The following is a 144,179-nucleotide window of genomic DNA, read 5'->3' on the forward strand; positions in this document are numbered from 1 at the left end:
GAAGAAATCATTTCCAAGTACAAAGCCAGACGCAGCTGCTGAAAAAACATGTTTTTTTCAACATTTCTTTCCGTGGTTTCATGATTTTTTACATCAATTGCCACTTCCTCATTTTCTTACCTGCATCACGTCAATGGATTGCATTTATAATTTGTGTTATTAGTTTTTAAATAATCTGCAGTATTCATACTCTTCCAATAAAAGTTGAACCGCTGGTTTTGTAGGCGTATACTTTGTTTTATTTAACCTTGAATATAGTAACCTATCGTATCACCAGATTGAAAAACTTAGAAAAAAAGTACTTTCGCCTTATTGGATTTAACTTAAAAATATTTAGCCAGGCATAGAATCATTATTGCGAAAACGTTGCTAGATGTATAACCTTTCCAACGAGTGCTTGTTTATCAAAATCAGTGCAATAATGCCATCGCACGAGCTCGCCAGAGAAAACTGACCTACTTGACCTCACTCTATTCTATAGTTAGAATGACTGCACTAAACGCGTGTTTCCATTTTAACCCAATTTTTCTCATAACTCAAGTGTGAACTTGAATCTGGCTCTGCATTTCAGAGAGAGAGGCTGAATTCCACTGATTGAATCGGTAAAATCTTATATAAAAAGTCCAAAGTTTTAGATAATTAAAATAACGGCACGAAACGTGTATACCCGTTTTACCCCAGTTCCCATAACTCAAATTGAAGTTCAAATTTTATATCGATTTCCTGAACTTTTTGACATGAGAAATACTTACTTTGGACAGCCGCATTCTACTTTCTTATGAGTTTTATATTCTACCTTAAATATAAACTCAAACAAAAAGGGGAATTGGAACAAAACGAGCCTGATAGCGTACCGTGCGGTCGTTGTAAATTTAAGCAATCAATTTTCAGACGTTTTTACATAAAAACCACATTTCCTTACTAGGTTAGGTTTACTAACCTTACCTAACGTTTTTCGCGTTTTGGGTACATTTTTTGCCCACTGTGCGTCGGGTGTGACGGCCAGAGATGATGTTACGTGCATATATCGTCAATGTGAAACATTCGAGAGAGTGATTTTATTCTATTTTCAGAGCTGTCACGTGGACTGCAATTTACTTCAATAGAGATAGTAGTCTTACGTAAATCATCAAATCGTAAAGTTATGTATACCACGAACAAATTTACCACCATTTCAGACCGATCAAACCATTAACAGGAACACGTACAACTTCTATAAAACATGCCAAGAATAGAAAAAATATGGATGAATATGATAAACGGTCCTATTCCGGTCGCAAGATTACAAGCTCCATCGATTCGCTATCGGCTGGCTTAATTCCGTGACCACCCGGCATCGAGTGTCAAGGTCACCGTACAAATTGCGTCCTACTGCGTGACTGAGGAGCACTAGTTTCCAACTGAGGTCATCTTGAAAATTCAGTACACGAAACACCTAAATATGTAAGTTGCTTTGGATTTAAGCATGCCATTTATTATATTGTGTACGTGTTTAGAATAATTAATTACATAAGACACTATCATAGTTAGCGTACTGACTGACTGATGACTGAAGATTCCCGATGGAACGAGAAAAGTATCGTAGCTACATTCCATTTGAGATACGTTCTTAACAAGGATAATTAATACAGGAAAAATTTCTCTGCAATTTCGTGTGGTTGTCAAACTTGAAGAGAAAACATAACATGAATAACTAAAGATCAATTGGTAACTTTTCCTATGTATATAAATTCCTAGAATCAACGAGACAGCTACTGGCAATGTTTCACGCCGCTATTCTTCAGTAACCAACTCAAGTGTACTGACTAAACAGGAAACTGAATAACGATGGTGCAAAGTAGCTCTATCAAACTGCCAAAATAATTAATTTCACAAACTGTTCTTGCGAGGACCGATGCGATGGGGAAAAGTTTGTCACGGATCTTTTTCATAGAAGGGTATACCAAACGGAGGATGTTACGATGAAACAATCCTCAAATTACTCAAGTAGGCAACTAACTACCTACCTACCCACCCACTCTCGAACGTTCTCCAAAAAGCCTGTTGATGTGGTACTTGTGAATACTTAATTTCGTTGATTACCACGTTTTCTACGATAGTCGCAGCAGGATGTTGTGCTGAGCCGACTCAAGCTGTCGACAATTTATATGCCCACAATTTCATCGGTTGAGAAAGTTAATGAGACAATCTGGCTCAAATCTATTTTTGTACCCTCCACGGTAAACTTCATTAATTAATGCTATGTTGTAGATTAGCTACGGATTACGAAACCATTTTTCAGTGGTAACGTTTGTTCCGATTTTTTCGAGTCAAACTTCAACTACCAAGTGTTTAACAAGTGAAATGTTATTTTTTCAATAGCTGTCATTTTCGATGGTATGAACAGAATTATGTTGTACTGAAATATATGTTCAAGTCAAAAAATCTTTTAACCATCTGCGATAAAAAAGTTTTTGTGAAATTCCGTGGAAATAGCAATTTTTAAACATCTTTAGAAATCTGTGAAAGTAAACACCTCGAAACGTCGTACAATTTAAAGGAATTTCTTTTTTAACAATAAAGAATGAATTGTGTGAATGTGCTTCACCAGCCCAATCCCATCGGTTATTATTCTTAGCAGCGACACGCTTTACGCTCAGGTAACATTATTTACCTATGAAGGTGTGATTGATGCTTGTCAATGGTGTTAGCATACGATTTGTTTCCTTTTGACCGAAATTTAACAATCAGATAGTAATAGATAGGAAACGGCTAAAAATTTGAGTGGATGTTGCCCCTAGAACCGTCATCCTGACAATATATGTATTGACCAATGATCAAACCAAGCAATCAGCAAATAGATCCCCTCCGAGACAGAAAATCCACACACAAAATTAAAAAAACCGTAAAAAGAAAATAATAATGGACACTCTTACCGGATACCTATTTTGCACAACAAACAGACGTGCTCACATATTGTACAGTGTACGTTTTGTGCCCTTCAAGTATAAAGTGGCCTTGCACCAATTTTTCTGGAGAAATTAAGCATATCCAGTTCCTTCAGCAATTTGGTTAATGCAGTTCTTTTCATTCTTTCCAGAGGTAAACGTCAGAAATATTATCTTGTTTATTTGCTATACAATAATCTAGTCAGCAAAATAGTATAGCTCAGACGCAATTTTTCCAGAGATTCGATTATACGGATGTTTCGAACAAACATTTTGAATCCACTACTAGTAGGAATTTGATCGTTGGAGTCATTAGATATACTTTCAATTTTTAGCCGTCTCCTTTTACTATCTTATTGGCAAATTTCGGTCAAAAGGAAACAAAACGTATGCTAACAGCATTGACACTCATCAATCTCACCTTCATAGGTACCTAATGTTACCTGAGCGTAAAGCGTGACGCTCTAAGAATAATAACCGATGAGATTGGGCTGGTAAAGCACATTCGCACAATTCAAATTTTGTTGTTCAAAAAGGATTTCCTCCAAGTGGCAAATAATCTAGCTAAAACTATTAGATAATTTTTCAGTAACTGTATTTTGCTATACTCTCACATATTTCAAAACACATTAGGAATCAGTGTGCCATAGAGTGTAGTGTCAGCGGATATTATGAAGTGAAATGAAAATTAATATTTTACCTTTTCGATTAACTCTACAGACTTTGCAGACTGACTTTTTTATTTGTTCTAGAATCCATTTATTTTCAGTTTTATAAATATTTATATCCATTTGAAAAAAAGCTCTATTGGCACCTCTCTCTAACACTAACGGGTTACGAGCGTAAACGCATTGTCATTGGTATTAGCTTTCTTGTCGATATGGCTGGCTGCTGATTTGGGGGTACTGGACGCTGCATTTACAGTTGTACAGCACTGATACGATGGGTACATAGCGTGATTTGCATAATTTTTGCTCGATTTGTTTGGAATTGTATAGTAAATGCGGCTAGGAATACCAGATAAGAAGTTTTTCTAATTAACTTGGGGCAAGTACGCGGTGTCAGATCCTATATTCGTACCTTTAGTATGTCATCTTCCTTCTACACGGGAATCCTAATAGGTAGGTTTCAACCGCTGGTTTTAGATTGTGCTACAAAACGAAACACGGGCCACCCTGTTGAATGTTATTAATACTGAATGGCCTAGTTGGTAGAACTGGATAAACGCGACTTCCGTAAGCCTAAGCTCCAATTCGCCTTCTTTGTATAGCACACAATTTGAAGTCACCGACAACGGTATTGGATCGGAGCAGTCAGCGCATTTTCGTCAACTTTACTCACGACTGCATAAATCAAAACAATAGTTTCTTTGTTCTTGAGACAATGTACACTACATCGAAAGGTTGCCAGCAGTCGTCCGCTTTGAGCTTGTAGCTTTGACTCGGGTAGAAGTAGAAAGTAGACTGACTGATAATTCATTGGCTCTATATGAATATATAAAGCAACTAATTTTAGAAAAGTTTAAAAAACAAAGCAAATCAAAGCCTTGATACTACATTCCACGGCGGAACTTGAGCTTTTATTTAGACAGATTCTTAGGGTGCAGGACAATTGCAGACCTAGTGCTATGATCCTTAGTTTAAAATTTTGGCCCTTTAGATGAATAAGGACAGTCACCTTCATCAGCAGATTCCAATCAATTTTCCCAATCAAGACTCAAATAAGTAGGTTTCTAACAAGGCCCGCGGCTTTCGACGACCAAGCGTCAATATTATACTTAGAGCATAGGCAGTATCTTGATCTGGTAGCCACTAGAAAGGATTGCGTTCTCAATGTCCAGAGAGAGAAATTTCCGTGCATTATTAGTAATAGTATGCACGTCTTCGCATTGTGACATGAATTCTCTGACACAACCTCCTGGTAGCTACCGGCGACAGATCATGTTGTCGTACCTCAATGCAGTTATTATCCACATAGAAGAGGATTGTAAGTTTTGTGACAGTTTACATGAAGGCGGGGGCGAAAGTTCAGTGTACATTCGCTGATAGAAATAGCACCAAAAATTGACCACTACAATGTAGATTTTCAGTGGGTGAATCACGTGACAGTATCGGGCTTATTTATTGCAACATAAACCTTCCTAGCAGCAGAAATACGAATTACTAGCAGGCCAAAATTTGATAAGCTACAATTTTAGATATTTTTGATTCTTGAAAACATACAATCTATTCTACAGTAAAATATGAAATTTTTCGGTTTTCATGGAACCATTTTCCGAAACATGAACTTTTTCCCTATTTTTTGTAGTTCATCGACCAACTACAAGTCTAAGAATTACAAAACTTATTAGATTTCCTGTATCAGACCATTTTATCGAGAGTTATCATGTTCGCCGCGGCGCTCCTCGACGTGGAAATGGTTGGACGTCTACTCTTGGAGCGCTTGTATGTGTGTCTTTGCGTGACTGAAAACATTTTTTTTTTCGTACCCAATGAATGTATAAATAAATCTGAACATTACAAGAAAGATCCATTGGTACTTTGCCTTCAAAATCGTAAACCAATTTGAGCAGTTCACACCAGACTCCCCCCTTAATGACATTTCTGCTCTACGCTGTAAATCATATATTTTCTAATGCGAAAAAACTTCAAGAAGCAAACGGAGAGCTTAGTCAGAATACGAGAAGTTGGAATTGTAAAAATGAATAATTTGAGCAGCAGAAATATAATTGAAAACAGGGAATTTTGGGGTATAACATAGGGGACCCGGGTCTATTAAGACCGTGGAGGTAATTAGGACCCCCTCAATTTCTCAGAAAATCGTAACACTTGCTGACTGTCGTACATATTCGTGGAACCGCTATTCTAAAACATTGATTTTGACTGCTGAATCTAATTATTTGTTTTTTTTTTTAGAAAGGAGATACAGCGTGTTTCGTTTTTTTTGTCACCCTCAGAACAAAAATCACTAAAATGTTATAACCGTGATTAAAGCAACAAATAAAAGTGAAAAAATGACAGGTAAGTATTTTAGAAAGCTTGAGGTTCCTTTTTCCATGGAATAATTTTTGTCTGGCTGAAAGCACAAATATTTTCAAGACACGCACCACTTTTGTGCGAAATAAGCGTACGGGGCTATTCGGACCCCCTATTCCACCAAACACCGTTCAGCGGCTTGCGGCTACGCAGGCGATTGAACAGCAAACAGTTGTGACTTACCAGATTAATTTTTATAACGTAATTTTTTTTGCTTTTCAAGGTGTTTTTCTATTAAATATTTCATATGTAAACATAGGTCCATTGTAAAAAAACTAAAAAAATGACGGACTGAATTGCTTCGTAGGGAGGCCCAAATTACCTCTACATTGTAAAGGGATGGAAAAACGTAGAGTTTTGCAAATAGTCACCTGGTGCTGCCATGGAGTGGTACAAAAGAACTTGTATGGCACCAAAATGTAGATCAGGTTTCAAACTAACAATTAGGACCTTGGACTGATAATTTTTTTTTTCTATCCACCTAAAAGGGCGATTTTCTTAGATAGATCCGAATAGCCCCGGATTCCCCTATTCTAAAACTTATCGTATTTTAAAAGAAACAAGCATATTGCTAATCAAATACTAAAGTTGACTAACGCTAAAATGATAGTTTCACTTATATTTGTAGATTCGAGTAATCTTGATGTTTTGCTTTAAAAACAATTTTGAAAATTTTTAATCAAATTTTAACAGACAAATAGGACGTGTAATGCTTCCTTTTCCAATGTATCAATTAGTTGAGTTCAGTTCACTTTCTATTTATTTCCGAGTCTATCACAACGAGGTAAACATAGTTATCGATATTAATCCTCCTTGAAGTGAAATGTTTGCTACAAGTTTATAAAGTATGAAAAACAAGATAACGTCTTCAAAAATGTTGAAGATCTTGCTTGAGTGACCGCTTTACTGAAGACCAATCATAACACTAGTTTACAAAATAAAAACTGAAAACCTGAACTTCAATATTTGACCAACATTTTCCATGTGAAATCGTGTGCTGAATCCGAAAATGAAGTCCAAAAAATTCACAGTAGAATAGTTTTCGAGTTTGAGCAAAAAAAATGAAATTCACCTTTAAACCAAAAAGTACGTTTAGTAAAATCCAAATATCTTCAGCTATAGTGCATGGATATGAAATATTATTATGTTAAATTGAAGGTGAATGAATGTACTTACGATTGTCTGAACACTTTGCTTTAATGCGACTAATGGTTCTGATGTTATTTACGAGTTAGTTGAACTTTTTCTTAATGTTACTTAATTTTGATTTTTTTTTAGTGAGAAATAAGTGGTTAGTCATGATTTTGGGCAAGATAAAGCAATCTTAAAAATCATATTTTTTAAATCAAATAAAGATTGTGAAAGTTATATTTTTTTATGTTTCGCTGGATCCACTTATTGAACCGCCTCCATTCCATTTTTTCCAAGAACTTATTTCATTAAAAATTCGGTATTCTCTGTTGGAACTCTATTAAATAAATGAAATGAAGAGCCTTGAAAGAATTGGGATCTGGAGTAATATTCGACTCGTCCATCTAAATGATTCACTTCTGGTCACAATAATTTTTGGCTCAGTGAAGTCGAAAGTCATCTAATGATTGGTATGCAATGGTGCGTGTAACTTTCACACGTGTCATACAGAAAATAACACTTCTTTGATACTAGATTCGTTGTAAACTAAACCTCGAAAAGTCTTAAAGTTCGTATCTTGAAACTCTAGTTGCTCATCTATGATTTGTATAATGTTCATAAAAATATTACGAATCCGTAGATATATGTGATACTATTTGCCACTACATACGTCATGTATTTTAAAACTTATAATTCGTAAACCGAATAATTTATTTTTCTTTATATATATTCAACGAATTTGCTTTGATTGGTAATCAGTGATCTAGACCTGCGAATAGAAGTAATTTGGTGACCATTTCAAAAGTTTTTTAGTCTCTGAAGTATTACGATGGGATTCCAGTATCTTTCATTTAAAGTTTGTGAAAATACAGTTATATGGGAATTAGCTATGTGACAGCACTCTTCAACTCGTAGCTCCTTCCTCCTGCCTTGTGGAACCGATCAGCTCCAGAGTGCCACTATGTAACCGCCGTCGCCCTTACCACTACGCCTGCATAGAAGGAAACTGAAGCGAGAGCGACTCGAGGTCCGATGACTTTTGAAGGATTCCCCGCGGGTCCGAAGAATACCATCCGCCAATCCGGTACTCGACGACTTACTAGACTGAGGCGCAAATTTGTTTCGCTGATCCACCCCCCCCCCCCTCCGAGCGAAAGTTGCAAGTTTAGCTCTTCTTTCCCTGTCACCATACGCCTTCTCTCCCCTGTCCTTGATACAACTGCTGCTACACTGATGTGGAAATAAGCCACCCTCTGAATATCTTGACCAAGCATAAGTTTTCGTTAAAAAAATCAAATTAGTATTCTGTATTCCTAGTTTTAAGATAGCTATAATTTTTACTCTTTATTGAAACTCTTGTCCTCCATCTTGTAAATAGAATTGTATCCCTAGTTTTAAGATATCTGTGAAATTTCTCATAAATATTTGTTCCCCCTTTTGTGTACTAAACTATATTGTTAGTTTTAAGATAACTGTAAAATATTTCGTAAAATACTATTACTCCCCCTCTTGTATATCAAACTGAATCCCTTGTTTTAAAATTTTTCATAAAAAAATCTTTTGGCCCTCTCTTGTATATTGAATCTTACTTCTAGTCTTAAGATAGCTGTAAACTTTCTCTTCTTTTGTAAAAAAAAATATTTCAACATTGTAACCTCCTAGTTTTAAGATACCCAAAATGTAAAAACAAAAGAATTTGGCCCCGCCAAGCTAACGCATTTGTGCCTATTAAATAAACGAAATGAATAAAAAAAGACTCGTAACTCCGGAACCGGAGGTCGGATCAACTAAAATTCAATAGCAGCTTATTAGAGCATTCTACCTTTCATTTGAAACTAAGTTTGTGTAAATCGGTTCAGCCATCTCTGTGACAATTGTGTGAGTTTAAATGACACACACATACACCTATCTCGATGAACTGATTCGAATGGTATATGACACCCGACCCTTCGGGTCTCGGTTAACGCGTAGATTTTTAGAGTGATTGCATAGCCTTTCTTTATATGAGAAAGACAAAACATTGCAAATCAAAAACATGCAAGCCCCAGCCCCGCCGGTCCAACTGTGCAGGAGTCAATGCCACCACTGTCGAAACCCCGTAGTAGAGGTAACGCTTTGTATTTTAGGCGGTGACGGCATCACCTCGCACACAGTTAAACCGTGTAAAACTTACACCCGCTTCCCTGTTGTGTGCAGTCAATCGTGCGCTCCCCGGACGGTATAGACATGATGTCGCTCGTTTAATATTCGAGCGACGAATGATTGAAATGGGCATGCGGCACCTCTATTTATAAGCTAACCGTATTTGATTGAGCGAGTTAGGTGCGTATGTGTGCATTGCCAAAATCCATAGCGTCTGCCGCTTATTGTACCGTCAGGACAATTCATTCAACATGTTGCTCGTTCGGCAAGTGAGCATTGACTGATACAAAACGAGCACGCATAACCTGCATAAAATACTTTACCGTACATGATTAAATGCTTAGATGCTCCTTTTGACGGCTCTGCCTGAAATGGGCTTGAAAATATCGCATTTTCCTGTCGTTTTGAAAGGATTTTCTAAAAATCCATTTTTCTTCTTTATTCATAGTAGTCGCGTATTTTGCGAAATTGAATACAAAATACCTGCACATATTTCCGATCAGATAGTGCAAAAGTGTTGCGATTTCGTTCAGTAGAAAAGAAGTTATTCGCATTTACTGACTGGGAAAAGTTCATAGCAGAAATTTTTTAAACGGGGTGCAGTATTGAAATATTCTTCACTTGGTTAGATAGCTCAATATGTGGTTTGGCCAAAGTGATTAACTACGTTCGGTATTGACACTATGCTATTCCAATTTGTCTCGATCGAGATTCAACGTACCAGTTGAACAACTGCAAAAGAACCAGAATTCCGACTGGCTTTTGCCAAAATTCTGGCACAAGTGACACAACTAATTCAGGCTCAAATTCCGGATAGATTTGACTGGGATGCAATTAATTTGCTCTCAGTTCATTTGGTAATCCTACATAAAGTCTTATGGACCTGCTGCATGCCTTCCAGTACATGCATCAAACTAGAAAACGCCTGTAGTTCTCAATCTGCAAAGCTCGAACCTAACAATGTCCTTCGAAACCACCGTCGTTCCAAAAACAGTTCCCACCCAGTAATCCATCATCCAGTAACCCATTTCCGTCGAACATGAAGCACGTCTGCGATTTGTTTGTGTAAAATTTACCTTTCTTCCGGCATCTAGTAATTTTTTTACAAAACCTTTAACACACGAACAACGGCATAACTTTTCCCGTGCCCACAACACCCCCCTCACAATGCCTACTGTCGGGGAAAAAACATCAAACATTTGAAGAATTCCGTGCACGTGCCATCAATTTGACGCCGGAATGGAACGTTTTTTTCGCGCCACCACCTCTTACTTCCCGCCTACCACAAGTAGGCTTGACAGGGATTACAAATTTGCTCTGCTGTTCTATCGGAATGTAGGCCTGCTTCTCACAGACGAGTAGGCTTTATTTTCAGGAATGTCTCAGTGGGATTTATACATTATTTTTCTTCCGTTCCGCAGTGAAAATAATGGATGTCACATCACACAACAAGTGGATTAAATTAGACATTTGTGGGTAGCGAAAAAAAAATGTGAACGCAAGTGGAGGTACGTGACTCCGTGCCTCATCCGGCCGGGGCTGTGGTCGTAACAAGATTTGGGGAAGCTGTGATTTGTTTTTTTTTGTGTATCCTAAAAGCCTGGGGCCCTTTCAGCTCTCCCGAAAGCACCAGAAAACAAAGGTTAGCATTTTCATTGCCGTGAGCATGTAAGTAGGATGTTTGTCCGACTAACAACAGTTGACATGTGATGCGGTTAACCAAACCGAGCCCCATGGGAAATAAAAGCAAATAAAAATTATCGCCATTGCAGGACGGTGTGCCTCTGAGCTCTATTGATCAATTACAGGGCATAATCAACTCGCGTTAACTTTTCAGGGAGGTTGTGAAAATTTTCATGGGACAAGTTAACTCAACTACAGATGTTTCGGGACGGGCTTGTCCGTTGTGGCTCGGTAGCAAACAGTTTTTGGATCGACTCAGTTCAAGTCAATTCGTCCACTTCTGACCCAGAAAAGAGTTGGATATTTGTACAAATGTACAACTTTCCAAATTTATTACACAAAACATGGAATGAAACATGTAAAGTGCTGACGCAGATGAAATGAAAATTCTTTCGTTTGTGTACCTTCTACCGTCAGTATAGGTTATTGATTTGACTGAGTGGGAACCAGCTTCAAACGCTGAAAGTTATTCAATAGAAACAAATACAAGCCAAGGAAGGGTAATGTTATGGTCATAACCGCGAGAGAGAGACGAGAAATCGAACATGCAGTGAGAACTGGATAAGTCAGTCACAAGCAGCACGTTTCATCGGTCCACGAATAAACATCAAAAGTTCAACCCATATCAATCGCATGGACGATTTGAACCCATTCCTTTTATATTCTATCAGCCACGATAACATACGTATAGGATCGGGTCCTAAACACCGGAAAAATAAATTGAAGATCAAACAGAATGCTCCGCCATGGACGCAACGTCAAATCCCATTGTGATAAGCATGCCAAACCATGCATTGCTTTATAAAGCGAGGTAGGCGTCGTTCAGAGGAAAATAAATATTTCACTAATGCTGTTTTCGGTTTAGGACTCGAGTCGCCCTAGGTTCGCTCTAATATTTACAACATCCATACGAAAGTGACAGCTTCGAACGAACGTAGAGCAACTTTGATCTAAAAACGAAAGCAGCATAAGTTGACAAATTACCAAAAGAAAGCGTTGAAAGCTCTTCGTACGACAAGTGAAAAATATAGCAATTAATTCAGCCGCCAAAAATTAATTAATGTCCAAAAAATGTCTTCGGATTTCCTGTCGTTCTCAATTCGAATTGACACCAATGTTCCGCAGAGTATAGAAAGACTACGCTATCCTACGTCAAAATCCCCACCCATCACCCCACTAGTAATTTTACAAGCTAACCGATTCACTTTTCCCCATTCATCATCTGCTGAGTAACGGAATGAAAACTTTCCCATTTTCGCATGACGTTCAAATAGGGAGTGTAACCGACAAGCTAACGCAAAATGACGAACTCACGTTTCACGCTTAATTTGACGATGTCTGCTCGAATATGGCACGAATACTTTCTTTCACATTCTCTTGGTCTATTTTTGGCATCAAACACGTTTTGCTCTCACTAGTGCGTAGGGGGAGAGGTAATCGGGTAATGATTTTCCGTTAAGAGCAGATGTTTCTAATTTACGAGGAAATGCGGAAATCGATTATTACTACACAACAAGTGATGCGAAGAAGCACACTCGGCAGGTGATTCAGGTTGGGGTGATTGGAGAAGACGTCGGAAATTTATGCGTGTTATTATGTACTATAATAATTAACTGGAAGGTTAATTGTATGAGATTGATTTGGGGTACCTGGAGTTCGTCTTTCATTGTTGAGTTCTAAGAAAGGCGATGCAGCTGTGTTGATGTTGGAAATGCACCCTTTTCATGGTTTTTGAAATATGTGGAACTCACCTGAAAAAAGAAAAAAAAAATTGATTAGTTATCAAACTATTTAGTAATCGAACATAATCTACGAACGATATCATTGTTATGCAGAATGGTTTTCTAAATTGTAATATTTTTGGTTGCCTATGAATTACAAAAACCGTAGAAACGGGGGTTTTATTGGAGAAGTTGCATTTGAATGTTTCATGGTCCACTCATCAGTAACTGACACCAACTTGCTTCCAGTAAGACTATTTATTGTAAAAGTAAAAAATTTAATAGAAATTTGGACTGTATTTGTGCTTATAACATATATTAATAATATTAGGTTCCGAGGTGGTAATCGATGAGGTACGGTACGAGCTTGTCAACGAATTGTATGACTTTTGAAAACGAATAAAGTTTACCGTAAAAAGGCGTATTGTGGCTGCGAATAGGAATTTTCAATAGTTTCCATAGTGAGCAAGAGTCCCGTGTCTAACAGACGCACACAAAACTTGCTCTACAAAAATCGCTGATACTCCCTGTTGCTCTGTACGGCCATGAGGCATGTGCGCTGAAGAAAGCAGACTATCACGTACTCAGTTTGTTTGAGAGAAGAGTTTTGTGTTCAAAAATTCTCAGCGGCGCAGTAGATAATGTAGGATGACGTAGCCGCACGAATCACGAGCTGTATCACGTGCACAAACATGCTGACATAGGAGGGTTGATGAAACACGGCAGACTACTGGGGGTTGCACATGTAACGCGAATGCCGGATGAGAGATCAGCTAATGTTATGCTCCCCAGAAATTCTGGAAAAGGTTGTCGGCTTCGAAGCAGACACCGCTCTCACTGACTGCATGAAACAAAGAAAGATTTGCGTACAGCCGGCGTTGAAGGAGAATGGAGACATGATTCAGAGCGCTCGGATTGTTTGGTTACGATGATACGAATACTTATAAAAGAAATAAGCGCAAAAAATTCATAAGTTATCAAAAAAAACAAAATGGCAGCAATATCCAAACTGGTGAACAAAATAACAAAAGATTCAACAGATAAAAAATAACCAAAAAAAACATAAAAAACAAATAAAAGTAGTAAAGCAATAAATAACTACAAGTATTCCGCAAGACTATGGAAAACAGCTAAAGTAGGAAAATTAACAAAAACAACAAATATATTTAAAACAGAAATATCAATTAAAGTAAAAATAGAAAAGATGGCAACACGGACAGTGACTTAAAAAAATAACAAAAACAGTCAAATGCTGCAATAGTATCCAATAGCAAATGAATATACTAAAACAACTAAACGAAAAAATAAATATTTATGAATAACAAATCGGTGAAAATGAAAAGCTCAAAAATAAAAAAATCCAAAATATCATGATTAATAAATGTAACAATATAAAATAGAGTAAAAAGAGCTGTTGCAAAATTACAAAAAAATGTAAAAAGGCTGATTTTGAAAAATTGCAGTTTAAATTTCGAAATTTGAAATATTGAAACTTGAAATTTGAAATTTGAAATTTGAAATTTGAAATTTGAAATTTGAAATTTGAAATTTGAAATTTGAAATTTGAAATTTGAAATTTGAAATTTGAAATTTGAAATTTGAAATTTGAAATTTGAAATTTGAAATTTGAAATTTGAAATTTGAAATTTGAAATTTGAAATTTGAAATTTGAAATTTGAAATTTGAAATTTGAAATTTGAAATTTGAAATTTGAAATTTGAAATTTGAAATTTGAAATTTGAAATTTGAAATTTGAAATTTGAAATTTGAAATTTGAAATTTGAAATTTGAAATTTGAAATTTGAAATTTGAAATTTGAAATTTGAAATTTGAAATTTGAAATTTGAAATTTGAAATTTGAAATTTGAAATTTGAAATTTGAAATTTGAAATTTGAAATTTGAAATTTGAAATTTGAAATTTGAAATTTGAAATTTGAAATTTGAAATTTGAAATTTGAAATTTGAAATTTGAAATTCGAATTTCGAAATTCGAAATTCGAAATTCGAAATTCGAAATTCGAAATTCGAAATTCGAAATTCGAAATTCGAAATTCGAAATTTGAAATTTGAAATTTGAAATTTGAAATTTGAAATTTGAAATTTGAAATTTGACATTTGACATTTGACATTTGACATTTGACATTTGACATTTGACATTTGACATTTGACATTTGACATTTGACATTTGACATTTGACATTTGACATTTGACATTTGACATTTGACATTTGACATTTGACATTTGACATTTGACATTTGACATTTGACATTTGACATTTGACATTTGACATTTGACATTTGACATTTGACATTTGACATTTGACATTTGACATTTGACATTTGACATTTGACATTTGACATTTGACATTTGACATTTGACATTTGACATTTGACATTTGACATTTGACATTTGACATTTGACATTTGACATTTGACATTTGACATTTGACATTTGACATTTGACATTTGACATTTGACATTTGACATTTGACATTTGACATTTGACATTTGACATTTGACATTTGACATTTGACATTTGACATTTGACATTTGACATTTGACATTTAACATTTGACATTTGACATTTGACATTTGACATTTGACATTTGACATTTGACATTTGAAATTTTAAATGTGAAATTTGAAATGGGATCACCCATAAATGACGTAGCATTTTTTGAGTGATTTTAAACACGCCCTCCCCCATCGTAGCATTTCGTCACAAACCTCTAAATACCCCCTGGTAATTACGTAGCTTGACGGTAACCCTCCCTCTCCTTGTTCCCGTAAAAACGATGTTAGTTATATAAAACAGGTAAGATCGTCGTGACATCAGGTCAACCCCTATTCCCCTTTAAAAAAGCTACGTAGCATGGCATGACCCCCTACCCCCCTGCCGTCACACATCATCACAAAATACAAAACTCCCTCATCCCCCATATAATGCTACGTCATTTATGGATGGCCCCAATTTGAAATTCGAAATTTGAAAATCCTTCTTCCTTCTGCCTTCTTTCTTCTTCATTCTTCCTTTTTCCTTCTACCTTTTTCCTTCGTCCTTTCTTCTTCCTTCTTTCTTCTTTGTTATTTCTTCTTCGTTCTTCCTTTTTCCTTCTTCCTTTCTTCTTCCTTCTTTCTTCTTCGTTCTTTTTTCTTTGTTATTTCTTCTTTCTTCTGCGTTCTTCCTTCTTTCTTCTTCCTCTTTTTTTCTATCATGTTCCTTCGTTCTTTTTACCGTTTTCCATTTTCTGCTTATCATTTTCATTTGGCCCAGTCGTACGCACGTTTCAAAAAACCTTTCTTTTATTTAATTTTTACGAAGAATATATTTTCCAAAGTCTATTGTTGTGTGATGATTCCCACCACACTTTAGTTTTCTACATTTCTTAGCCGTAAACTTTAGACGGCACGTCCGCGGAACCATGTTTTTTAAATGGCGGCAGTAATTGCAAAAAAGCTAGTCAATCTATTTACTAAGCCCACCATTATACTCTAGATAGAATAGGGACATAAAAAACAAGTCAATTTTAGACCATTTTTGCCAAAAAAATTTAAGGCGCGATTTTTTTGGAAAATCCTGTCATTTATTTTTTTTTATTTCGATTACATTTCAAATTTAACCTATTGCTTATTTTCTTTTTTCGGGATTCTTAGAAAAATCTCTAACCCTATGTGCTGGGTAGGGAATCGAGCCAGTGTCCGGCCATTAGTTCCTTTGGCCGAAGGTCACTAAGACGAAGGAAATTCGACCGAATTGATATTAGACCGAATGGCGATCGTTGCCGCTCCATCGAACTTAAACTAATTTATAATCCCTATGTTTGAGTAATCCGGGCAAACGGGTAGATCAAGATCACAGCTTTGCTTTCGAGGGGCCGTCGCTTCCGGCGGGTTCCTCACTCGGTTATGCGACAAAGCCGTATTATCCAGGCTTCGTCGGAAGAACTATAGCAGCGTAGAAAGCGATGGTACTTCAGGCATACATATATTCAATAAGTTGTCGCTTTTAAAACTTCATTACATCCCGAAATAATAAAACTGGAAATTATCTAGAATGGCTTGCTGGATAGAATGTTTCACATTACATATAATTCAAAGGAATAGCTCATGATAAAAAGAAAGATATAAGTAAATAATTGAGAAGCAAGCAAAACAAATAGTAATAAAGAAACCCGGCGTTACACTGGCCTAATAACTGCTCTATAATAGCATTGAATGCATATGTACGGTAACTGTATCTGCGATAAATATTGTTTAAATGATTATCGACACCAGCCTTATTTGTTTGAGTAGTATTCCGTTTTTTTTCGATAGAATACAGATTGATTTGTTATCAGTACAATATGACTCTCTATGTCATTGATCGGGACCACGAATCATCCTTTTACGTGAATCTTCTGATAATCCCAAGCTGTATTAAGCAATACCGGTACCGTCCAATCCCTAGTTCACATGACGAATGAAAAGGGAAGAGATGTTTGTTCGATTTTATTGGGGTCAAGTCGACTGGCGTATACTAAAGAGACGAAATCGAAACATTAAACTCCACTTTTATGGGAATTTATTTCGTAGAGTATACAGAGAGACCCATTCATATACCACACACACTAATCGTAGCACAGCGAGGATAGCGTCAAATTTGGTACTTTATACGCGCTAGTATCTGGGGTTCGGGTATAGTCCTATGAGCATCTCGCCAGGGTTCATGTTGGTGCAAATCGATTGTGTACTTTGTTACTTTGTTAGCAAACTTGTACATTGTTATGAACCTGCATCGGTATGTTCCTCTTTTGGCTCAGTTCCCGTATTGTTTTTCACGGCTAGTACGGACTCGTAAATAAATTCTCACCTTTCTCGTCCCCATATTCCGATGAGATCAAACAAACTCGGCTCAACCGGGCGTGAAAATGAATCTGGGTTCCACCGTATTAAAAAATGGTTCTTTTTTACTGCCGTCGTAATTTATTTGAGTTTTACCTTGTTCTTTTTCCTTGCGTCCGTCCGTCTATCCTCGACCGTTGGGAACTTTTTTCTTAGAGGGTGGTGGTCAACTAAATGAAAGCAAAAGCAAATATTTATCGTGCCCGTGTTTGTGCAAGGCTGGTGGCTGGTTGAAATTTCATTTTTCTTATCCTGCTGGTCGTTCCACTGCCGGACATTATTTGATTTGATAAAATATGAACAGCGCGCGGAAGGAGCAGAGTTGGTCGTTTCAACGAGTCAACTGTTGCGTAGTTTTTTTTCCCGGAGTGGCAAATCGATTTTGTTACAGTTTGACCTACATTTAAAGTGGAGGGTAATGGAGCCCGATTTGCACCAAATTTACAAATGAGCATTAAAAACTTAACTTTTTCGGACTCATTCGAAACGTTTACGGAAAGAAGTAGTTTAATTTATTTCACTTTTTATCTTTTCCAACAACAACCATCCTTTTTTTTCAATTATAGAGGTTTTAACCTTAAGGTCATTCGCCTCTTCGGGTTAAAAAAATCTCTTAGGAAAAATTTCTAACCCTATGTGCGGGGTCGGGACTCGAACCCAGGTGCGCTGCGTACAAGGCAATCGATTTACCAATACGCTACGCCCACCCCCTACAACAACCATCCTGTGATTCAACTGCTTTTGTGATTCAGTTTTCATCAAGTTAAAATTTTCATCATTAAAATGCCTGACTATCTTGAGATTGACAGCATGCTAAAATTTGGAAACGAATCGGCTTCACGAAACGGAACGGTGTGAAAAACGATTGTGGCTGTGTCACCTCGTTGGAGGTTTTTAGTTATTTAACTAAAAGCCAATTGATCACACTAACCAAATAAATACATAAAAATGAATAAATAAATAAATAAATAAATGAATAAATAAATAAATGGATAAATGATCTACTCCTCTCTAAACCCCTAATGAATCATCATCTATCCCTTTATTTATCAATTTAATCATTGATATCAGATCATTTACTGAGCAGTTCGCTAACTTTGCTTTATATGACTGCTTATTACAAAAAAAACGCTTTTAATCCACCTAACAGTGTGATGAGACATTTCTTATAACTCTTATCACTCTCTTCGGATATTATATCGTTTGATAACATTTAGAACTTGATGCTTCGCGATGTTTTTGATAACACATACTACATGGGAAAGTGGCAGGACTCAGAGAATCGCTCAAATCAGCATAGGACAACATCAGTGCTAGAAATCTCAAATCAAATCAATGGGAAGCGAAAAAATGGCCCATAAAATAGACATAGCTACGAATTATTGTTAATGCTCGCTCTGTTAATAAAATATCTAAATTGTGGTGGGAAAACTGAATTTTCCTAAAGGGGTTATATATTGTACTGAGCCAAAAAAATCGCATTTTTTTTAATCGATTTGAAGTTTATACTTTACTCAAATCACCAACGCGACTGAGAACTAAGAAATCAAGGCTTTTTCTTGAAAAGGGCGATACTAGCAGTGACACCATTCAAAGAAAATCAACAGTGAATATTTCCAGACTTTTATTTCCTATTTAAGAACTATTGTGTTTTTTACATCCTAGATTGCATGATTCAGTGATCGAAACCCAAAACTTCATAAAGTATTTGAAATTATTAAATTAAAATTTGTTTTTGCTATTGAAATTTACAAAATGATAGTATCGCCCCTTTGGCGATTGTTTACTTTTTCGGTCCCACCTATCAGCATTGAAGTATCGTTCTTACGTTTTTTTACAATAACTACCGTTATACACCACCGATTTCGTCCGGGTTTTTTTTCAATAGCGATCATTGTTACTATTTACAGCTGGTATCAGCTTAATAATCCTAAAAAAATACGAAAATGACAGTTTCGCTTATAAACTGCTAGCAAAAAAAGTATCGCCCTGTTTGTTTGCATGGAGCGTGGAGGGCGAAACTTTAAATAAACTAACAAAAATACAGTTTCGCCCGTTGTATTTTTGCTGTAGTTTAAGAAAGCTATATCGCAGAATCAAAATTTTAGGTTAATTGGTTGCGTTTCAAAGCCCTCATTCGCATGTATGAAAAAAGCCTTATGTTTACATTTGTAAGTATCGCCATTTTCACAAAAAAGGGTTGAAATGAAATCGCAGCTCCGGATATCATGCTATCTCTGAAGTGCATGCGTGCATAGTTCCAAATTTTACTTCGACATCGACTTTTTCTAAAGGTGACTTCCCAGTAGTATTGATTTGAATTATTATCGCTAATCCTAATGCCAAAGAACAAATAAAAACCTCTCGAAAACGAACCGTTTGGGAAAATCATCATCATTACTGGAATTTTCATTTTCACGAAACTTTTCGATAACCTTCCGTCACTTGCGTTAACGCACTGGGCGCACAGTGCTCTGAAAATCTAGCGAAATCGTCGTAGGGCACCAGCGGGTCTAATTCAGAGCTATCTGCGCAGCGAGTAAAGTAAAGAATACCAAAAATTAATTTCTATTCCATAATTTTCAGTTCAGCAATTCGAGAGATCGTGCTCACCGCAAGCCATGAAAAATAGACTACGTTGTGAAGCGATGGTCACTATTTATTAAAAAATCACGGTTAAATAAAAAATAAAATTATTAAAAAAATTTCAAATAGTTTATAATTTTCACAAACTTATTAAGAAAAATTGTTTAATAATCTTTCGTAATATTGTGTAAGAAAAAAGCTGAAAATTTCAGTATTTTCTCTATCTGCAACATATTAACCCTTAAGTATACCAATTAATTGGTATACGAATTGGAATAGGTTCGCCAAATTTTGGAAGAAGTTTTAAAAAAAACCCCTTGAAAATTACCTAAAAATTGTTGTAGTTCGATACAATAAAAAATCCCCAAAAATGAAATGTACCTATTAATGTGAAACACAGTGAATAATACATACAATAAAGACCCATTTTTATCAGTCTCATGGCGTATTTTAGGCTGACAAAATGGGGACATTGACTAAAGCGGGCAATTTTTTTTCTTTATAATAAACTAAAGCTGTTAAAATATTCTTCCCGTCCCTTGATGTAGTCTGATAACTATTTCTGATTATGATGAACTTTTTATTTTTGCATATTTCCATCTTCATGATAAGGAAAACATGCTCAAGAAAGGATTTATTCGAATTCAGTCTTGTTCGTCCGCTAGAGCCCATCAAACATATGTTCATATTTGGCTGATAAAATCAGGGTTGCAATGTATTATAATAGATATTCAGCATTCGAAGAAGTTTCTTGTGAACGAGCGTAGAACGACTTTGTTTCTACTTACTTGAAGTCAGCGGCGTAGCCAGAAATTCGGTTTGGTGGGGGTTTGGTGAAAATCGATCATACTGTCCAAACGGCATAATTCCGAAACCGTAATTTTTGAAGTTTTAAAATTATGCAGAATTAATTTTTCAGAAAATAGTAACAGAGTTCGTGTCTAGCGAATTTGTTGAGACTTGATTGTAGTCATGAATATTAACCTGAGAAAATTCACCATAAATACTTCTTGGACGATATACCGTCAAAATTATTTTATCAAATGATGCGCTGTTTAACGTTTGTAAAACTCATCGAAGATACTAAACCTCCGAAGTTGGCGGTTTCAAAATGATGCTATCTTGACCTTAAATTACTGATTTTAAACATTTGACCTATACATATAATTGGTCATACAACAAAAATCAAATGCTCATCAAAATCGATCAGAACCTGCTAGAATCGAATGGACATCATTATTTTTCATAAATTTTTCTCTACATTCGGAAAGTGTTATCCTCGTTATTAATCATTTTACGTTTTCGTCTCAACTCGGCGCATTCCCAAAAAAAACTGTCTTAATCCACCTAGTGGTGCAATTGTGCTTGTCTCATTTGTCCAGACTACGATTCCATGGCTGGTTATGTTCAATACAATGGTGGAAATGAATATTACATGTTCAGTACGATTTGCACATACATACAATGGATCGACAGCCACGATCTTGAGATACTATGTGACACTGAAACATCGCTTGAAACCAGCGGCGGATCATGGAGAAAGGTCCGGAAGGTCCAGATCCGGTCGAAAATTTTCAACTTGTTAAGAAATTTTAAACTAGTTTTAATTTTAAAGTAGCAACCCCTCACTGCATACTCCCTCCGGGCCGGTATTGACGATTTTTAGAGTGATTGCATAACCTTTCTATATGAGAAAGACAAAAATGTACCAAAGTCCAAAAAAGTCAATTTTTGTCAAACATCTCAATGTTTCATGCATTTTAAAGTCATTTGGCATCAAAAATACAAATTTGGTTTTGAAAATTTTTCATTTCAGTTTATATGGGAATTTGCTGTGTGATTGCACTCTTCAACTCGTAAGTCCGGAACCGGAAGTCCAATCAATAAAAAATTCAATAGCAGCCGATGGGAAGGTTGTTCATTTGAGACTAACTTTGTGCAAATCGGTCCAGCCATCTCTGAGAAACAGAGGTCACATTTTTTTCACATACACACATACATACACACACAGACATTTTCCGATCTCGACGAACTCAGTCGATTGGCATATGACACTCGGCCCTCCGGGTCTGGATTAGATTGACGAATTTTAGAGTGAATGAGAAAGGCAAGAACATTTTTAGCAAATGTTGAAAGTTATGCATTTTTTTGGTGAGCAGTTCTATGTTTCATAGACATTAAATCAATTTTAACTTCTCTTCCTATTAAATAAAGACCCTTATTACAGTACATCTCTACAAAAACGAGATCAATTTGAAAATAAATCTGAGGACTATGATTGATTGCAGAACTCTGTAATTTTCTATTGGAATGTTTTCAGGCAGGAATTTGATATTGATGCTATTAGACAACTGTGAAATCAAGATCAGTTACATATCAGGACCCCATTTCGACAATTTATCAAAAGTCCTCATGATGTTTACAACAACAGGCTATCAATCTACGGATCAGATAATTGTTATTGTAATATTGAATTAAATCAGTCTGCATCAATAAATTTTCAACTTCAATCCAATATTTTTTTGGGTGTGGTGGGGAGCGTTGTATGGTGTTAAACCCCAAAACCTTCTCTGGGCTACGCCATTGCTTGGAGTTATTTATTTCGCTTCTCATTTTCCGATATGTTTCAGATCGATCCGATGGTCATTAGTTAGAAAAATTGTAGTCAGAAGGTTCGCACAAATGAACATTTTTGCACTGATAAGTTATCAAGTTCCTTCCAGACAACTTGGAAATGTTCGGTGATTATTTCTAGCGGTTGTAGATAGAAAAATGAAATACAAAATTCGATTTGTCGAAATAATGTTTGGCTTATTTCAATGGATTATTTCTATATTGAACAATAAATAGGCGACAAAGAGTAATCCACAAACAACAAGCCATAACTTTTAAAGTATTCAAAATAGATATTTAAAGTCTTCAGTAAAGTTATTCGCAAAAGTAGGAGCTACAAATTTGTAGAAGGCATCATTTCGATATAATCACTTCCAAGAAAATTTGTGAAAATATCTCACTCATAGGGGGATCAATCAGCAAAAGCACAATACCAAAAGAAAGGGCATATTTCCTCCATTAAATTCTCCGAAGATACTATTGACCTAAAATAAGCCGTTTTGGCGTTAATAATAGATTACATGTTTTTGGTCATATTTCTGTCAATGGGAAATGATAAAAATCTTTCGTCCGCATTCAATGTTAAATATCTCTTTTGATAATAGTCCGATTTCAACAATCTATAGCTTGTTCGAAAGGTATTCGTTAAAGCTGTCTAAAAACATATAAATTGTAAATCTATATTGTCAATTTCGGTAGATAATTAAAAAAAACTGCAAAAAGCGCCATTTTTACACATTCAAACATTCATATCTTGGAAACTAAACATCAGAATCAAAAACAAATTAATAGCGTTCATACTATTTTTTAGTTCTTTTATTTAAAATTGGTTTGGATAAGATCGGTTCAGCCATTGCTGAGAAACACGAATGAGAATTTGTCCGTTACATACACACACACACACAGACACACACACACACACAGACATTGTCCCAAATCGTCGAGCTGAGTCGATTGGTATATAAGACTCGGCCCTCCGGGCCTCGGAAAAAATCTTGAAAGTTTGAGCGAATTCTATACATTTCTTTTATAAGAAATGTAAAACATGCACGTTAAAACTGGTAATATTTCGATGACAGAAGAGGCCTGGAATTCAATTTAAGACTTACACAAAACGAAGATAATCAAATTCCCTGTCCTCTAGCAGGTACTGCAAATATTTGTGATAAAATTTCAATAAACAACCCACAACCCACTATCGCATGAATTTTCCCACAGTCGAGTCGTGCGTCCCGGAATGAAAAGCCAGTCGAAGAGCCGCTGCTGCAGTGAATACAAAATGTACTACAACAAACAAAGGGGCAGTGCAGAAAAAGCACTCCATTCTACGACATTCATGGTGGTGTTCTTTGCTATTTGCCACCCTTCGCGCATCGCCGCTATTCACACGACATTTCCACAAGCCGGCAGCTCAACCAGATAGGAAGTAAAAGTACGAACGGCAAACGACGCACTGGATGTTTTTTTTTTACTTCTACTGTCCTGAATTTGAAACCGTGGAACTCGCTAGCTAGCTAGCTAGCAGCATCAATCGTGGCGCCGCCGCGTTGGGTCGAACGTTAAGATACAACGTTTGATCCGGACACGGTGTTGTACGACGGGCCACAGACCGGGAAGTATAAAGCCATAAATTTGTTATGTGCTTTAGTGAGGAATGTCTACCATTGTGGTTAAATTCTGATGACTGACTACCGGAGGGCATATCTGTTGGGGGTGTGTGTATGTGTTTTTATGATTCTATCTGAAAGTCGATTGTATGCCGGGAAAGGACGGAAAGTTACCGAGCGATTTACGAACAGGAATGCTAGCTAAAAAACATAATGTTGATGTGGAAGTTGGATTGCAGACCCCAAAAAAATTCAAATTCCAAAAAGCTGCTTTCATACAAATGTAGAAGGATTTGGCAATATATGAATGTACTACAGAATGTACAGGAGTGGTTAGGTGCAATAGCGAATTGCTAATGAACAATTAATCAAAAAACACTTCCTATCCGTATTGATTATTATTGCTTGCGACGTATTGTTACTCCCTTTTCCACGTTCGGTTATCTCGATTAGGTAAGATTGGAAAAATCAATACATTCCAAGAAAGCATATGTTCAATATGGCGCCATCTAAAAGCTTGCTGGTGGATTACTATTATTTCATATTATATTATATTATATTATATTATATTATATTATATTATATTATATTATATTATATTATATTATATTATATTATATTATATTATATTATATTATATTATATTATATTATATTATATTATATTATATTATATTATATTATATTATATTATATTATATTATATTATATTATATTATATTATATTATATTATATTATATTATAATATATTATAATATTATTGCAAAATAATATAATAATTATTATAAAATTTTATAGAAAGCTGTTAGAAAAAGAGAATAGTGCTAGCAGGAAATAATCATGCAAAGGTGAACAACTAGTAATGGCTAGTTTTACATCAAGCATTGCATTGTCCCGAGCCGAATTTTATGTCCAGATTAAAAAATAAAATCTCTGCAATCAGCAATCAGTAGGATAATTTGAAATAATTGACTTTTTATATCTGAAATCGCATTACAATATATTTTCAAGTTTATGTTTTAGTTTGGTTTGGTTTGCAAGGATCTCTCTATCTCTCGCGGTAGTTTATGGTGCTGCCATAGGTCGGCTAACTTTGGACAGTTCACTAGGAAGTGTTCCACAGTGGTTCGGGTACCACATGTAACGCATCTTGGTGGGGAACACGCGAGACCTTAGAATGCCCAACTCTGAACCGCGACAGTACTCGTTGTGCCCTCCTATCAGTCCGGTCTGTCCAGCGGTCGGGTGAGCCTTGGATTCACTGAAGGTGTCCGGTGCTGCCGCGCTAGTGGCGTACGAAGGCTTCGGTAATTCCTGAGTTCAAAATATCTGCGGCCGGAACGAGTCGGGTGAGACGTCGGCTGGTGTGTCTTCCCATGGCCGCCAGGCGATCAGCCTTTACATTACCGTCGATACTGCAGTGACCGTGAACCCAACGAATTGTGGTGAGTGGGCCATACTCGGCCTCGAAGGCCTGAATGAAGGGGTAGCGGGATTTCCCCGACTCGAGGGCGGATATGGCCACCAGAGAGTCAGACAGTACAACGCCGGGTCTATCTTGCGGTTTCTGAACCAAAGCAAGCGCGATAGCTGACGCCTCTGCAGAAAACACCGAGCATGGCTCCGGTAGGCGGAAGGAGAGTCCTGCCCCTATTCCGCTCACTCCTATTCTGCCCTCATCATCGCTCTTGGAACCCTCGGTGAATATCCGCACGTGATTTTTATACTTCGTAGCCATCAGTCGGTTATATTTGGCCTCACTTCCGGGAGCGCCGGCCCTCAGCTCTATAGACAAGCTTGTGTTAAGATTGGGTCCACGGTCGTGCCAGGCCTAGTCACGAACTCGATGTACACGGGCGATTGGTGGCAGGTCGACGTCTGTATATTCGCGATGGATTTCGCTGACCATCCTTAACAGGAAGCAGTCCTCTCCGGCTGTCCGCTCTAAAAATCCCAGTGCTCTTCTGGCGATGGTGAGTGCAGCCACACAACGAAGGAGTAGGATCCTGGCCTCCACACAGGCCGCTTCAGCAAGCGTGCTGGGAAGCGGGCCATAAGCAGCACGGATTGGCCCGTGATATAGGGGGCTTAAAAAGCCTTCCATATTACAGGACGCCAACTCCACCCCGTAAAATATCTTGCTGAGGAAAAGTGCCTGGCTAATATTCAGTGCAGTGCGACGATTGCAGCGCTTGTGCCGGGAACTCATTGTTTTAATTAGCCGCAGCCGGCACCGGCACTCGGCTTTGATCCGTCGAAAGTATGACAGGAAGGTAAGACAACGGTCTACGGTTATCCCCAGAATCTTCGGTTCTTTGCGGTAGGGGACAATCACCCCGTCCAGCAGCATCGACCTGCCTGTTGCGGTATGGTTTGTGGTGCAGCAGTGCGTAATCATGCTTTTAGTAGGAAACGGTTTAGTTTTCGGTGGGTTCGTCTGATGGTCCTTCCCATCGTGACCAGCACGATGTCATCGGCGTACACGCAAACGTAGATTCCGGCCGGCAGGCTGGCGAATAAAGAGTTCATCAACACCAGGAACAGTGTGGCGGCGAGAATTGATCCCTGGGGGACCCCGTTGTCCTTCGATGGGCACCTCCGATTACCACCCGAAAGGTACGGTTAGATAGGTAGTCACTCAAGAAATGGCCCATGTTTCCGGTGAAACACCAGTTGGTAATTTGTTGCAGTACTCCGTGACGGTATTATAAGCCTTCGCCACGTCGAGTATGGCGATATCGGTGTGCAGGCCATCACTTAAGGATTGACGCACCTCTCCAAAGCGGGCGAGATAGGTGTCTGTTTCTGCTCCACGTCGGAACGCAAACTGTCGTTGATCCACGAGTTTACGCTCCTCCAGTAGGTCCATGTTGACGATTCGCTCCATCGTCTTAGCGAGGCAGAGGAGCAGGCTGATTGGGCGGAAGCCATCCAGCGTTCTGTTCCCCTGGCATCACTTTACAATAGGAATTACTAGAGCTTCGTTCCCAAAGACGGGCATCGGTTCACCACTCCAAATTCGGTTAATGCTGTCCAATATCGCCCGCTTGGCTAGCCAACGTCGTCCAGTCCGGCAGACTTACCGTGTACCGATTCCAATGCCGCACGAAGTTCACTTCCGGTGAAAGGTCGGTTGTACACTTGCCCTGAATCGGATTCGAAGCGAACGGGGTTACTCTCAGCTCTTTGCTTGATGCGTAAGAACGCAAGTGGGAGGGCGGCGTCTGCAAACAGGGAAACCAAGTGCCTGCCTAGTTCGTTACCGATAGTCGTGGAATCGAGCGTCCTGCACCCATTAACGGTAATGGCGTAACCACTGTGTCACCGCTTTCCGCTTAGGGCGTTGACTATCCGCCAGAGCTCTAATGTCGAGGAATCTGGGGAAATGCCTTCCAAGAATCTGCTCCAACTGGTGTTTTTTGCCTCTTCTATGGATTTCCTGACCTCGATACTGGCCTTTCTGAAGTCATCCGCACGCTGGCTTCGGCGCGGGTCGTCCACAGTAGTCTTCCTCAGTGCTCGTAACGCAGTTCGACGAGCCCGGATGGTAATCCGGTCCTCTGGACACCATCAGGAGGGTTCCTATTTGTCCTGGGAATGCAGGAAACGGGAGCCCGATTTAAGATGACGCTGAGTTCGTCCGGGGTGTATGCCTCCTTCCGATCTATTAGATCGTCAACGGTCTCCTCGTAGCGGGTCCAGTATGCCCGATCGTAAAACCACCATCTTCGTCTGATTGTATGCAACCTGGATTGGAAAGTGGTCGCTGTTGAATGGTTTGGCAAGGACAGTCCAGCCACAAGATCCTGCTAGCGCCCCCGAGCAGATAGAGACGTTGAGGGCGAATTCCGTATGTCCGCTGAGAAAAGTCGAACTGCCATCGTTGAGAGTGGTTGTTTTCGACTACTTCGGCGACTGTCGTTTCCTCTCCTGTTACATGTACGCGAGACCCACATGGTGTGGTGCCCGTTCACATCTCCCATGATGATGAATGACATCTCAACTTGCTCAATGAGCCGCTGAAGTTTGTTGCCCACATTCCGAGTACTGCCGGGGGATATAGAGGGATATAACAGTGCACTGAACTGGATATTCGATCCTCTTGGCGACGGTTATCAGTTCGGTATCGAGAGATATCGGTCGGGATGGAACATCGACCTACCTAGGTTATCCGCACTTGTGGCGTCCCACGAATACTGGTGTCCAAACCATGATGCTGGGTTCGTCTGATCCCGGAAGTGCGTTTCCTGCAACGCCAAGCAGATGGGCTGCGTCTGTGCAATGATTTTTTGCGGGTCACCCAGTCGTCCTCGCAGATTATTTGTATTCCACTGGATGGCCAATGTTGTTACTTTTGACGTCGGAGGAGGGGAGTGGAGGTACCCATAGCCTCCGAGATATTACAATTATAACGCTAAAACAAAGCAATGTTAGACAAACGCACTGTAATAGGCCAGATATGAGTAAAATATCTCCTAAAGTACTTTGAGATCCAGTCTGAAATTTGTACGCAATCTTTCCAATATAAGCTTTCAACAAAAATTTGGTCCGACATTAAAAAATAATGATTTGCTTCTATCCTTTGCAAAATACATAACATCATTAACAAAAACAACTTTTACAACTTTTTTGTGGGCTCATGCGAAAAACGCAACGTTTATTGAATGATATTTTTTCCATACATCGAATAGTTTTAAAGTTATCAGTGATTCAAAAATGCTTAATTTAATAAAATTAAAACATTCAAAAACGTATGTCTTAAAAAATACATCATTTTCAACCAAAACAAAAAAGAATGCAAGAAAAAATGTTGAAATAATTAAAATTTTGGTTGTAAATCTGACGCGGAATGGAATGCAAATGTTAGAATCAAATTATGTTTTTTAAAGTTCGACTGATTTTTTTTAATCGGTCACGTCCGGAAGTCTCTACCCTCTGCCTTAGCAGCCTAGCCTCATTCCTTTAGTTGAACAAATAAAAATAACACTCATATTCATTAGGCAATACGTCCCGTGGCGACATGACCGGGAACTGTAGTGATCTGGGGAAACTTACTCTCTTCTATCATATAAACTATAGACTAAAAATTAAGTACCGTAAACCGGGGTGACTTTGATCATTGGGGCGACTTTGATCACTCCAAACTTTTTTCGTAGATTGCTTATTTGGCCCGAATAGTACACCGAATCCTTAAAAATTGAAATGGGTTTTGCTCTATAACTTATAATATACTGATTTGTTATATTTTTCGTTTATTTGTTTATTTGTAGTACCGTCACCAACAAACCCCTTGGCCCCAATGGTGCTTACTTAAACTAATTACATTTCAGTGTTATTGCGCAGAGCTCGAACGCGAGCTTGAAGATCGAGGCGTCCGAGGATTGTAGCGCAATCCACCCTGGCAGACAGTAAGTCCGAGACGAGCAGGACTCGAGAGCAGTGCCTCCGGATGCTTAGAGTATCGAGCTGTATTAACTGACAACAGTTTTCGTAGCTCGGCAGCTGAAATCTATTTTGCCAAGGAAGATGTCGGAGTGCAAAGCGTATGAACCGGCATTGGACGGCCTCGATTCTGTTGACGCCGTTCTGGTAGTAAGGGTTCCAAACAGCAGAACAATATTCCAGTGTTGAGCGAACCAGCGCGCAATAGAGAGATTCTAAACAGTATACGTCCTTGAAGTTTTTCGCTATTCAGAAGATGAACCCTAGCTGTCTTGATGCCTTATCCACAATGGATGATGTAGGTGGTTTGAACGTTAGTGCCGAATCCATGAGTCTTGGTATACTCGAGTCGAAGAGATGGTAGTTAAACTGAGTCGGATGGCATTTCCGCGTGAACGTAACGATTGAGCATTTACTCGGGTTTAAAACCATTCTGTTTAGATCACACCACGTACTAAAGCTCTCCAATTAACTCTGAAGAAACTCGGCATCGGGTTTATCCCGTATTTGACGGGAAAAAATTCATGTCGCCGGCAAAAGAAACGCGGGGTCCTTGTAATTTTATGTTGACGTCATTAAAGTAGAGGAGGGATATCACTGGACCGAGATGGCTTCCTTGTGGGATGCCGGATGTAACGAAGAATGGTGTAGATAGACAGTCCTTAATACTGATTTGGAGTTGCCTTCTATCGAGGTAGGAACGAAACCAGCGCAGTAGTTGTCCATGAATACGGAGGGTCTAAAACAACCAGCTTGAATAGTTTTGATACTGCACTTAGACACGAGATTCCCCGATAATTGTCAATGTTCGCTTTGTTTTCTTTTTTGTGAACTGGAAACATGTGCGCTGCTTTCCAGCAGGAAGGTAATGTTCCAGTAATGAGTGATAGTACGAAGACTCGCCGAAGTGATTCAAGAAGCCCGCTGATGCACTTTTTGACAAAAATCGAGGGAACATCTGGGCCCGGGGAACTAGATGCTTTCAGCTTGGAATTCGTCCTAGAGAAGGAGTTAGATTTGCAGCGGCAGCGACTTGTTGTGGGGAAAGGCTCTCGTCGGAAACAACGCTTGAAAATTTGTCGGTGAACAATTGGCAAATTTCCTTAGTGTCGATGCCTAAAACTCCATTTAATGACATCCAAGATGGTAACCCGGATTCTTTTCGCTGCTCATTCACATATTTCCAAAAAGAACTTGGGCTTGGATTTCAGTTGACGTTCGACGTTTCGATGTGTGACCTGTGTTTTTCTTGGTCACAATAAATCCGTGGTCGCTGGGCCAGCTTGATATAGACCCCTTGAAAATTTTGTTATATTTGTAAATATTGTCAGTAAATGTCTAAATGTGAAATAAATGTCATAGCTTCCGTGTTTACATGTTTGAAGGATGTTTATTTCATGTTTAGTAGTCTTCGGTTGGTGCCCGTCAGTATTTATTCATTTATGTAGTTACTTGTTTATTTATTTATTTATTTATGTTATTTATTTATTTATTTATGTTATTTATTTATTTATTTGCTTGTTATTTATTTATTTATTTATTTATTTACTTGTTATTTATTTATTTATTTACTGGTTATTTATTTATTTATTTGCTTGTTATTTATTTATTTATTTATTCCATATTTATTTATTTACACTATTTATTTACTCCATTGTTTATATTATGTGTCAGAGAGTTTATTTACATTTTTGTTCATTTGTTTATTTGGTGAAAAGTAAAATTATACAATGTAAAGGTTATGCATGCAACCAATCCGATCTAAAAATTCAGTTAAACTTTTTATCGGGGCACCAACCCATACACGTTTGTAAACAATGTTTTTTTCTGCTACGCTATATACAAGAAGAGGTCATCGATCGTCGTGAGTGGAGATGGTTTCCGGGGGCGCGGGGAAATAAAAAGGGCTTCCCGCGCCGGAAACGAGATCAATTAGTGAAATCAGGTCCGAGGAGTGAAATCCCTTCACCCGTTTGGAATAGTGCGTTCCACCCGTTCTGCTCGGTACAGTGAAACATCCGCGATCCGCCAGAAACCCAATACGGACATTTGTTACTGGCCAAATCAAGCAAAAGTGGGTCAAAGTGTAGTGTTCCGCTGGAAAAGGCCAGAAAAACAACCACAAGCGACGCGAGTGCACTGTTGGTCCAATGATGCCAAGCTAGTTGTTGACAAAAAAGCGCGAAGTAGCTCGCGAAAGTGCACCATTCCCGGACCATAATATAAACGTAGGCCACACGTTACACGGCCAAGACCTCGTCAAAACTGGATTCTCGACCGACGGAAGTACCCGTTCTGAAAGTTGTTCCTGATCGTCGCCATAGTCCCCGGATGCCCCTGAAGCAGTAAGTCGACCAACGTTCGTCCCGGCCGCAACGAGTTTTTTTACATCGAAAAGTGAAAAAAGTTTACTGTGCGCAAGTATTTTTGTTTTGTTAGAATAAATGTAAGGTCTGTCTAATTAAGCTGTTTTCTATAATTAGTAACGTCCTTGAGGTGAATTAGTCCGCTATTTTGTGTTTAGAAGTGTTTACTTTGCCCAGAGACCACCGTATTTAGGGTTGATAGTCCGCCCGTGTGAAATTCTCCAGGAGACCGCGGTAAAACGACCCAAATGCTCGTGTTTTAGTGTACCGTTAAATGTAGAGAAAGTGCGAGTCGCGTATTTAAGTAAGATAATCGTAACAATTGGCGCCCAACGCAAAATCAAGAAAAGGTGATTTGCTTTCTAGACCAAAAGTAAATCCCCTTTTCGAACGGTCTCCCGGAGAAATTTCAGTCAACTTCAATTATCGCGAAGTCATCGGAGTGATAAGTGACCAAAAATTATTTCATTGAAAAGAGTGCTATTGAATTTTCCGATTTTTGCGAGTGATGATAAACTGTACAATTGCACCATCGCTCACAGTAACAGAACGGAGTCACAAAGTAGAAAGCTAGGTAGAAATTGTCTTCAAGTGATCAAAACAAAATGCGAAAACAGTGTTGAAACGGGTACGGTACACCAGTGAATTGTCGCCACCAATTCATATTTGTTATGTATTATGTAAATTGTTATTTGTTGTTATGTAAATTAATGTTGTAATATTTTCAGTATAGGGTGAAGTGTCATATTGTTGGTAGTGTAATTTTTTTAATGTAAATTTTTTTTTTCGTCAAATTGAACGAAAATGGCTACTAGTCGAATTACTTTTGATCAAGCAAGTGCAATGATTGATGAATGGTATTATGGGATGAGGGTTGATTATTTGCAAGATGACGAGCTCGACCATGAATTGGTGTCTCGTTCTGTAGTGTTGACCGGAAATCTCAGTTTGTCACGAAAGCGGAAATGGGTCCGAGACACACTGAAGTTGGAAAAAGAAGGTCAAGTAGATGCTACTTACAGAGTTAAAGGCGATGAGGGTAGGGAAATGGCAATATGTGTTGATAAATTTTCCGAAATTAGGCAAATGTTGGAAAATAGTGATGAGGAGGCAATCAAAAACCAATCTTTGGCACGTTTATTGCACATTGGTAAACGTGTCTCTGTAATCCTGACTAATTCGCGAGGATCACCAAACTTACACAGTAATCTACAGAATATGCTGGTGGATTTGGTGGAAATGGTAGAGGGATTGCAAAATAAATCGGAAGCATTGGTTACGGGAACCGCAGGAACCGATGAAAATAATGGTGTTGTTATCCCTTCAAACCCGTATGATACAGTTAGCGATTCGGAAGGTCAAAATGATGAACCAGTACCGAGACCCCGAAGGTCCTTTCTTAGTATGGAGGATCTGGAGTGGATCCATTCTCTACAAGCCAGAATATTCGATTTAGAAGCCGAACTTAAAAAAATCAAAGAAGGAAAGAATGTAGGTACACAAACTCTTTCTGACCCTGATCTACCCCGTTCCAATTTTCAAAATTCAAATTCGTTTAATTCTCCATTGTACCCTCACATCCCTTCGCAAATAACTAGTTACAGAAATCAACAAAATACAAATAACCCTATCCATCATTCTCTTCATAATTCAGATTTTCCCATTTTCTCACAAACTTCCAATAGAAATTTGGGACCAGAACCATTACCGGATAGAATTCGATACCCACAGTACCAAACTGCACCGCAATATTCGCAGTCAGTCCATAATCCAACATCAATACAAAACCCAATTTTTCATAATCAGTACTCAGTTCCGTATCATCATCGACACACTTTGCCTGTTTCAAAATGGAACATTGGAAAGTACAGTGGAGATGATCAAGGTCTAAAGCTTAACGAGTTTCTAGAGCTCGTCCAAGCACTGAGTCATGCTGAGCAGATTTCAGAAAGAGAGTTGTTCGAATCAGCCATACACTTGTTCACCGGGTCAGCCTTAAAGTGGTACATGACTCAAAGGTCCACGAACAGGCTTCTGAACTGGCAACACTTGGTGTTCGAACTTAGACGTACATACATGCATCCTGATCTGGACGCGCTTATAAAGATGAAAATCTATCAGCGACGTCAGCAGAAACACGAATTTTATTTCGAAATGGAAAAACTGTTTCGCAGTATGAGCGAACAGATTCCAGATTACGAAAAAATCCAAATCTTACAGCAGAATATGCGCGTTGACTATAAGCGACAGTTAGCGTTCATTCCGATTGTAGATTTGCAGACACTTGTGGCCTCGGGACAGAAGTTAGATTCGTTGAACTTCTCGGCCTACAACAAAGTTTTCGGGACCGAGAAGACGGTGAATACCGTTGAAGTACAAGAGAAGAAAGGAAAGAAGAAGGAAAAGAATAACCAGTTACAATCTCAGCCACAAGTGTCTGACAGAACTACAGCAGCAGTTTCGCAACATCACAACCAAAATAGGAATAACAATACCCAGTCCTATACTCAAGATTCTTCGAATCGATCAGGTCCGTCTTCTGCTCAAAACAACCAGAGATTTTCGAATTCCCACCCACCTTCAGGACCGTCGCATACTTCAAACCAGCCACAAGCAGGGCCGTCTGCTACCTCAGCTCGTCCCCAACTTACCCTAGAGGAGGTTATAAACCGACATAACCCTCCACCGATAAACACCTGCTTCAATTGCGGTAGAGTTGGCCACCACATGGCAATGTGTGACAAGCAGCGCGGTATTCTTTGCGCGAACTGTGGCCTTCGTGGATTCCCCACAAATTTCTGCCCGTTTTGTCTAAAAAACGGATCTCGAGCGAACGAAAATCGCCGTCCGCAACCCCCGAACGCGTAAATGTTTCACAGTCTAGCTGGCGGAGTCCTCCACCTTTCTGGGAGCCCGCAGCCTCGAATTTGTACGAAAGGTCCGTCGATGTATGTCAAATTGTTTACCCATTCCCCAACGATAATCGACCCTACGCTCCTGTAAAAGTTTACGGGATGGCGATACGAGCCCTCCTTGATAGTGGAAGTAACCACACTCTCGTAAGCGAGAAGTTTTTATCCCAGTTGAAAACCAAAAGGTTAAACCGCCTGTCGAGGAATGTAGCGCTTCGCTCGGCCAGCGGTGACCCTCTTGAGATCAAAGGTCAAGCACAGTTACCCTTTCTTTTTCAAGGGCGTATTCGAATTGTCCCTACATTGGTTGTCGCGAATCTTTCAATTCCGTGTATTTGCGGTATGGACTTTTGGAGAAAGTTCCAAATACAACCGACGATGCCATCACTAGAGAACGGAAACGTTGCTCAGATCGACCAATCTCAGCCAGACTCGACTCTAACCGAGGAAGAAAGACTGAAGGTTGAGCGAATCAAGTCGATGTTTCTAGCGGCTGGTGACGGAGAGTTGACACTGACCACTGGCGCACAGCACCGTATCGTGCTGAAAGAGGAGTGGAGAGATAAGCCTCCAGTCCGCCAGTTTCCGTATGTCATGTCACCTAAAACACAAGGGCTGGTAGCAATCGAGCTCCAGAGATTGCTAGATAAGGGGATCTTGGAAAGAAGCAATTCTTCCTGGTCCTTGAACTGTGTCCCAGTGATTAAACCCAACAAAGTTCGGCTCTGTTTAGATGCGAGGAAGATAAACGAACGGACAGTGCGGGACGCCTATCCCTTGCCACACCCCGGTCGGATACTCGGTCAGTTGCCAAAAGTGAAGTACCTCTCTACGATTGACCTGTCAGAAGCCTTTCTGCAGGTGCCTCTCGAAGCGAGCTCGCGGAAGTATACGGCGTTCAGTGTGCAGGGAAAGGGTCTATTTCAATACACCCGCATGCCGTTCGGGTTAATAAACAGTCCAGCAACGTTAGCCAGACTGATGGACACCGTTCTCGGTCATGGAGCGCTAGAGCCGTACGTTTTCGTTTACCTTGACGATATCGTCATTGTAACCGAAACGTTCGAGCAGCATATGCAACTTTTGCAAGAAGTTGCGAATCGGCTCAGGACTGCCAACCTCAGCATTAACTTGGACAAATCACGATTCGGGGTATCCGAAATTCCCTTCCTGGGATATCTTCTGAGTTCAGACGGATTGCGAGCAAATCCCGACAAAATCCGGCCAATTGTCGAGTACGAACGACCAAATACGATAACCAAGCTCAGAAGGTTCCTAGGAATGGCGAATTATTATCGGAGGTTCATACCGGACTTCAGCGGAGCAACAGCCGCCTTGTCAAATCTTCTTCAGACGAAGTCCAAGATGATCCAGTGGAACGATGCCGCTGAAGCTGCCTTCTGCGATATCAAAGAACGTCTGATCTCGTCGCCTATTCTGGGAAGTCCTGACTTTTCGCGAGAGTTTACGGTACAGACCGACGCTAGTGACGTTGCCGTTGCGGGAGTGTTAACCCAGGAACAGGACGGCCAAGAGCGCGTCATATCTTATTACTCGCACAAGTTAACGACTCCCCAGAAAAACTACCACGCGGCTGAAAAAGAAGCCTTGGCGGCGATGTTAGCTATTGATGCTTTTCGCGGGTACATCGAAGGTTATCACTTCACGCTCATCACCGACTCGTCTGCACTGACTCACATTCTAAACACAAAATGGAAGGTGGGATCTCGGTGCAGTCGGTGGTCGCTGAATCTACAGCAGTATGACATGTCCGTCAAACACCGTAAAGGCAAAGACAATGTTGTTCCAGACGCGCTTTCTAGAAGCGTAGCTGCAGTCAACGATTCGTCTGCGTCATCCTGGTATCATTCCACTATCCAAAAGGTTCTTGACGAACCGGACCGTTACGTCGACTTCAAGGTCGAGGACGGACGACTGTACAAGTTCATTTCGGTACCAGACTGTTCGCATGACCAGCGTTTCGAGTGGAAATCGATACCAACGGCTGATGAGATCCCCAAGATTTTTCAACAGTGCCATGATGACTGCTTTCATCCGGGACAGGAAAAAACCCTTGCTCGAATCCGTCAACGGTACTACTGGCCGAAAAGGGCGTCAGAAATTCGGCAGTATGTACAGAAATGCGGAATCTGTAAGGAGGTGAAAGCAGCATCAGTTCCAGTTAACCCCCCCATGGGCAACATGAAACTCGCCACTCGCCCATGGCAGATAATTTCAGTGGATTTCATCGGCCCACTTCCCCGCAGTCGTCGAGGAAATCAGCACATTTTGGTGATCTCCGACTACTTCTCCAAATGGGTTATGATTCATCCTATGAAGAAAATCAGTAGTTCCACTTTATGCACTGTCATGCGAGAACAGTGGTTTCACCGAAATTCTGTCCCCGAAATCGTTATAAGCGACAACGGCAGTAGTTTCCTTTCGAAGGAATTCAAAGAGCTACTGGACCGTTTCAAGATTTCACATTGGTTAAACTCTCGATACCATTCGCAAGCGAATCCGGTAGAGAGAGTAAACCGAACCATTAATGCTGCTATCCGAACATATGTTAAAGATGATCAGCGGCTCTGGGATACGCGGCTGCCAGAAATCGAAGTGATTCTAAATACTAGTGTCCACTCTTCGACAGGCTGTACACCGTACTTTATCACGCACGGTCACGAATTGTCCGAGCACGGCACGGACCATAAACTAGCCCGTCACGATGAGTCACTTACCCCAGAGCAACAAGCCGATCGTCGAAAACAGATGTTCAGCAGCATCTACGACCTGGTAAGCGTTAACCTTCAGAAGGCACACGAAGCGTCACGTCATCATTACAACCTTCGTCACCGTAATTTCGCAAAATCGTTCGTGCAAGGGCAACTTGTTTACAGAAGAAACATGAAGCAATCCAATGCAAGCGACGCGTATAACGCGAAATACGGTCGCCAGTTTCTCCCTTGCCGGGTCAAAACAAAGATTGGATCCTCCTCGTACGAACTGGAGGACCTTCACGGGAAAAGCCTCGGTATATGGCCAGCGGCCCACCTTAAACCGGGATAACTTTCAAGCACGAGTCATTGAAATCTTTTTCCGAACGCCGGCTGTAATCGAAAGACGGGAGACACACTTTATTTTCACTGAATCATAAAAATTTAACAGCTTCCGACTGCTTCTATTTTCCATTTGATTCCACCAGCTCTGTGTTCTTCGACGTAATTAGTTTTGCTTTCCTGGAACTATTTTCCATCATCAATAATATTATCAACATGCCTAAAAGTAAAGAAAAAAATCATCATTAACGATATACTTGCCAAGAAAACGGTCCAAAATCGCCAGCACCAAACAGTCCGTGTCTACCTTAATTGTTTTTGTTATATTTTTGTCTTATCATCAAATTCGTCATCATTGCCTTGCGACGTACTTGATCCAGTTTTGACAGATAGCAGCATACATGTTGAAGTATGTGTGCGTAGATCTGTGCGATATTATTACGCTTAGTTCGAATGAGTCAACTCTGGGTATTTTCTAGTGAAAAATTGTAATCGTGAACCGGTTGGATTTTGGAAAATACCGTTTCGAGTTACTCATTCGATTTTACTCAAATCGCTGACTCTCGTGTGAGAGTTACAGTTGATTATTAGTTATAGGGCGCCCTAGATTTAGTTGTACTGTGAATAGGTTAATAAAAGTAGAGTGTGTGAGAGTGTGTACGAGGATTTGAGTGATTGTGGGGGAGAATGAAAGGCATAGAATGAATGAAAAAGTGTGTGAAAATTCTGTGGTCCGAGTAGGTACTTGAGACAGTAAATGGATAGGCGGAGATGAACAAGTTGATCTGATCTCCGTACTCAAAGTAAACACTGTGGATTGTATTAATTATAGGCAAAACTGTCTTGACAGGATAAACTAGTTTGTGATTTCGTTCAACGCTTGTGATGATGGCTGAAACCTTTAATCTGACGCAACAAAAAATCGCGATATTGACACTTGGCAGGACGTTTAATGTTTGATTGAAGGCACTATTTTTTCCGATTTTGACCTTTATCCCTGCATATTGTCCGTGACAGAGAGTGGACAGGCTCACTCCTCTAAAGTCGCGTAACTCGTAGGAAAGAGATCCTCTGGCCTTTGGAAAAATCATTTTACGAGTTAAAACTGACATTGGAGAAGAAGTAGTCGCATTCAACGTCGGCAGTACAGGATGAAAAAAAAACACTTCGTTTTTTTTTTACCCCGACTCCGGGAAGATTGTGACCTGTGTTTTTCTTGGTCACAATAAATCCGTGGTCGCTGGGCCAGCTTGATATAGACCCCTTGAAAATTTTGTTATATTTGTAAATATTGTCAGTAAATGTCTAAATGTGAAATAAATGTCATAGCTTCCGTGTTTACATGTTTGAAGGATGTTTATTTCATGTTTAGTAGTCTTCGGTTGGTGCCCGTCAGTATTTATTCATTTATGTAGTTACTTGTTTATTTATTTATTTATTTATGTTATTTATTTATTTATTTATGTTATTTATTTATTTATTTGCTTGTTATTTATTTATTTATTTATTTATTTACTTGTTATTTATTTATTTATTTACTGGTTATTTATTTATTTATTTGCTTGTTATTTATTTATTTATTTATTCCATATTTATTTATTTACACTATTTATTTACTCCATTGTTTATATTATGTGTCAGAGAGTTTATTTACATTTTTGTTCATTTGTTTATTTGGTGAAAAGTAAAATTATACAATGTAAAGGTTATGCATGCAACCAATCCGATCTAAAAATTCAGTTAAACTTTTTATCGGGGCACCAACCCATACACGTTTGTAAACAATGTTTTTTTCTGCTACGCTATATACAAGAAGAGGTCATCGATCGTCGTGAGTGGAGATGGTTTCCGGGGGCGCGGGGAAATAAAAAGGGCTTCCCGCGCCGGAAACGAGATCAATTAGTGAAATCAGGTCCGAGGAGTGAAATCCCTTCACCCGTTTGGAATAGTGCGTTCCACCCGTTCTGCTCGGTACAGTGAAACATCCGCGATCCGCCAGAAACCCAATACGGACATTTGTTACTGGCCAAATCAAGCAAAAGTGGGTCAAAGTGTAGTGTTCCGCTGGAAAAGGCCAGAAAAACAACCACAAGCGACGCGAGTGCACTGTTGGTCCAATGATGCCAAGCTAGTTGTTGACAAAAAAGCGCGAAGTAGCTCGCGAAAGTGCACCATTCCCGGACCATAATATAAACGTAGGCCACACGTTACACGGCCAAGACCTCGTCAAAACTGGATTCTCGACCGACGGAAGTACCCGTTCTGAAAGTTGTTCCTGATCGTCGCCATAGTCCCCGGATGCCCCTGAAGCAGTAAGTCGACCAACGTTCGTCCCGGCCGCAACGAGTTTTTTTACATCGAAAAGTGAAAAAAGTTTACTGTGCGCAAGTATTTTTGTTTTGTTAGAATAAATGTAAGGTCTGTCTAATTAAGCTGTTTTCTATAATTAGTAACGTCCTTGAGGTGAATTAGTCCGCTATTTTGTGTTTAGAAGTGTTTACTTTGCCCAGAGACCACCGTATTTAGGGTTGATAGTCCGCCCGTGTGAAATTCTCCAGGAGACCGCGGTAAAACGACCCAAATGCTCGTGTTTTAGTGTACCGTTAAATGTAGAGAAAGTGCGAGTCGCGTATTTAAGTAAGATAATCGTAACAGATGGTATCAAAAAAAGGCACGTCTGCTTTGCTGGTTGTATTCGTGGTTGAGTTGAAAGTAGTGGTTTCGTAATGCAAGTGCTTCGAGAATTTTTGAAATGCAACTCGTTTGGCAGTTTTTAATCGCCATTGCCAGGGAGGGTGTTGATTTGTGCTGACTGTTCGTTTTGGCACATGACGGTCGATTAGATAGTTAAGAATATTAGAAAACGTCATCGCTGCTTCGTTCGCGTTATCAATGTTAAGATTTTCGTTCCAGTTTACATCCAACAGCGTGCTAACGATGCTGTCGTAGTCAGCGTTTTTAAAATCGTAAACGATAGAGCTTGATACGTCTTCAAAATTCACTCCTAGGTTACCAGCGAGTACAAGATGTAGTGGGGGATGATGGCGCATATGCTGGACTAAAGGTGTCGGTGCGGCGCAGCAGTACGGAGCGTAGTCCCGGGCACTTACAAAGCAGAGGTCCAATGTACGTCCATTCTCGTTGATGATATTATTAATTTGCCGAAGAGTTGCGCTACTGTAGTTGTCCAAGATACAACTAGCATTGTTGATAAGCGCAGACTTTTCGATATCACCCAGTATAACAATATCATCAGACGGGGCCGCGATCGAGGTGATGAAAGAAACGGAGGAAAGATGTACATCGATCAGGCTGTAATCACGAATTCGGTCAGGTGGAAAATACACGACACACAGGAAGAGATTGCGATCGGCAAGTTTCACTGACATCCACACTTGCTCGGAACTCGCCCACCGCTCATCGTTCATCACTCGGGCTTTTATACCATGGCGAACGGCAATGAGTACACCACCACCTGATGGCTTGTGGCTATTGAGGGCATTGCGATCACATCGGAAGACATCAAATGTTGAACCAAACACCTGGCGAGACAGTGTACGGTTGTCGAGCCATGACGTCATAACAGCAGCCCGTGGTCGCGAGCAAATAGCTGTCCGTTGATGAATTTAAGTCACCAACATTCTGGTAGTAAATCTCGATGTTATTGGATGACGGATCAGGTTCTACAGGGAGCGAATGAACTGTGTCGCGCCCCAGAATGTGACGATCATCGTCGGCGAGAGAAATAGTTGACATCTGGTCACAAAATGTTAGAGCAAAATGCAAATTACTGGAAGCGAAGAATACATCAGCGCTTGAAGTGTTCGGATCAGATGTATACTTACCATTTGTGGCGGGTTGGAAGACCCTTTCACCCATCCCACACACAGGACCAGGACGACCATTGATCGCTGGCTGCAATTGCTCGACTGTGGCGGGGGGATCGAGGGCTTCCATAGTGCCAACTGCGGTGCGTCCCAGTATGCATTGAACCCCGACGGTGCGATGCGGAGAGCAGGAACGGGACGGTAGTCGCTTACGGCGAGAGACGAACGATGAACTAGAAGCGTGCATCGGTTCAACCGTTGTATCGTTACAATTTGTATAACACTTGCCGAGAAAGGCGGCTTGGAATACCCCTTCTCCACCCACACATACAGGACCGGGACGACTACTGAACGCTGGCTGCAAGGGCTCGACTGTAGCGTCCCTGTATGCGATCAGCATCGACACTCCTTCACAATGGCGGTGTAGCTTAGTATAGTGGTATTGCCAATCGTTGCGGAGTCCTTTGTAGGGTTGATGGGCCGGGTTGCATTAGCGGAATACATGCGGCTTCTGAGGGCAAACAAAAATCAGTCGGTGGGCACCAAATGTTCTGGGTAGGGCTATCCTCAAATTCCCTGAACAATATGCCTTGCGGCCATGTGTCAGTGTTAAGAGCTGCATCACGGTACTTTGCGTGAACTCCAACTTTAAAGGATAAGAAGTTCAGAGTACTGACGTGTATGCCTTTTTTAACAAGCGGAATAACCTTCTTTGGACATTTTTTCGACAGTCTCCTTGCTAACGCTGGGATGCAAGCGGGAACGATACAACCAGAGCAACGGAGTGGGAGGTGGAACCGTGAGAATGTTGCTATTATCGACTAGCTTTCGACCGCCGACAATAATACTGCTCGGATCAGGGCCATCCTCGCGACGACGTCTGTGAGTTGGTCGAGAGGTACCGGAATTTGGCCGGACTGGAGTGGCGATAACACATCCAAGCGACGGTGTCGCGAAAGTGAGCAAACTTCATCAACTTGACACATTCATTGCACATCCCAAATAAATTTGGGTTTTCGGTAAGTTTTTTTCAAGAACGACTTGTTGAATTGATTCCCGCACTGCATATGCACCACATTTTTGCAAAATCCCATGCATTCGATAAAGTCGTCGTCCGTTTTGACGGTTTTCGCGCAATGATCGCATGAACTTGTCATAATGCCGATTTTCTACCCACCCTACATCCGGGTTTATCGTTTTCGTCTCACTGTGCGCCAAGTTGTAATGTGGGAAATACTTTCCTCTACCCGGGTGCAGGTGGCGAAGTGAGCGCGTGAATCTTTTGTGGGTAATTACACACAGGTCCGGTGATGTAAACAATCTCAATTTTCACTGGATTTTTCACGACACAAAAACAAAGTTTACAGGAAACACTTTAAAACTTCACAATATCAAGGGCGCAAACAAAATTAGAATCGACTGATACGATAAACGATGATTAAACTGCACAAATCACGTTAAATATTAAAAAAAAATAACTGGAGCGATCAACAGAAACAACTAATCGGTGAAAATACTCATAGACTTTTCTTGTGTATATTTTTCGGTTTTTGGGTAAAAAAAACCACAAAAAACCGAAATTTTACTTTACCTTATTTTACGAAGCATCGTATAGTGTCTATTTTTTATAAAACAAATAAATCTTAGATTTTAACTAGAGTAATAAATTCTAAGTGAGTTTTAATTTTTTTAGAGTGGGGTGCGCTAAATTTATTTTAAATAGTTCGCTTATTTTAAAAACAATTTTCTGTAAAACTAGTTGGCAATAATTTCAGACTATTTCCAGCTAAAATTCGCAATATTTTTTATATTAAATACTCCAAAGCGTTAAAATGGATCTTTGTACATTGATAAACTACTGAAATAAAACATGTGTAGCAGTTGAAAATACTTTCATATTCTTTTATTCTAGTTAGGCTCGAATTATACGAATTCTGGTCACTCGAATTTTACAGTAGATTGAAACACTCTGTACAATACCAATTAACATCTATTTTTAATATTTAATAATTGAATATCTTTTCAGAATTAGTCTAAACAAACATTTGAATGAAAAATATTGACATCAAGAATTTAACATGGGTCAACAGGCAGGTTATCAAAGTCACCCCGGAATACGAAAGCGGACTTGAATTTGAAATCATTTTTGGAAAAATAGTTATAAGCGAACAATTTCAGGTTAAACCATCCAATCTTCTTCACCATACATCAGTACATGGTTTAAAAATGTTAAACTTGAAAAAATGTGCTGCGTCGAAAAATATGTAATGATTACTTCCAAAGGTGATCAATGTCACCCCGGTTTGTGGTATCAGATTCACGGTTTGCGCGCGATTATTCAAGAATGCACACAACTATGCGAAAGACCACACGGTTATGAAATCGAATAATATACACGCGACAAACACATTACATACAAACGTTCGAGCCGTCCGCGATCATATAACACTCTGATGATTAAGTGAACGTTTAAGCACTTATCAATTTTCAAACGCGGTCTCAATAGTAAAGCTAAAAATACCAGTATTCGCGCGATCATGAATCAGAAACGTCTGGAAGTCCTTACTCTTAGTCTTAGTAACCTAGGCCTATGCCTGCAGTTGGACCAATAGAAAAAATTACGCTCATATCTACTAGACAGCGACATGACCGGGAACTCTAGCGATATGGAAAATCTCACTATCTTCTAGCATCTGAACCGTACACGAAAAATTAAGTATCAGATTCACGGCCCTCGCGCGATCATTCCAGAAGACACTCGAATATGCGAAAGGCTCACGGTTATAAAATAGCATTTATAGACGCAAAGTTACATACACGTTAGCACACGAAACATACAAACGCACACGCGATCGAACACGTTAACGTACAAATACTCGACTCCTTCGCGATAGTACACTCGATCGCGTCCTTACGACCGCATATATCGGAACCATATAATGAATATCACATTCAGAATCACGGCCCGCTGCAATTGGCCCTAAGCAGTGTACTAGTGGGCGACATTGCCTGTCTCGCCTGCAGCAAGTTATTCTGACGGGGAGCCCTTCCGAGAGCCTAGCTCCACAGCTCCTGTAGGACAACTCTCGAAAAAAAAATCAGCACAAGAAAAAAGAATACTAGTATTCAGAGCACCCTAGAAATACTACAAACATAAACTAATGGCTGAACTCTGGTTTGAGCTGGTGAGAGTAGGGCAAAGCATGCAACAAAAAGGCCCAATAAGCTCTCTTGACTTCCTCGATGCCCCACTATCGAGGCGTATTGCAATCAACATCTTAAAACAACTTTCTATTAAAGGTCAATATGAAAAGCTACAGTTATGTGCAATGGCCAAGTTAACTAACTTGATACAGCAAAGGACCGACCGAATGTTAAGGCAAGTAATGATATCGACCGGTTAATAATGAATAATACCCCCAGTGACACCATCAAATAATCAACATGTTCGAGTCGTAAATATTGCGTTTTGGAGTAGATGGACCAGCCCAGTACCCATGCTGTGCACATGGAGTGGGAGAGCCATTAATATCAACCATAAATTGTTAACATGCTTTCGCAATTCTTTTGTTAAGGGTGAAGTATAGAAATAGTAATTAACGCAAGTATGTACTGTTTTATTTATACGCTCAAATAAAACAGGTTTTTCACCCCGCAAACAAAAGTTACCTATTGCGTTTTGAAAGCATACACAGCAGCATTGTGCCAGTACAAATGGGTGCCCTTAATCACATATTCCATGGCTTTCAACTCGCACAACCAAGGGCAACGACGACATGTGTGTACGTACATATACCAGCCATTCTTTCTTTCTTTCTAAGAAAGTTCACGCCACAACTGACTTTTCACACCGCAAACATGTCGTTACTGTTAAAAAAGGGAACCTTTGGGAAGGGGATAAATTTTCCACGGCAACACAGCCCACCCAACAACAGGAAGCCTTATTATTTTTGTTACCATGCTGGGGTTGCCAAAAACCTACTACACCGTGAAAACGTTGTGGAACAGCGATGGGAAGAAAGGGACGGAACTTTAATGGAATTTGGTACTTTGAAATTAAAGCTTAAGTGGATGGCATCGGGAAAAGTCGTTGGCAAAATTTAATTGAAATGGTGTTTCTGTTGTGTTCCATTTGTACTGTACTGTACTGTACTGTACTGTACGTGACCACATACCAAGCCAGCATGATTCCAGTAAGCAGTTAGACGTTGAACATGTTGCCACTAAGGTTCGGTCGTAGACGATAGCCAACATCCATGCACGGTGCCAGTGGAAAGCAAACAAATGACTGTAGTCCAATAGTATTTTCTGAGGAGCACTGAAGCTTGCTGGAATTTATAAACCCCATGAAAGTTTACGGCAATTTTAAAGTGCTAAGCTACTATAGAAAAATGATTGTTTCATAAGACTTTTGGTGTTTTTCGTGGGATTCAACAAACAGTCCTATTGTTAGAGTTAATCCGTTAATCGTTTACTTTTAGGGACTTGTATACTCCATTTCTCGTCAGCAAGCCAATGCTTATGAGCTTACTTCCCGAGACATCACTTGGGACCTGGCGTTCATACAAGTTGTGTAACTGTTTGAATTTATGTTAGCTTCCAAGTCGTTCCAATTTGGTGCAACTTTGAATGAATCAACAAACTGGCCTCAAGTTGGTGTTAGATACTGATGAGATGAATTCGTAAGCTGACCAACCGTACGGAATTTGGGAGGACAGTACGGATTTTTGGTTGTGTGTCCGGAAAAAATACTTGTACGGATTTGTCCGGAATTTGTACGGAATTTTCAACCTCAGTGGAAGTGAAAGTACTCACGGGACAACAAAAAATCGTCCACAGGTGAGAACAGACTACAAAACGTTGCAAACTAATTTCTCAGGTTCCAAAAATGCAATTTTGTTAGCAAAAGGAAACCAGTGAACGAGAGTACTGAAAATCGATTTTTGTACATTTTCTTATGAGCTTTGGAACTAACGACTTTATGATTGTTTTCTAATATAAATGAAAAAAATTGAACTTTTATTTGTCTCGCTATCCGTCTCGACTAGATGTTTAAACAGTTCTCACAAGTTGGGTGGCATTTTTAAATTCAGTGTCTAGCAGCTGCCAAGTCGTTCTATTTAATTCGAAACGCAATTTACCCGATTACTTTCTGTTATGGAAAATGTAGTGCTTGATGTACACATTTTGTTAAACTAAATTTGCCTCCTATGAAGGTATCTCGAAATGATCCGGATTATATTTTTTTTTATTTTTAGCCTATTATTGCCCAATTTATTTTTCACGCGCCTCACAAATTGAGTTTTCCGATCGGAAAAAAATGCAGAAAAATTATTTTTGTACGCAAAGTAGCTGATATAATAAGAAACAACCAGTGAAAATTTTAGATTGATCGATTAATTGGTTCCTGAGATATCGTGATCACCGCGAATGAATTTTTCAACAAAATACAAACATAATACTCCGAGTTAATCGAGTTTTACTGTCGGTGCAGCGAGTCAACGGTCTAAACATTCCGTAGCGTATCAAACACTACGCATCGCCTACGAGTGGTCAATGGGTAGAGGTCTATGAATAGCTGTAACTCATGTTATAGCATTCCGATCGTAATGAAATTTTGAGAAAATTTTCTTCAGCGTATATAGTTTCAGAATATCTAGTTTACAAATTAAAACAAGTTAGTTTACAAAAACTTGATTTTTTCATCCTGACAAAAATGTGGGAGGAAAATTCCCTTAAGGGAAAATTCAATAAAAACAAAACATAAACACCGATTTAACCACTCTAACTTCTCTAACCGTATTCTGCAAGTAGGGTTGCCACCTCTGGAAAGGCTTTGACCCGGAGATTTTCACTGATCTGGGGGGGGGGGGTGAATTAGACAGAAATTGGAATCAAAGTGATTGCATTTTAGAGCACTTTAATCGCTTTTTATTACTACGTTAAAGTAAAGCTGTAAATTTTTCTTGTTTGAGAATGGTTTTATCGGTTTAATCTGGTGTGGTATTTCACTTCCCTGACTAAGTGCCAAGAATTCAAAGGCACCAGCTACTCTCGCTGTGGAGGATAAGTCGAACGAGCATTGCTCTCCTCCACAACTAACACACACTTAATTTTTTCTGCCGAATCTCAGCTTTTTTTTGCATCTTTTGCCGAAATCTTAACAGCTGAGATTCAGCAAACATTTTTTTTGAGTTTCAGTAAAAGCGACGTTTGAGTGCTGAAACTCGGAAAATATTTCACCGAAAATCAGCAAACTCACTTTACTGAGATATCAGTTTCTAAATTTGCTGACTACACAGCTGTTGGGAAATTACTGAGACGAATTGAGTGTGCAGGAAAAGGATAGCAAGGGAGGCAGAGATTCGGCATCACATAGGAAGCACATTAATCACCAGAGGTCGCAACAAAGGGGCAAAAATTACCTCCCTAGCCAACAGTTAAGGGTCACTGCAGGAGTAGCAACAACACCGGAAGAATTCGTTTGATGTTGACCTAGTCAGATGGATTAGAACAAATCTGCCATACCATGCTGCAGCTGGTGAAGTAATTTGATAAAATTGCAGCAAAATAACTTTTTTACACAATTTTGAGCGACTTGGTGGGATGCAACATTTCAATTGTAACATATAGCAAAATATTACTTTTCTAAATTTGTAGTAAATTTGCTTTGTTTTTTTATTTTCACTGCTTTGTGAAAGAAATCAGCAATATTTGGTTAACTCATCTTCGCCACCTTGAAAGGGTTAGTCGGGCAAAATAAATCTGAAACAGAGTAATAGTTAAGTTGAACTTTTTAAATATTTTGTAAATAACCAGTTAATTCCAAAAAAATATAAAATTATGCTTCTTCCCACCAAACCCGGAGAAATTGATGTAAAACCCGGAGGCCCGGAGATTGCTCCCGAAAACCGGAGTCTCCGGGTCAAACCCGGAGAGGTGGCAACCCTATCTGCAAGAGTATATGAACAATATTAACTCATTCATAATGCCTGTCCTGCGTTATTGCTTGAGTAATAGGAGTTATTCTTAGCACCTACTATATATAGTAGGTTGGGCAATAATGGGTTAAGCTTTTTCGGGACAAAATTATTACCGCTGCAGTTCGCCTATATTCGATATTTCTGAGACATAATACAATTAAAATCTGCAGTGGATTCTGGAACTCTTTCAAATTTTCCATTTACATAGATTAAAAAGGTTTTCCTTTAATTTTATTTGAAAGGTCGAACCGAAAATTTCAACGTTCTCGAAGAACATTAGATACAGAAAGAAGGCTGTTAAGTACAATACAGTATTTAATTTTACTTTAGATTTTCAGCCAGATCGGGCAGCAAGGAACATGACAAGCATAATTGCAAAATGCGTGGACACGTATTTTTATATTCTTTTTGTGCAAAGAAGTGGTTTTTTTCCATTATAAGGTTGTGCACTAGAGTGACAGGAAAAAAATTACCCCTATCGGCCCACACCTGATTAGATTCCTAGTCCCACCAGGAGTACTTGAACAAACTTGAAGCAAATCGGACAAGTCTAGCTACCGGACCAACGTGCCCGAAGTTTGTATGGGATTTTTCGACAATTTACATGGAGAAAACCTACTAACTCGCATTTTTGGGGCTAGATGGCACTGCATGTATCGTATTATCACTGTAAGTGAAAATAAGAAAGATTATTTAATTGTCTACAACTTTGCCGAAGACTGCTAGTGAATTCGGCTTTGTTAAAAGAAGTTATTGAACTTTTAGTGAAGTGATGTTTGAGTCAGTTTTGCATGGGGCCTAGTACTCCTGGTGGGACTAGGAATCGAATCAGGTGTGGGCCGATTGCGTTTTCAAAAATTCATTATTTTTTCTGGGCAGTCTATTGTGCACTCAGTGCACTGCGCGTCTTCAGTAACGTTTTTAAACTCATGGCATAATAGAAATTGTGTTATATATCAGGCTCGTTTGTATCAACCGGAGACACAGGTTTGACAATCTTATGATCAAGAAACCGTGCATATTTACTGCTGTAAGTTGTCGTCATGTAATTTTTTACTTCTATTTGATTTTATTTTACCTGGATGCCTCTTTGGCCATGGCTTCTAGAAATCAATAGACAACAGGTTCCTTGGTGACATAACCGGGAACTCTAGTGATATGGGAGAACTCATTCTCCTCTAGGATCTGAATACATGCAAATATGCGAATAGCCAGACAGTTATAAAAGTCGAACTTTTACACGGGACGTTACATACACGCTAGCACACGCGACAAACACGGTCTCAAGAATGACTCTACAAACGCCCGTGAAGTTCTTCCTCTCGGCCCTTTCCACCTAGGTCCATGCCCTCAGTTGGACCAATCAGAAAAAATGACGCACATGGTGACATGACCACGGCACGGTAACGCACCTGGGAGCACGCGCGGAAGACATTACACTACCGGCTCCGGATCTCCAAGAAATCCAGGAGGAGATTAGCCGGCTCAAAAATAATAAAGCCGCTGGGGTTGACCAAATACCAAGCGAGCTACTAAAACACGGTGGCGAGCCACTGGCTAAAGCGCTGCTCTGGGTAATTACCAAGATTTGGGAGGAGGAGATTTTACCGGAGGAATGGATGGAAGGTGTCGTGTGTCCTATCTACAAAAAGGGCGACAAGCTGGATTGCTGTAATTACCGAGCAATTACCCTGCTGAACGCCGCCTACAAGGTACTCTCCCAAATACTATGCCGTCGACTATCACCAATTGCAAGAGAGTTCGTGGGGCAGTACCAGGCGGGTTTCATGAGCGAACGATCTACCACGGACCAGGTGTTCGCTCTTCGTCAAGTACTGCAGAAATGCCGCTAGTACATTGTGCCCACACATCATTTGTTCATCGACTTCAAAGCCGCATACGACACTATCGATCGAGATCAGCTATGGCAGATTATGCACGAGTACGGATTCCCGGACAAACTGACGCGATTAGTGAAGGCGACGATGGATCGGGTGATGTACGTAGTACGTGTCTCAGGGACGCTCTCGAGTCCCTTCGAATCACGCAGAGGGTTACGGCAAGGTGATGGTCTCTCGTGTCTGTTATTCAACATCGCGCTGGAAGGTGTAATAAGAAGAGCAAGGTACGATTTTCACAAAGTCCGTTCAGCTACTTGGCTTCGCCGATGACGTTGATATTATTGCACGAAACTTTGAGAAGATGGAGGAAGCCTACATCAGACTGAAAAGAGAAGCCAAGTACATGATAGGAAGAGGTTCACGAGAAGAGAATGAGAACCGCCCGCTTCGAGTTTGCATCGGTGGCGACGAAATCGAGGTGGTTGAAGAGTTCGTGTACTTGGGCTCACTGGTGACCGCCGACAATGATACCAGCAGAGAGATTCGTAGACGCATCGTGGCAGGAAATCGTGCTTACTTTGGCCTCCGCAAGACACTTCGGTCGAACAGAGTTCGCCGTCGTACGAAGTTGACCATCTACAAGACGCTGATTAGACCGGTAGTTCTCTACGGGCACGAGACCTGGACCATGCTCGTGGAGGACCAACGCGCACTTGGTGTCTTCGAACGGAAAGTGCTGCGTACCATCTACGGTGGAGTGCAGATGGAAGACGGCACATGGAGACGGCGAATGAACCATGAGTTGCATCAGCTGTTGGGGGAGCCGCCCATCTGTCATACCGCGAAAATCGGACGACTACGGTGGGCCGGGCACGTAGCCAGAATGTCGGACAATAGCCCGGTGAAAACGGTTCTCAACTGCAATCCGACCGGTACAAGAAGACGTGGCGCGCAGCGAACACGATGGATCGACCAGGTGGAAGACGATTTGCGGACCCTTCGCAGACTGCGTGGCTGGCGACGCGCGGCCATGGACCGAGTGGAATGGAGGAATTTTTTGTATACGGCACTGGCCACTTCGGCCTTAATCTGTTAATAAATAAATAAAATGGTGACATGACCGAGAGCTCTAGTGATAGAGAACTAACTCTCTTCTAGCATCTGAAACATACACTGAAAATTAAGTATTAGATTACGGTCCGCGCGATCATCCAAAGACACACGCAAATATGCGAATGGACACCCGGTTTTGAAATCGAATTTATAAATGCGAAGTGACACGCCAGCACACGCGACATACAAACGTCTACGCGGCAAACAAACGCCCACGCGATCGAACACGATAACATACAAACGTCCGAGCCCTTCGCGATGGTACACAAAGACGAACATACAATCGTGATCATACACGCACAACTACGTCCAAGATTTCGCTAACATAAAAACACCCCAGAAATTTGGTGAACCCTACTGCACTTCCAATCCGATTAACGAGGTCCCAATCGTACACAAATAAACGCACATTCCCACGGGATGGTAAAGTCTATACGCTCGCACAACTGAACCATACACTCGATATTACAAGCAGCATCATGGCCCGCTGCAGTGTTTTAGTGAGTGTCATTTCCCATCTCGTCTGCAATTGCAATGAGTGATTCTGATAGGGAGCCCTTCCGTGAACCTAGCTCTACAGCTCCAGTAAAATTACTATGAAATTTAGAAATATGTTTAAAGCTGTTGCAAGAAAAACATTTTTACCAATTACTTCTCCGCGATGCAACCACATTAAATGCTTTCATTCTCTTAAGATTTTCGTTGCCAAAAAATAAGTTTAAAAAATGAGTTAGTTTTTTTTAGGTTTAGTTTTTAATACAAATTTCGATTTTTTTGAATAATGAACAACTTTTTATTCAGCGTTTGCTTTTTTGCGAAGAAGAGATTATTCCCTGTAACTTTTTCTCGGGGTGTTTTGCTGTGCAAAATACTGATCTCAAGCAACGTTTTTTTGAAAATGATGCCTGCAAAAACTATTAGGTCTCTTTAATCAAAATATTCTTTGCTTTGTCGTGCAAAATGCTCAGAACCCAAGCTGCTAAAACGTCTAATGTTTCATCTGTATCCAAGATGTTCGCTCGCGATTTTAAAGATTTTTGCGTGAAACTTGGAGGAAAAACTATATTATAGAATCGGCACATCCCGGATTTTAACAACAGTCCCTGTTCAGTTCGAGTCAACGAAACGAACGAAATAAGTTATTTTATATCCGGCTTGTATTGTCTGAAGAACAAAGAAAACTTCAATTATTGCCGAAGTGATCGTTTAGTTTCGAGATGTGTGAATATGAAAAACACAAATGAAACTCTGGTCAAAGAACATGACTTCGAGTCTTTTCGCATTAGCCCGAGTTTTCGAAATATTTACATATAGGTTTCATAGCTTAGGCTTGCGAAAGTCAACTCTATCCAATGCCATCATATCAGGCATTCCATAATGATAATTTTCGATAGATTGCGCTAGGCAATTACCTGGTAAGATTGCGTCCTTCCTACCTGATCCGACAATACAAAACACAAGACAGTGCCATTTTACAAACAACGCTTTGCAGTTATCAATGACAGATTCCTACCTCCCCATTCTATGATGAAACGGCTCACTATCATAAACTGTAGACAGCAGTCGTTAAGAACAACTCATCCTCGATAATCAATACCATTGCACAGTCTTCAATACCGCCTTATACCCAAATATTGCCAACTTCGTGACAGTTGTTCAGGTAATAACGGAAACTACAAAACCGCAAAAACTGTGTGCAATAACTGCAAATCAAAAGCCAGAGTTTTCAGTTAGAACGAAAATGGCAAATAGGACGAATCCACATCTGTGATTTGTAATGGCCAGAAGAAAGACAGAAGACCCAACCGCGATCTCTCAGGACAACCTGAGAGAAATCAATGCCCCCAAGATGCAGTCCCGCTACGAAAAAAAATTTCCATGCTACATAGCAGGTTTCGTGCCAGGTTTTTTACCAGCAAACCAGAGATTCTGTACTTGCTTCTCCTGCCTCACTTATGATTTTTCGGTCTTGGGGTCTAAGTGGTGCTACTACGGTGGCATTTACTGATGAGATGAATTCGAAACGCGTTTGCATTTTACTTTCAATCCGTCGATTTGTTTGGAACTCTGTTAATACGTACAGCTGTTTTTGTGCATTTGAATTATAGAATACATGTTAACGACATTCAAACAGAAAGAGATTTAATATTCTACAGGCTTATCTTTTGTCTTCTGTTGGTGGGAGTCAAGCTTAAGCAGCATAACTACGAATCACACAAGTTCAGTGATTCGTAGTTATGTTGCCCAAGCTCGACCCCCTCCAACAGAGGACAAAAGATAAGCCTGTAGGATAATAAGCCTGTTTCTAATGACCCTGCCACTTCTAGTTTTCCGATCTGTATACTTAACGTCCTTGCTCTCACTTGAGTACTATGGCTGCAAATTTTCATAACCTTTCCTACCCAGTATTCTCTAGATTGTCGTTAAAATGTAAAAAAAAAGAAAATGTGACTACATATTAGTCGAAATAAAAAAGAAGTATAGAATGCTTCCGGGATTGGATGGTCGTGGATATTTATCATTTTGAATCCATTGTTCTAAGCAACGTCTGATTCGTAAGTTTATTTTTGACCAGATTTTCTACAGAAAACCATATAATTTCTAAGAACCTTCCTGCATGGCAAAAAATTTCAGTTCGTTATGAACTTGACATGAAAAATGTTAAATAGAAGACCATTTTCCTAGATTCTTTAAAAGCATAATGCGAAGAACGAAACGATACCTCGGAATAGTCGAACTAGACTTTGATGGTAAACTAAATATAGTTTAGTTCCATAAAAACGCACTACTAATTAAATAACAAATTTAATTGGAGGAAACCAGGAACTCTGACATATAGTTTCTGTGCTCCATCACTCACATTGAATCCAGAAAATATTATAAAGGATTTAATATTAGGGTCATTTGCTTCTGTTTTCGGGGTAAAAAACTCACTTTGGAAAAGACTCTAACCATCTGGGGGTTGGGAATCGAACCAATCAATTCACCAACTAGGCTATGCCAACCCCCAAAAATCACTGTTAAAATTCCCATTGCCTGTAGTAAAATATAGTAAATAAGAGAAATACTAAACAGTTTAAGAAATTAATTTTTGCGTTTTAAATTTTGAGATGAAATGTGTACGGATTTTTCCTAGCCCACAGTTGGTCAGCTTTTGAATTCGAAACACACTTGAACAAGCACGTATTAGGAAAACTTTCCAAATTAGCTTCGGCGAGATTCCCCAAAGGCTCCATTCCTTTATTTCCTTTACAAATTTTACGTGGATGGCATTACTGATAACGAAGCGTTCAAGCCAACTGAAATCTTACAATAAAGATCGCATCTTCTATTTAGTATTCTTCCCATGAACGAAACAAGCTGAAGTGCAGGCAGCCACTTCCAATCCCATCAATTTTGCTTTCCACCTAATCAACTGCGCTTTCTAATGCAATTTACAGGAATCCTACTTGTAGAAACTATTCTCAACCTGGAATGTTGATTCTGCTGCTGTTGTTGTTGTTGTTGTTCTTGTTGTAGTTGAAGTCTCGTGTCCAAGTACACGACACACTTCGAACGAGAAAAGCAATCTGGCAAGCAAGCATTCTCCAACGGAGACAAGGGCAATGAGGCTCAACTAATATACCGACTTTAGAGTGCTCCCCAAGCTGCTGCTGGCTGTGGCGTTCGGTGTGAAGTGGCACAAACAGAAAATCTCTTCTCGGCGGGAGTAGACTGGGTTGTATGGTAGTGTACTGGCCGCTCTCGGTGTTTGGTGAAAACTTATTCTTTGAACAGTCTCTACCATCTTGCTAATGGGAAATGGTGGGAAATTAGGTTTCTTAATGTTGTTGAACTAGTTAAGAACTATGATTTAGCGAAACATAAACTTCAGGTGCAGGCGTGAAAATAGTTTATTGCGCAAAGTTTATTCGGTATTTGGGAGAGGTGACGTGCGGTGTTTCAACTCTCGCCGCAAACAACTGTACCTGTTGCCAAGTACAGTACAAAATAGCGCTAGGTGAAACTGTTCGCTGAACTGTAGTCGAATCTGACTTGGAAATAAACTGTATGTCAGGATCAGTACATAATCCTGCGGTTACAGAAATCCAACCGGCTGTCAAATAATCCATTAGCGAATATAATGGCCACGGATATGTTACGCAATATAAATTATACAAGGACAATAATTAATTAATAACAGATCGAGCAGCGAATTCAACTACAACCAGTTTAAATTATTTGTGAATTTTGAACATTTTCGCGGACATAAGTCTAACTATAAACTAACACACCTTTCGCTATCACTGCAAACATTTTCTGCTGACGATTGCATTTCACTCTCACAACACTACAACACTTCATGAGAACGTGTAACGCTGATGGAACAAATTAAAAACAAACAAGGCACACGTCAAAGTATTCCAAACTGTATTCTAAGCCGATTTCTAAGTGTTCACTATTGTACCTTTACTGTTTAATTACAAACAATTAAGGCAAATAATTTCCGATGTCAACACTTTAACGGTGGTTTAATACTCCGAACAGTGGCCGCGTGATAAACAATGTGATTCCGAAAGACAGAGGACAGCCCATACGCGTAAAGCGTACGTGTGAGCCATTCAGCTAATCGGCTCGGTACTGGTTAGGGTGGTTGACATTGATTGGTCGTAATAGCAGTAACTGTTTTGGAACTAGTTCAAAGCTTATCAATAGCGGCACTATGTATGCTGCTTATTAGCTAGCCGTAAGGCATGTATGAATAATAATTTACGAAGTGACAAATTAGCACACCTCCGCGAAAGTTACAAGAATAGTTCTACATATAATATGGTACAGGCATGTGCAAAAGTGAGAGTTATTTATATTGTCGTCGCAGAAACTATTGAATACTTTACGCTGACGTCACAAATGAACTGAGTGTTCATTTTTGACAGTTCGCTTGTACTGTTTACATGGACTTAGAAAAATTCTTTACGATTTTCTTCGAGCGAATCTAGTCGTCCACAAATTTTTCTAAGTCCATGTAAACAGTACAAGCGAACTGTCAAGAAAAGTGAGGTTAACTGTGCCAGTAAAGAACCTAATTGCAACTGCAGAGCAGGCGGCGCATTTTCTTTTGAGAGTGGTCTAACTGGACCTGTAGAGCTTGGTTCTCAGAAGGGTTACCTGTCAGAATCAATCAATATAATTGCGGACAAGATGCAAAATGGTACCCACTAAAACACTGCTTAAGGCGAATTGCATTTGACCGTTAATTTGATTGTTATATTGAGTAAGCGGTTTACATATGAGGACTTGGATAATTTATGATCGCGTGGTAACGAGCGTTTATATGTTCCCGCTTGAGACCGAAATCATATACAGGGTGTTTGGTTCATGGTTAAGAATCTCTCGAGGAGTGATTGACTGTCATATTTGGAGAAAAAAATTGTTCTACAATACCATCAAATCTCAACCGTTACAGAGTTATTGAACTTTTTGTGTAAAAAACTTATTTGTATTAAAATACCTCTAACTCAAAAAGTATACTTTGTATTTTAAATCTTTCAGTTCCATTCGAAAGGTAAGAGCATTTCCTATTGAATGGTGTTCTCATATCTTTCAGTTAATTAGTTTTAATTACCTTTTAGTTGTAAGGTGGTTAAAAGTTAGTGTTTTTGAGGAGGTTTTTGTTAATTTACTCAAAATAATGATATTGATTATAGCAATATCTATTATCCAAAAGTTGGGTTTTAGGACGATTCATTATTTGTTCTTCAACATCATATTCCTATCTCTTCTCATTACTTTGTAATTTCATTACTAAACTTTTCCTGTAATCGACTTGCAAGTGCTTAAAAGACTCTAATCTAAAAAATATGCTTTATATCGTTATTTCCAAGGTTTCATTGGAAAGCAGAGAAATTTTTTTATCGATGTATGTACAAATATCTCTTAGTTAAAGATGCTAAATGGCCTTTTACTAAGAAAATAGCTTACAATTAGCGTTTTTCGAGTTTTGTAATTATTCTAATTGTTTATCAACAAAATTTATCGTTACTATTGTTCATTTAGCATTCTCTATAACTTGTTACTTGACACTTTATCCATATCTCTTTTCATTTCGCTGCTATTTAATAGTTCACACAGCACGACCTCACCACAAATGTAGTGGGTTCGAAATCCTTATTTTTGTATATGAAACGATGTGATTAAAATGATTTTGCGTCGAAACAAAAAGAGATAATTGAGTAGAGTCAAAGAAAGAATTGTAGAACTTGCTGAGGTGCATTATTTCTATGATAATAATAGTGATGTTTATTATTTACTATTTTAGGAAAATTAACGAAAATGCTAATAATAACACTAACTTTAAACTAATTTGCTTCTAAAAAAATGGTAAATTCACTTAACTGTAAGGTATTAATACATTTTTCAATGTAAAATTTTCCTGACTTTCGAATGAAAAGAAAAAAATACAATAAGTGCCATACTTTTTCAATTAGAGCTAGTATTAATGAGAATGAGACAAACATATCCAAGTTCAATAACCAAAACACATGAAAACAAGAAAAGATAAATCTATCAAGTCAAAGAACGAATCATGCAGCTCTTCAAGACTAACAATCTGAATTATTAAAATGATGATGTTAACTTTTAAGATTTTCGAAAAATGAACGAAAAATCGATCAATCGATTGTTAAATTTTAAATAAATTGCTTTGAAAAGCTTGCTTAAATTCATTAACTGAAACATGTGAGGGCATCACTTAATGGGAAATTTTCTTACCTTCCCAATGAACCTAAAGATTTGAAATACAAAGTATACTCTTTGAGTTAGAGCTGTTTTAAGACAAATAAGTTTTTAACACAAAAAGTTCAATAACTTTGTAACGATTGAGATTGTAGATGTGTAGAACGATTTTTTTCTCCAAATATGACAGTCAATCGCCCCTCGAGAGATTCTTAACCATGAACCAAACACCCTGTATTTATCAGTGGTAAAGCGTTCACTTAATTAATGGGGCGTTTTTAAGTTTTTCGAGAGCGCGGGTCTCAGTGTTCATAGATGGTCACGAAAAGGGTTCGAGCGTTGGTATGTTACGTGTTTGACCTGGTGGGCGTTTGTTTATCACATGTGCTAGTGTGTATATAACTTCACGGTTATAAATTCAATTGTAAAACCGTGTGATCCATTGAATTTTCGCGTGAGTGCTAGAATGTTCGCGGACCGCGAGCCTGATGATTAATCTTGATTATATGGCTCACACACTAGAAGAGAATGAGTTCTCCCATATCACTACACGGAAAAAAATTGTTCCCAAAATCGTGAATAAAGTGTCATGAATTCTGGAACAATCACGTTTTTACGTTACGAAAACAGGACCATGACCAAAAATCATGGTTTTTAAAATTATGTTCAATTTCCCTTCAGTAACGCCCGCATAACGCTTTCATTTGTGGGAAAATTTGATTTTGTTTTGTGAATTTCAGTCACGGTTTCCGCCAAGAACTAGTTCACAACTTTATGAATATTATTCATAAAACCAAAGGTTCATTCATGATTTTTTTCATAGTTATAGGAGCAATAGTTCACAACATCAAAATATTCTGGTTATTTTTTCGTGAACTATTTCACGAAATTCGTAATTTTCTTCATGAGCCATTCAATTCTCGTGAACTAATTCATGATCCCTAATATATTAGTCCCAATCTAATATCCGTGCTCGTAAAATGGTTCACAAAATCATCAAATATTATTCATTCATTCGTGAACTGGTTCGTGATTCCTAATATATTAGTTACGATACAATATCTGTGCTCGTAAAATAGTTCACGACATCATGAAATATTATTCAAGTATCCGTGAACCGGTTCATGATACCTAGTATAATAGTCACAACTTATTCGTTTTCATGAAATAGTTCACGAAATCATAAAATATTATTCATGTATTCGTGAACTTGTTGTGAAATAGTTCACGGAATCATGAAATATTATTCATGTATTCGTGAACTGGTTCATGATACCTAGTTTAATTGTCACAACTTATCATTCGTTTTTGTGAAAAAAATTCACGAAATTATAGAATATTATTCATGTATTCGTGAACTGGTTCATGATTCCTAGTACATGATTTACGAACTATCTAATATCTATTTGCGTGCATGTGATATTTAGAAGATATCCCCAATCATTTACAATTTCATGCAATATGGTAATGAAATGTTTACGTGAACTCTATCACAAAAGTTAGAGTATTATTCGTGCAATCATTTTTGTTCCATACACTTTTTAATGAAATACCCAGTTGCTAGCGACCAGTAATAGGTACGAGCAGCAGAAATAAAAAAAATATTAGAACCTCGAACATCGTTATTCATTTGATAAGGTTCATTGTGATGTCCGGACAGAAAACGAAAACTGCACTGAGAACCTCAAATAATGTGCGTGATATAGTTCACAAAACCAGATATTGCGAATAAGTCTTATTTTAATGACCAGTTCATATTGTCACGTTATTCCGAGTAAAACAAGCATTAGTAACAAAAAATTATAGATCACGATAAGGCGAAGAGAATTTACGAATACCATTATAAAACTGCTGATATCATGAACATTACTCTTTGAAAGTAAGCTATAAAATAAAATATCATTATAACATGAACAGAAATTACGAAAATCGTGACTAAGATCCTGAAATCATGAATACAAATCACACAACTAGTGACAAAAATATCTAAAATCGTGACCAAAATCCTGAAATCATGAACATGATTTTTTCTATTCATGACTAAAATATCACGATAACATGAACAGAAGTTACAAAAATCGCGACTAAGATCCTGAAATTATGAATGAAAATTACGAACATCGCGACTAAGATCTTGAAATCATGAACTTTAATCCCGCTAACGTCATAAAAATTCACAAGAATCGCGAACAAGCTCTTGAAATCATGAACAACGTTTGACTGTCAACTGTGTATTCCCAAATCATGAACAAGAATCACAACAAAAACTAAACAACAACAGTAACCCAACCAAACATTCTAATGTAACGCCATGTACATATTCGGGGCGAACTGGTTTTTAGAAAACACAAATAGTTTTATAAAGACGAAGTTTATTATTCATAATTTCAGGAACTTTGTCACGTTTTTCGTAAATCGTCCAGTTCATAAAATCGTGACCTTTTGTTCATTAATTTATGAACGGATTTTTTTCTGTGTATTGTCGGCAAATGTTACCCTAACTCTTGTTGTCTAGTGTATATGAGCGTTCTTTTCGGAAAATTGTCCAACTGTCTACATGAACCTAAGCTTCTAGTATCAAGGGTAAGAACTTCCGGAAGTGACCTATTTAGGTTCACGGGGGAATGAGCGTTTTTTGTTTATTTTCCGTTGGCCAGTGCCAATCACCGACGCCACAGAAGCGACTCCACCATCTAGACCCTAGATATCAACCCAACAACAGATGGACCAACGGCTTTGATAGCAGATTTGTTACCTCAAAAAATCCCTACGACCTCGCCTGGGATTGAACCCACACTTACTGGGGTGAGTGGCGGATACGCTTACTACCGGCGCCGTCTGGAGGACGCGCGTTTGTATAATCGCATCTAAGACCGCATTTACAAATTCCATTGTGTTAAAACATTCACTTAATCACAGGGTGTAGATTTGCCTGGATGATAGCAATTGCATGTCCGCATTTGTCCTGGATTTTATAATCGCGCAGAGCCCGAACGATTGTATGAAAACGGGTTTGATCGCGAGGGCGTATGTGTGTCGCATGTATGTAACCTAGTGATGAAGTAGACCTGGGCTGCTAGGACCAGAGGTAGGGCCTCCGAATGTGATTAATTCATAATACAGTGCGAACGGACTTTAGTATATTCCCACTTGAAACCGCGTTTATTTATTCGCAAGACTTAACATATTGACTTCAGTCTACTTTCTACTTCTACCAGAGTCATACCTACAATCGAGCCATGTGAACAACAAGCATCTCGAGCTAATGTACATTGTCTCGAGAACAAAGGAAACATTGGATTATTCTTATCACTTATCGTCGACTTTAAATTTTGTTCAATGCGACCGAGTTTTTGTGAAGGGGAATATCTTCTGAAGGTGAAAATGCAGCTTAGGCTTACGGATGTCGCGTACCTTCAGTATCATCATCTTCATAATGCAATATTAATATCATTCAACATGCTAGTAAAAGCCGAACGTTTTGTTTTGCAGAGCAACCTAAGCCACGTGGTTGAAAGTGACAACATTACAATTAAGATTCCTCTGTATATAGAAAATGACTATATAGGTGTAAGGTTACATGACCTATCACCTTGTACCCCTCCTGAGCCAATTGCTAAATGCATGTCGCAATACGAGAAAATAGAACCCGTTACACCTGACACACGAAGAACCTTCTTTCCGGGTACTTCTAATAGCGTTTTTGTAATGAGGTTGCGTATCGAAACACCTGTTTCCTTCTACTTCACTATAAAACTTAAAACTCAAGGAACTACAATTAAACAAGCTATGCTATGCAACCATGAGGGGCAAACTCCTACGTACAAGTACTGTAATCAGTCAAGACATTATGAACCAACTTGCGCGGAAGGTGTAGAAGAGAATGATTCTCAACCGATTGCCAACCTATCTACGGCAACCTAACCCAAAACAAAGTTTTCAATACTAATGACTGAACCACAAACGGTGGCCAAATTTGTGGCAGCTGTTCAGACCATAATGACAACCGCAGAAGAAACATCCAGCACCCCAAAATCAACTGTAAACAACATCGGCAGGGAAGGTAGTAACAATGACAACGAGTTTACACCGGTCAACCATAAGTACAAGAAGCAGGGATGAACATCTGATCGCGAGTACCAAGACAGCTTCAACGATGATGACCTGGACGTGAAAAACAATAGTGAATTAAATTACCCCCCCTGACGCAGTACACCAGGAGACGAATGTTTCGCCCCCGCGAAAGAAGGTCTCCGCTCGCAGTAAAAAGTTGCGCGCACGAGATCCTATATTTGAACAATAATATTTGTATGGATTTTTATTTTTACATAATATATGCATATAAAAAGACCATGGCTCTATTAAACTACACCTATGACCTGTTTCACATAAACAAATTATAAAAAAAAACATTTTGACTTAATTGGCGCAGTGTTTTAATTTGGTGAAATCGCGGATGATCACGATTGCATGTGCGCATGCGTGACCAGAATTATGTAAATGTTTTTATGTCACGAATACTAGCGTTTGTATAACTTCACGTGTTTGAATTCATCTACAGTATCGTATAGCCGTTTTCATATTCGCGTTCCACCTGAATGTTGGCGCCGATCGCCAATCTGATGCGTAATTTTGAGTTCACTATTTGGATGATGGAGAAAAATAAGCTTTCTCGTTCCACTCCAGGAGTGTCCAACTATGGCGCCCGACAATCAGCAGTCTAGTGTGCCGTATTTTAGAGTGGAGGTTCCCGGACGAGTAGGATTTAAGGTCCCACTAGAGCGAGCTTTTGTATGTTGACGCTTAAGACCGCTTTTATAAAATCGTAAGTGTTTATATGATTGCGACAGGACGTAGGTATGCGTGAAAAATCGCGTTTGCGGCCGAGTTTGTATTATCGCGAAAGGCTTGAGCGTTTGTATGTTATTGTGCGCGTTCTTTTTATTAAGTGTCGGCGTTTTCTAGCACATTTGTAATTGAAATAAACACCATTCTAATATAGACGATAGAATCAATAACACGGTCAGTAAAGCAAGTGCCCTACAGCTTTAAATTTCATTGAGCAAAGTTTCATGTTAAGATAACCGTGTGTGATTACAGTTCGGTATTTTGGAACATAGATGAAATTCGAGTGCGGTTACTTAATGTTGCATCATAGGAATCAAGAGCGTTGTGCGTACTATGCATTCAACATTTTTTTTTTTAATTTTAAATATATTTGACACGGCTCAATGCGTTAGCATAACTGAGCCGTGGATCTTTCATGTTTTTACAATATGTAAAAATAGAACAATTATCGTTACAGCCTGTTCGTCGGCTCTTGTTGACGCATCTTACTGCTGCGTGTTGAGATCCTCTTCTTTGATGGTGAAATATTAGGTGCGTTGTCTGCCGCACTTTGGGGGTCATTCGGTCCGTCTTCTTTCGCGTTTTCGTTTGTGCCCATGTCGTCATCGGTACTGCATTCATGTTGCTTGTGGTGTTGGTTGTTGGTTTGGAATCATTTGCTGTAATCGTTGTTACTTCGATATTGGTAATGGCTGTTGGTTTAGTGGTACTGGGCCCAACCGTTGTTGAGCTAAGCTAGGGTTTGTAAATGGCCGGTGCGCAGTCGTTAGTTTACCAACCGGTTGTGGTTTAGCATACGACGACTGTATACCGGCTTTGGTCGTATCACGTGGAATTTCCTTAGCCGTCTCTGCGCAAGGTTTCCGCTGGTGTAGCGGCTGATCACAATATTGACATGTAAGAATCTGCCCTGGGTACGTGATTAGTGTTCGTTAAGAATATTCAACACCTTGAGGTGATCTGAATGTGAAAGTCAAGTAAGAGGGAATAGGTTTTGTCGGACGCATTCTCACCACACGAATGCCGTTGCGGAGTCCTAGGAAGAAGTTCCTTCAAGTATCTTCCGTAACACTATTCACCTCTCCGTATGTTGACATGATTTTTTTGATAACAGAGGAACTAGTACGTGGTGCCAGGTCATTTATTTCAATACTGTCAACATCTATATACGTTGGAATACTGTATAAAATGTCATTACATTCGACGACGCACAGTGGTTCAGATCCTGGAAAAGCTGGCCGAAAGTGCGAGTGTTGCATTTTAGGCTAGCGATGTCTTTGGGAAAGTTTCTGCGCATAAGCAGCCCCTGCTTTTGCCATTGACAGATCAATGATTAATCGCCCTAAAAGTGAGATCCGAATTATATTGTTCAAACATTTCATATTCAGGGTCGGCATCTTCGGCAAAGTTTTAGCAAATATCATCGCAAGAAATTTTACTGAAGACACCAAGTGTCTTTTTCTTGAACTAATTGAAATATAAAACGTTTTTTACAGAAAAACTCTACACAACGGTTTTTACTTAATAATTATTTTTCTTTGACATTCACATGTTTGAAATGTTCTACAAAATTGTTCCATACTATAATACGCAAAAAATCTCTTAACATTTTAGTACACTAGATCGTGAATCTGACAAGTTAGTATTTGTTCTACGCGAAAAATATATATTTTAGCCACAAAATTACGAATAACTTCCGTTCCCCACCAATGGTTGGCATGTTCGGAAGCAGCCCAAGTGCGAAACTTGTGCTTCATCGAACTTATCGAAAGAGGTAGAACTGATTCTGTCCGAGAGCTGCAACGGACGAGCTCCGGTTGTAATCCTTCGTTACGTGAAAAGCACCTCAGATGTTTTATTTGGATTAACTGATAGTCCAACATGAAGACACCATTGCTCAACAACACATAAGGCTTGTTGCATCATTACAAAAAGTGTGTTGAATACTGGTTAGCATTATATGATAATTCTCGGCGAGACCATATGACGGAAACCCAAGCTCATTAAGCCATCGGTGACAAGGTTCCATAGAAGTGGTGACAGCACACCACCTTGAAGACATCCGCAGACACTCAGTTTCCTTATCTCTAATTGTCTTAACGATGAGGACAGGTGTCGTTTGCTAAGCATTGCGTATACCCAGTGCGTGATATATGAAGGTACTCCATGACTTCGTGCTGTTTCCAAAATGGATTCGAAGGACACGTCAAAAGTACCTTCAATATCGAGAAAAACTCCAAAATTTGATTACTTTTGTGATAAAGCTTTTTCAATGTTATAAACAACATTTACACAATGTGGGTGGTAGCAGGAAGGAACAATGTTTGCAAACACAGCCCACAATCAAAGGCAACCCACGCCGAGCCACCAATCGGCCACGTACACAGGCTAATGGTTGATCGTTAGTATGGGTAGGTGCAGAGTATGAAGAAACATAAATCATAAAAAGGTCCTTAAGCCCTCCCGGTGTCCTCGATGCACCACTATCGAGGCGTAATGCAATAACCATCCTAAAGCAACTGTCTGCCAGAGGTTCTTTAGCACTGATGTACGCAATATGCTTGATAATGTTTACAATACCGATAAACCCATCAACCAAGGGAAGAGAGAAAGTTATTGTTGCAGTTTGAAACAAAAAAGTTATAAAATATTTTCTAAGCGGATGTTTGTTTGTTTGTCCCCTGTTGTGGGCCACCTAGAAAATTTCACTAATAACACTGAAGTATGAAGTGAAACCAATGTAGATTTGCAGTTTAAGAACCTTTAGTAATATTCTGAGCTTCCAACAATCCAAAATATGGTATTGGATTGTTCTTCCAACATTTTAATCATCCGACACATCCAAGTTACAATCACACTGGGGATTCATGAAAAAACGTGTGCGCAAATTAGCACATTTCAAGTGCACCTTTATGTTTTACAGGCGATGGACTTATTTTTAGAACATTTGCGTCATCTTCATCATTTTTATGATGACTTCTTTTTTGCTCGTTTCACTGATGGTGTTGCTAGCGTTTTCTGTGGAGTTTTAATTGGCATTTCATTTAACGCTTTCCCTTTTGCTGTCTTTATCGCTTCCAAATCTGCAATGTTCTCAGAAAAAAATCCAAATACTACTATAGTTCTCTCTAACTTCTTTTCGAATTCAATGGCTTTGATAGCTTTAATAAAAAAAAATTGGGACATATGTTTTAATAAGACCTAACTCAAATTGAGTTGGATATTTGTGTTTCAAATTCATCTCGTCAGTAACTGGCACGTAATTGAGGATTTAATGCACAAAATTGGTTTATTCCATTTTCCCTTTGGGAATACATGCAATACAGAGCTTCTGGTTTTGCTTTACGGGACATCACTCGGAACCAGGGTTACCATATTCACAGATTTTTCTGCAATGTCACAGATTTTTTTCATAATTTTTCATCACAGATTCTTTTTCACAGATGACAGATTTTTGGCATTTTGATAAAAATTTCACAGATTTTTAGAAATATTGTGATTTTTCACAGAATTTTTGGAAATTTATCACAGATTTTCACAGATTTTTTCCTTTTCCAGTCATCACAGATGGTAAAAAGATTTTTTGGCCGAAGCACAGATTTCAATGTGGCATCCCTGCTCGGAACTTGTTGGAATTTTAGACGTCATATAAGTCGTGTGACTATTTGGATATAGTGTCTAACTAGTGCCAAATTGGCTACTAGTTTACATACATAGTCTAACTTTGACGCTTTGCCAATAGTATCATTCACTGAAAACAATCAGCTTCGTTTATGCATTTTTTACTCATCGTCTATCGATATTTTACGAGGAAAAAATCAGCAAAATTTGCAAAATTCCCATTTCGTTAGAAAATGCGAATAGTTTTTTTTCAGTTCGGAGTGTACTCAAAAATCAGCTTACTTTAAGATGTGACGCTGTGCACAATTTACAGCGCCAGAAAAAAGGCATACGCCAAACGTGCCGGGTGGCCCATAACCGGGGCCGACCCACAACTGGTGGTACTCTCCTAGTATTCATTCACATAAATTGACGAAGAAGCCCGCACGGTGTGAGCCGCTTCGGTTTTCGCCCGAGACATGCATAGTGCGTGATGGCGACAGAGCGTGAAACTCCCATTCTCATATTCATTGCTTCATTTGTCAAGTCCTGCTCCACCTCCCCCTACTAAATATAGCCCCATTATCTTGTACCAATCCTAAAACAAATAGCTAGACATTTCTGAATCGAAGTGTACGACAACATCCCACCACATCATGATATTTCTCGAGAATGCCACATTCTGTTCTTCGAACCCAGTAAAATTCCATTATCCTTTCAATCAAACCAAAAATTTAATTTTATCAGCAACCGAACCATTTGTGTGCATAACAAGTACCGGTCAGTAGAAAATAAAATGGCAGGTCCAATCAGAGTGATAATAACTAGAAACGATGGGTGCTCTTTCGGTAAGGGGGCAGCCGGACCAAATAAAAATGTAATAGACACAACAAAAAGTAACGTTAGGGGGGAAAATTGCTTGTTTCATGCTTTCTCGACAAAACGAGTTAAGGGCAGGGGATGAAACAGAGCTCGTCCCCATAACGATGAGGTCATATTCCCACAGGGTAGAAATATTACACGCCGGGCACTCTGTCTACAATCAAAGTGAGCTAATAGGACAAACAAACAAAATAAAGGTTCCAGTAGGCTTCGACGAAAAAAGAATATGTTTGGAACGTGTAAATTGATACTGATTTCGACATTGATGTTATGCTGACGATATAAAGTGTGCCGTCTAGCACACTTCTTCGATAGATGTGACGGGATACGAAATCCGCACGTAAGCAATTTTCTGCTGGACGCAATATGGAATACAAATGCTACGTTTCAATGAAGGTCAAGTCCTGACGGAAGCGTGATACCAAGAAGACATAAAAGACTCGAGAATCCAACCAACACAAAGGATGCAGCGCATAGTACTTCTGCCGAAGCTGAAGGTGGCAAATCGATGAACAAAGAGCGATTCAGCTCGATTAGGCACACATCAGAAAGAGGAAGAGTGGAAATGCCACGAATAAATAAACACAGTTATCATTAGTGTCAATCAGTGCCCTTCAGGGACAGGGCCCTCGTGAAAGGATTACGAGGGAAAGTAGACGATTATTTCCTTAACACGTAGGGGAAAAAAGGCGAAAACGGAAAATGGAACGACTTATTGTGTATATGTTTACTGTTTTGAAGAGGATATCTCGGGAATAGGTATTGCCATATCGTAATCTACATTTCAGACATTTACAAGTTACGACCAAAAGGTTTTATAAGTATATTTTCCAAAATGTATAACAAGTTCGTTTCAAATTTCCAGTTCGTATAAACCCACACATTTTCCGTAGAAAATCAATCATCTACTTTCAGTGGCGTAGTAAGAAAATTTTTCGGGGGGGGATATGAAATTTTTTTTAGTATATATATAAAAAAATGTTCAAAAACTTTGTGAGCAGGAAAAAATGTTCAAAAACCAACTCAGGGAACGGGTTTGGGTAGTCAAGATAGGAAAGCTAGTTGTTGGTATAGAATTAATGCTCTTCCCCTACGAGGACAATCTGGGCGGCAAACTTCAGACTGTCTAATTTACTGAGCCCTTCAGTTCCCTTGTGCCATTCAGTACCACTTCCTCGTTGAGCTTCCGACTGATTCGCGAACTACTCGGTCTAGTCCCCGACGATAGATCTAGCCTACTCCGACGAAAAGTTCCCCGGCGAGAGAAGTTCGAGCCAACCAGCCAGGTGCTGTCAGTTCGGCGATTCCGGTAAAGTAGGGGTTTGCTGGAGCTCCGGCGCGACTGGTGGTGTATCGTCGCGGTCTACGCGGTCTCGTTCCCGGCGGTGAATCTGACTGTAAGCTGACGGAGAGGTCCCAGACGAAAGAAGTTCTCCCGATACCGATTCTTATTTGGTTTCAGTACTACAACTTCTTGAGCCCTTTGGCTCCGTAACCGGTGCCATTTAGCACCGCAACTCCTTTAAACCATTTAGTTCACTTCTTGGGCCATTTAGCACTACTTCCTTGATCCATTCAGTCCTCGACTTGTTCGCGAACAACTCGGTCTGGTCCCCGACGATGGACCTGACCTACTCCGACAGAGAATTCCCCGGCGAGAGAAGTTCTCCCGAGATCGAGCTAATCAGCTAGGTGCCGAGGTCAGTTCGGCGATTCTGGTGAAGCAGGGTATCCGGTGCACTGGTGCGCCGATGACCCGCGACTAGTGGTGTTTCGTCGCTGTCTACTCAGTCTAGGCGGCGAATCTAGCTTACGCTAACGGAGAGTTCCCTGGCGAAAAAAGTTTTCCCAATATCGATTCTTCTTTAGTTTACGCTATTTTTCTATCGGAACAACCGGTGGGGTGCCGTGGTCGTTCTGGCTATTCATTCCGAGTGGAGCGTGACGTCCGGTTCGCTGGCGTTTCGACGACTCATACTCGCTGCTCTGTTGCAGTCTACTCGACTAGTCCTCGGCGGTGGATCTAGCTTATACCTGCGGAGAGTTCCCTGGCGGTGATTGCTCTCCCGAAACCGTTGTTCGATGTCCATTCCGCTGTAAGACGGTCATGATCTACATCAACGGTTCTCAACCTTTTTCGTACCACGGACCCCTTAGATATCACACTGGGTTGCTGCGGACCCCCACAGATAAACATCAATTTTGTATGCTATCAATATGTTATTTTCAATTTGTTAGGAAACAAGATTTGAAATTTCAATATGCACTCGGAAAATATATTTCTCTTTGCGGACTCCCAGCAATGACATCGCGGCCCCCTAGGGGCCCGCGGACCCCAGGGTGAGAAGCACTGACCTACATCATATCTCTGTTTACTGCGTTACACGTCTTTACGAGGCTTGTCATTCTGTAGGCTACATTATTCGGGTTGATGTCCGGTCCTTCCGTTTTAAGTAGCTCCCTGCACGTCACTTCAAACCTCGGACATTCAAAGACTCTCCTCGGACATTCAAAGACTTCAAAACTCGGACATTCAAAGACGCTCCGGTGTCTCCTCGATGTTCACACACTCCAGGCACAGTGTTGACGTTGCGTACCCACACCGATGAAGATACTCCTTAAGCAGCCGTGGCTCGGTAGGAGCTGTTTCAGGTGGAAGGTCATCTCTCCGTGCTTTCTATTGATCCACGTCGACAGGTTTGGATGAGCCGGTAGGTCCACTTTCCTTTCTCCGTATTATCCCATTCCTGCTGCTACGTCACCATCGAATCGATACTCATCATCTTCCTCACGTTTCTGACGTTTCATTGATTGTAGCTCTTGATATCCTCCGTCAGGGTAATGCAGATGGGGATCATCTCGGCGTCAAGGCATACTGCCTCCGGTACGCAATCGCAACTCATACGACCAGCAGTCGAAGCGTCCAGTACAGCTTTTCGCGGTTTCACTTGGTTTTCAGCGCCGCACCCCAAGCAGGAGCCCCATATCGCAGTATCGATGACGAAACACTAGATAAAAACCCGACATTTCGCATGTGTAATCAACGTGGTTGTTAAAGCTCAATCAGTCGTCGATTATCACTCCCAATTGTTTCAGTGCACGCTTCGATGCATTCACATGCCCTTCGATGGTGATCTGTATCCGCTGAACCGCTTTGTAGTTGCTGTCCAACAACAAATCCGTCTTGTAGTGAGCCATTTGCAGCTTGACCTGTTCATCCAGCTCTCGATCGCATAGATTGTGTCCGTCGCCGACACCTCCATTTCTTCAAGTGTCTCACCGTTAGTGATACATCGTCCACGAAACCAACGATTTTCACTTTCCTGGGTAGCCGCAGTGTTAAGACCCCACACTGATAGAATATATTCGTAAATCGCTAGGAATTAATTTCGTACAAACAACTTTCATAAAATATACGAATTTTTCCTACATATGATGAATCGTTCGTAGTTCTTTCGAAACACTTTTACTTTATATTGCGAGTTTTTCGTGAAAACCGCGAAATGACTTTCGTTGGCTTATTACGAAACAGCTTCATTCAGCAAACGAGTCGTTCGCTGTTATATACGAATATCTTTATAATATTTACGAGCACCATTCGTCAAACCGTCCACATCAAAAGAGCAATATGGAGCAATTGTTGCTATACGTCAGATAATTGTTACTGTCTGACTATTTAGTAGTCGTATCCGTGTCCGCCGGTTGCAGGCAGATTTCCTGAACCTCTTTCGCTTCCAGTTGATTCAGAATCTGGAGCAGTACAGAATCAGTTGAGCCGTCTCGTTGATTTTTTATGAATAATTTTGAGTTTTTCTCTGCCGGAGCAATATCGGTGCTGTCAAACATCGATCCTAAAAGATTGAATGCGACCAACGAAATCGTTTGTAATATACATAAACGTTTATTAAAATAAACGAAACATTTCGTTTCTTTCACGAAAAATAATGTCGATAATTTTCATGCAACGTAAACTAAATAAGTAAAATTTACGAAAACTTTCGTTCATCAAGCGGCCATTTCTTCGTACTACAGTAAAATCGATTTGGCCACATCGAATTTTTTAAATAAAAAAAAACGATATTGTCAAACTTCGATCCCAAAAGATCGACTGAAAACAATAAGAGGCTAATAAATACGAAAACTTTTCTAAGATAAACGAAAAGATTTCGTGCGACCAACGAAATCGTTCACAAATGTTTATTAAAATAAACAAAACATTTCATTTCATTCACGAAAAATAATGTCGTTAGCAACGATAACATTCGTGCAGTGTACATTAAATGTGTAAAATTTACGAAAGCTTTCGTTCACCATACGGCCATTCTTGTTCATAAAATGAACGAAACTTACTATTTACAATGCACCAAAACACTACGTTGCAGAAAACGACGAATGAATTCGTGAATTGCATGATTCATTATATTCACGAATTTATATTGTCACTGCATCGTACATCCCATTCCAAAGTGTTGGACAGAGAATGGAGCCCTGAGTAACGCCCGCTGCGACTCGCAGTGCCTTCTGCCCTTTTGTTCGTCTGGTACAGCAGTGCTCTACTCTGGAAGTAGCTCTTCAGGATCTGGCTCATTCTTTTATGCCACGCTGCGGCATTGGTCTATTCGGGGCTGGATGGCCCGGTGACTTCCCTGACTTTGGCAGCAACATCAGATTCTGCACCTTCCTCATTTCGGGGATTACCATCGTCTAAAGACTTCAGCAGTAGCATCCTGAACATGTCCGGATATGCCAGGATCGCAGCTTTCAGCGCCACGGTTGGTATTCCATCCGGACAGGGGGTTTTCTTTGATTTTAGTCACATCGACGCGTCTTTGAGCTCGTCGTTAGTCACTTGCCACTCGACTGTGTTACCTCCTTCTTCTTCGCCGTACAGTGTCGGTGACCAGGTAGTTGAATCGTGATTTGGGAAGAGACCCTCAACGATTATCTTTAGCTTACCCGGACATATTTCAGCCGGTGTCGACGGACCCTCGTCTTCGTCATGACGACTCAGTACGCGCCCCAGGGATTGGCGTTGCACAGCTACTAATGGCTTATTTAACTGAATCGCCTGCTAAGATTTCTATCAGTTTCGTAAATTGTTTACCGTCTGTAATAGTCATAAATTTTCGATGAAAAACCCTCACCTCCCTCCCTCCTCACCTTTTCAAACCAGCGGTAAAACTTGTAGATGAGGAACAAAGAGTCATCGAGGAATGTTAACGATACACACTTTTCTTTAGTATAAAGTAGCACTTCCGAAACAATTTTTTTTCACTTTTGTTCATAGTTGATAAACTGAAAGTGTTTTTTCAGCACAAAATCGTCATCTCCACAACCATTTCGGCCAGTGCAAAAACACCCAACCTGCCACCGTTGGCAATCAGCGACTACGACAAAAACGACACAGAACTGCAATTTTGTTTTTGTTTTGTACTTTTTCATATATGTTTTTACTATGCTTTACCTGTTCACTCATAATTAACGATTATTTTAGTTTCCTTTGAAAAAGGCCGCCAAATACGGTCGAAACGTCGGGCAGTTTTAAAAACAATTCGTTTGCTCAAGCTAAATTGACTGAGAAAGCCGTAAATATTCACAGATAACATAACAAGTTTTGGAATGGTCATCAATAAAACAAGGTAATGTATGTATTGTCTCCAATGTACAAATATAATTTAGAAAATTACATTTGTTAGAAAATCGTCCAACTAATGTTACTATAGCTACCATTCACAATGGTTTCGTTTAGGTTGAGTTTTTGAAGAAATATTAGAAGAAAACAAATTTCACACTGTTAAGTGGATTTTTTATGAAAAATGTGCTTAAGATCAAATATTTAAGCTTCTCTTGAATTATAATTGCAAAATAATATATATAACAGCAGAAAATAATTTTGTCCGGGTTTTCGGCCTAATAACCCCATGCGCCGTTTACTGCATGGCCCTAGTTTTCGTGATATTGTCTTGTTAGATCAGCCTATCAACGTACTTGATTCCGTTGTTCGCCGAAGTAACTCAACAACGTCCTTCTTCGTGCTGCAGCAGGGTTATATTGGCCGATGCGGCAGCGAATCGCCTGGTGGTCTCTATGGGGATACTTTTCTCACACTCTCCAGTCCATGTACGCCGTCAGTCAAGGACTACAAAACGTGGCGAAATTTCTCTCGGTAGCGATATCCGTTTCGTGAACCATTAAGCTCCTAGCTCCTCGCTTGTTATAGTCCTCGGAGGTCGGGCTGGCCTCCACAACGTGCCGACAGGTAGGTGTCGAGTCTGCAGCGAATTTTCACTACAAGGAATAATTTTCACAAGATAACTTTTGCAAATGAAACTTTGAGAATTTCATTTTAAATATTAGGTATATTTTTGTTTAACATATTCAATTTTTTCAAATTTCTCCAAAATATTTCGGGGGGGGTTTCGTCCCCAAAACCCCCCCCGCTACTACGCCACTGTCTACTTTCAATGATTGATTGAAAATTGTCGTAATGGAACAGCTAGGCCATAAGCGTCTTATGTTTCCGACTTGAAGGAATATAAACTTTTGCCCACTGCTAAGCGTTCCGATCGATTGGAAATACTGCAACTACGAACGAAGGGAAAATCGCTTTTGACTAGCAACTCCTTTGGGGAAACTTCGGCAATAGAACGCTTATTGACAAGGATAATTGAATTGAAAACGACTGAATCGAACACTTCTAATCATTCAGCTGTTACCGATTGTCAAAAAAATGAGATTTCATATCAATATTGGATATTTATAAAAAGGTTTATAGCCTGGAGAAAAGAGGGTTTTTCCTTAGGGAGAAACATAACATAGTGCATGTTCCATTGGCTTGCTAAACCGAACAAAGATTCGGTTTCATTGGTGCTCATCAGCTTGATCAGAACTCTTTCTATTGCGGAGCATCACGGATGACCAGGCGTTTGCTCAGGAATAGAAATGGTGTCTCCGTTTTAAAGGTAGCGTCACTCCGGTGAAAGCTTAGCTCTGGCTCTAAGTTGGTATCGGATTCTGACGAGACAAAGTCGAAACGCAAATTCCATAACTAATTCAGTTATAGGTTATAAGTGCCCTTTATGTGCAATTTTCTTCTTTCCTAGAGAAAAATTAGATTTCATCCATATTTTTCTCCTTGGGGAGAAATATGGCATAATGCACTTAAACCGGTTTTAACCACGATGTAGAAGTGAATTCAATTATAAAAAGAATTAATCTTGACTTGGTCCAGTAGGTCAATAACTTTCTTTGTCATCTTTCCAACACAGTAGTGTATCTTTTAACTCGATGAATACAATGAATCAAATCTCGACAAACATATGATTACAGCTTAAAAGCCAACTGTCAAAATTATCTTTGAAAGGAAATTCCGGACAAACCGTTACTCGCCAGTCACAGATATTGGTAATAAACAAAAGAGAAAAGTTTTCTCTTTCATTAACTGCTATGAACTGTGTTTAGCCATTAACGGTTTGTCCGGAGTTTCTTTTCAAAGAGAATGTTGACAGTTGGCTTTTAAGCCGTAATCATATGTTTGACGAGAATTAATCCCTAAAATAATAGATCAGTAATCGGTTATAAGCTTTCAGGAAAATCGAGTAAATCGATTAACTGATATCTATTAATCGACCACAAATTCACGAAGTGGTTGTCGGTTGTGCAGATATTTTCTGTGCAATGCAGCCTTATTCTGCATTACGACGAATGAAAAATGTGATATGAAATATCGCTCTATTTTTCATTCTTTATTTCATGAGCTGTTCTTTATGATAAATATTTTTCACAACCATAATAAAATACGTGTTTCAAAAATCGAATTAAAACAATTGTGTTGTTTCCGTAATTTCTAAATGTCAACAAATTGGAACCAGGGTATTGTGCCTATTCTAATAAGATTTCTATTATTACCCAAGTAATTCGATCATGTTAGAAAAGGGTATGCTATCTTTATTTAGTGTATGGGTATGCATGGTAGGACAAGAAACGCGATATTAGATTCGAAGTTTCTCCTCGCGTTAACATGGAAGTTGTCATTTTTTCGTGTTTTGTTATTGTGCTGGTTCTCATTTCCGAAGCCTAGATGTGTGTGTGCTAGTCATCTAATATAGGTCAAGAGTCAATCATTCTTGCTGGTTTCATTTTTTCATTTGAATTTAATGAAAAATCGTTAATTTAATTTAGTTAGCTCCTGCGGTATTTTGCAAACTATTAAAGAAATGAGTGCACTTACATAGAAAATTGCCACACGGAGAAAAATTATTCCCAAAGGCGTAAAATACCATGAATTCTGCAAAAATCACGCTTTAATGATGATAAATTTCCCTTCAGTAACGCTCGCATAACGCTTTTATTTTTCAAATTTCAACTTAAAGTATTAACTCGAGTAGGAAATGTTTCGGCTCTGCAGTCTACTAGAGCTTTGATGTTTGTTTTTGTTTTGAGAACTTAAGTCGCGGTTTCCGCCATATCATTACCAAATCGATATTCGGTACGTGAACCAGTTCATAACTTTATGAACGTTATTCATAAAACCAAAGATTGACTCGCGAAGTTATTCATAGATTAAGGAACATTAGTTCCCAGACAGATTCTGGATATTTTATCGTGAAATATTTCACGAAGCTCGGAATTTTATTCATGAATCCATTCAACCCTCGTGAACTAAGTCATGATTCTAAACATCTTAGTAACGATCCAATATCCGTGCTCGTGAAATGGTTCATGAAATCGAGAAATATAATTCATGTATTCATGAGCTTGTTCATGAATCCTAGTATATTAGTCACTGCAACAGTTAACAAAATCATAAAATAATATACATGTTTTGGTGAACTGGTTCATGATACTTAGTATAATAATCGCGACTACGTGCAAAATAGTCAACGAAAACAGCAAATAATAAGTATTCATGAAGTGGTTCATGATTTCTAACATATTAGTCACAATCCAATATCCGAGTTCGCGAAATATTTCACAAACACATGAAAAATTATTCATTTATTCGTGAACTGGCTCATGATACCTAGTATAACAGTCACGACTTACAATTCATTCTCGCGAAATCATAAGATCTTATTCATGTACTCGAGAGCTAGTTCATGATTCCAAATATATTAGTCACGATCCAATCTCCTGCTCGTGAAATAGTTAAAAAAAATCGTGAAATATAAGTCATGTATTCGCGTGCTGGCTTATGATTCCTAGTATAATAGTCACGTCTAACCATTCGTATTCGTCAAATAGTTCACAAAATCCTGAAATATTATTCATAGATTCGTAAACTGGTTCTTGATTCCTAGTACACAATTTCCGATCAATTTTGCAGGCTTGTGATATTTAGAGGATATCCCTATTCATTTTTAATTTTATGCAACATTGTAATGAAATCTTCACGTGAATTATTTCACTAAATTTGGAGCATTATTCGTGAAATTGTTTCTGTTCTATGTACGTTTTCATGAAATGTCCAGCTGCTAGCAACCAGTAATAGTTACTAGCAGTAGATATAAGGAAACTATTAACACCTCGTTATTTATTTGATAAGCTTCAGTGTGATGTTTGAACAGAAAACAAAAACTGCGCTAAAAACCAAAAACCATGTTCATAATATAGTTCACCGAACAAGATACGGCAAATCAGTCGCATTGTTATGATCCAGTTCAAATTGTCACGATAGGTCGAGTAAAAAACCGATAATAATAAAAAAATAACAGATCCTGAGAAGGCAAAGCGAAATTATGAATAGCATTATAAACCTACTGCTATTATGAACATGAGTCACATTACTTCACAAGTCAAATTGTAAAGTAAGGTCCAGAATAAAATATCACGATAACGTGAACAGAAATTGCGAAACTCGTGACAAAAATATCAAAAATCGTGACTAGAATCCTGAAATTATGAATATAAATAAATACATATCTCTACTCGTGACTAGAATACGACAACGTGAATAAAATTATGAATATCAATGGAAAGTTCCTGAAATCATGAACATAAATCGAATAACTCGTGATAAAAATATCAAAGATCGTGACTAAAATCCTGAAATCGTGAACATGAATTACTATACTCGTGACTAAAACATCACGATAACGTGAGTAGAAATTACGAAAATCGCCACTAGGCTCCTAAAATCATAAACATAAATCTCGCTAGTCTGGTAGAAAAATCCGATAGCAAACTCATGAAATCACAGAAATCACGAATAATCTCCTGAAATCATGAACATCGTTCCCAGGCTATGAAGAAGAATCATATAAGGGATTCCATGAGTAAACGACCGACCGCAAAATATAACCATCGTCGATTTGAACGAAACTTTGCAGTTGTGTTCGGTTTATGAATCTCCATGATTTTCACTGGCAATTGCAATATTTTGATACTAGAGCAGTTTTTCAAAAGGGCGTAGATGTTTCTACTTTCATTAATTTCCAAAAAAATGGTCGATTACACTATTTTATACAGATAATTGCCTGAGAACGAGTTAGAGTCTATGCGAAAAAATATACACTGAAAAACATGTTGTCATCTTTTACAAAAACAAAAATTTATATTAAAAATTTCAATTGCAGAAAAATAATGTTATATTTTTTATATTTTGTCAACAAAAACCCAAAGCGAATAGAAACATTTTGAATGTGATTGCATGATGGAGAACATATTGGAAAAAAAGTTTTTCTATCAAGCTTATGCATGTTTTTAAATTTCATTCTAATTGACATACAAAACTGTAATTTTATTGCAGAATACAGTAAAGACCCATTTTTATCAGCCCCTTAGTGAATTTTAGGCTGATAAAACAGGGACATTGAAAAAATCGGGACATATATTTTTCATTCTTTTTAATAAACCGTAGCTCTTAAAATATTCTTCTTTAGTCTCTAGATATAGCCTCATAACATTTTCTGATTATTTAGTTTAAATTTCCCTTAAGGGGGTCTGCAGTGCAAAAATGGAAAAAATTTATTTTTACATATTTCGGATCTCTAAAATAAGATAAATATGCTCAAAAAATGAATCACTCGAAATCAACTTGGTTCGTCTGCTAGAGCCCATCAAACTACTAACTATCAATTTTCATATAAGGCTGACCAAATCGGGTCAAAAAGCTGATAAAATCGGGGGCTGATAAAATCAGATGCTGATAAAATCGGGTTTTCACTATATAATTCTAAGTATCATTTTAAATCAAAATTCATTCATCAAAAATCTTCCAAAATGCGAATTTTCAAGATATTTGGAATTTTGCTTCAACAAAAACAAAGAATTCGTGTAGTTATGTCTTTTTTAAAGTTATTCGCGTTACCCCATTATAAAATATCAACAATCTAATGTTTATCGTTTCAAAGACGTCAATAAAAAATTTTCAGTGCATTTGGATAATGGTGAAGCTTCATTAAAAAATCTCCTAGCAACTTTTGACATATTTTTATAATTCATACTATTTACAGTCAAAAACACAATTTTCTTCTTGAATATGATTCTAAATGTTATTTTAAATCAAAATGCTCATAACAAAATTTTTCTGAAATGTTGTAGCTCTCGAGATATGTTAAATTTTGTTTCAGAAGCACAATTTTTTTTGTTTTATTACGACTTTTTCATAAGTTATTCGCGTTTCTCCATCAAAAACAATAGGGTTTTCAAAAGACCCATAACATTTTCTGTAACTTTACCATTGACATCAAGGCAATTTTGTAAACCATTTGAAAGCTATACAAAAACAGTTTAAATATTATATACTTGAATCAAATTTTGGTTGTTTCGCCATTTTTAAAAAATTGCTCTAGAGTCAAAACAATCTTACTGACTGCGGAAAATTTTCAGTCTTATATGCCGGTCAAACCTGTATAGTTTCATCGGAATCTAAGATGGTCGGTTACGATTTTAGAGATTTTCGGACGGATCTTCGTGGAATTTCTCTCATAACAAAACCAAAACATGTCCAGAAAACAACAACCCAACCAAACATTCAAATGTAACGCCGTAGCAAACTAGTTTTTTTTTGAAACACAAATGGTTTCATGAAATACGAGGATTATTATTCATAATTTGAGGAACTTGGTCAAGGTTTTCGTAAATCTTTTAGTTCGCGGAATCGTGATCTTTTCTTCGTGAATTTATGAACGAATTTTTTTCCGTGCAGTCGTCATCACCAAAAATCAGACTTCCCATGAACATGGACAATTTAATACCTGGGTACAAAATTTCGTGCACGCGTTCAACTTCAAACATGCTTCGTCTCGATGTATAAGTTCGCCTCGAACATCGAATTCAAGCGAACGATATGCAAACTCTAGTTCAAACATCCGTGTACGTACACCGGGTGCATACACGAGAACGATTCGCACATGGCAAAAAGAATCAGCGCTAGTGACTATGAAAGTGCGAAAGAGAAAACTGGTGCCACGAACCGATGTGTACGCACACCGTGTACGTACATGGGGTTCAGTTGTGCAGACGAACATATGCTCGTGTTTAGGTACGAAATAGCGGGTTTGAGTTTGTACACGAAGTGTGGGTTTAATATGAGGAAGACCGCAAAAAATAAATTTTTCGAATAACACAACATTTTTTGTCGTGATTATGGCCGTGACCTATCAATATAGGGGCCTTTGTTCAATATTTCGGAAGAAACAGGAGAGAAAATTTTTGAACGCTAACAACTTTCTTTGCACTGAACAGAATTACCCAATGTTTTCACTAATCAGTCGGAAATATGTACACTAATTTTGTATTTAAATTTTGAAGTGTGTATAACTTCTGTAAACAACACTAAAACTTATTTTCAAAACCAAAAGCAACGCGTCAATATGAAAGCTAGTCGAAGATTGTGAAGTTAAATAAGACCCTCATGTGTTTTTCTGCCTTATTCATCGCTCGCTAGTCGAATGAGAAGCATGTCGATGCGCGATAAGATTGTGCGGGTAGAAATAAGCACTCTGGAATTTCGTTGCTAGGATATTGTTGCGCCTGTTACTTTTATAATAATGCATTGGGCCGGAGTCTCAAAGGTTACGGGCTCGAATCTCGCCATCCGCTTCTTTTATTTGAGCAAAAGCTTCTCCGAGTTTATACAGCAGGTTAAAAGGAGCTTTCCGCGTTTTACTACAGGATCAAAAAACTGAACTTTCACGCTCTTAGCAACCTTTGCCATTGAAACATAATTTTCTTTTAATTTATGCCTAACGTCCATTATGCCAATTATACCTAACGTTTTTATGTCTAACTACCATTATGTCTAACGTACATATGCCTTCCGTCCATATGCCTAAAGTATTTATGCTTAATGGGCTACACCCATCGTTCACGTTCATATCGTCAACGGTGCTGCTTTCGGTTCATCTTATTTGTTTCTTGTTCTTACGAGTCGCTGCTATAAATTCGTCTTTTTCGGATTTTGCATCTTTACTGGTAATTCTGGATGTTGGTTTGGAGATACTAGATGCAATCATTATTTTGTTATTGATACTGGCGCATTGTTATGGGGTACAAAACGTTAGTTGATCATTTAATTGCGTTTTTGCAGCAGGTGTCGGTGGCTACTTGTTAGTGTTGATTGTAGTAGATAAGCTTTCATTTGCTGCTTCGGAGTGCGTTTTCCGTAGTTGACCGTTTGGGTACAGAACTGAAATGTAGATGTTTTTCCGGAGTCTGTTGCCAGCGTTTTTTGCCAAAGGTTAAGTCTTCTCTAATCGCTATGCTTCCAATAGTCAAATAAGACGGAATAGGTTTAGTCGACTGCATTCATACTACATGAACCCCTCAAAATAATTTTCCAAGTGTCGTTTGTAACAGATTAAACTTCCACTCCATATTTCAACCAAAATCGTTTAATGAATTTTGATGTAGTGCGCGGTGTAAGATCGTGTATACGAACATCCAACTTATATACACAGGAATCATTTTTCCGATGTATTTTATTCAACGTCGTCACAATGAAGTGTTCTGCCGGCGCTAAACTTCTAAACGTTATCAAAATACAGTTACTCGCATGGTGCATTTGAATGCAAGTCACTTATTCGAGATTGAGCTCTATTTTCAGTTTTACTAGCTGTTCCATCTCCTGCCCTGTAGTTTTAACGCAAATTTTCATGGCCACTTTTGGAAGATTCCCTGCGGGTCCAAAGAATACCAGCCGACGACCCGATTCATGACGTTTTTACAACCCGAGTCCGCGCTTGATGCCACTGATCTTCCGTTTGCCTTAAAGCAGGTAAATTTGTGCTCTTCTTTTTATGTCGTCATTGTCTGCCTCCTATCCGCAATCCCTGATACGATTGCTGCTACCTGAATGTTGGAGGTAAGCCCCCTTCTGAACATTTTGCCCAAGTATAGGCCACCGATACAAAAAGCAAATTTGATTGTAAATATTTTTGTAGTTTAAATTGCTCAAATGCTACTTTCGACAATCAAAACCCCTAACATCATGGATTAGTAGTGTCCTCAGCAAATTATCTTGGATGGAAATCAGCACTATTTTGACAACCTCAGTTCGATCTTTTGACAGGGGTGTCCTATCAAAAAAAATTCTTTGGACAAGTTGTTTGATTTGATATTTTTAACACATGCAATGCAAAACCTATGTAGATTAATTAAGTAAATTACAAGAAAATGGATTTTGACATTTCTTATGCAAAAATCTTTGGAAAAGTTTGTCTGAGTTTGTTTGCTGAATTATCGAAAATATACAATAATAAAATAGGTACTAAATGTTATCATGACAGTCCACGGGTTTTTTTAATTTTTTTAACTTACGAAGCGGCAAACAGTGGATTTTTGTTTGTGGCTAGTCGAGACCTTGAACGCTATAACCACGAAGAGAAAAAAGTGAGGTAAAATTCCATCTGCCGCTTAGTGAGTAATGAAAATTTTGGAGGCAATTTTTTTCCAATATTTATAATGAAAAGGCCTGTGAATTGTCGTAATAAAATTTATCAATGTTAGCAACTTATATATTATTGTACATTTTCGATGATTCGACAATAAAATAAACTTTTCCAAAAATTTTTTAATAAAAAATGTCAAAATCCATTTTCTCGTATATTTTTTTCACTCATGTAGCACCATTTACATAGGTTATAAGGTATAAATGTCTTTGGTGCATGTATTACAAATTTCAAAACAAATAACTTTACCGTAGAAAGTTTTTTTTTATAGTAAACTCCTGCCAAAAGATTAAACTGATCGAGATCAGTTTCTACTTATCTAAATCAAAACCAAATTTATCAAAATAATGAGCATTTCCATCTAAGATACTTTGCTAAAAATACAAATCTCCAGGATACAATACTGTTTGTGCACTGGATAAAGAACAAATCGATAGGTGAAATTGACTGCTGACTTCACTGGTATCTATAGCCCAGCGATCTTTTTTGCTTCTAGTCTGTGCGAGATGAGAAGGTAGACTGTCCCTTATGCCTAATGTTCGTCATGCCTAACGCTAGTGTGTCAAAGAACCACACGCCTACAATATTTATACCAAGTAAGGAACACCCGGATTTAAAAGCCAAGACAATTATCTACGACTCCAGTAATAGCTTAGATATGTAAATTTTTTTATACTCCCAACTTGACAACAACAACATGTTCAACCAACTGACCGACATCGTCAACATACAACGCCAAACAGGAAGCAACCTTTGTTTCATAACTTGCCTACTTTACTATTGTCCGCCCGTACCTTAATTAGTATGCAATCAAAGCCGATTTTCCTATTATCATAATTGCCCGCTTTCGAGGTGGGGTGAAATACAGTTTCGTTTGGAGTGCCTCCAGTTCCAGAAGACGAGCAACCGAACCATTCCGATGCCAGCTCGTTGCTCCACCATCGGTTACCTTCTGATTGATATTATTCATTTGCATAAACCGATCCGGAGAATTACATAAACGACAGACGAAGCAAAGGGGGGAGGTGTTACATACACACAAACAAAAGCAAATTAAATTTTACACTCGAACGGTCAGATGAATAACAGGCGGTTCGTTTTATTGTGTTTCGTGTTTTATTTATCAGAGGTTGTGATGAGTTTGCTTTTTGAGAGTTCTATCAAGCGTTATCAAAAAAGAATCATATTCATATACATGTACAGTAAATTTTTCTGAGTAATATATTCTTCAATAAAACAATTTTATTTTCGTTAAAAATTAAATTACTCTCGATTGTTTGCCAAACGACAAACGCCACGCAATTTCAACGAAATTCGAAATGTGCACTTATTTGATCCGAAGACTTTTCCCGTTGCAAATTTTCGCTTCCAGGGATACAACCAACAAAAAACTTTCCAGACCACCACCCAAGCTTTAATCCGGATAGCCATCCAATTAGTTTATCATTTCCGGTTGGAAACAGCACCGAATTCGGTCTCCTAAGCCAATTAGCCAAAGATGGGATCGGTTCAGTTGGTAAATTTTACGCTAAACTAATGAAGTGTGAAGGACCTCTGTATCTCAGGCCAGCCATGGATGAAACGGAGCGAAACATTTCAATCAATTCAGTGAAAAGGATCGGAGCTCATTGATGCTCTAAAGTCAAACTGATCTCACTGTTAGTGATGTTTAAGAGATGCTCATCTAATATGGGTTTTAGTTCTCTTTATTTTTTTTCGGAACCAACAGCATAAGTCATTAAGTGGCTTTACGCTTGTTCGGACATGCCGCAGATGCAGGTGATTTGCATTTAATGCCAAAATATCCTGACTCCTGCGTGTAGAAGACAAAAGGTTAAGTCGCCGGGAAACTTTAAGCTTGCTTATATTCCACGCTTTTCTAAACTTTCTTCCTTCAATTCCTTGCTCTTCCTTGAGTACTATGGATCTTTATATTGAAAATACACTCTCCAAGCCCTTGCTAATTAAATGTCGTTACAATATGAAATTAAAGGGTTTTAGGTGAAAATTAAGGATCCGAACCGAGTAAACAGATTTCTATTTCGGCAAAATTTTCCAAATATTTTTAATCAGGATACCGATTTGAAATAATAAATTTAAACGAAGATGAAGATTCTGATAACATACCTCTGAATCAGCGATTTAAAACTTTTCACAAGACTTGAATCTGTGTGCGCTGACAAATGAACCTAATTTATGCTTCCCCAAATTATTTATTCAGGAGCTCAATTCAGGTGAGCGACAGACAGGAAAGACTCATTAAAAATTTATTCTGTTACTTCCAGTGCAGATTCGACAGGTTGCTGATGAAAGCACACAATTTCGAAGTGAAATCATCCAACGCCTCCGCAACGAGCGAAATATTTGAACTGACTCAAACCAGTTCGTTGGTTAATGTACAAAGAAATGTATTTAAAGGTAGTTTTCCTTTACGAGTCCACTACTTTGCTTCATTGTTCTCTTAGGAGAAAATAGGATTGAAACCATTTTGTACATGAACGGCACAATACCTATGACTTTCGTATGTCTAGAATTTGTGTTTCGACTTTAGCTCATCAGTATTTAACAGACCGACTTGGCCACACAAATAGACGTTAGATCGAGAACGGAACACAATTCGCGGTCACGGATGATGTCCCACAGAATTTAGTGATTATCTCTTTGGCCAAATCAACCTGCCAAATACTAATGAAACGGAGTCGAAACGCAAATCTGTAATTTACGAAAGGGCACAATGGCTCTTCATGTACAAAATATGTAGTTCCATTTTCTCATCAAAGAGTAATACAGAAAACTACAACCATGTGGCAATACCGCTATAATCTCAATAGCAATCAAGCTGTGCTTGCGGGACATCACCCGTGACCAGTTGCTTGTTTGTGAACACAAGTAGTGTTCAGCCTCTATCTGTGTGACCAAGTCGGCCAGATACTGATGAGATGGAATCGAAACACAAATCCATGACTTCTTAAAGCCAATTTCTTGACGAGTGATTTAAACTTTTTGAAACTAATGGTGATTACCGATGAAGGAGTCGTTTGGTTTTGTATGAATGAGATGGATTTTTGATTCATCTTAGGAATGATTACATCATTTAAATTAGATCAAGGAAGTCACAAAACAAACGACAGACGACAGAAAACAATAATTCAGTGCGTAACAGTTATTCAATAAATATTACACTAACACCCGAACCTCCTTTACCATCTTTTCACAATTGTGTGCTCTTTTAACCAGATTCCAATTTCAGCATCTCAAAGCATATATTTGTTCATTTAGACGCCAGATACTGCCAACTATCAGCTCCAACACTATCCAATCCCTCTCCTCTCCAAGATAATTAAAAAGCAAACCCTTCTTCACCCGAACCCCGGTCGTAGGACGGTACACATTTTGCAACACCTGACCTGACTTGTGAACTGCTTGCTCCTTCCCTAAGCCGGCAGACAGTGAAGGCAAACCAAACCAAACCCTCCAAGGGCAAACACCAGGGGGCGCAATCTTGCCAAGACTCGACAGCTGTCCGGTAGCACAGACTAACTGGAAACAGCACCATTCTGTACAATTTCCATGATAGCATCTTTCTGTCAGCTTCGGACACGGTAGAAGTCCCACAAGTCTGTGATGGCCGGAGACGGAAGGACGGAAGTAATTGCGAAGAATTAGCCATCCAATCGAGAGTCACCCGAGCTGGAGGGAAACGGTAAAAGTGTAAATCTACTACCGGATCGGACCGGAACGGTTCCCGGTGCTGTTCGATAAAATATGCTTTAAATATTGAAGAGACTGAGCTGCACCGTTGTCTTCCTCACTATTGCTTGGGGGAGTGGGGTAAAATACAATTCATGTAGGAAAGTCGGACATAGATGAAAATCCCCAAGTACATGATAGCATCGGAAAACTATAGTAGGCTGGACATGTAGTGCAAGTGCTGGAAGAGGGACCAGATAACGTGATTTATATATCGGGAACCGTTTTGCCCTTTTCTGCCACGAAACGCAGCTTCAGAACAATATTTAATTGCTTTTTATCCGATCAGGATAGTGCAAAGCTATCGCTAGGCAACGGTTTGAAGTACAACCAAATTCATCGTCTCGAAGTAAAATAAAATACACCATCTAGCGCTTCCAATAGTCTCTGGCTAAACAGATTTATTTTGAAGTAGATTACATCTAATTGCTCACTATAGAAAAAAAAACATCAGAAAGGGGAAAAGAGTAGAGTTGTGGTACTGGTAGCACTAGTATTGAAAATCCCGGAACTACCGACCCATTAATTATACCCAAATACCGTAACTGAATATAAATAAGGCACCGGCATGTTTAAGCAAAACTTTTAATGATGAGTACATCGATCAGGATATCGGGCAACAAATGGAAGAAGTTTAATGTTAACCTCCTTTGAACTGAGTGTGATAGAAAAAAGCAATCAGGCAGACGAACTGTCTCAATATAGGCGTGGCTAGGCAGAGTCGCTCGAAAGAAATCCGATAGGCAATAAATCTACATCTCATGTACGCAAGATACCGAATGCAATCACTCGCATCAAAGCGTCTTAATTGTCTGAAGCGAACAGTCCGTGAAACGGCCCACTTCGTGCTTCAGCAAGTCTTCAACGGCCAGACTGCACTCGATGACCACACCATCAATCCCCACGTCTCGTGAAGGTACATATACGCGGCACGTAAAGAGTGGATCGGATATACTTCTCGTTTGCTTACCTCAGGTCGTACAAATCAACGCGAAACTTGTTTGGTTTAACTGGTTTGTGATTATGGATAAAAACCGTTTTGTCCGGTCCTTCGCAATTTGTATTACCTTTGTAATTTAAATTTGGTTGGGTGTGCTATGTAAGGAAATAAGTGGTTTGCATTAACGCGTATTCGCAGTTGGATAATTCAGAGACGTGGATTACAATACGACAAAATCAACATTTAGTTCTACAAGAAGAACGATAAGCGGGAGTGACAAAGTGAAAAGAGTCAAGAAACGACCCAGGCTGCCAGCGTATAAAGTTACAGAAACACAAACAAATGAAATGACAAGCAAAACGCCACGACTAAAACAAAAGTGCGTAAATAGTACGCAGCATTGTTGACCAAATTTGTTTCCGTCGTAATTAACGATACGTCAAGGCGGATTTCAAGCAACTCCCAAGTCAAGAGTTTTACTTGATTAACGGAAAAAGAAAGGGTTAAGATAAGTGTAAACAAAAAAAGTAGTTTCAAAAAAATACTTGATTTGACAGGCGATCTGCACATGTGGGATTATATGCAAAATTTTCGTGGCAACTGAAACTGTCACTCAGGAATGTTTGTAAAAACGCTGGTTGCCTTTTTTGGAGAAAAACAGTTGTTCCGTGCTGATTTAACCAAACCTTACTTTTTCTTACTACGTGTAAATGGCTCAGGAAATTTATGCCTCCAGCATCGTACAAATCGTACCCAAGGATAAAAACCCTCCAAACACGCCAGAGTTGTGCCCAATTCAAAACTCTCAAGCGAGCCTCAACAAAACTCAGAAAATAATCGGAAATATGATACAATTCAAAACACAATGGCGTGCGGCATCAAATAACGCCACGGCGGTACAAAATCTAATGGAAAGTGTAAAACGTAAAACCCGACAATTCTCAATGGGGAATTCGCAAGTATAATCACATGACTAACTGTCAACTGAACATCAAAAATAAATATAGTTTGCCCATTTACATAACCACAAAATCAGAGTACCAGCGTTCAAGTTTGAAAATGACAATTAAGACATTTGACATTACTAGTTTTTAGAGTTCGTGAAACTTTTGAGGCTCTTCAAAATAAGTTTGAACAGTGTTGAAAAATTTGAGCAATTTTCAAATTTCTCAGATAATGCGGATTAATTTAGAAAATTTTTCACAAATTTGGTGAAATTTCAGAAATTTTGGAATTTTTCAAATTTTTGCGAGTTAAGCAGATTTTTAAAAATTATGCCAATGGTTACTAATTTTGCAAATTTTCATGTGCTTTGAAGTGTTTAGTGAATTTTGCAAATTTTTACGAATTTGAATTTAGCAAATATATTCGAAACATTTTTAACTAAATTTCACAAATTCTGCAAATTTTCACCAAGTTTACAAATTTTTACGAATTTTTGTCAATTTTTATACCAATTTAACAAATTTTCACAAACTTTTACAAATTTTCTCAAAATTTGCAATTTTTTAAAAAATTTCAGAAATTTTGTAAAATTTCAGAAATATTTTAAATTTTCGCAAATATTTAGAATATTACGAAATTTGCCAATTTTCACGCAATTTGCAAATACTCACAAATTTTGAAAACTTTCGCAAATTTTTCAAAATGCTCACCAATTTTGAACAATTTAAAAAAAATTGCAAATCATCACAAAATCGTTAAAATTTTGACGAATTTATTAAGTTTACAAAATTTTACATTTTTTTAAGAACTATGCTATTTTTTCCAAACTTTGCAGACTAACAAATTTTGATTTTTTTTCACGAATTTGGCATTTTTTACGAATCGGACTAATTGCAAGTTTTTGGGGATTTCACAAATTTGCTGATCTTTAGAAATTTTGCAATTTTTACGAATTTTGCAAAATACATATTAACAAATTTAGCAATTTTTGAAGCTTTTGAATTTTGCAAAAAAAATTTTAAACTGTCACGAATTTTAAAAGTCTCACAACAATTGGAAATTTTGAGAATTTTTTCAAATGTTTTTCCCGAATTTTGTTTTTTCAAACTTAAAAGTTCTTTACGAATTTTGAAAATTTGCGCAATTTTGGTAAATTTTAATGAAATCTGCAAAATTTAAAAATTTTTGCAAATGTTATGAACATTTGCAAAAAATTTTAAAACTGTTGAAACTTTTACAAATTTTGGAAATTTTCACAATTTTTGTGAATTTTCATTTCACGAATTTTGGAAACTTTCACAAATCTAGTTTTGCAAATTTTGATGAATTTTGCAGTTTTTAAAGAAACTTGCAAATTTTTACGAAACGAAAATTTCTACGAATCATGTAAACTTTTACAAATTTGGCAAATTTTTGAAACAAATTTAAAACGTTTTAAGAATTTTGAAAATTTGCGCAATTTTGGCAAATTTTAAAGAATTTTGCAAATGTTCACAAACTATCGCAATTTTTACGAATTTTGAAAATTTTTGCAATTTTTGTAAATTTTGGAAACTCACAAATTTTAAAGAATATTTGAATATTTTGGAAAATTTTCACGAATTTTGCAAACTTTTACAAATTTTGCACAAATTGTGCAAATTTTTACGAAACTTGTATAATTTAACAAAACTGCCAATTTTCGCAAATTTTGCAGAATTTTGGAAAGTTTCGGGATTTTGACTAACTTTTGATTTTTTTTTAAATTTGACAAATATGTCAATTTTATAACTAATTTTGAAAATTGTAACAAATTTTCACAAATTTTGCGCTTTTACAAATTTTTACGAACTTTGCAAAATTTGACGACTTTTGTAAATTTTTACATTTTTACAAATTTTACATTTTTACAAATTTCAAAAATTTGCACAATTGGGAAATTTTTGAAATTTTTGCAAATTTTTTTTAAATAATTTTAAATTTTGAATTTTTTTTTTTCCGAATTTTGCCATTTTTTGTGACTTTTGTAATTTTTTACCAATTTTGCAAAATTTTCACGAATTTCGAAAATTTTCGCAAAGTTTGCATGCATTTCCAAATTATGCAAATTGTTTTGAGTTTTGCAAATTTTAACAAACTTTGCTAATTTACATAAATTTTGCTAATTTTCACAATATTTGCAAATTTTGATTTTTTTCGAATTTTGCTAATTTTCACAAACTAAATTTAAAAATTTTTCAAATTTCCTACAAATTGTGGCATGTTTCAAGAATTTCACAATTTTTTACAAGTTTCACAATTTTTTGCAAATTTTGCAAATTTTTACAAATCTTCACACAATTTTCAGGAATTTTAAAAATTTTCGCAAATTTAGAAAATTTTACGAATTTACAGAAATTTTGGAAATTTTACAAATTTTGCACCTCTTTTCAAATTTCTGAAATTTTAAGAAATTTTGCAAATTTTGACAAAATTCAAAAAAATCGCAAAATTTGTGAAAATTTCCACATTTTTGAAAATTTACAAAAATTTGAAAAAATATGCAAAATTTGTGAAAATTAGCAAAATTTGTAAAAAATTGCAAAGTTCGTACAGATTTACCAATTTCGTGAAAACTTGCAAATTAGTACCTAAAAATTTCAACATTCACAAAAATTTACCAAATTCGTGAAAATTTGCAAAACTCGTAAAAATTTGCAAAATTCGTAAAGATTGCTAGAATTCTAAAAACTCACAAAAGCTCGAGACAATTGCAAAATTCGTGAAAATTGGCGAATTTTTTGATAATTTTCTTATTTTGTAAACAATTTTCCAAATTCGTAAAAATTTGCAAAATTCATGAAAATTCGCGAAATTTGTAAAAATTGGCAAATTTTCACAAATTCTTCAAATTTTGGCGAATTTTGTAAATTGTGAACATTTTTACAAATTTCGAAAATTCGCACAAGTTTGGGAAATTTTCACAATTTTCGCAATTTGTTTTGAAATTGTGTATTTGTAAAATTTGTGGTTCCAAATTTTTGCGACATTTGAAACTTTTTAACAAATTTTGCAAATTTTCACGAATTTCGCAAATTTTTGCAAAGTTTGCATATTTTCGTGAATTTTCCAAATTACGCAAATTGTTTTGAGTTTTGCAAATTTTAACTAACTGCTAGTTTTCATAAATTTTGCTAATTTTTACAATTTTTGCAAATTGTAAAATGAATGTTCCAAAAATTTTGCAACTTTTCACAAACTTTGCAAATTTCTAAGTTTTACAATTTTTTACCAGCTTTGCAAATTTTTACAAATCTTCAGGAATAAATTTTACAAATTTTGAAAATTTTACGAATTTACGAAATTTTGCGAATTTTCACGAGGAATTTTGCACCTTTTCACAAATCTCTGAAACTTTAAGGGATTTTGCAAATTTTCACGAAATTTGAAAAAAAAATTGCAAAAGTTATGAAAATTTGTGAAATTTTCTACAATCTGTGAAAATTTACAAAAATCTGCGAAAATATGTCCAATTTGTAAAAATTGGCAAAATTCGTCAATATTTGCAAAATTTATAAAAAAATGTAAAGCTCGTACAAATTTGCTAAATTAGTGAAAATTTGTAAATTAGTAAAAATTCAAGACATTCGTGAAAATATACCAAAATGCGCGAAAAGTCGCAAAACTCGTGGAAATTTGTAGAAAATTGTGATGATTGCTATATTCACAAAAACTCAAACAATTGCAAAATTCGTGAATATTTGATTTTGAATTTTTGATATTTTGCTTTTTTCGTAGAAAATTGGCCAAATTTGTAAAATTTACAAAATTCATGAAAATTTGCAAAAATTGGTAAAGATGGTAAGCAAATTTTGTGAAAGTTCGTAAAAAATCCGCAAAGATCATAATATTGGAAATAAAGCTGCAAAATTCGTGATAATTGGAGAAAAAAATCTGAGTAAATTGGCAAAATTTGTAAAAAAATTGCGAAATTTGTGAAAAATTGTGAAATTTGGAAAAGTTTGCAAAATTTGTAATAAATGCTAGATTCGTATAAACTCGTAAAAAAAACAGAAATTCGTGAATATTTGCAAAAATTTTGATAATTTGCCAAATTCGTAAAAAAATATGCGAAATTTGTGAAAAATAGCAAAATTTGCATAATTCATGAAAACAAACACAAAACTCGTGAAAATTGACAAAGTTCGTAAAAATATGCAAAATTTGTGAAAGAACTGCAAAACCTTGTAAATTTTTACGAATTTTCACACACTTTTCAAATCGCGTCGAATTTTGAAAATTTCTAAATTTTTTATAAATTTCGCAAATTCTGCAAATTATACATATTAATCACCATTTTACAAAATTTACAAATTATAACATTTTTAAGATTTTTTACAAATTTCACAAACTTATAAACTTTTCACATTTCGGGTTTACGATATCAGAATTGTTATATCGAGTTCCATCGTCGGAATTTTGAGATTCTCTAATGTTCTAATTATACGTCGGATTTTCACGTCATAGTCTCGAAACGTTTTCGCAAACGTATTTACATTACTCAAAAAGTTTTTTAAGATCTTTAGTGCCAATAATTCATTAGACCTCTGCACATTTTGAAAAACTTTTCAAATATACATGGGTCAGCTCAAATTTTTGTTCCAAGTGTGAATTTAAAAACTTTCGCCAAAAATGACTTCATTTTGATATGATTTAGAGGTGTCTCCAATCAAAAATCGTGTTTTTGCTATGTTTCCGTAGGAAGATCACTTATACTCTTATTTAATAGGCCCTACATGCCCACATATCATCAAAGGTTGTTCCTTAGACATATCTTAACATGTTTTAACAGGCGAAATTTATTAATTGGATTTTTATATATAGAATATCAAAAGTAAGGAAAATTAGCATTATTTTTTCTTGATATTGATATTCTTTTCTATATAAAAATCCAGTTGACAAATTTTCTATTGCGATTAGAGCTATGTTCACCTGTTAAAACATGTTAAGATATGTCTAAGGAACAACCTTTGATGATATGTGGGCATGTAGGGCCTATTAAATAAGAGTATAAGTGATCTTCCTACGGAAACATAGCAAAAACATTATTGATTGGAGACACCTCTAAATCATGTCCAAATAAAGTTATTTTTGGAGAAAGCTTTTAAATTCACACCTAGAACAAAAATCTGAGCTGACCCATGTATATTTGAAAAGTTTTTCAAAATGTGGAAAGGTCCAATATACATTTTCCGCTAATCGTTCGATCGTAGTTGACGTCGGAAATTAATTTCAAAGTAGAGAACTCTCGAAACGTGCACATTGAGGATGTACAGCTGGTTGATTCTCTGTGCAATTTCACAAATTCTGGTCAATCACGATCACCTACAACAAAATGTACAATCATCATGGTCATACTAATTATATATTATATGTCAGTGTGCACATAATCATGTTTTTCTACTTTTTAATCCATCCCACGCTTCATGTATTTAGTTGATTTCAGCAGAACTCACGCCACAGTGGCCTTACGCATCACCATGTGTCATATCCCGTCATTCACGGACGATCATACACCTGCCAAAATTAAAAACTACTAAATCGGTGTTCATTCTTTTATAGATAAAGATTGGTAAAAAAAAACCGAGTAAAGACATGTTCTCCGCCACAAACTAATTATGTCGGCACACAGCGTATAATGAAAACCAATGAGAGTGACGATTTTAGAAGTTAACAAAAAAAATCTATGTTAATTTTCGATTTTTATGCATGTTTTATACCAGTTTCAAAATGTTACACAAGATCGTTGTAAATGTTTTCGAGCCTAGAAAGGCTAGATATTGATCTCATAGAACTAAAAAAAGGTAAATAAGTGGCACATTTCAATATAGCAAGTTGTTAAATCGATATTGACAGACGACAAATCATATTAGCCACCGCCCGATTTGGATCATTTTGAGGAAGTGAATTCCAACAATTTCAAAAAAATGAAATATCATTCTGCCTATCCAGGCACAAACTCTTCTTCGTTATCGACCAGTAATCTTAAACTTTTCACCGCAAACGCAAAACTCACTTTATCTTCGTCCGTGTCAAAGCTAACCCTGTAGTATACCCTTCGCCGGTCTATTGTGAACCATTTTGAAAAGTGAAAAGAAGGAAGTAGACAACAGCAAACGAAAGGGATAACCGACATTGGTGGGCGGGATAAGACTTTGTCAGGGGAAAATCTTTCGTTCGAGGATGATGCACTTTTCTCGTTCGTCTCTCAAGTTTACCGCATGCAAAAACCGTTAGCTCGAAGAAGAGAAATAAGAAGAAGAAGAGTACATACCTTTGTATACAGATACACCGAGCCGCGGTGGAGGAGCTACTCAGTTCTAGACCGCAAAAAGGTCCACTCGGATTTATGAAGATGCCATTTCGAGTCGAGATCAAATGTTGGATCCAATTTTGAGCAGGATAATTCTACCGATATATAGCTAGCAAAGAGGGGGGTAAAATGGGATTCGTGGTTGAATTTTATTGAAAACCAGTCGGGTATTTGCCTTTTCCAGTATCCGACTGCGGAAGGGACGAAGTGAAATTTAATTTAGACTTTGAGCGATACAGATTGTCGTAGACAAGTTGAATACTTTACGGTTGGCATTCGGTTGCTCACACAAAAGGGTTTAGGTTTGATGCATGATATTACTCCCTATATTGATATTGATGCTAGTAATCACCATTACATTACAGGTTACTCTGCAACGGAAAAGAAATATTCAAATGTTCATCTAAACCTTTTGCAACTATACTAACACCAACACGCATAAAATATCAAACCTTATTCAGCACGTTTCCAAAAGTTCTGGTTGTATCATTATTTTTTTTTTCTAGAATCCTAATATTAAATAATCACAATTAAGCATGGAGATAACCAGAGTTAGTACTGGCGTTCTGTTTTTCCCGTTTCCCGTAAAAAAATGAAAAATGTGTGTAGTCCATTTTGGATGCCAGCCATTCAATTGAATGTTTATATAGATTCAGCAACGAATTCCATATTCTTCGATTCCGTATTCCTAACACTTAAAGTACGAGATTCCGAGATAGTTAAAAACAACAAATGTTGTTCAAGTAAGAAATCACTACTTCCAGGCGAAGTAAGAGTTGAAATGAAGTTCCAAAAAGAAATTGAGGTCTCTACACTCTCGGGCCTCATCAATGGATTTCATCAACTCCACAAGCTTCAGTTCTTTATCTCGACAATACAAATTCCATCCCAAAACCATCCGGCTTCCACTTCATCAGTAACAGTACTGTCTGGTCCCGCTCAAACAAAAGCGCAAATATTCCACCAAACTTCTACGCGCGTAATTCCCAGAACAACGTGAAAATTAAAACTTCCCTCTATTATCGCGCCAGTTTCGCCAACGCCGAAGGGATTCATTTAACGAAGCTGCTACCACAAAAATCCCAAACCGCACCAATCCATCCCTGATCCACGAAAGCTTCCCACCCGTGACGCACACCCGCAACTACCCCCAATCTAACTAGAAATGTAGGTTCAGTTTTTCCAACTTTTCTGATTAATTTTTCTATCTACAATTTCTATCCACAATTCGTCGGCTGTTGAAGCCTTTTTGAAGCGGAACTGTTCTCTTCAAGTGATGGCCAATTGGCTTATTTAACGGGTTCCACTTCAACGCTGACGTCAGCGTCAGCGTCGATCTATGGCGGGAGCTTTCAATATTCGACAGCTTCGGATGATGCCCAGCGGAGTGAAGCGTTTTCTTTTCCCGATGATAGGAAAGTGAAGAACAAAGTCAAGTCCCACGGCAAACATTATTATATCATAACGACGTGTTTGCTGATGGGATGGAAAATTTACATGATGTCGCCATCGTTTGAATTTTTGTTTGAGATGGTGCTACTTTTTAGCTGAAGAAATAACAATGTAGGCGTTGAGCATACAATAACTTGTTTTTTTGTTTCCTACCAATGACGACATATTTTAATGATGTGAAGTAAATGGAAAGCGGTCAAATATATTGCAATCTGATATTTGTAAGTAACTGACGTTGTCTATGAGCGTAAAGCTGACCTTTTTTATCATCAATTATCCTATAGCACCCATGCATGTACTATTCAAAAGTACATGAAAGTACCTATTCAATACAATGAGAACAATTAATGTAATGAACATTTAATGGGCTAAAGCAAACCAACGAAAATAACAATAAACCATTTGCTGATAAATGACTACCGCAAATTGGTAACTGGATTTGGATTATTCTCGGCAATTCTAATTCTCAACCCTCATACATGATTCAACAGCCATCGCTCCACTCAGACAAGACCATGCGTATTCCCCACGCACACGAAATGCCCTATGGTTTACTTTCCTAGTGGGTCAAATAAACACTAAACAAACAAAGATATTAGTTTGCGTCCAAAGAAATTTCAGCACGACTGGCAACACCCGGCGGACATGGTTTCCCTTACAAGGCCATCAAATCAACGAACAAGTGATTCATTTTCAAAGATGACACACCTTAAACAAATAGGTAATAAGAGACGCCAACGAAGATAGATGACTACCAGCCGTGGCGTGTTTAAATTTGGGAAGACAAAATAAATTTTTTGACTTAAACTATTACACAAATCCGTCACCTACAAACAATTTTTTTAACAAATTGCACGTTCCAGTTTTCTGATCATCAAATTAAGCCACTTCTTCAGATGCTGGTGAACCAACCATAAAATAAAATAGATTTCACAAACATTTTAAAAATTCATTCTGATGCGATAGCTCTCAATTATTTTGTTCGATTTATTCATTTATTTTAAGTTACTCCTTACTTATATTGAAAAATTCACTTTTTTAGTTTAATTGCTCTACGCATTTTATTCATTTTGCTTATTTTATTTATTATTTTTAATATATGATTTATTTAATTCATGCAGTTTTCATTTTGTTGATTTTATCAAGTTTTTATTATTTCGATTTTAGAGGTTTTAACCTTAAGGTCAGTCTTCGGGCTAGAAAAATGTCTTATGAAAAATTTCTAACGCTATGTGCGGGGTCGGCACTCGAACCCAGGTGCGCTGCGTACAAGGCAATCGATTTACCAACTACGCTACGCCCACCCCCCTTTTATCAAGTTCTCTAATGTATTCTAATTTATTCGTCTCCGTGAATCATTCTATATCGTTTTGTTCGGTTCATTCGTTTTATCCAATTTACTAATTTCATTCACTGCTTTCATTTTCTTCTTTTTATCTAATTAGTTGCTTATAATTTATTTCAATGATTTTCTTATTTTATTCATTTTCTTCAGTTCCTTCGCTTTACTCATTTTCCTTTAGTTATTTATTTAATTTTATTCAAACTATTTATTCTGTTCCCTTTATTTGCTTCAGATGCTATATATTGTATTAAGTTTAAAAATTCAGGTTTTTTTCGAAAAATTAGAAATCACCCCCATCAAAAGTATGCAATCGTGTCATCAGCAAAGGTGCCATGCGGATGGAAAGTGTTTTGACTCTGACACCACATTACGTTAGTATATAAGTGAATCGTATAATTTTTCAACTTGAATTATCCAGTGTTTCGGTCTACGTAGAAAATTCGTGTCTTCTACGACGTGGTCATACGAAAAGGAAGTTTGATTCGAAACTCTGCCATTACGTGGTCCGAACACTGCCAACATTCAAGTTAGCATAAAGTTACATTTTGTCTTTCAATAAACAGTTCGATAATAGATGACCGAATCTCGCAACGCTTAGAATCGATAACTACTGTATTGAATTTAAACACTTTTCAGAAGCAATCCTTTGCGATTCGTTACTCTCTGTAGGAAATATAAATGACGGTTGGTATTTTCAAAATTGAGTTCAGGAATAGTGGACGAAAATCGATGTCTGATGTCATTTCAAATTCCAAGATGGTCGGTAAAACAAAATACGCTATAAAGAGCTCTTTAGCCATTTGTTTTTATTTCTGGAACAAGCTTGACAAGTAGATGCCGGAAGCGAATGTCCAACACTATTTGAAAATCAAAGAAGACGAGTTCTAGTTTAACAAAGTTTTCTATAACTTTCCCAAAGTGGGTGTTTTCAAAATGAGCTAAGCGATGCTTGACATCATTTGAAAATCCAAAATGAAGTCTTCGGATGTGTTAAAGCCGTAAGCCGTCGCACAGTGTTTTTTGCCAAAATAGTGTGATCTATTAAATACGTCTAAATCGTTGAATTTTGGTTATTGATGTCTTCGGAGACTTTGTAGACATAAAAAGCCGTTTCAAATGGTGTTGTAATTTTAAAGATTAATCCCCCTAAAAGTGAGATATATTTACCAGTTTTATTGCAAATATAAAAATTATATCTTTAGCAAAGTTGCAAACTTTGCCGAAGACACAAGGTTTTAATCTTTAATATCTTCAACATTATTGCTGGTTATTTGTGGATGATCCCTTAAAAGCCAATTCATAACTATAAACAATCTTCCCAAATGAACATCGACCACCATGTTCGCTCAAGTTCTGTGCTCATCTTATGCCCACATTCCGTGTGCACACTCGAACGCGCTAATGCGTACCAAAAAACACGAGCACAAGTTCGTCTGCACAACCAAACCCCATGTACGTACGCAGTGTTCGTACAGACAGGTTTTTGATACTAGTTCTCTCTTTCTCTCACTCATCATCACTAGCATTGACTCATTCTGTTTTGTGGTTACGTTTCTTGTGTACGCACATGGTGAACGTACACGGTGTTTAAACCTAAGTTTGCACATCGTTCGCATCGGTTGGGTGTTCGATGCGAACCTGCACACAAAGGCAAGGCATGTTTAAGGTTGAACGCGTGCACGAAATTTTGTGCACGGGTGCAAACTTGTCGATGTTCATGGGAAGACTGACTATAACTTTAGAATATCATTCTGATAAGTTCGGTACGTTGCGTGAAAAGATTTGAATTACCTAAATGGACAACTTTCTATATTACAACAATGGCTGATCGAGTCTATTTTCAAAGTAATTTGACAATTTTTGAAAAATAAAGTGTTTCAAATGGTGATTGGTTGTTAACGTGAAACGGCTAAGTTTACGTTAATAGCGTTTTCGGACTACTCATAAAAATAGCAAGGTTTTTCACTTTCTGCTATAATTTTCGTGATTCATTCTCCTATAAGTGAGATTTTTCAACTAATTTTTTTTTCAGCTAAAAAAATGTGCTAACGTCTTTGGAAAAGTTGTAGAGATTCCTTCCGCAAATGTTTTTGCTGAATACATGAAATCTCTTCTTTTAATGCTTAACAAGTTAGGGCTCGTTATATTTCGATGACCCCCAAAAACCTTTTTTTAAATATCTTTTCAATTATCATTCCTACGGGTTTTATACATTCTATAAAGCTAGCGTCAAAATACACAATTTTTATTAACGGATAACTTTTCTTATTTCGAGTATTTTCGAAGATATTGGACATTTTTTTAAAAACAAGAGTTTTTTCAAATCATATACACCCAAAATCCGACGGGTATGTTTCTATTACTTTTGGGTAAGATTCTATTGTGTTTTCGGTAACAGACCACGCAATTGCGCATTGCGGTATTAAACTCATATTCCCGCAAAGGTAGTAAACGGTGGAATGACGAATTTTGGTTGCTGTTCATGTATGCGCATCACACAATCAAACACTTTTTCCGTATGTGTCAACCTCGGCTCTGTTCGGATGTAGGATAATTCAGTCGATTGCTATGATAGTATTAGTACCGAGTCAAACCAACCGGAATCCTGGCGGATCTCTGACCAAATTCAGGCTGGAATCTGCCCCAATATTGGCAGAAACCAGCCAGAATTACGGATTTTTTACTGGGTAGGTTGGATAGTGGAATAAAAAGTTTAGGCGGTTTCCGGATCCGGCCTAGCTGCCAAATCCAGACCTCCCGGATCCAGACACATGCCCAGATTCGAACCAGCTCCCGGATCTGGACCAGTACCCGGATCCGGACCAGTACCCGGATCTAGCCCATCCCCTTTTCCCCTTACCAAGTCCGGACCTGAACCAGACCCAGACCTGGTGCTTAGATCCAGACAAGTGTCTGGATGCGGACCCTCGGTTCGGATACGTAGATCCAAACCATAGGTCTTGCTTCCCGTACATGACGGGAAGGACTGTTCATGTTTTGTTGTTTTTCCTTGCTGTTAACGTCCGTGATAGAAAAGAAATTTTAATTTAACACCAGCCGAAATACCCCACCACTATTCCGAGTCGTTTTTTCTGAATGTGCTTTGAAGCTAGCCGAGTGTGAGCCGATCTTCAAATACGGAATGTGTCGTGCAGAGAAAATCGAATCTCGTCTTTGTCCACATAGTGTTCACTTCACTGGATGCGCAATACAATGACAAGCGAAGTGCTACACACTTCCAGACAATCCAACGCGATAATATTTATTGAATAAGAATTAATGAAACATGAGTGCGACGCAGAGAAGTTTTGATTGTGTTGGTATTGCCGTTTGAGGATTTTTTTGTTGTGACCGTTTTAGCATGAAACGTCTTGCTATTAGAGCATTTTTTTCTTATTACCGTAAAGGTATTACGGCCAAATTTTGAGTATATAGTTCTACTGGAGACAACGCGAGACAAGTGCACCCTGATCGAGTTTTATAGTGTTAGTGTAGAATTTTTAATTATAGCTAGAGCTGGCTGTCCGTTTTTGCACGTTCAAAAGTTATTAGTTTTAAAACGCTTGCTAATTGACCAAAAAATATCAAATGGCTTCTAAGTCTCAAGAGATAGCCCAATGTTCTCTTCTGGAAAAATGATAAGTCGAACAACTTTCTGGAACATGCTTTATCTACAATATTTAAGGAGATATGTTGAAAAGCAGTTTTTAAGGGGTCATTCACAAACAACGGTCTAAAACTTTGAGTGTACTATAAATAGATATTTTTGGTCTTCAGTAAAGATGTTCGCAAAAGCAATTGATTGACATTTCTGAAGACTGCATCTTATTTTTCATACTGTGAAAAAAATCGTAGCAAATATCTCACTTTTAGGGAAATTAATCACTATAACTATATCAGTAAAATGAAGGTCTTGAATCATCATAAAACAGCCTAGAAGACATCATTGTTGTACGCACTACCATTTTCACGTGAATGAATTTTCGCGCATTTTTGGCGAAAAAAGCCACTGTGCGTCTCTTTGGCTTTTAAAACGACGACGGATATCTATTCCCTTCCTTCACTAGTCAGTCCCGTTGTAAAAATACCGATTTTGTTACAATTCTAGAGAGTTTTTTTTCTCTACCGGAAGTTACCGATTTGCATTTTAAAATGGCTTCTGACATAAATTTCCGTCATCAACTCGTCAACCCTATTCCAAAAATCAGTTCAATCCAAAAATGGAACACGACTTGTACTCACCAGTAAATAACTGACCACGGATGACGTCCCGCAAGTACAGAAGTTCCGATTTCTAGTACTGATGAGACAAAGTTGAAACGTAAAATCTTAAGTTACAAAAGTTATGAGAACGCAAAATGGTATTAATCAAATTTTCAATTTAGGGTGTAATATAATAAAATATAACTGTAATAATATTCTTGTGAGTTTAGGACTGATGAATGCTGTGCCTAATTTTGTAGCACGTGCACTTGCGCGTTGCATTTTGTACAACACAGACAGACTGCTCTCTTCTGACAACTTGGACAGCAGATTATGACCTTCTGGATCGGTAAATGAGTATATCGGAATTAAGCCGTCAGGTGGCGCTAGCAAGAATTTTTTTTCTGCCTTATGTATTCCAAGTTTTTGATTTTTTAGCACATTTATGTCTTTAGCACATTTATGGAAACGTGGTTCAAGGGATTAAAATCTACGAGATGGTATGCCGAATAGCGCTGTTGTCTCCCGCTAGGCAGCGCCAGTGTACGTTTTTTGACCTACTGTATAGTAAGTTCCTAATTTCTCAGTAGGACAGTGTCTTCGGAAATGTTGCTCTGGAGATAAATCCAACGAGGTGGTATACGCAATTATGAATTCTACCACTAAACGGTGCTAGTGAGCATGTAATTTTTACTACCTACTACATGTCAAGTTTCTGATTTTTTTAAAACCTCTGCTGCCGCTCTAAGCACAATTGTCCCATGTATATAGGGAATCCCATAGAACATGGGACAAATATGCTTATAACGGCAGTCTGTGTCTTCGGCAAAGTTAATCAAGACTTCAAAACCTACATGGTGATACATCGAATAGTTCGAGATTATATTACTAGGTGGGGGATATACATTTCTAGGGTCTCGGAAGCGTTCTCCATCAGAATCACTCACTACAATTGCAGACGAGACGGGAAATGTCACCCACTGAAACTAGTTATCTGAAGGCATGAGACTAGACTGCTAGGACCGAGGGTAGAAACTTCCGGACGTGACGTTAATACTTGAGACCGCGTTTAAAAATTTATAGATGCTAAAACGTTCACTTGATTACTGGGATATTTTAATATTGGCGAAATCGCGGGTGTAAGTGTGTGTGGATGATTGCAGGGGCATTTTCAAGTTTGTGACCAAGTTTGTGCTATTGCGAAGGCACCAGCGTTTGTACGTTCAGAATGGGAGAGATTGTGAGCGTATATGAGAGATATACAATTAATTGGAATAGTCAATGTGAAATAAAGATAAAAAACTGCAAAGAGATTAAGTACAGATTCAATTCGGTTCGGAAATTTCCCAACAGCCGTGTAGCCAGTAAATTTAGAAACTGGTATCTCAGTAAAGTGAGATTTGTTTGCTGATTTACAGTGACATATTTTCCGAGTTTCAGCTATGAAACGTCACTTTTACTGAGATATCAGCAAAAAAATTGTTTACCGAGATCTCAGCTGTTGAGATTTCGGCAAAAGATGCGAAAAAAGCTGAAACTCGGTAGAAAAAATTAAGTGTATAGAAGCGCATACATTGACCGCTATTATTTTTAGTACACATGAGTAGTGGAAAAGCAAACTAATAGAAATACAACAAAAATTACTAATAAAGTAACTAATAAAGTAGAAGAAAAGAACACATGTAACATGCAATTGAACTACTTGAACTCGTCTAAACGCCAGCAAAAGATGTTTATTTGCCATTAACGACAGTTGCATTCTGTTAGAATTTTATCATTCTATCATGGAATGGATGATTCACGTGCGTCGGTAAGTTAATTGTACCATAATTTATCCAATCCGATCTTCCAGAGTCAATCGAATGCACAAGTTGAACACCGGAAAAAGTGACCAACGAATTCTAGGAAGGATGACCCACTATTCTATCATATACGCCAGTGCTGCATCCATTCCCTGACCCAGCACAAATACTTAGACGAACGCATACACAGATAGACATACGACTAGCACATCACAATTGTACACAAGTACAGTTGTATAAAATACAAAAGCGCTCGGAGGTTGAAAATGTTCATGAAAGCATTTTTGCAAGACGAATTTTCAAAAAGTAAATTAGCTTTGATTTATCGATGCGGCCAGTCAAACTCCAATTGAAGGCTGTATAGCGAGTGTTGTAGAACAGACACAACGATTGGAGGAACTTATTTAAAATCATATCGTCCTCGGAAAGCTTTCATCCAACATCAATCTATCCTTAATTTCACTAGGTAAAAAGTTCAGAAAAATTCACAAAATAAACTATGTTGCCCAGAAAATATTGCATAGATTTTTTATTAAGGGGCGGCCTGCTTTAGGAGGTAAACAGATGTTGTTCCTCACAATTTTTCCTGTTAGGAAAAGAAGTCTACCATCTTTTAAAAAATTTAGATTAATTCGTATACATATTTGAAATTCACCATATCCATACTTGCATGGATCCCGCTTGATTACAAGGCTATTAAAAGCGAACCATCAAAATCTAATAGAACAAACATGAAACCATTCTGCAGTGACACTCCTGAAACTTATGTGTTTGACAATGCCCACAATGGAACATGAGCTCCGAATATAATTAACACCCGGAAATCGTTGTGCTATGTTGCTCCTTGTATACCATCCGAGCTTCATTCCGGGTATATAGTCGACAGCGCGAACTCCATGGTGACTTCACTCCACCGGTCCTAGTCCGTTGCTCACTTTTTATCAGTCGGGATCTAGTTAAAGTGAAAAAATACACATTTTCATTTCAGCTCATGTTGCAGTTTTCAGCAGAACGCTTAGCGGTGACACTCTGTATGGAGCCGGTAGGGGAGACTTGGGTAAATACGGTATGCGGCAATTGACAAAAACGTGAATTTAATTAATCTTTAAAAATAAAAATAAAAGTATTTTATAGCATGCTGTTTACTTTTCCATATAGTCTGGTGGATAATACTCGATGACATAACGAGTGACGTAAAATTGAGCTAGAGTTGTTAATTTAAAATTATTGATGCATTAAAAAAGAATTTTTAAAAGTAACTTTTTGGAATCTGGTGGACCTAAAACAATCTTTTCAAATCTTTACATTCATCCATATTTGAGATTTTTCTCGGTTTGATGGGAGTTCGAAGTAGAAATAAAAAACGACAAGGGGCAGCCCTATGGAGTTGCACGAACAGTAGACGTAGGACTATACTACTTAATGTAAAATATTTATTTTTTAGTACATTTTGAGTAATAATAAATCAAATATATTTCTTACGAATAGATTAAGCAAAACCAATCAACTTCGAATGTTACATATTGAACCAAACTTTCTTGGTTATCAAGTTATTTCATTTGTAGTAGGCGATCGAATCCCATTTAACTTATTTGAGAAGATCTGAAGAAAGCAGACAGAAAACTGTGACCGAACTAATATCTGAAACTAAATCTTTATAGCACAAGATCAGCTTTTAAAAATTGTAAAAACTTTTCGATTGTGTGTGGTAAAAAACCTGGACCGGTGAAGAAAAATCAAATTTTAGACAATATAATCACATTTCATGTATAGACCAAGCTTTCTAGTTTTATTTTGTCATCATTTTAACTTTCCTAAAGTACGCATACAAATGTAGCGAATGCAGTGGTCTTAATCATATATCTGTGCTTTTCATCGATCCGCGTAAATTTGTTGCTAAGAAAATTTTCATCTTTGCGCAATGAAAGCACAGATTGCTATCATGCAGGTTACGCATGCATCCGTTAACAAACAGGGATGCCAAATTGAAATCTGTGTTTCGGTCAAAAATATCATTTTACCATCTGTGATAACTGATACAAGAAAAAAACTGTGATAAATTTCCGAAAAATCACAATATTTTTAAAAATTTATCAAATTTTCATCAAAATGCCAAAAATCTACCAACTGTGAAAAAGAATCTGTGATCAAAAATTGTGAAAAAAATCTCTGACATTACAGAAAAATCTGTGAATAAAGAAACCCTGCCAACAAATTAGATATACCTACATTCGCCTCAAACATTGAACCCAAGCGAACAAAGCAAAATGAGTCAACGCTGATGATGATGGGTAGAGCGAAAGAGACAATTAGTACCACGACACTATGTTAACCGTGTTTGCAAATGAAGCTCGAATGTACAAGCGATTTTGTGTAGGAATAACTGAGTTCGAGATTGTACATAAAAGTGTGCTGGAAACGAGCACAACAAAAAAGAAAGCATAGCACTGGATAGCGTACCTCCACAATCAGTGTAATGGACGTCTCAGCTACACTGGCTGTGAAAAAACACACAGCGCATTGATCTGCTCCGCCTGCCGTTCAACAGGCAACTGAGCTTGTTCGGCCAATTTCGTCTTTAAATAGTCGATGATGACGTCATTCATAGAAGAGTAGCGTGCTAGGTACACAAATCTGTCGTACCGGGCTTGGGAAGCGCTATCTTCTGTGTGTAATTGCGCGATATTTTGACAAGGTTTTATATTATTTAAATTTTTAATGCCATGATATCAAAAATCTTTGGGTTTATCTATTGCAATCTATTCTTAGAAGTATTTCGGGGCGATTTGTGCAAAAAAATTGAAAATTTATCGTGAGATGGCTAAATTATATGCGTTTAAAATTGGACCACTTTTCGTTACATACCATTTTTGTAGAATTTGCAAAGTGCATCCCCATATCGAAAACAAAGACGTAGTCCTACGTCAAAAATGCTGTGATAGTCTGTTTCTAGCTAGCGAAGGCAACGGTTACAATACTTACTTGCAAGTTTTGAATCCTCCTTCCCTTTCACCATATACGCCTTCTCTCCCCTATCCTTGATACAACTGCTGCTACAACGATGATGGAAATAAGCCCCCCTCTGAATATCTTGACCAAGCATAAGTCTCCGTCAAAAAATTAAATTTGTACTCCGTATTCCTAGTTTTAAGATAGCTGGAATTTTTACTCTTTATTAAAACTATTGTCATCCATCTTGTATATACAATTGTATCCCTAGTTTTAAGATATTTGTGAAATTTCTCATGAATATTTGTTCCTCCTTTTGTGCACCAAACTATATTGTTAGTTTTAAGATAACTGTAAAATATTTTGTAAAAAACTATCACTCCCCTGTTGTATATCAAATTGAATTCCTTGTTTTAAAATTTTTCATAAAAAAAATCTTTTGCCCCCTCTCTTGTATATTGAATCTTATTTCTAGTGTTAAGATAGCTGTAAAAAAAATTTCTCTTCTTTAAAAAAAATATTTCAACATTAGAACCTCCTAGTTTTAAGATATCCTAAATGTAAAAACAAAAGAATTTGACACCGCCAAGCTAACGCATTTATGCCTGTCAAATGAACGAAATGAATAAAAAAAACAAGTATTGCAATTTTCTGTCACTACATCATAAACAACTCGCCACCACACTGGCCTGAGACGACTGTTATTTTGCAATTACGTTTGATTACTCATATTGGTACGATACCAGGGCAAGCCGTATCTGCAAATCACCTGCCAGATCAGATATATTTAGCCAAATTTTAACATTTCCTTCTTTTGAATGTTGTCTGGAACCTTCCTGTCCAGTAGTCTCCCCGAAATCGGCATCATCATCATTATCACGGCTGCCCAATGAAGATACTTTGAATCGTTACCGGATTTATTTTAGGTTATACGGTCTTGGGCCACAATTCTCCAGTCTCCTTGAACGCCAGTTACATGCGCATTAGAGTGACAAGAAAAGAATGACCCCTATCGGCCCACCCCTGAGTCGATTCTTAGCCGCACCAGGAGTGTTTGCTCCAAATTTGAAGGAAATCGGACAAGTCTAGCTAGCGAACCAACGTGCCTGAAGTTTGCATAGGATTTTTGTGACAATTTACATGAGGAAAACCTACTAACTCGCATTTTCGCCGCTAGGTCGCACTGCATGCATCGTATTATCGCTGTAAGTCAAAATAAGAAAGATAATTTAATGGTCTACAACTTCCGTCAATCCGGTTTTGGTGGAAAAAGTTATAAAACTTTTAACGAAGTGATATCTGAGTTAGTTTTGCATGGGGCCTAGCAGTGCAGTTATGTTTTGGTTAGAAAATTTTAGTTCCACATATGACCGCATAGAGGGCGCCAACACTAACTTTTCAATGGAAAGACATAGAAGTTCGGTGTCTTCCAAGTTATAGAATAGGCATTTTGCAATAATTCTTCAGAACATCTTGATATTCTATCCCTCTATGTGGTCACAGGTGGAACTAAAATTTTCGAACCAAAGCATAACTCGTATTATGTACTATAATTCTTCCGAACATACTATTGAGCTAAACCTACCAATTATTTCACAAAAAATACAGTTCGTGGGAATCGAGTACTAGTATAGAACCATGCACTGCTAAGCCCCATGCAAAACTGACTCAGACATCACTTAGTTAAAAGTTTAATAACTTCTTTTAACAAAGTCGTATTGACTAGCAGTCTTGGACAAAGTTGTAGACAATTAAATGATGTTTCTTATTTTCACTTACAGTGATAATATGATGCATACAGTGCCACCTAACGGCGAAAATGCAAGCTAGTGGGTTTTCTCCATGTAAATTGTCGAAAAATCCCATACAAACTTCAGGCACGTTGGTCTGGTAGCTAGACTTGTCCGATTTGCTTCAAAATTGGTACAACTACTCCTGGTTGGACTAGGAATCGACTCAGGGGTGGGCCGAATGGGTTTTCAAAAATTCATTATTTTTCTGGGCAGTCAAATTGCACACAGTAGCCGGATTCTGCCCTGAAGTCGATGTCCTCTTCCAGGTTCTTGCTGACCATAACTGTGGCTGATCTGTCCTCCAGTATTCATGCTACTTGTCCAGTTTACTGTAAACGCCCGTGTTCTATCAGCCTATTCGTATACGTGGAACAGCTCGTAGTTCATGCGTCAACACCATTCTCAACTTTCTACTGTGCCGCTGAGTATTGAACGCAGAATACTTCCTTCAAACTACCAGAGGGCTAGATAGTCAATGTCCTTCTACGCACATGTCTCTAGGCCGTACAGAGCAACAAGGAGTATCAGCAATTTATATAAAGCACGTTCTGTGTGCGTCTGTAAATCATAGAAAGACCTATTCCGCTCAGAAACAACACCGTTGGGACTACGGCTTCGATCTGTATCAGCTACCGTGTATTTTGTCTTGCTATTGTTTATAGTCAACTCGAATCTCGCAGCCTTCCTTTGAAAGATAAAAATTCATCTTCCACTGCTCTACGATCAACGTCAATGATGTCGATGTCGTCCGTTAAATCAATAAGCCTATGAGATCTCGCGATGATGGTTACGTTGCTTTCCACGTCAGATTTTCATGTCGCACCTTCGAGTGCTATGGGGAACAATTTATTAGAAAGTGTGTCGTCCTGCTTTAATCAATTCAACGACCTAATTGAACTAATCAGTTTTGTTGGAAAGCTACTTTCAAATATTATCTGCCACCGTTCGGTTTTTTCACTACTTCGTACATCGCCTTGAAATCCACAAACAGATGATGAGTTAGCAAGTTGTATTCTCAGAATTCATTCAGGATTTGTCGCAGCGTGCAAAACTAGTTTGTCATTGATATTCTTTCTCGAAACTCGCTGTAGTATTCATCGATAAAGAGTTCAGTCAATGCGCGCAGACTGCTAAACAGAACACGGGAGAGTGCCGTATACGGGAAAACGAGGATCGTTATGCCTCAATTGTTATTACAGCAACTCAAACAATGATTTTAAAAAACCTTAAACTAATTAAAAAATAAAAATTGAAAGACTGAAAATTGACAAATTTTCATAAGACTTTTGCACATTATAATCGAGTGCAGTATATAGCATTAAATACAATTATCAAGCTTTTCATAATTTTAACTTGATCAACTCTCCCCAGTCTTCCCTATCATCTTTTCGCCTCCAGGTCCATTCATGCAGAGCTGCAACACGATAAAAGCTGTTAGCAGCTGCTAATGTTTACCAAACGACTGAAAGCACCATGGAAAATATATTTACACAGTCTAGTCGACTGCAAGTATCCTATCGTTCGCTCGAAATATCGTACATCAGCGTCTCCCCAGTTCGCACCATCACCCAGAACCAGCGCCAGAGCCAACAGCATCGTTTCGCGTAAAGTATTGCCTCCCCGAGGATGATGCCGTTTAGTAGTTACGGATTGCCCGTTTTGGGATCCCACTCTCTCTCCATTCATTGACATATGTACACCACTAGATGATGACAAGCTGGAAGGCTAACATTATGCAAATCAAGACACCGGCTGCCAACGAGCTTGACAGAGAGGTACATCTACTGTACCAGGTTTCGTGAATATTGGCGCAAAAGTCGTATCGAAATAGCGATCGTTCAAACACGGAAATGTTGCCAGCAGCAGTAGCACGTCCGCTTCGCGGTCTCTCTTTCGTTAGTTGAACAAAATTGCAAACATTTTGCACTTGGACGTTTAGTGGTAATATGTTTATTCAATAAATCACGTTGTCGTATTTTCCTTGTATATAGGAGCAAACTGTTATACATTGTTGTTCAGATTTAGTAATCTATTTATAGTTTTTGACAATCTTTCTTTGAATTCAGATTTTGTTTAAAGTTTTTCATTTCATTTTGTTGATGGCTTGTAAACACAAGTAGTGTTTCGTTTTGAATTTTGCGTCTATGTAGTGGCTAAGTCGGTCTACCAAATACTGTTGAGACGAGAACAAATCGGTAATCCATGACTTACGGAATTTTATGTTTTAGAGGCTACAGACTGAAATAATTACAACAAAATAGGGGTATAATCAAGAATTGTCAAAGTGGCTTATGAAATCAAAGTATTAATTATTGATTTTTTTGCTGTTAAAATAACTATCGCAATCGCAATTTTCGACGAAGCATATACCTCGAACCATCCTATAGACATTTGTCAGAAAAAAATTCCTGATCGTCGTAAGTTACTCATTCCAAGATTCCATATCTTCCAGTAATAGCCGTGGACCACCACAATCATGTTCCAGCGAATTTCACTTACCACACAGGTCCCACAACATTCAGCAAATCGAATTCGTACGAGTACGCTTCGAAAAAAGAACTTTTCCCGCCCTCTTTCCGACACAAAAAAATAAACGCGCAAGAGAGCGCTTAATTCAATAACAAAGTTCACTCAGCAGCAGCAGCAGCACTACAACTCGGAAGCATCAAATATTTAAAAAAGAAAAGCAAACTGAAAGGATTTATGTACCGAACACAAGGCCCCCCGGGCCTGCGAGGGGAAATTGTATTTAGTGGTGGGTTATTTGCGATGCTGCTACGGCTGTAGCTGTTGCTGTTGCTGATGATGATGGATCTACGACTACGACATTGGTATTAACCACATGCGAATTGAGTAAAAGTCAACTAACAAACCATAACAACGACACCAGCGACGACGACTGACTGACTGGCTGGCGCGTGTGGTGACAGCAGCCCAGGGGCAATGAGCTAATGATTGTTTAATCAAAGTACATTTCAATCTCGTTAAGCTCGTCCTAATTATGGTAATAATTCAATTCAACCAAGTCGTCGTTCAGTCTAATTGTTATTGATTGTTTTCTCTGTTGGGGTGGCTTTATGTTTGCACAAATGAATTGATGCTCTGAAGTTCGCCGTTGTCATCCATTTGAAAAAAGGACATATAAATAATTGATGGAGACGCATGGTTCATTATCACAAACGCCTTCACCAATCCATCCGTAACGTTCAAGGATCATTAATATAGAAAAAACGGCGCCAGGAGTAGGTATAAAACAGGCATGTGAACCACTTAACGATAATAGACTCCAGAAGGCGAGCTTATGCATAGTTACAGCAAACGGGTGAGAGTTCCCATGTTATGCTTGATGACGCACGAATTCCTGAGAAGGCTCTGTACCAGCTTCATACACAGGCACAGATGCTGTTCCGCCAGATTTATGGGGCGAGACGATATATTTGGCGGGAGCTAATGAGGCTCGTTTTGTCATCGTCGTTTGCGGGTCGGCGGTCGTACTAAAGAGTTCGCAAACTATGCTCGTGTTTTACGACACATATGCCACACGGTGGAGTGTAGTAAGTAAACGGTAGAGCAGTCGATAATGTCACCGGGCATCTTTCTACTTCCACAAAATTGAGAAAGTTTGTTAACGAAAGGGGAACCCAATCAGTAGAAGATGTCACACAGCTTCTTCTTTTCGTTTTAACTCTAATAGCTATTACTCGAATAAGTAGCTACACGGAAAAAAACCGTTCATACATTCATGATAAAAAATCACAATTTCTTGAACTGAATGATTTGCGAAAGTCGTGATCAAGTTCCTGAAATTATGAATAATAAACCTCGTTTTCACAAAACTATTTGTAACTTATTCGCAACAAGTATATACATGGCATTACATTTTAATGTTTGATTAGGTTGTTCCCAGGACATATTTAATTTTTGTTATGATTTTTGTTCATAATTTGGGAATACACTAGTTTTTATAAAGTACTAGCTGTAACCCGGTGCGCTTCGCTACACCCGCTTCGACTAAACGAAATATTTTAAATATACTAAAAATAACAAATATTTTTGTTACTAAGAAGAAACTTATTGTAATTCTCGCGGATAGACAATGTTCTTAGTTTGACCACCACAAGGAGCACAATTAAATAAATTGCTCTATTTTCCACACAATCGTTTGAAATTCCTTGGTATCATTCGAATTCGAGGTAGCAGTACATCTGCTCCTTTATATTTTCTAGTTACAATGGTCGCTTAAATGAAATTTTTCAACCAAAGCATAGTTGTGGTGGGTCGATGTTACGCAGTAACTAATATAATAGACACACAAAGTTTCAATTGCAACACATGCGGTGCACAGTGTTGCAAAACGACGTTTTTTTTTTTTTTTTCGAGAGTTGTCCTACTGGAGCTGTAGAGCTAGGTTCTCGGAAGGGCTCCCCGTCAGAATCACATACTACAATTTGCAGACGAGACAGGCAATGTCGCCCAATAAAACACTGCATTAGGCCAATTGTAGCGGGCCGTGATTCTGAATGTGATATTCATTGTACGGTTCAGGTATGTGCGGGCGTAGGGACTCGCGATCGCGTATATCATCGCGAAGGGCTCGAAGATTTGTACGTTAACGTGCTCGATCGCGTGTGCGTTTGTATGTCGCGTGTGCGTTTGCATGTCGCGTGCGCGTTTGTATGTCGCGTGTGCTAACGTGTATGAACTTCGCGTGTATACATTCTATTTCATAACCGTGTGCCTTTCGCATCTTCGCGTGTGTTCTAGAATGATCGCGCGCGGACCGTGAATATGATTCTTAATTTTTGATTTTTGGTGTACAGTTCAGATTTTAAAAGAAGGTGGGTTCTTACATATCATTAGAATTCCCATTCATGTCGCCGTAGAACGCGTGATCTAGTGGATATGAGCTTTATTTTTTTTTTTTTTATTGGTCCAACTGAATGTATGGGCCTAAATTGCTAGAATGAATGCTAAAGATTTCCGGACGTGACCGATTCATGATCGCGCGCGTTTGCAGGTTCGCGTTTGAGACCGCGTTTGTAACGTCGTAAGTACTAAAACGTTCACACAATTACCGGAGTGTTATCAAGTTTACGCGATCTCGGGCATAGGTGTGCGTAGATGATCGCGAAGGGCTTAAGCGTTCGTATGTTGACGTGTTTGTTGCGTGTGCTCGCGCGTATGTGACTTCGCGTGTATAAATTCGATTTTGAAACCCTGCGGCCATTCATATATTCGCGGACCGTCATTCTGATCTTTAGCTTTCGGTGTACGGATCACATTCTGACAGGGAGAGAGTTACCCTATATCACTAGAGTTTCCGGTCATGTCGCCATGGAACGTTTTGTCTAGTGGATATGGGAGTTATTTTTCAATTTTATTATTTTTTTTATTAATTAACAAGGACCTAGATTGTTGGTACCGAGGATAGAGACTTCCGGACGATCCCGATTCATGATGGCACGAGCGCGGGAGTTTGTAGGTTGACGCTTGAGATCGTGTTGCTAAGTTTATGAGTGCTGAGATTTTCACCTTATCACCGGGGTGTAATCACGTTTGCGAGTTCGTGGGCGTAGGTTGCTTGGAAAATCGCGAGGGGCTCTAACGTTTGTGCGCTGACGTGATTTTGTAACGTGTGTTCTTGAATGGTCGCGCGAACCGTGAGTCTGATATTAAATTTTCGGTGCGCGGTTAGAATTCTAGCAGAGAGTGGGATCGTTTATATCGATAGGGTTCCCGGTTATGTCGCCATGAGACGTGTTGTCTAATAGGTATGAGCGTATTTTCTTAATTGGTCCAGCTGAAGGCATGGACCTAGGCTTCTAGGATCAAGGATAGACTTCCGGACGTGATCGATACGTAACCGCGCGCGGGGGCTTTTTTATAGGTTCATGCTTGAGATTGCGTTTGAGAATGTGTGAGTGTTAAGACGTTCACTATCACCATCTTTGCTGACCCAGCTGAAGGCGGGTGTAGAATGGCAGTATAGGACTCAAAAAGAAGAAATAAAGGACAATATATGAGAGACGTAATAGATTAGGTAGGTACAAGATACAGCTGAATTTACGATCATCACATGAAAGACATACATTAGTACTGAGAATTGGGCCCTAAACCCACATTGTATATTATTTGACCATGGCAGTGGACAATAAAGGTCGCCAAGTTAAGTACTAAAATTGATCACAATGTAGCTTAACTAAAAAGAAAATAATCGTATCCCAAGTTTATGTGATATAATCACTGTAATACTGCTTTGGTGGAAAAGCCCCCGGACCACATCAAGGTACAGTATCATGCCGAGGGCGTTGCAAAACGACGTTTTCACAATCAAAATTCAATAACTCCTGAATCATTGGTTTTGGAGAATGGACTTTTTCGAAGAAGTTTCTAGATAAAAAATATAGATGCATCTTTTGATATAATGAATTGAGTGAGTAATCCTCTAAAAGTGAGATAGAAAATTTATTTCCCCAAATAATTTTGCTAGAAGCTCGCTGTCTTCAGTAAAGTTCTAGAAAATATTATTGTGAAAAACTTTACTGAAGATACTAAAGCTCTATATAGTAACTGTAGCAAGATATGTAGGTTTGCTTGGGATAGACCCCTTAAAACAGTTTTTCGAATATAACTTTTTACGATTACTTTTTATTATTAAAAGTGTCTTCTATAAAGTTGTTAAAAATGATAAAATACACATTTTTTATAACAACGATGAATCTGTAGCTCTCGAAACAACAAAGTTATTGTCAATTTTCGAATATTTTTAGGTCAATTTACACCTTAAGCAACTTCCTTAATCGCAAAAATTAGTAGAAAGAACTTTTTTCTTTCGATTAAATATAAAAACCCTCGTCTGACGGAGACTGCTGAGTAGGTTACGTATAAAATCAATACTCCTGAAAGCATGGTGGATCGACTGAATTAAATAATTCAGCACGATAATCCATAGATTTATATGCGTAACAGAATTTCCATCGATTTTATTTTGGATGGAGGCTCTCGAATACATGATAATTATTTCATGATTTTTTTTTACTATTTCACGAGCACGAATGGTGAGTTGTGACTAATATATTAGGAAGCATGAACCAGTTCATGCATACATGAACAACATTTTATAATTTTGTGAACTATTTCAGGAGTACGGATATTGAAGAATTATGAAGAATCATGAACTAGTTGACGACGATTGAGAGGATTCATCAGTAATATTCCGTGTTTTGTGAAATAGTTCTTGAGAAAATACACTTTGATTTTGGGAACTAATTCACAACGACGAGAACCAGATCATGTTCAAGAATCATGAATCAGTTCACGTCGTAATGTCAGACTCTGAATAATGGTCCAAAATCTATGAATGAAATCACGAGTCAACTTTTGGTTTTATGAAAAATATTCATAAAGTTATGAACTAGTTCACGTACAGAAAGTCGACTTGATAATAACATGGTGGAAACCGCGACTGAAATTCACAAAACAAAAACAATTAAATCTACTAATAAAAACGTTATATAAACGTTACCAGGCACGTAGCCAGAGGGGGGGCTAGGGGGCTAAAGCCCCTCCCGAAATTTTTCAAAATAACTTAACAAAATTTGTAGTTCATTTGGTTTGAACAAATTATTGAGAAAAAGTTGAAGAACGCTATTTCTAACCACCAAAGGCAATGGTCACGAAATTCAGTGTGCTTTATGCTTTTGCTCGATCCAGTGCGAAGCGAAAGACAAAAATAGTAACTTTTATATTTTGTGCCTTGTCTGAAGAATAAAAGAAACTGTTACTGTAATTGTTGCTATAGTAATCTGTCGAGATCAGTGAGTAGCAGAAGCTAAAAGTGGTGCTCCAGCCAAATACGGTGATTATAAAATTATTGATGATTCGCATAGAACTGAGCATCCATAATGTGTGGTACATTTCCTGAAGGTGTAAATGGAGGTTAGACTTTCGGAAGCCGCCTTTATCGAGTTCTATCCTGTCAGGCATTTAGTGTTCCACAATTTAGCGCAGATGAAACCATTCATTTCGAACAACTTAAAACACATGGTTGTGTGTGACAATGCTATAATTAAGATCCTCCTGTATATGGACGATGAGAAAATGAATGTTCCGCTACAAGATCGGATACCGCTTACTCGCAGATTAATGTCACATTTGGGAGAAATGGAATCTATTTGGAAGGGCAATTATTGAGGTCGAAAAGCAAGGAAGATATTCTCGAACATAAAGTAGTTACTAACTACGATGATGACACGGAAATGTACAATAGCGAGGTAGAAATGAACAACTCCCCCCCCAGACATAGTTGGTGAGGAAAAAAATATTTCCTCGCCTCGTAAACAGGTTTCCACGTGCAATGGCTAAGCGCTTGCGACCCACGACCGCGTTTGTTATTTTTAAATGATAAGTTTTTGAATTGCACGCAATTTTGAATTTCTGTATTAGGTCAGTGCACATTGTGCACTCTGTACTGTGCTACACAAAAAGTATTTCAATTTGTCTGAGAACGATTCAGCCGAGAAGACAGTTTTTGTTTCGTGTCATTTTAACGCAATACCATTTTTATTGACGCTTCATTTCATTTTTACGAGGAATTCGTTCCGTACTAATACACGGTTAATCCGTAAATCCGTGATATCTGCAACAAATGTGTGATAGAAAATTCTTTTTAAAGTGGTAAAACAATAGGTAGTCACGAAGCGCGGCTAAAATGTTGGGACTGATTGAATCTATAAGCCAATAAGTTGGGATAAGTGTTTCGATTTTATGTCTTTAGTATGTGACAGTCTTTCGTTCTGTTTTTGCTCGTCATGGAATAAAATGAGAGAGATAACGTTAAATAAGAGAGAAAAGAGACGAAAAAAAACGAAATCGACTCAAGATCACGCTTTTATCTTTTCTATACACTCAACACGAGTGCTTTCGGAATTGCGCTCTGATCTTCTCATTTCGTCTTCGTTATCCGTACACCTTTGATGCGTTAGGTGCAACAACTTTAATTGAAACTTTTTCCCAAATAGTGGTAAATCAAACTTGTAATCAGACAAACATTACAACTTTTTTCAAGAAGTCATACATCTCTTCCAATCTTGATGATGATTGTAAAAAAATCAAGAGCTAATTATTTTTATTCAAAAACAAACCAATTACTGAGCAGATTAGTGTCCACATATTTGTTTAACGAATTGACGAAAAGTTTTGCAAAAGTTTCACAGGAAACAGATAATTTTCTGTAATTTAAAAACAGACAACTCTGAAAGAAAGCCTCTTCGGCAAATTAGATGTGTTGCGGCACAGCATCATTTACGGCCGCTCTATTCGTTCATCGTTCATCATCATCGACCGATCCAGGCCGGCAGTGAGCACTGTCTCACTTACAAAGATGGGAGAAAATGAGAATGATATCCAACCGAATTGCCAGTCGTCGTGTTTTCTATAATTATAAATGAAATGTATATTGTATGAACAAAAATGTATTTGATTAGAGAAGCAAATCGACCCCCGCCGTAGGCGGCCGGTCTTCTGGTGGTGATCAAATAAATAAGTAGTAAGGAAAACGGACCGCAAGTTTTTATTTGTTATAGCCGTTTTAACGTTTTCGAACGGATTGTCATTTCTTCGGTCTTGCGGTAATTAGCGGTCTTAGTAGCAACCTAATGTTCGACGAAATTTTCAGTCTATATGCCCGATCAAAAGACTAACCAGGGAAGCCCAACGTAGGTCCTAGTTGCTGACGAAACAAGATGTAAGTGCGATGTGTTCTCTTCCATGTGCTTGCTTTCAGCAAGTGATGCTGAAATTATGAAGCTCACCTATGTTTATAGTTTCTAGTTATTTTGGTAGTGTCATCAATGTTATATTTACCAAATTTAACGTAAATTAGAAGCATCAACTAATCAGTGCTAAGTAATTTACTTTCGATTAATGAACAAGTTCTGAGCAGTTTTGCTCAGTAGATTAAATTCTGGGTAGTTTCCATTAGTAGATTAAATAATTGAAATATATATTTTACATTGTCCAAAAGCCCATGAATTCCGAAATAAAACCTTCAAATGTTCAAATATAATATTTACTTAAACTAGGTAATCTTCTCAAGTTCCAACAGTTTTGCAAGATTGCTGAAAGTCACTAGAGCTAAGGTTCTTATTCTTGCTTTGTAGTGAAATCAGTAGTTTTTTGCACTCACTTTACATTTTGACTTTTACTATAGTTTCAGGGATCTAGGAAAATCAGTCTACGACATTTTTAATAAGTATGTCCAATGATATAAAAAGCATTTAAAAAGAATCTATTTAAATAGATAAATAGATAGTTATTCTCAGTTGCCTGATAATATTGTCTAAGATAGTCTTTAACCCATTTCCCACGAGAGTCAAATGAAAAAAATGTGTTTTTCTCAGGATTGGTATGATTACGACATGATCAGTAACATTTAAATTGAAAATTTTATAAAGTTGAGTTAACGCAAATTTCGGATGAAGTCACAGAACTAGTAATAGTAGCAAGACGCCTGATCATGAAAATAGGAGTTGAACCTATTTTCCGCATCTACAAATCGCCTGCCTTATCAGAAGATTTGAAGCAAATTTCGACATTCACTTTGTTCGGATATTCTTTGCAACGGTAAATTTGGATTTCACACTGATATATTTCTATCCATGGAAACAACCTTGACGTTGGTTTCGTTCTTCTGATTAGCAAATGCGTGGAAAGTTTCGTGAGACTGGTTTTTGGATATTTTTCTACTCATTCTAATTTAGCGTCGTCTACACCTTGTAGACGTGTAGTCTAGAATGCATAGCATTTTAAAGCAGCCCTAAATACTTTTAACATTCATTTTTGCAACTAGAGAAATTTCTAACTTGTAAATTAATAATAATCAAATTTAGTTTTTCGATGCACTATAGCTTTTCTTGTAATTGACAACATATTTTTAGGATTTTTAGTGTCCATTGTCTTAGTTTTGGAATTGTTTTCACTAAGGACTTTTCATAATTACATTCAGTTTCCAGTGACTATCTCAAGTCAACAGAATTAGTACATTTATGCAATATTTTTTAAGCCCCTCCCGAAACAAAATCCTGGCTACGGGCCTGAACGTTACTGAAGGAAAATTGAACATAACTATAAAACTCATAATTTTTGTTCATGTCCTATATTCTTTAAAGCACATAGAAGCGTGACTGTTCCTGAATTCATGGCACTTTATTTACGATTTTGAGAAACTTTTTTCGTGTGGGCTTCGTTATAAATAATTAAATTTTTGTAATTTTTTTTAAATTTCAGAAAACTTTGGTTTTAAACTGTGAAGTTCCGTTCCAATGTTTTTCAAAAATTTCTTCTCGATGATTTAGTTGGAACCCTAAATCCCCGCCATCATTTTATTCGTTTTGCTCTCAAGCCCAGATCGTTGAAAAAATACGATCAAAAATACCCATTTTCACCTAAAATTTCTGTAATTTTTTAAAATTTCACAAAATTTTGTTTTTAAACTGTGAAGTCCAGCTCAATTTTTTTTTTCCAAAATTCATTCATGATCCCTGCCATCTTTTTATTTGTTCTATTCCCAAGCCCAGTTCGTAAAAGTAATCAAAAATATACATTTCACTTAAAAAATGCTATTTTTTAATATTTCACAAAACTTTTGTTTTAAATGTGAAGTTCCGTTCCAATTTTTTTTCAAGCATTTCTCCATGATGAAACCCTAAATCTCTACCATCTTTTTATTTGTTCTACCCCAAGCCCAATTCGTTGGGAAATAATGTTTTTCACCTAATTTTTTTGTAATTTTCCAAAATTTCCTAAAACTTTGGTTTTAACTGTGAAGTCCCGTTCCAATTTTTTCAAAAATTTCTTTCCGACGATTTAGTTGGAACCCTAAATCCCTACCATCTTTCTATTTGTTCTGCTTCCAAGCCCAGTCCGTTGGGAAATTTTTTTGAAATCATAAGGCATTACAATAAAATTTTTGATTTTCGACTTCTTTTTTCAAAAATTTCTAAGTCCTTAACAATTAAATTTGTTTTTAGCTGTTTTCGTTTGTTTTGACACTATATGCTGATGTTTCATGCTACTTTTAGACTAATTTCGACAAAAAAATTCGATTTTCAACATATCATGTTGGATTTTTTCGAATATTATTCAACCACCGCACCCCCTTAATGTTATCCGTTTGAGCTGAAAAATTGCATAGATTCCTTTTTTGATGCAATAGGTATTTTATGTAAGACTTTATGCGAAAATTTAAGATGACCATTTTCATTGATATCTGCCCTGTAGAACCACCCTAGTTCTCCATACAAACTTTGCGTTGCGTTGCGTAAGCACGGTATACTTCGTAGATTGCAGACTGACGACTCTCATTTCCAGCCAGAATACTTGAGGAGCATTGTTTGGGAATAACAATTGATCCAGTCCAAGCGAGAATTTCGCCTGAGAACCACCGTTGCTGGCCACGACCATCTTTACCGTAGCTTGGGATATGAGAAGGGAAGTGTTGATGTGGTACTTACTTAACGGAAGGCCCCGACTCAGTGACACTCCCATAAGTACCACGGATTGGGTAGCGGGTGCGTTGTTAGTCAGGATTCGCCTCAAGCAAGCGATGCGACTGAGAATTGATTTTCGTGCATAAGAAGTTTGAATAGTTTATTGACTAGGATACGTAAATGTTTGCGATGCGAAGGTGTTTGACCTCTGGATAACCGTTTATCGAGAGTTTGTTTCATCGAAAACAACTTGAACTCCGGACAGCCGGCTGTCGGGAGTGTTGTCGACAATATAAAATGGACCATAAATTATTGATTTCATTTAATTGATTTATTGGCCTAAAAGTGAGCCAACGAATATGACAATAAAACGTATGTTCTTCATGCTGGTATGACTGCTGTGAATTGGTAGCTGGCTTCTGATTCTTCTCGAGAAACTATCAATTCACATTTTTTCCACTCAGACAATACCATGCGTATTCCTCACGCACATTAAATGCCCAGTGGATTAGTTCCCTATTTGGTCAACTAAACACTAAACAAACAAATAAATTGGTTTGCTCAGTCCAAAGAGATGTCAGCTAGATTGGCATCAACCGTGTTCCCTTGCAATGCCATCAATTCAAAGAACATTTAAAATTACATACGACACACTATGTGCAATTCTGAATATAACGAATAATAATAATATAATTATTTTTCAATAAAATAAGATCGGAAAAATTAGTTGAAAAACCAAGGTAGTTCATTTTCAAAGATAGCACTGTTGATGAATCACCTTACAAAATAGGTGATAACAGACGCGGAAGAAAATAGCTGAACACCGCCATTCATTGATATCTGCCCTGAAGAACCACCCTAGTTCTCCATACAAACTTTGATTTTAAACTGTGAGGCCCCGTTCCAATTTTTTTCAAAAATTTCTTCACCAGGGGTTTCCTGTGACCTTAAACTTTGACAATTTTTTTCTTCGTTCTGCTCCCAAAAAATGTTTTTATTTTGTTCGCAGTGGATTGCTCTTCTCTTTGCCGTATAGTTGGTACTAAAAAGCAGATCAGAAAACAATAACAACATCAGTACATAATGTGTTATTTTACGATGCAATATTTTTTCATAATGCGAGAGATTAGGAATGAACGGTATTGTTATGCAGTGGTATTGATCCTACCTTACAGAACGACAGATACGGGCTTACCAGGTGTTCACATATATGTACTTCTACGTCGTGAATAACACTAGGAAGCCACTTGAGACCGTTGATGTTTCTGTTGTACTTCAATAATGTACATCTAGTGGTCAAGTTTTCACGAGTGTCCATCGCAGATGATCTCAAGATATTTCACACAATTTTATCTATTAACGATTTCAGATTTCTCCAATCAGCTTCACATCTATGCGATTTTTGAAAAGGAAATTAAAAATCTGTTATTCTTCTGTAGCTTTAAATTGCTGCTCGGTGGAAAAAATGCTTCAAACCAAAATGAGAAGAGCTAAAAATAATGTTTGGAGTTAACTATATGGATAATGCAAATGATTCATTTTTTAAAAAACCGGAAAAATTTTAGTCGATAAAACAGAGAGGTGATGAAATAGGAAACATTTTTCGATTTTTGTTCTATCTATCAAAATTTGCAGCAACCAAAGAACAATTCACAGTTACATGGTTGTAGAAAACTCTAACCGCATATCAACCCTGTATTGAGTAGAACTTTTCTACAACCGATGGTTTAATTTCTAGGCATCGGATCAATCCAGATGGAATCATTATACATGACAAGGTATTTTATAAACGAGGTTTAATGATTTATTTCTCTAGAAGTGCGATACAGACGTTTGTTTTGAGAAAGTAAACGCAGGAAATTAATGTTACGGTCACAGTTGATTTTTAGTGATGTAATATGATCCTCTTTTCGCAAGGTAGAACATTTATTGAGAGAACTGACACCAGTGTAATCGTGTAATAAAATTTTAGTAAGAAAGTATTCACTCCACAAAACATCATTGACACTTTAAAACACTACACTGAGCAAGAAGTCGTTCAAATGTAGATGAATACAACGTCACCTTCTGGTGTGGTGGTACAGAGGGAAAGCCGCTGGTCTAATCAACCAGTCATAATATATTCGATCCTCACCCAAGAGGGATTCTCCGTGTCAGCAGGATCTTTGCACTAACACTGCAGTTGTCCTGTAAATCGACTGTGATGGCAAAAATCTTGCAAAGGGATTGCAATGCGGTTTCACGATTTCACAACGCTTACTATCATAAATTAAATTACAATATTCATGTCGCAATATAAATAAGTGAAATCTTGTTCAATCTGCTTATTTTGAATGGTTTGTCTGAACATTGACAACAGAACTAGTAAACTTAAAAACTCAATTCTCCTACACTATCCCATCATTGATGAAACTGACTCGCGACACTCTTTATGCTCAAACCACGCTGTGTACCTAAGAGAGGTGGTGGTCAGCATCTTTGAAATTCCTCGGTTATGCAACTAATTACTTCCAATCTTATTTTAAAACAAATAATTAAACTGTCTTCTTTCCATTATATTCAGAATTGCACATATTTTGTCGTATATAATTTTAAATGTTCTTTTATTTGATGGCATTGAATGGGAACACGTATCCGCCTGTTGATGCCAATTGAGCTGATATTTCTTTGGACTGAAACAATTAATTTCTTTGTTTGTTCAGTGTTTATTTGACCAACTAGGAAACTAATCCACTGGATATTTATTGTGCTTGGGGAATACGCATTATCTTGTATGAGTGAAGGGGAGAATTGACGATTCGCGAGAAAACTCCAAAACCAGTTACTTATTGTCTCCATATAGTTCAAGTAATTTACGTAAAAAAGCGCACATGTCATCGGTTGTTTATTCGACATACAAAGTTAGTCGTTTCAAGTATTACGGTAGTGCTTATTTTATACTGTTTGAAATGTGCCTCAGATAGCATAACAACGCGCTCGTATAATTAGAACATAAGAAACAATCTTCCACGGAGAAAGAAACCAACACATAACTGATATTTCATTTGTTTTTTTTTATCGAGAGTAGGACATACTGAGCTATAGAGCTAAATTCTCGGAAGGGCTCCCCGTCAGAATCACACACTACAATTGCGTACGAGACAGGCAATGGCGCCCACTAAAATACTGCTTTAGGCCAATTGTAGCGGGCCGTGATTCTGAATGTGATTGTGTGTTTGATTCAGTTGCACATAAGAAACACTCCCGAGTGTCAGCTGTGCGAATATAAAGTTGCTTTTTTTACAAACCGAGCATTTCAAAATTAGTTCAACAAACGATAAATCTATCATAAATTCTCGGCAGCCGGTTGCCCAGAACTATAAATACATGATAACACTATTGAGAATTACATAGATCGTATCACTTATTAAAGTGAATCCAGATTTGTGTAACTCTTTACCCCACTCTATTAACATAACGGGGTAACGAAGCCTCCATTAAGGCTTTCCTGGATTCCGGCAACCAGAAAAGGAGAGATAGCAGTCATTTTCAAGCTTTCACTATCGAAGTTCATTAGGAAACATCGGGTTAGGCAGGCGGTCTGTATCCGTGGCTTGAAAAGTAATATTTTGTTTGCAAACAGGACCATCAACTTTCTTAAGTTGTGTGAACAATTGTCTTGAAAAACATTTGCTGCCTTTCCTGAAACTAGACGAATGTTGCTTGCAGTTTTGGCCGAATTTTGTATCCTGCCTGCCATGCAGTGGTATGTTTATCAATGTCCAGGCCGTGTCCAAAGAAAAGAACCCTCCCAACAGAGTCTGAGTTTCACCCAGTCGACAAATATTCGACCATCGTCAAGCGGAACTTGACCCAAAGACCCAAAACCGATTAGAAGCGAGAAGTATCTCATCTCATTAGCTTAATCAGAATTCCTTTTCTTGCGGCACATCACGCTTGACTGGAGGTTTGCCCAGGAACCCAAATTGGGTTTCCGTTTTTGGACCTAGCGTCAATCCGGCGCTAGTTTAGCCCTGGCACTAAGTTTGAGTCGGATTCTGATGAGATGAAATCGAAACGCAAATTCCGTAACAAATTTAGCAAAATTTGTAATTTTGTGATAACCCGGTGTATTTACGGCAAACAAAACAGCCGATGTGGATGATGGCAGAATTTAAGGGGGCGTCTGGTGTAGTGGGCCAAAAAATCGACTTCTTTTTCATCTGTTTAATTGTTAGCATTAAGCCTCTAGAATCGTCTCCCGTAATCTTGATGGCCATGCTGAACTTCTTTTGTTTTAAACAGTCATTCATTCCTCGCGCGTATTTGCTATAACACACGCAGATTTCAATCTGTCGGCAATAATTTTACGAAAAACTGACCGCGATAAAAATACAGTGTAAATAATACACTCTAAACCTAATACCTATACCCAATGGGTTATTTTCTACAGCGTTTTTTTCCGTGATGCAATTTGACGCGGGACACCCTTTAAAAGCGTTTTTCTCGAAACCACATTTTTCAAATTGACAAACACGATAACTCAAAAAGAAATCAACGAATTGACTTGATTTTTTTATGAGAATGCACAATATGTGTAACCTGTCGATAAACCACAGAAAACTGAAGAAAAAAAAATTTCTCATTATTTTGAAGGAAAGCGAGCGAATTTCTCAGTAAAATATGAGATTTTTCGGTTTTATGAAGCCATTTTCCAAAATTCGAACTTTTTCCATTTTTGGTTTATCGAGTAACTCCAAGTCTAAGCTTTACAAATCCTATTGAATTTCCTGTGCCAGACAATTTTATCAAGAGTTATCGTATTCGCAGCGGCACTCCTCGATGTGGAAATGGTTGGACGTCTACTCTTGGAACGCTCGTATGTTTGACTCTGCGCGACTGAAAATATTTCTTTTCGTGCACAATGAATGTATAAGTAGATCTTGATGTTACACAAAAGATCCATTGTTGCCTTGTCTATAAAATCGTAAAGCAAAATAACTTTCGGTTTGAGCACTTTACACCAGATGCTCCCCTTAAACTAGTGTTTGGGGGCGAGCGTAGTTGATCAGTTCATTACCTTGTACACAGCTATCCAGGGTACAGTTCTCAACACTGAAAGGGTTAGAAATTGTTCGAATTCGAAAACGGTGAATGACCCAAAGGTTAAGCCTTCATATATGAATCAAAAAAGCTCGTCTTTCTTCCGACATTCGCGCCACATATCCAGCCAACTCAATACAGCCGTGCTTTATCCTGCATTTGATGTCAACATGTGTATATATTTGACACAGCTCGTGATTCTCATCAGCAAACCAGAGTTCCTGTCTTTGCTTCCCGGATCATCACTCGGCACTCGCCAGTTACCTTGGGCCGTTCACATGTGTCGTGTGATTGTTTGTAAGAGCTTGAGCTAGAGCTTGAGTTTGAGCTCGTGCGACCACCCCTGGCTGCTTCACCGTTATCGATCTGGACTAGCTGAAGTTGCACAGAGAATAAGTAGCGAAACATCTTTCAATGTGCAACTCCTGGTAATCCTAAGGTGTTTATTGATCAATACCGGCGCCAGCCAGGCCCTAACGTAGATCGCGGAAGGAAAGGGAAGGAATCGTTAGTCCGATACTCGCTTTTGCTAGAGTCCGGATACTCGCTTTTGCTAGAAGCCGTTGCGCACTCCACAAGTATCACAGGAGGAGGATATTTTTGTTAGTAAGAGTATAGAAGTTGGATCACTTCTTCTTTACTGACGCTAGAAAGGTGACTTCACTATCTGGACTAGATATCGATCCACCAAACTCATAGACGCAAGACCAACGGCTTTACTTCACTTCCGAAGGAAGACGTGACCACAGATATTTTCACCTGAGAAAAATCTCAACGACCTCGGCTGGAATTGAACCCAAGTCAACTGGAATGAGTGGCGGTCACGCTTACCACTTACCACCACCGGCGCCGTCGTGTGTCGTGTGATTGTGTGTATGTAGCAATTAACTAGTGCTAATTTGGGGACTAGTTTAAATATATCGTCTAACTTGATCCCAAGTTGGTGCTAGTTACTGACGATATGAATTCGAACCATAAACATCTAATTTAACTGCATTCTTAGTTATTTTTTAAATCCGAAAAATACGCGTAATGTTCCAAAATTTTATAAATGATCATATAAAACGGATGAAAATACATGTATTTTCCATGCGAAACATCATTTGCTTTATGGCACGCCGTAATATGGTCCACTTCGCTCAAATTTTGCACAACATATTTTTATACCTTGATTGATTTTATAAAACGGCCACCCTAATGCACATGTACAATTTTAAAAACCTTGTACTCTGATGCTTCTCCCACACTATAAAATATCACGAAACGTTAACCTCCAGTATGTTTCCAAAAATATTAATTAATCTTTTCATTTTTCCAAAGAATAGTTTTAAAATTACAGTATTTTGAAGTATTTTATTGGTAACTGGATTTTTCAGTCGAAGTGAGCGTGCCAAAAATTGTTCAAAAGAGGCGAAATTTAACATTTGAATTCACTTTGATACTTGTCACAATATGAAGTGCTTTTAGCATTAGAATAAAATGCATTTCAATGTCCATGTAGATCTGGCTTTGATACGTACAAAGTGTGGTTTGAGTAGTGATAGTGCTATTTATATCAGTTTCTGTGGTCAGCTAGGAAGAAATAGGTTCCATCAACCGTACTCTAAGCACTTCAACATCGTTCTAGAGACCAGTCTCCTCAGGGAAGTTGCAGTTCCTTGAAATCCAGAACATGATGGGTTCCATTCTCCCAACTGTAACATGAAACAGTCACTGAGCTAGTATCCGGTTCTGCATCAGATCGTAGAAATCTGATCATCCATATACACGGAAAACCTGGCCGTAACGTTGTTGAACTTTTCGAATTATATCAGATGATGTTCAATAAAGTTGCTTGTTTATGTATATTAGGACTTTAAAGACCATTCATAAATTACGTAACACTTTTCTGGGGGAGTTAAGAAGCACGAAATGTTACATATTGTGAAATATAAAAAAGGAAGCGTAAGTTATAACGGTTACGCACCGTTTTTACTGAAGAAAACAATTCTTAAGAGTTCGTTACGTACTTGACAGTGGGATACAAAAATTTGTTACATGATGAAGAGGGGGTCAATTTCAGGAAATTTTCACGTTACGGATTCCATGAATGGTCCCTTAGAAGTACAACATCCCTTGCATGAAGGAATTCAGTTGGATGATTTCCGTAAGTCCCATTTCTATTTCAACAATAAATTCACCTCTTGAACGGAAGGACGGATGCTACAACGCCTAAAATCCACCGCCACGATATTGCTTCAAAACTCCACACGGCTGGTTTATGAGTTACGGTTATTGATCGAATAATTTATTGGACGAGTAGAAGAGCTGTTCTGTGTTCTAACCACACTCCATGCAAAAGTCGGACACCATCGAAAACGTTGCCCAATTTTTTGTTATTTTTTTTCAACTCAATATTTTGACACGTAGTTGCCCAAAAATTCAATAGATCGCAAAATTAAAATATTTATAAAATGAAGAAAAAAAAATTTCAATTGGTAATAATTTCGATAGACTTTATAAATTACATTAAGATTCCCTTACACACTACCATGCGCCTCCTTCAGAATTATAATAAAAATTACTTATTTCATATCTCGGAGCAAAAAAGGTGACAATTTGTTAACTAGCTGCCAGTTTTTGTGAAAACATATTGACTGCTATAATCAATAGTTTTTTAAGTTCCCTTATTGTTCCACACCAAAGAAAATTTCTTCAAAAGCCATATGCCGTTGTAATAAGATAACAAGAAATATCAGCGTAGCACATCTAGCTATTTTTGTTCCGTCTTCTCATCTACCCCTTCATCATACCAAACAGTTCAACGGGGAACCTGCTAGTTCAGAAAAGACCCACCAACCTTCATACATCACTTTGCACTGTAATCCAGTTCCACCACTGCACCCACACCCTGGCATCGCTCCTGTCTTCATCCTCACTAAACATCAAGGTTGGTGTTGGGCGTTGTTTGGTTGGAATCCAATCTAATCGTAATACAACAAGCAACGAGATCTTCTTTGAATCCCATTTGCTTTGCTAAGCAGCTTCTCTGCCATCCTGAACCTCTCGGCTCCTCAGTTTGATAGCAGTGCTCAACAGAACAGAGGACCGAGTTGACTGGCTGACTCTGATGGCTTGCATATTCGAGCTGATATTCCGACCAGATTATTTCCAATGTAAATTAATGTTAATGTGTTTGATGCTCTCGGTATTATGCTTCTCGTCATACGCTCCTCAACTAAGCGAATGAGAGGCGATAATTTGCATCCGGTGCATTGGAGGCGGCGAGTTACATGTCCTGTCTGTAAAACGATTATTATTCGTTGTATTCATTTGCCGGCGTTCCTAGCCATAGGGATAGAGCTGCACATGACGTCAGACATTCAGCAATGAAAACTTTTAATTAAATCAGATCAGTTATTATAATTAAAAAAATTATACGATGAATATTAGTCCGGCACTATTCCTCCAATTGAGCGAATTTTACATTGATCGGTTTACGTACCCTTCGTTGGTTCCAAATCGAGCAATCGCAGCAGAAAAAGGAAAACTTGACTCTTCAATCGATACGTGTTTTCCACTCTGTCACCACCTTACAAATTGATTTCAGAAAATGTTCATACTGGAACCCCATGCATTCCATCAATTCTGGTTTCCACCGGCACTCATATATCAAGTTGTGACGCTTCATATCCCGACTACCCGAAATCAGGTCACGGTCCTCACACATTTTGCTCGTCTGTCACTCGATTCAAAATGAACCAAAACCAAATCTCGTGAGAGAGCATCACTATTTGCAACGGTTATATCTTTACAATATGCTGATGGAACAGAAATATTCAGCCGTGACAGATATCCAGCCCACCTAGATAAGCACAGATGAATTGTGATATTATGTCTAAAGCATGAAAATGGCGTTACTGTCGACAAGCCTTTTATGAAGGACTACCGCGTCTACATACCCGCTCACAAAGTTCAGATCGACGGTGTTATCATCGATTCCAGTTTGTTATACTGCAACACGTGGTATGCTGTTTTAAAGACCCCTTGTTCCAGCAAAGCAAACGTGGCAATTGCACTGGACGGAACAAAACGGTCGTCGAACTCGTGTCGGGTGACCTTACTCGGGACTGTTTTGCGTTTAAGGGGATCTTCTAATCTTGAGACCCGAAATAAATCTGGTTTTGGGGAATAAATTGCAAAGTATCTATTGAATAGATTTTGAATTTTCATCTTTTTTTAAGCTACATGTTTTGACTCTCAAATTTTAAAGACCAGAAACTGCTGCCAAATAACACTTTTCATAAAATTTATTGGTATGCAACGATTCGTAATTTTTTTATTTTGGAGTCCAAATCCCAAACTAAGAGCGCTGTTAGCAAGGCAAATCAATCCACCCCCACTCACTCTGGCATCGAACGTCACGCTCCCGTATGTTTATCGCACATGTATCCTTTGTCGGTTTCCATTCGAATGGAGCTACGGCATTTCATCGTCGAAATATCGCACTTTGATTATGAGATCCACCCCTGTGCTGAAGCTGAAGTGCGGGCGCCTTTGGTGCTTGTGAACGAACGACATAGGTGTGAGTGGTATTTCCGCGGATCAAATTAAAACCTATGTCGAAGCCGGGGTTGGGTTGATGGCGGTAGTCGGCAGAGCAGTCATCTTCAACCATATATGCAGCATCACCTGCCAGGTGCACGGAACATGAATTTCGAAACTGGCAATTGATTTGACGAAGTGATATGGACATTGGTGCTGATGGGTCTGGATATTTGGAACATTTGGAACGGAAGCAAAAATGTACGTAGATATACTGCCATGCTGAAGTGTCACCCCCGTCGTGTGTGGTGATACGGAAACTGACTAGTTTGCACTAATTAGAACCACGAAAGCCAAAGCGGAGACAATTTGTTAGTTTTACGGTGAAATAATTTTGTGTACTTGTACTATTCTCAGCAAGTCGCATTTCGTGAGAGAGCATCACTATTTGCAACGGTTATATCTTTACAATATGCTGATGGAACAGAAATATTCAGCCGTGACAGATATCCAGCCCACCTAGATAAGCACAGATGAATTGTGATATTATGTCTAAAGCATGAAAATGGCGTTACTGTCGACAAGCCTTTTATGAAGGACTACCGCGTCTACATACCCGCTCACAAAGTTCAGATCGACGGTGTTATCATCGATTCCAGTTTGTTATACTGCAACACGTGGTATGCTGTTTTAAAGACCCCTTGTTCCAGCAAAGCAAACGTGGCAATTGCACTGGACGGAACAAAACGGTCGTCGAACTCGTGTCGGGTGACCTTACTCGGGACTGTTTTGCGTTTAAGGGGATCTTCTAATCTTGAGACCCGAAATAAATCTGGTTTTGGGGAATAAATTGCAAAGTATCTATTGAATAGATTTTGAATTTTCATCTTTTTTTAAGCTACATGTTTTGACTCTCAAATTTTAAAGACCAGAAACTGCTGCCAAATAACACTTTTCATAAAATTTATTGGTATGCAACGATTCGTAATTTTTTTATTTTGGAGTCAAGTACATTGTATCAATAATTATAATGTGCAACAATTGCTCAGAGAATTATGAGGATGATTCTTGCATTGCGAATGCTGAAAAATGTGCATATTGTGTACATGAGCTATTCCATACCCCGCGTACCAGCAGCACCCGAGGAATCTAAAGCGTTCCCTTAAAACAACGCTCCAAGTACTGATTTGCAGAAATATTAAAAAGCGTTTCGCCACTTACCACGACAAATAATTATACTCTCTTGGCGCAGGAAGAGTTTAACTCTGATGAGCTCGAGGAAGCTCTGACACAAAGTCGAAACAAACAGCTTTTGGTCTTAAAAATTTGAAATCAAAAAAGTAATTTGCAGTGCTTCCAGGGACACCGAAAATCTCATGTGACATTTTAACCAGAGATTCTACTTAGTGCAGGACTTTGGGCTGAGCCTAGGTCAGGCACCACCAACTTTATCATATTGCGGAACTACTCTCAACATCGAGGAGACTTCAATTCTCAGGTTGCTGTATTGTCTTCCAGACGATAATTGATCCAACCTATTCCACGATCTTAGCTACAGCTTTAGGGAGATGATCTGCTTTTACAGCCCATGACAAAACAAATAAATACAATGAATAAACCAAGTCTAAAAATAAACTAAAAATGCAATCAATTCAAAAAAAAGCAAAAATAGAAAATGCAAAGAAATACAAAAAATACAAAGATACGAAAAATACAATAAAACAATAAAGACAACAAATACAATAAACACAATATATACAATAAATAAAATATATACAACAAATGCAATAAATACAATAAATATAATAAATACAATAAATACAATAAATACAATAAATACAGTAAATACAATAAATACAATAAATACAATAAATACAATAAATACAATAAATACAATAAATATAATAAATACAATAAATACAATAAATATAATACATGCATTAAATACAAAATAAAAACAAAAAATTAAAATAGTGCAAAAAATGCAAAAACTACAGCAGTGCAAAAATAAAAAAGCACAAAAATATACCAAATATACAAAAAGCAAAAAATGTACAAAAAATACTAAAAATAAAATATGCAACAAATACTAGAAATATCAAATATACATAAAAATACAAAAAATACCAAATGTAATAAAAATATAAAAAATATGAAAAAATACAAGAAACAAAAGTTACAAAATACTAAATACAAACTACAAAATCTAAAATACAAAATGCAAAATACAAAGTACAAAGTACAAAGTACAAAGTACAAAGTACAAAGTACAAAGTACAAAGTACAAAGTACAAAGTACAAAGTACAAAGTACAAAGTACAAAGTACAAAGTACAAAGTACAAAGTACAAAGTACAAAGTACAAAGTACAAAGTACAAAGTACAAAGTACAAAGTACAAAGTACAAAGTACAAAGTACAAAGTACAAAGTACAAAGTACAAAGTACAAAGTACAAAGTACAAAGTACAAAGTACAAAGTACAAAGTACAAAGTACAAAGTACAAAGTACAAAGTACAAAGTACAAAGTACAAAGTACAAAGTACAAAGTACAAAGTACAAAGTACAAAGTACAAAGTACAAAGTACAAAGTACAAAGTACAAAGTACAAAGTACAAAGTACAAAGTACAAAGTACAAAGTACAAAGTACAAAGTACAAAGTACAAAGTACAAAGTACAAAGTACAAAGTACAAAGTACAAAGTACAAAGTACAAAGTACAAAGTACAAAGTACAAAGTACAAAGTACAAAGTACAAAGTACAAAGTACAAAGTACAAAGTACAAAGTACAAAGTACAAAGTACAAAGTACAAAGTACAAAGTACAAAGTACAAAGTACAAAGTACAAAGTACAAAGTACAAAGTACAAAGTACAAAGTACAAAGTACAAAGTACAAAGTACAAAGTACAAAGTACAAAGTACAAAGTATAAAGTACAAAGTACAAAGTACAAAGTACAAAGTACAAAGTACAAAGTACAAAGTACAAAGTACAAAGTACAAAGTACAAAGTACAAAGTACAAAGTACAAAGTACAAAGTACAAAGTAAAAGTACAAAGTACAAAGTACAAAGTACAAAGTACAAAGTACAAAGTACAAAGTATAAAGTACAAAGTAAAAAATGCTAAAGTACAAAGTAAAGAATGCTAAAAACAAAATGCAAAATGCAAAATGCAAAATGCAAAATGCAAAATGCAAAATGCAAAATGCAAAATGCAAAATGCAAAATGCAAAATGCAAAATGCGAAATACAAAATACGAGATGCAAAATGCAAAGTACGACATGCAATATATTTTGCACAACACAAAAACCACAAAAACTATAGACAATGCAAAAATCGAGGTTAAAAAAATGCGGAAAATACAAAAAACTAAATGCAAAAAAAGGGAAACAGAAATACAAAAAATTGAAAAACAAACACAAAAATACAAATATACAAAGGATGCGAAAAAATCAGGCGATTCAAAAAATACAGAAGCTACACTAAATACCACAAATACAAGACAACTCAAGAAATACGAAAAATTTGAACGAATGCAAAAAGCATTAAATAATACACCAAAAACTCAAAAATGCACAAAAACCTGCGCGAACAACAAACACTACAACTAACAACAAAATCTGCAAAACCACAAAATCTACCAGAACTTTGTAGTGGTGCAAAAAATGTTAAAACTATCAAAAATACATAAAAAATCAAAAGATTCTATTCTAAAAATTCTTTAATAGAAAAATACAAGAGACACAAAAAATACGAAAAGTATTTCAAAAATGCAAGAAATACAAAAAAAAAATAAGGGAAAATTTCAAGAAATTCAAAAAAAATTAAAAATGGCAGAAGATGCAAAAACTGAAAATGCAAAAAAGACGCAAAATATTCGAGAAATAGAAAAATGCAAGAAATACTAAAAATATGAAAAAGCAAAATATACAACAACTACATAAAATACAAAAAAATGCAAAGAATACAAAAATACACAACCAATTCAAATATCACACCGTGAAATTTTAGTAATTCTTGTATATTTTGCTTTTTTGTATTTTTAGTGCATTTTTGAATTTTTTATTTTTCTTATATTTTTTTCGAATTTTCAGTATTATTTGAATTTTTTGTATCTTTTGCATTTTTTTTCTATTTTTTGAGTTTTAATTTTTTTTGTGTATTTTTAGGATTTTTTACTTTTGTATTTTTTGTATGTGTTGTATGTTTTGTAATTGATGACTTCTAGAATTTTATGAATCTTTTGATCTTTTTGCATTTTTCGCATTTTTTTATTTGTTGTAGTTTTTGTGTTTTTTTGCAGTTTTTGTAATTTTTGTAGTATTCTAGTCTCCGTAGTTGTAGTTGTTTTCGTAATTTGAAAAATAAAAATGCAAAAAAAAAAACAAGAAATTCAAAAAATACAAAAGTGGTTAAAAAAAGTGGTTAACAAATGCAAAAAACTAACAGAAACGCAAAAAACTACAAAAATGCAAGAAATATATCAAATACCGAGTATCAAGAAACATGAAAAACTAAAAAAAAAATGAAACTCAAAAATACAAAAATGTAAACCATTCAAAAAATACTAAGAATAAAAAAATGCAAAAGTAAAGACAATGCAAAAACATACACGAAAAAAAAAGAATAAGAAAGATACAAAAATACAAGAAATATAAAATGTACTAGAAATAGCAAAAAAAAATAAAACTTCCAAAAACATAAGATATGCAAAAGATTAAAAAACAAAAACACGTACAAAAAAGACTTTTATCCAAAAAATGCAAAAATAAACAAAAAACACGAAAAATACAAACAAAATACAAAAAAAAAGAATAAAAATTACAATAAAATGCAAAAAATGTAAAAAATCAAGAAATACAAACAATTCAAAAAAATAAAAAAAATGCTGAAGATACAAAAAATGTAAACCATACAAAGAATAAAAAAATGCAAAAGTAAAAATAATGCAAAAAAATGCACTGAATACAAAGAATACAAAAGATAGGAAAAATACAAGAAATACAAAAATACAAACTGTACAAGAAATAGCAAAAATACAATAAAAATCCCAAAAACATGAGATATGCAAAAATATAAAACATACAAACAATAGAAAAAATAAAAACAAAACGCACAAAAAAGACAAAAAAACAAAAAATACGAAAAGTGCAAACAAAATACCAAAAGAAATAAATAAAAAAAATCTCAAAAAAAGCGCAGAAAATATAAACAAATCAAGTAATACAAACTATTCAAAACCTTATAAAAATGTAAAATATGCAAAAATACATAAAATACATGAAATTTTAAAAATACATGATTTACAAAACATGCAAAAATACGAAAATACAAAAGGGATAAAAATCAAAATATTCAAAACAGGCAAAAAATATAAGAGATACAAAAATACAAAATGCAAAGAACACAAAAAATGCAAAAAACATACAAATACAAAAAATACACAAATACCAAAATACAAGAATATATAAATACAACGAAACAAAAAAAATCTAAATAAAAAAATACATAAAACTCAACGAATTTAAAAAAAAATCAGAAAACTCCATAGTCATAAAAACATAAAATACAAAAAAAAATACGAAAAGTACGGGACGGTGGAGAGTTGTGAAGATAGTTTTGTTTCCGAGGCATAACTACACAAACATTGGTCGATTTGCAATATTTGAACTGGTATTTGTAAAGGACTCCTTAATACATCCACAGACTGAGGCAATTTAAAATAATCGATATCTTGTTTGCGATATGGCAGATTGCGTGAAATGCGTAGAATGGACATTTTTTAGTTTCGTGGGGAGTTGTGAACCAACCAACAAACAGTAGGAGACATGGAATATTGCTGTGGTTTATTTTTATAAGGGCTGTAGACGGTAAATAAGATCTTTCTAAACTAAAGATGAGTCAGAAAAGTGATCTGAATCGCAATGAATAGGTGACAGTATGATTCGGGCCGAACCACCCGGATTCACGGTTGCGGCACGGGGCGAATAAAATTGTGGTAAAATCCTGCTCCTCGCATAAAATTGCTAATGAGAAAGTGGCGTCATGACAGTAGAAACATTTGACAGTAGTTACCACAATTTTATCATTTATGCGGTGTTCACAACTCCCCACCGTCCCCTACAATAAACACAAAATATACAAAGATTTTCGGTCAAGATCACATGATTTCGAAACCATCAACTTTAGAGATGCAGTGTCTTCTGACCCTACTCGTACTAATACAGCTTTGATTGATAGCTCCAACCGAGTATGTCCGTACAGCCTGATGGTCAAATGCTTCTTAAAGTTAAAACTATTAGGAGGAGAAACGTTATTGGAAGGAAAACGAGAGGCTCTATATCATCAAATGGCTTCAAAAAACAATCCGCATTGTCAGAGCTTTGCAACATTCCGGCCACCGGCTACTTTGAGTAGACTGTGATTCAGTGATAGGTATTCAAATATAAACTTAAAAGCACACGAAACGCCTGTAGTCGCGAATTAATACGCCTGGTCTATCTTTGTGTAACATATATGCCGTCGAAAACGACCTGTTAGTTAAAACGACTCTGAACCCATTGCCCGTACAGCAAGACTAGCATTAAGAAAACTCACCTTTCGCCATCGTCGTTGAACGCGAAATCTCCCAGCAGCAGATCCCGGAAACGGTACCTCGGCGGAAGTGCCATCCTCGACTGCAAACTATTCCGGTCCACTACCTCGATGATGGTTGCTTCTTCCATAACAATAGAGCACCTGGATGATCCACCACCCTCAGCTTCCCCACCGAACTCTTCCTCGGTGGAAGCGGTGACGGCGGTGGCGGTAGCGGGGGCGGTGGAAATCGGTTCCGTTGAAATCAAATACCCACCCGCGGCCCTTCTCGGCCGGGGGGATCGAATCCGTTGCCACACTTTGCCACACTCACTCGAACGTAACAATTACTCTACAACTAACATTCGAGGAACCGCCAAACACGATAATTATCACGAATGTGGGTCGAACTGATGACCCCAATTAATTCATCACCGATTCTTCGCCGAAAGCAAAAACAACAAAAATTCACTTTACACTACCGGTTCAGATATCGATTAACAATTTCCGTTAGACCTCATTTTTTATTCGGCTTCATCTTCTATGCACTGAACCTTTTGGGCAAGGGCGACACTTCTGACTAAAACACTCATTATCACATTTTCCGGTTTCCACCCCTTCTAGATTCGTTTGGTCAACTACCGAACGGGCTATCTTCCGTGCTAACGGCCATTATTTTCAATTTCGTCGGTTTGTCATCACGTCAAGCGGGGGAGGGCGGTTACTTTTTTGCCCATTTTCCGTGCGGTGAGCTTCCAATTAGCAAACTTCCTTTTTCGTGAATAATTTCACTAGCTCGCAGAGTTGCCAGCTATAATCAAATAACACCACTAAGCACTTTTACTATACTTGCTGACTGGTAACTTTCTTATAATTGAAAATCAATTTTTCCACCTTTCACTCTTAATCCACAATTAACAATTTGCCCTGTTGGCAGTTGTGGGCAGTCAGTAAGGGGGTTCGGTGGTTGTCCGACACAAAGCTGATGAATATTACAAGAGCTCGCGATTCGGTTGATTCACGTTTTTCCAGCTCGATTCTCGCGATTGTAACGCGAGTCCCAGATCGGCAACGGGGTCAGTCCTGTCCGGTTTGTTCGTACAATTGAGACAGCCTGTACAGCCGCGGAGGTGGAGGTGGGCTAAAAATAAACACGAGAGAAAACGTGAGTGTAAATTATAACTGGCTGTGTGCACTGCAATCGATAGCTAGATAAACGATTTAATGTTGGCTGACTGCGAGAGGGGTACGGTAAATTGAAGATGGATTTTTTTCTGAATTATTAACTAGTTGGAACGAGTAGTTGGGCGTACATCAACCTTAATACTATGTTGGAACCAAACCGCATTCGGGTAGAGCGAGCATGTATTCCGAAGAAGCTTATGAAAATTAGATGCAATTCATCGTGGTTTTGTTTCCAGCAGGTTTCTTCCTTCCGTGACATAGGATTTTGGAACATTCTTTGTACAAAGTGTATCGTTCTGAAACGTATTTTGCTGTCGGCATATTCTTTTTCGTGATGTCATCGAAATTTTCGTATTTCTCCTGAAATCATAAAAAATTCAATTTTTTATCTCCTGTTCTAATTATTAGATTGATTCACTGGTTCATATTCCAAATATTCAGTTTCTAGTTTTACTCCCCGTTTCCAGATCATAATATTAGATTCTATTCCAAGGTCCACTATACGATTCAAGCGATAATGCCTATTTCATGATTATTTGTTTTCGTAATATCCAGCAGAGTTGAATATCGAAATATAAATGAATTTGAATGAAAGTAGAGAAAAATCGCCCCAAAGGTATGTTTCGAACCTGTAACTCTTGTAAAAAATACAGATTCCAAAATAATTTTTTTGTTCAGCAAGCAATTTGTAGCTAAAGTGGTTGAGAAACGATCTTGTTGTTCCTTGAGATCTGGAAATCTCCTGGGAAAGCAAAACTAGGAAACTGGTTTCTACAATTTTAAAGCAGTGTAGCAAGATCGGGTGATTTTGTACTACCTTAGTCCATAGGAAGAAATATCACAAAATTATAAAAGCGATTTTTTCTCATTACTGATGCTGTATAATTAATAAATTTTACGAAATGTTTTCCATTTAACATTATCAAAATCAAAGTAATGGCATTTAAATCCAAAAATTGAATTGTAAAAACACCATATTGGTTCTCATCAAGCAAAATCCTCCCAATGCTACCCCCGGGGGGCGACGATCGACGAATTTCGGTCGGTTGTGATGTGAAGAAGGAAAAATTCAAACTGCAAATGGAATTCGGTTGCTTAATATGTGGAAAGCGAATATAAATTGAAATTTAAGCTCCGTTTGCTCCAATAAACACCGATGGAAAATATTTCGTAAAAACATTGCCTGAATCTCCGCTCATTAATCACAACTGAAGTTTTATATGCTCGAAAACAACCACTGCCAGTGTGAACCGGTACGGTAATAACTAACATTAAGCCCTTGTGATGAAAGTTCCTTTATTACGGAGCGGCCGATACCCGTAGCGTTGCTCAAAAAGATGTTGGTTTGTGCTGCCCCTACAGCAGTACGTTTACGTTGTTTGGCAAAAGTTTTTCTATAAATATGTTTTCGGCCTCACCTAAACCTAATCGGATGCTACCCAATTTGGTTTGGGTATGAAGCTTTTATGTCCTGTCTTGCAAAATTCATAATACAGAACTATGCAGGCTACTGGCTTTACTACAAGGAGCCATTAGAGGATAGAAGTTTTAGATACACTCTTGGTCTTTGGAATTTACATCACAAAACCTTTTCGGATCATCACAGATTAATACTCCTGAAAGCTAAGATATTGCAATGAGCTTGTGCAGACGAATGTATGCCAAAATCTACTTTTTCAGCTACATTTTATTACGGGTCGTTGATGTATTTGGCAAAAATGTTAAAACAATAATGTTTAATTATCCACAGCTGCAGTTTCCTTGCTAAATCATAAGCGAAGAGTATATCGGATAATCATATAATAGAAAATTTTGCATATAAAGTTATATGTAAAATAATTCCATTTTGCTCCATTTTTAAGCATTACCAACATACTGCTATATTTCTCGTTAGTGGAGACAAATTCTATATGGAATTTGCGTTTCGACTTTATTTCATCAGAATCCGACACCAACTTAGTGACAGGAGTAAGCTAGCGCTGGATTGATGCTAGCTCCAAAACCGGAGACACTAATTGTGTTCCAGAGCAAACCCCTAGTCAAACGAGATGTTCCGCAAGAAAAGGAGTTTATCTTTATCTTTTAAGCTGATGAGAACTAAAGAAATCGAAACATTTGGTTGACTTAACAAGCCATTACAAGATGCACCATCCTATATTTCGCCTTAGTAGAGAGTGAGAATAGTTCTATCACTAAGTTAGTGTCGGATTCTGATAACACGAAATCGAAACGCAAATTCCATAACTAATTTCAATGTGGTTTTAAACGATTCTCCTTAGAGAAGAAAAATTAGTTTCATCCAAATTTTCCTCCACCAAGGAGAAATTCATAATCTTTCTATATGAGAAAGGCAAAAAAATATAAAAGAATATAAATATTAAAAAATTAAGAAAATTTAGCAATTAAATTGCTTGAAATTGAAAACATCAGAGAGGCATTATAGAAATTAATAGAATTATTAAAAAAAATATTAAACAAAATGTATGAAATAAATTAAAGAAATTGGAGAACTTATAAACTTAAAGATATCATTGAAGTTAAAGAAATTGCAAAAATTAATTGAGGAAATTGGACATCAAAAGAATCAAAGAAAATGAGGAAATAAAAGAATTCTGAAAACTGGAATATCTAAAGAAACTAAAGAAATTAAATAAATGAACCCCATCATGCCCATGTTGTTTACAAACAATATCGTTTTTAAACATCTATAACTTTTGTTCCAGGCAAGGTTTGCTCACAAAAACATTGCAGTGTTGAAATTAAATAAACTAAACAGAATCCAAGAAGTTTAAAAAATATAAAGAAATTAAAATATAACATCTTAAAACAAAAAAAAAAACGAATTAAAAAATAAATAGAAATAAAAACATTATAAAAATTAAAAAAAAACTAAAGAAATTACTAAAATTTTAGGAATCATTGAACATAAATAGACGAAATAAACAAAAGAAAGAAAGAAATTACAAACTAATGAAATTAAACAAATTAATTTGAATAAACCGAAGAGATCCTAACAAATAAAGAAATTAATGGAATCAAAGAAATGAAGAAATTATGGAAACTAAGAAAATTAAATAAATTAATGCAATTGAATAAATTAATAAGACTAAAGAAATATTATGAAAATTGAAAAAGCTACAGAAAAAAATTAAAGAAAATTCAGGAAATAAGTGAAATCAAATAAATTAAAGAAATTAGTTTAAAAAGTTAGAATAAATTTAATGCAATAAAAGCAACGAGAATATATAAAAAAAGAATATATGGGATATTAAACAAATAAAAAAATTAAAAACACAAGAAGACAATCAAAGAACTAGATATTAAATTGAAGAAATAAAAAATATAAAGAAATTTAAAATATAAAGAAATGCCAAAAAATATGAATGAATAAAAAACAATGAAATAAACGAAATTTTAGAAAAATTTAAATACAGTAAATTACAAAAAATAAAGGAAGTAAAGCTATTAATAAAAATCAAACCGAAAGTTTTTTTTCATATTAATGTTTTGTCAGCCTCTGCCCGTACTGAGTGCTTATCTTCGACGTCAGAAAAGGCGATTCCACCATCTGGACCCCAGATAACGGCCCATCAACACATTGACCAACGGTTTTGCTTCCCTTCCGAAAAGAGGGGTGAACAGAGAAAGGTATCTCCTCAGAAAATCCCAACGACCTCTGCTAGGGTGAAAAGCAGTCACGCTTGTCACTCAACCATCGGCGCCGTCATTTTAAAGTAGCTGATACATGAAATAAATCAAGGAAATCAAAAAATGAGACAATTAAAGAAATTAAAGAAATTGGTCAAATTACAAAACAGATAGAAATTCATGAAAATAAAGTAATTATAACAACTAAAGAAACCGAATAATAACAAAAATAAAAAAAATCTGAACAGTGAATTAATTTAAATGGAAAACAAAGAAACTTAGGCTATTCAAAGAATTAAAGACGCTGAAGAATAATAACATCGGAAAAGGGGAGGGATTGAAAAAATAACGAAATTTAATAAATTAAAGACATTAACCTTCCGGAAGTCGCGCTAGTGCACTGAGTGCACGCTGCTCTGGAAATCTAGTGAAATTGTCTCAGTGCACTCGTTCGGTGGTCTTTTTGCGCGACTTCCGGACAACAGAGCAGGCGAAAAATTAAAAAAATGCACAAATAGGTCATATTAAATAATTTAAAAAATTGATGCGATTAAAAAAATTATCAAAGTTAAATAATTTGAAACAATTGCAGAAATTTTAAAATTTAATATGTAAAAGAAATTGAAAAAAAACTAAAGTAATTAAAGAAATTAAAGCAATTGAAGAAATAAAAGGAAGTAATGAAATTGAAGAAGTTGAAGGAATAGATTGAAGAAATCAAAAAAAAAAGGTAATGAAATTTGAAAAAAAAGGAAATTAAAAAAAATTAAAGAAATTTAAGAAGGTGAAGATTTTAAAGCAATTAAAAATATTCAAGAAATTGAAGACATTAAAGAAATTGAGAAATCAAACAAATTAAAGAAATTTATAAAATAAAAGAAAAGAAAAAATGTAAGTTATAGAAAAAAACTTAAGGAAAGTAGTTAAATTAACGGAATCAATAAAATAAAAAAAAATTAGGAAAATTGGAAAAGCTAGGAAAGCAAAGAATTTGAAGAAAAAAAACAGAAAATTAAGAAGAAAACAACTAATAAATTTTTTAAAATATAAGGAAATTGGAGGAATAAAACATGATAAAAAAGAAACTTCTTAAGCAAATTAGATAAACTAAGCGAAGAAAATTGATGATTTAATACTTAAAATTATAGGTAAAATTAAAGCAATTTCTACATAAAAATTAAGAAAATAATTGCAATTAAAAAATCGTACGGAAAAAGGTAAGCGTGAAAAACTTCTTAAGCAAATTAGATAAACTAAACGAAGAAAATCAAATAATTTGACAAATTTCATATTAGAGAATTCAAAGATATTAAGTAATTAAAATATTAAAGAAATTTATCAACATAAATCATTTCAAAATTGGGCTAAGCAAGAAATTAAAGAAATCAGAGGAACGAAGGCTTTAAATATTTTAAAAAAAAGTTTAAAAATACAGGAAATTGTTATATTCTACTATTAAAAGAAAAATTGCAACAACAAAAAAAAATTCTAAGCTTTTTGGACATCACGCTGAATTGTTTTAAAATGATTTAAAAATTATGAAAATTGTAAGAAATGTTAGAAATACAGTGCAAACCCAATTTTATCAGCACCCGATTCTATCGGCCCCCGATTTTATCTACCCCCGATTTTATCAGATTTTTGACCCGATTTTATCAGCCTCATATGAAAATTGATAGTTGGTAGTTTGATGGGCTCTAGCAGACGAACCAAGTTGAATTCGAGTAAATCCTTTCTTGGGCATATATTTCTCATGTTAGAGATCCGAAAAATGCAAATATGAAAATATTTTTTTTTATTATGAACTGTCAGATCCCCTTAAGGAGAACTTAAAGTAAATAATCAGAAAAATGTTGCGAGGCTGCATCTAAGAACCAAAGAAGAATATTTTAAGAGCTTCGGTTTATTAAAAAGACAGAAAAATATATGTCCCGATTTTATCAATGTCCCCATTTTATCAGCTTAAAATTCGCCAAGGGGCTGATAAAAAAGAGTCTTCACTGTATTTCAAATGCAAAAAAACTCTAGGAAAACAAGAATGACACGATATATACGGAATGAAAAAATTAATAAATACATGAAATACAAGAGATACAGGAGAAAAAAAAACAAGATCAACGAAATATACAAGAAATACAAAGAATGAAATTAATTTCAAAAATACAAATACAATAAAAAAAAGAAATACAATAAACACAAGAAATACATGAAAACAAGATATTAAAAGAAATACAACAAATATAAAAAACAAGAAGGTTAATAAATACCGAGAAAAACAAAAAGCTAAACATATTAAAGAAATTGAAGAATTTTTAAAAATTAAGAAATTGATGAAATCAAAAAACAAATAAACAAAATTAATAA

The sequence above is a fragment of the Topomyia yanbarensis genome, chromosome 3 (genome assembly GCF_030247195.1).
Source record: "Topomyia yanbarensis strain Yona2022 chromosome 3, ASM3024719v1, whole genome shotgun sequence".
NCBI classification, from domain to species: domain Eukaryota; kingdom Metazoa; phylum Arthropoda; class Insecta; order Diptera; family Culicidae; genus Topomyia; species Topomyia yanbarensis.